General features: G+C 36.1%; 2 protein-coding genes and 2 pseudogenes across 16 annotated transcripts; 1 reads left to right on the top strand and 3 right to left on the bottom strand.

Moving 5' to 3' along the window:
- Positions 1-21,787: 21,787 nt before the first annotated feature.
- On the top strand, positions 21,788-95,879 carry PHC3 (polyhomeotic homolog 3). Of its 15 annotated transcripts, XR_002137677.2 has the most exons (18): positions 21,788-21,893; positions 24,361-24,526; positions 28,246-28,401; positions 29,499-29,576; positions 45,081-45,239; positions 47,311-47,409; positions 54,428-54,671; positions 60,164-61,035; positions 61,321-61,368; positions 65,333-65,483; positions 69,569-69,822; positions 73,282-73,441; positions 77,554-77,668; positions 81,254-81,386; positions 81,478-81,709; positions 81,887-82,015; positions 85,156-85,282; positions 86,818-86,956. XR_002137677.2 is itself a non-coding variant. In XM_019735371.2 (16 exons), exons 1-16 carry the CDS (start codon positions 21,880-21,882, stop codon positions 86,970-86,972), a joined length of 3,024 nt encoding a protein of 1,007 aa, XP_019590930.2. In that variant the 5' UTR covers positions 21,788-21,879; the 3' UTR covers positions 86,973-95,879. The 15 variants fall into 15 exon arrangements, 13 of the variants coding, with proteins under 13 accessions (XP_019590930.2, XP_019590923.2, XP_074183858.1 ...); XR_002137678.2 differs by lacking the exon at positions 85,156-85,282 and having other exon boundaries at positions 86,818-86,954; XM_019735371.2 differs by lacking the exons at positions 81,887-82,015; positions 85,156-85,282 and having other exon boundaries at positions 28,258-28,401; positions 86,818-95,879.
- On the bottom strand, positions 66,377-69,698 carry LOC109449331 (transcription elongation factor A protein-like 2; annotated as a pseudogene).
- Positions 94,209-98,082, bottom strand: GPR160 (G protein-coupled receptor 160). The gene has a single exon (XM_074327810.1). It carries the CDS (start codon positions 98,080-98,082, stop codon positions 97,066-97,068), a length of 1,017 nt encoding a protein of 338 aa, XP_074183911.1. The 3' UTR covers positions 94,209-97,065.
- Positions 98,083-102,928: 4,846 nt separating this feature from the next.
- On the bottom strand, positions 102,929-109,611 carry LOC141570586 (large ribosomal subunit protein uL10 pseudogene; annotated as a pseudogene).
- Positions 109,612-121,497: the final 11,886 nt, after the last annotated feature.

Genomic DNA, 121,497 nt, shown 5'->3' with positions numbered 1-121,497 from the left:
CAAACTTGGATTATATGCTCTTAATAAAAGTCCTCCCTTGGTATCAGGGTTTTTGGCAATTGGGGATGTGCATCAGCGTGTTAAATATGAATCAGTTAGCTATGGAATATAAACTATTTCTAAAATGAGATTGTGAAATTTTAATTGGACTAATGGAAAAGTTAGTATGCTTGTGACAAATGTGAAACATTATATGCTCTAAAAAGGAAATTTATGCTATATGGGAAGTGAGATTTTAGAAAGGTAAGGCATGAAACCGTTTTATTTTGGATACTGATTCCTTAGCAGTTTGAAAAATCCTTTATCATTGGCCTCATAGCATCCTTTGAAGGTAACCATTCTCTTAGAAAAGGCTTATTGTTTACTTTGTCATCAACAAGAATCTATAAATATTTATAGTTTGCTTCATCCCACCATATAAATAAGTTTTCTTTTTCTGAATGATGAAAGCTTTTAGTTGTGATTATCAAGCAAAGCATGACCATAATTTTTTAACAGCATTATTGAGGTATAATTCACATACCATACAATTCATTCATTTAAAGTATATAATTCAATAGTTTTTACTGTATTCACAAAGTTATGCAATTATCTCCACTATCTAATGCCAGAACATTTCCATCTCCCCAAAAGGAAACTATACATGCATTAGCAATAACTCCCCATTCTCTTTAACCTCTGGTAACCACTACTGTATTTTTTGTCGCTACGGATTTTTCTATTCTGGCCGTTTCATATAAATGGAATCATACAATGTGTGGACTTTTGTGTCTGGCTTCTTTAGCTTAGCTTAATGTTTTCGAGATTCATCCATGTTGTATCATATATCAGTTCTGCATTCCCATATGTGGCTAAATAATATTTCATTGTATAAATATTCTACATTAACGATGCTATGAACATTCATATATAAGTTTTTGTGTGAAATATGTTTTTAATTCTCTTGGGCATATATGTAAGAGTAGAATTGCTGAGTCATACGGTGGCTCTATGTTTAATATCTTAAGGGAATGCCAAACTGTTTTCCAAAGTGGCCGCACCATTTTACATTTGTACTGGCCTTGTATGAGGGTTCCAATTTCTTTACATCCTCACCAACACTTGTTATGGACTGTGTTCTTTGTTATAATCACCCTAGTGGTTGTGAAAGTGGTATCTCATTGTGATTTTGATTTGCATTTCCTTAATGATTAACGATGTTGAATCTTTTCATTTTTTATTGTCCATTTGTATATTTCCTTTGGAGAAATGTCTATTTAAATCCTTTGGCCATTTTTAAGTTGGGTGCCCTGTGTCTTTTTATTGAGTTGTAAGAGTTCTCTATATATTGTGGAAATAAGTCCCTTATTAGATGATTGCAAATATTACCTATTCTGTGCATTGTTTTTCCATTTTCTTGAGTGTATCGTCTGCAGCACGATAGTTTTTAATTTAAATGAAGTCAGATGTATCTATTTTGTTGTTGTTGCTTATGCTTTCTGTGTCGTGTCTAAAAAGGCTTTGCCTAACCGAAGGTCATGAAGATTTTACAATGAGTTTTCTTCTAAGACTTTTATAGTTTAAACTCTTATGTTTAGGTCTATGATCCATATTGAGTTAATTGTTGTGTGTAATATAAGTGGTCCAGATTCATTTCTTTGCATATGGATATCCAGTTATCCCAGTACCATTTGTTGAAAAGCCTTTTCTTTCCCCATGTAATTGTCTTGCACCCTTGTCAAAAATCAATTGACCAAAATGTAAGAGTTTATTTCTGAACTCTTTAATTCTAGTCCATTGATCTATATAGCTATCCATAATACAAAAATCACAGTTTTCATTACTGTAGTTTTGTAGTAAATTTTAAACAGAGAAATTTGAGTTTTGCAACTTTGTCTTTTTTAAGATCGTTTTGACTATTCTGGGTCCCTTACATTTCCGTATAAATTTTAGGATCGATTTGTCAATTTCTTCAAACTAGTCAGTTGGGATTTTGATAGGGGTTGTGTTGAACCTGTAGAGCAGCGTGTGGAGTATTGTCATATCAACAGTATATATAGCCTTCCAAGCCATGAGCACATAATGTCTTTTCCATTTATTTAGATCTTTAATTTCTTTCAACAATGCTTTGTGGTTTGCATAGTATGTTTTGCATTTCTTTTGTTAAAATTATTCCTAAGTATTTTATTCTTTTTGATGCTATTATAAGTGGAATTGTTTTCTTAATTTCATTTTTTTTAACTTTTTCATTCTATTATTCTAAATGAGCATTCTAAATGCCGGGAATCCTGAAATGTTTGAGAAATAATTACTTAAAAGTGTGTTAATTTCATGAAGTTTTAGAATTTTATTTCACCTATCAATACAGACACTAGTGGCTTTTAGCTCTGGCTACACATAGGAATCACTGAGGAGCTTTTTATAAGCTATTTTGGTGGTAGTGGGAGGGCATCCCAGATCAATTGAAACAGAACCTAAGGGGGATGTCCTGGAGGATTTCTTTCCTTTCTTTCTTTTTTTTTCTTTCTTCTTTTAATTGAGATATAAAAGACACATAATATTAGTTTCAGGTGTACAACATGATTCGATATATTTTGCAAAATGATCACCACAATAAGTCCAGTTAACATCCATCACTACACAGTTACAAATTTTTTTTCTTGTGATGAACACTTTAGAGATTTACTCTCTTAGCCACTTTCAAATATATAATACAGTACGAGCTCTAATCATCATGCTGTGCATTACATCCCCACGACTAATCTTGTCTCTGGAAGTTTGTACCTTTTCACCACCTTTACTCATTTCTTCCACCCTCCACCCTTCACCTCTAGCAACCACCAATCTATCTGTTCTCTGTATCTGTGAGTTTGGCTTGCTTTGTTTTGTTTTTGTGTTTTAGATTCTACATTAAGGGCAATCATAGGGTATTTGCCTTTCTCTGACTTATTTCACTTAGCTTAAAGTCCTTAGGTCCATTCACATTGTCACAAATGGCAGGATATTTTTTAATGGCTGAATAATATTCTTTTGTGTGTGTATTTATACATATATATATATATATATATATATATATATATATATATATATATCACATTTTCTTTATCCATTCAACCATTGATGGACACTTAGGTTGTTTCCATGTCTTGGCAATTGTAAACAATGCTAAAAGAACATGGTGCAGATATCTTTTTGAGTTGTGTTTTTGTTTTCTTTGAGTAATTACTCAGAAGTGGAATAGCTAGAGCATATGATAGTTCTATTTTTAATTTTTTGAGGAACCTCTATACTGTTTTTCATAGTGGCTGCATCAATTACATTCCCATCCTAATTTCATTTTTAATTATTCATTGCTGGTGTACAGAAATGCAATTAATTTTGCATATACCTTGTATCCTACAAGCTTGCTGAACTCATGTTTTAGTTTTAATAGTGTTTTTAGTTTTAATGGTGAATTCCTTAGAATTTCCTATATGTAAGATTTTGCCATTTTAGAATACAGATTGATTTACATCTTTCTTTCCAATCTGGATGCCTTTTATTTCCTTTTTTTACCTGATTGCCTTAGCTAGAACCTGTAGTACTATGTTGAATAAAGAGGAGAGTGTGAACATCTTTGTCTTATTTTCAATTTTACATGATAGTTTTCAGTCTTTCACCATTAAATGTGATGATTAGTTTAGTTTTGGGGGGTTTTTTGTTTGTTTGTTTTTGTTTTTGTTTTTTGGGGGTTTTTTTTGCAGATACCCTTTATCAGGTTCAGGAAGTTCCATTCTATTTCTAGTTTGTTGACTATTTTTCTTATGAAAGGGTGTCGGGTTTTGTTTAGTTCTTTTTCTGTGTCTATTGAGATAATCATGTGGTTTTGTCCCTTATTCTATTGATATGGTATGCTACATTAGTTGTTTTTTTAACGTAAGCTAACCTTTCTTCCTGGGACAAATCCCACTTGGTTGGGATATATAATCATTTTTATATGTTGCTAGATTCAGTTTGATAATATGACATTGAGGAATTTTGAGTTTATATTCATAAGCATGGTTTCCTTTAGTTCTTTGAACATATTTATAATAGCTGCTATGAAGTCTTTGTCTGCTAAGTCCAACATCTGTGTCCTCTCAAAGGCAGTGTCTGTGTGTTATGACTCCCATTTGTCTGTTTCTTTGTATGCCTTATAATTTTTTGGTTGCAAACTGTACATTTCCATTATAGCAACTCTAGAGATTGATCCAGACTGTTTCCAGAGCTTGTTGTTTCTGTTGTTGTTTGCTTGTTTATTTGGTTAGTGACTTGGCCACACCAATTCAGTAAAGTCTATTTCCCACACAATGTGCAGCCTCTGAGGTCCCTCTTCAGAGGGTACAGCTTTGGCAGGTACATTGTCATCCTGACTCCTTCGTAGGATGGCAGTGGTTTTAGTCAGCTTCTCTGTGACAATCTCGTTCTTTCATCTCCCTATCAAGCTTTTGGCTGGTTTGCCTTTATTGATATTACACCCAGCTGTTAGCTTCCACTAATTGGCAACCGATTGCCCAGTGTTTTTGACAATGCCCTACGGCGTAAATTGCCTCACAGTCTGAGCTAATTTTTTTTTTTTTTCTTAAGCAACAAAGATTTATTTCTCACAGGTCTGGAGGTTGAGAAGTCCAAGATCTAGGTGCGGGCTGATCCAGTGTCTGATCAGGGTCCTGTCTCACGGCAGAGAGAGAGCTAATTTTAAAAAAAATAATTTTCACCAGTTATGGTTGTTTCATTAAGGACACTACACAGGGAGCTCCTCATGGAAGTGCTCTGATATTAATTTTTAAAGTCAATATGATGCAATTAAAGTAGATAAAAGCCACACTTATGCATATAGGATGATCAGGACACAGAAATTGTTATTTTTAGTAACAAAATACTGGAAACTATTGAGCCATCTCTTTGTTTTAAAGAAAATAGGAGTCTGTAAAAGGGTTTAAAAGGAATCTGGCATCCCATTAATTATATCTTTAGGAAAATTTGGCTTCCTTTCTGGAGATTGAGCTGCTATAACAAGACAATGACTAATCAGAAGAGGTAGACCTTTTTACTCAGTCTTAACTATCCTCACTGCTGAGCCCTGTAGCCAGGATCAAATATAAAAATGTGTTTGCCATGTTCTTTATGTCATCTAGTAAATCCTTCTGCTGGATCTTTCATGCCTATTCCTCAACTGAGAAGCAAATGATATAAAATGGGAAGTCAATGAACAAGCCTGCCCCAGTCCATTTTCTTTCTGTTGTGCTTAAAATGGGACTTACTAATAACCTCAAGTGTGGGTGAGCCTGCCGCTCTTAACCTAGTGGTTACGCTGAACATGCGCTAATGTTACTAAGAGGAGAGAAAAGTGTTTAAACTGTAAGTCTGGATCATTTGGAGGGACTTTGTGACCTGTGGACATAAACATTGGGCCCTGGGGTGAATTACACTTGCCTTTGGCTCACTGCAATAACTTTAATAGGAAAAAATTATTTAATGCTCAAATCCACAAGCGTAAGGGATTTAAAATGTTTTTGGCCAACATTCTCTCATTTTGACATCATCAGAGTGCTTGTCCCAATGTGGAGCAAAGAAATAACCTGTTTGGAGAATGGTGAATGACATAATAAATAGTAGACACAGGTCCTGTGTGATCATGTCCTAATATCACATTGTTTTACTTAAACTTCAAGAGCAGAAGCCATGACCAAAACTCCTGATTGGAGTCCTGACAACTGAGGTAAGTAAGAGAGTTTAGTTTTTTATTGTTAATTAACCTTCCTGAGTTAGCATAGCTACCGAGCAATACCCCCCTTACTTCCCTTTCCCCCTTCTTTCTCCTGTGCCCTCTCACTGCCCCATTGACATCAGGCCAACTTTATCTGGGTACTCCCATCACTGCAGCCACACAAACTTATTTCCATTGTAGTTCCCCAACCTCACTTCCACACTACAGATAACAACATACAGCAGCTTGGGCCTTAGTTTATTTTGCCTTTGAAATAAAATGTCTTCACTTTGAATTTAAAATAATTTAAAAATTCATGTCCTATGTTCCCTGGTAACGACAGAAAATGAAGCTCATTCATTGGTGCCAATGACGAATACCTATGTCTTTGTACATGTAGTACCCTCTGCTTAGTCTGAAATGCCCTCCCCAGCTCAGTCCCCACCACTCCTGGCTGATTTCCACTCTCCTTCTCTAGGAACCTACAAACTCACCTCTGCTCCCCAAGCTGTTAGGTACCCATTCTCTTCACGTTTCCTCTTCCTCTGTACTCCTGCTTTATGCTCTGTTTATATATCAATAATAGCACATATTGCCCAGTATCATAGTTTATTTTCTTGCTGGTACGTTCATAAGGTTGGAAATGTAATTTCTTTGTCTTTGTGTTCCCTGCACCTACACATAATAGATTCTCAATGTCTGTTGACACTAAACAATACCACTTTGCTTCATTTTTTTTAAATCTATCAGAAAAAGGCTCAGTGTTTGCTTTACTTGATCAGGATTTCCTAAGAGTGGACTTGTTGTTTAATTCTTAAAATGTAAAGTAGCTCACTGTTAATAGAAAAAACACGTCAAAGAAGATGTTTGTTTTAATGAACCATCAATGGAGAGTTCCATTAAGCAGAAGAGTGATGTCGTGCAGGGTGGCCTGTGGGGTCTCTGCTCCCGCTCCCCACATAAGAACACAGGATATGGTGAGGCCAAAAAGGAACACCCACGGAGCCATAGAGAGGGGAGTCATACCACTATATTCTTGCTGGTGGCTGGGTTGGAGACACAGGAAGCAGGAGCCACACTATCTGCAACCTGCCATCCACTTCTCTCTGTGAACCAACCTCACTTGCTAGCTGCAATCTGCCGTGCTAACCACAATCCGCGCTTGCTGGCTCAGCCACCATCTTCTTGCTAGCCCCCCATTTTCTGCTAGCATAGCCACAACAGTTATATCAGTGGCCAATGGCTCACTGGTTACAGCTGATGGCCAACTAGCCACAGCTGATGGCCATCCAATCACAGTTGATGGCCATTTACTACCAAAGCAAGCACCTTTCCACATGAGGGCGAGAGCCTGGAAACTGCACTCCTGGCTCTGTCCCCACAAGTCAACAATAAAATAAATTATAAAACATTTACTTAATGCAAGTCACTAAATAGTGAGAGGTCTAAGAAACCTCAACATAATTAACACCAATGGGGTTAATTGGTGCCAGGCACTATGCTCCCTTCTTTTCAAGAGAGTTACAACCCAGATAGAATATCAGGATATATACCAATAAAAAGGAAAAAAATGCAGTTATGTGACAGTAAATGAAGAATAATTGCAACAGCTCCTGAATACTACCTTGTCTTCTTTGGGAACCACAAGGACCCACATATGTCTAGCTAGACAGAAAGGCACAAAGTTGACGAGCAAAATGATGTTGAAAGAGCCTCCATCAAAACATAGAAACTTCATTTAGAAGTGTCATTGTTCAATGACATTTGCACATTAAGTATGCTGTCATTAATAGCAATCCACCATCCAATGTAAGCTACCCTCCAATTTGAAATGGCAAACCTGTTCTTGAGGATGGAATATTCAGTTGAAAATGTAAACCTTTCTAATAAATTTTCCCTGCTCCAGCAGTTCACCCACCCCAGCATTTTAGTTCAGTAATCTAGTTCTCTGTAATCGCCTCTGGAGTGAACCCCTCACCCCCATAACGTTACCAACCCTTCTCCGCCCACAGAGGACCAGCTCATTTCTCTACCACTTCGACCTGCTTCCCACTGGACTCAAATATTTTCATATGGAATTTCTGCTGACCTTGAATTAAACCACCTCCTATCTGGGGCCACAGAGAAGTCAGGAGGAAAAGCAGAGCTCAGGGTCTATAATGATGCCTGGCTGTTTAATCACAGGCACAATATCAACTGGAACAGCACTCCAGACAGAGATAAAGCTGCCTGTTCGTTCACCTGCACATTGTACTTATCACCCTGCGACTTGAGCATGAGATATTTTACTGCCTTGGTATGGCTTGCTATTCCAGATAATAGCAAATCAGGCAATAATTAAATCAGCAATGGGCTCCAAACACTGAGATGTTTCAAGCAAAACTACCATACTCATTAGGTGCCTTGGCAGTAGGAATCTTACCTTTTAAGTACTTTTTGGCACTTAGAAAATTATAGGTATGCAAAAATATTACATTATTTTATTTAATATTTAAATAGTTTTACGTTGGCTTATGTCCACTTAATATTAAAATCAATCTTAGTGTGACAGGAAGGAAGCTGGTGAAACCAAACAAGCAGAGCGAGTCTTTATTTTCTCTTTGCCTTGTTAAACCTGTGACCTGAAAGTTTAGTTCAGCTTGCTTGCTGAGCAATTCGTTTACTCAAATCAAACACAACTCCTAAGGAAGTGACTCTTATTTTCCCTAACTTGGAATCTTTCAACTAGAATCATAGGATGGTAGAATTTACTAGCTGGAAATTACTTTATATCATCTAGGACAGTTTACTCAAACTTGAGCATGCATAGAAATTAGTGGGGATTTTGTGAAAATGAAGATTCTGATTTAAAAGGTCTAGGATGGGACCCAGAGTTTGCATATCAAACCAACTTACATGATGCTGATTCTGCTGGTCCACTGATGATAATTTGAGGAGCAAAAAGTCTAGGCCTCGTTTTACGAATGATGTCCAGAGAAGTGAGATGATAGTGGTTTTATCATTGTTCCAATGTTTTTCATTCTTTAACATAATTTTTAAATACCATGAATTTGAAACAGGCACTAAGTGATTCCTGATAGATGAGGAAAAACATTAACCTCACAAAATTCTCGGTTTTGTCTTTGTTTTCCATGATCTAACCACATGCTAAAATGTTATCTGCAGTCATTGTTATTAGAGAATCACTTTAGCCCACACATGATTTGTTCTTATCGTGATAAATTAAAAGGCTCATTGTGTTCCCGTAGAGGCATAACAGTGTACTGAGTATCATGTCATGACTTACTCATTCTTTCTCATTCAGCAACCTTTTATTTAGTCTAAACTTTATCTTAACTCAGTCAAACACCTCCAAGGTTTCTGGTTAGGTTTTGCAAGGCACTGTTCAACATGAGGCTAAATTATTCCATCTCCGTCCTTCACCTCATAACCAGAAAGAAAGCTTGAGATAAGAAGAGAAACAGGATGTCTTTCTCTACTTTCTGACTCAGTAATTTAAAACTACAACTTGGAGTTCCCTTGAGACTCAGTTTAATTGACTAGGCTCTTGGGGGAGTTCTGCCGAACTTTTTTTATCCTTTTAATACAATTTTTTAAACTTAATAGTAATTTTAAGAAATATTTAAATATGTGTTATATGTATGTATGTATATACTAATTATGAAGTCTCTAGTCCATCTGTTCCTCTAGGAAGGCAAGTAGAGGATCACGAGAAAATGAGAGAAGGTACTTCTCCTTTAGAGTGTCTCACCATGAGCATCTAAGAGGAAGTTGTCTTATCTATGGAAGAGGGAAAACAGAATGAAACTTAGCTTCTTATTTTAAAAATGAATTATCTAAACACACAAATAACATCAAGAAATATCTGTTCCGTGTCTAGTAGCTACAAGACTCTATATTTCATACTATAAAGTGTAAAAATCTAAATTTTTCCCCTGAGTCTACTTGGGGTAGTCTAGTTAGAAAGGGCACACATAAACCTATGATAAATAACAATTCCATATTATATAACAAACCAAAGCAATAGGACAGTACAAAACAGACTGCTAATTTTGTGGAAGAGCAAGTAAGATCTATTGAAATTCAGAGAAAGGAGTAATTATGTACAGTTAGGGTGGAGATTGTTTTTTAATTTTTAATCTCTGATAGTGGTTATCTTAGAAGATAAGTGTGGTATGAAACAGAAGCATTGTCTTTCATCTGGAAAGGATGTTATCAAGGACTAACTGAAAAATGCTTTATCAAGGACTAACTGAAAAAACTTCTTTGTTAACTTATAATAGAAAGTAAGTTCAAAGAGACTTGAGACCCTCTGGAAAATTTACATGAGATAGGCCACAGGCTGCTATTTAGCCTTCCAAGGCCTGCTTTTCCTTACTGGCAAATGAGGGGGTCCATGATCTCAAAGACCCATTCCAGTCAAGGACTGTAAGATTCTGGGACCTCTTGGAAATGACTGGTTTGAAAAATTCTCTAGACCGTGAGCTTCATGTATAAAAGTTCTTATACCTAACAAAGTCTGTGGCACTTGGCATTAGGAATCTCCAATCAGCTTTTCATCCATGGAATATGTTTGTTGAGTTCCACAGTAGACATGAAGGTAGGCATACAAAAAAAGTTTCTCTCAAGGAGCTCACAGGAGTAGACATGGGTCAACGTTTATTTAAAAACATGTGGTAAGGCCCAAGATAATTCAATGGGGGAAAAGAGTTTTTGTTTTAACTAATGATGCTGGAACAATTGGATATCCACATACATACAAAGGACCCCTACCTAAACCACTTACAAAAATTAACTCAAAATGGATCAAAGATCTAAATGCGAGAGGTAACATTATACAACTATTAAAAGAGAACATAGCAGTAAACGTTTGTGACCTTGCATTAGGCAGTGGTTTCTCAGATTGACACCAAAAGCACAAACAACAAATGAAAAAATAAATTGAACTTTATCAAAATTTAAATGCTGGTATTTCAAAGGACATCATCAAAAAGTGAAAAGTCATTCCATAGAATGGGAGAATACATTTGGAAATCATATATCTGGTAAGGGACTTGCATTCTTACATATATATGATATATATATCATATATATGATATATACGTATTATATATTCACATTTATATATACGTATATATATCATTATATATAAATGTGAATATATAATGTATATATATATACACATATCATTATATATTCACTTTTTGATGATTTATATATATATATATCTATCTATCTACTATCTATATATATATATTCATTCTAAGATATATATATATCTTAGAATGAAACAATGAAAAGACAAACTTCTTTTTGTTGGCAAAGGATTTGAATAGACATTTCTCCAAAGAAGACATACAAATGGCCAATGAAAACGTGAAAAATATTCATCATTAGTCATTAGGGAATACAACTCAAAATCACAATGAGATACCACTTCACACTCACTAGGTTGACTTTAATTAAAAGACAGATAATAATTAGTGTTGATAAAGATGAGCAGAAATTGGAACCCTCATACACTGCTGGTGGGAATGTAAAGTAGTACAGTTGTGTTAAAAGCAGTTTGACAATTCTTCAAGATGTTGAACATAGAGTTAATATATGACCCAACAATTCCACTCCTGGTTATATAACTAAGAAGATTAAAAGCATATGTCTACACGAAGACTAGTACATGAATGCTCATAGAATCATTATTTGTAATAACTAAAAAGTGAAATCAAACCAAATATCCATTAACTGAAGAATGAATAAACAAAATGTGGTTTATCCACAACATAGAATAGTATTCATCTATAAAAAGGAATGAAGTACTAAAACATATTACAATGTGGGTGAACCTTGAAAACATTAAGCTGAGTAAAGGAAGCCAGACACAAACAGCTACATGATGTGTGATTTCATTTGTATGAAATGTCCAGAATAGGCAAATCCATAGAGACAGAAAACAGACTAGTGGGTGCTAGTGGTTGCAGGAAAGGGGGAATTGGGAAATGGGAAATGATTGCTTAATGATCATGGAGTTTCTTTTGGGGTAATGAAAAGATTCTGGAATTAGATAGTGGTGATGGTTATACAACACTATGAATATACACTGTGTTGTACACTTTAAGCAAATGAATTTTATATTAAGTGAATTATATCTCAATCGCTTGGTAAATACTATTAGAGGAGTATAAACAGAGTTCTGTGGGAGCAGCTGACTCTTATCTGAGAGAGGCTGTGAAGGCTGAAGGAAGAAAATGTTGAGCAGAATCTGAAGAATACTGTCAGATGACGATAGTGCGTGGAGAGAGTCAGCATATGAAACAGGCCAGAACATGTATTTTGGAGTTAGACTTTGGCTTCAAAGCTGGTCTTGCCACATACTAGTTGTGTGACCTTAGATATGTTATTTAATCCCACTAAAATGAGTATCCCCATCAGCAAAACGGAGGATAATAATACCTACTTTATGGGTTTGCTGTGCAAATTAGATAGGATACTGTGTAGAACACTCAATAAGTATTCAACAAGGGTAGCTTCTTTTTCTCCATGGAACCTCTTCTTTTTGCTATTTTTAGATGGAATTAATGTTGAGTGTAAAGGTACAGCAATGAAAAGGCCAAGTTTGTGGTGGGATGGTGAGAAATTCAATGAAGCTTAAGTATAAAGGCAGTTGGAAGCAGAGGAAGGTATTTTAGAGTCAGAAAATAAAGACTCTGTAAGCCTAGGATGGAGCTTTGGATTTAGTCCTATGATTTAGTCCTAAATCAGCTGAAATTTTAGGGAGAAGAGGAATTGAAGATATTTGTTCTTTAAATGAGGGCAGAAAAAAGGGTGGCCCAGAATAGATAAGAATCATAGGTCTGGGACCTCAGGAGAGTATGCAGATTCCTAACTTCATTAAGTGTTAACCCAAGGCCTGCATCTTAGAGACACTTGATACATCCTTTTGCTGATACTGAGTTGCTAATGATTATATGACAACAGATTTTCTATATTTTAATTGCTTGCACCACCAAGTATTTTGATAAAAACCACACTTTAGATGATTCCAGCAAAAGAACGTGCTTATTGCGGAGAGCACTGCAATCTCCAGTCTGAGTAGTATGTGGCAAAATTGAAAGCCTTTGTTCTTATTTTGACTTAAGCAGGTTATATAACTTGCTCTGTATTTATTTCCCTTTCAGAGAGCAAATGACGACAACTTTAACCTAACTGACTTCAAAATATTATGAAAATAAATAAGCATTTCAAAGCTTTTTGAAGTTTATTGATGGAAAATACTCTTTAAATCTGAAATCTCACTATGTAAATAGTAAATTATTATTCTTTTCTTGAATCAATTTTTAGTGTTCCCCCCTCTGGTCTTGCCCTTGAACATTTCTACAATTACAACAAAAAAAACCTTCTGAATTCTTTCTGAAAAAAAAGTCCCTGGAGAATATTGCAGTCAGAGTAAACTTTAAACACATGCACGTAATGCATTGCAGTTATAAAACACTTTGGCAAATAAATCACATTTAGGTTAATTGATTTCTACCAAAAGCTAATCTGGTAAAGATTACTGCTATTCTTGCTTTAGTGATGATGAACTTGGTATTCAGAGAGGTTAAATGAATTGCTGAAGAGCATTGGCTGGAAATGGGCAGGAACCAGTGCTGAAACTCGGTTTTTAACTCCAAATTTCTGGCCCTGCCTATCTTCCAGCATTGAACTAGACAAAGATTCTTGCAAAAACACACACGCGCACACACACACACACACACACACACACACACACGCATTTAATTACCTACAAAATATTCCATGCTGTTACAAAGAATAGATTGCTTCTGGGATCTTAAATATACATATTAAGATTGAGGAAATTTATTGTAGATTGAGATTAAATAGTATGGTACCAGATAAGAGAAAATTATCATCTTCTACATGTTTTTCCCCATAAAACTACTTCAAATAAGTAACCTAAGCATTACTCAAAATATGTTAATATTACACAAATTATTTGAATAAAACTAGGTATAGATTAAATCATCATAGCAAAAATCATTCTGAAATCAATGTATATCATACTATGCTTTGTATAAGTATATAGTGTATTTAAAATACCACATAGTAATAATGGTTTTTATCTTTCATCTGAAGAATTTAATCAGGAAATAAACCTTCATAATACCTAAATAAGCCTAGAAATGTATTAAAAACATGCTTTTCTGCTATATTTTATGATATTTTGACATCTTGGTGGCCTTCCTGACACAGAGAGAGACTGTCCATCCTGGAGCTAGCTAATTCCTAGAGACAGCAAATGACTCTCCTGTGAACTTCTTTGTCATATGCAAACCAACCAATCCAAAACTCATATCCACAACAACGTCCTTTACCTAACTGTCACACACCAAGCCAATACCTGCCCTAAATCACCCCAGGGCCAGGTATTGGACAACTAGAAACCACCTTTGTAGATTAGAGCCTGCCAAAATTACTCAAACTATTCAATCTCAAATTGGTCAAACTTTCCTATACTGTTCCACCCATTCCTTCCTGCAGATACCACAATAAAGGCTCTGGACCATTCTTTTTCTTGCACTCCTTCTGCTTCTGACTGACCCTGGTATTTCCCCATGTAGCCCTGCATATGGTGTGGCATGCCCCCTTCTTTTGGGAACTGTAAATACTAAACTCTTCTTTCAAAGGCAGATGTCCCTATGTCTGTCACCTTACCATACCTGATTAAAATAAATCCCAGGTACAAATCAAAAGACAAGTGTGGTATTGTTTCTGAACTACGAGTAAATAAAGACCTGAAGAAAAAAGAAGGGAATGCTCCTTCCATCATGCACAGGAAGTGAAAGTTCAAATACACTTCTTTTCAGTACATTACGTACAAGTTTATTTATTCTTCCAACACTTATTTATTGAGAGCTTCTTATCTGCCTGGCACCATGCTATGCACTGAATGTACAGTAATGAACAAAACAGGTTTGGTCCCTGCCCTTGTGAGAGTCACAGGTTAGAGAGAAAAAATAGGCAAGAAAACAAGTGAACAAACACATAATTAGAAACTGTAGTACCTGGTCCAATGGAAATAAATATGGTGTAGTGAATAGAGAATAATGGTGGGGAGGACTCCATAAATTGATCAGGAAAAATCCATCCAAAGAAATGACATTCATGCAGAAAATTAAAGGAAATAAGGAACTAGATTTACCAAGTATGGGAAAGAATATTCCAGGGTTGTGTGGAAGGCCCCAAGGTCAGCAAAGTTTGGTATGTTTGAGGAACTAAGAGAAAACCATGCACACTGACATGGAAAGATACACTGTTAAGTGAAAAAGTTTGCAGAAGAGTATGTATAGTCCAATACCATTTTTGATAAAAGAGATACTGTGGGGACAGAGCTAGGAGTGCAGTTTCCAGGGACTCGCCCTCATGTGGAAAGGTGCTCACTTGGGTAGTAAATGGCCATCAACTGTGATTGGATGGCCATCAGCTGTGGCTAGTTGGCCGTCAGCTGTAACCAGTGAGCCATTGGCCACTAATGTAACTGCCGTGGCTATGCTAGCAGCAGATGGGGGGGCTAGCAAGAAGATGGTGGCTGAGCTAGCAAGGGTGGAATGTGGGTTGCGGATTGCAGAGAAGTGGACGGCAGGTTGCAGATAGTGTGGCTTCTGCTTCCTGAGTCTCCAACCCAGCCGCCAGCGAGAATATAGTGGTATGACTCCCCTATTTATGGCTCCATGGGTGTTCCTTTTTGGCCTCACCATATCCTGGGGTTCTTATGTAGGGAGCAGGAGCTGAGACCCTGCATGACACCCTGCATGACAGATACATACACTTTCATGTATGTCAGTGCATGAAAAATGAAGAAAAATATACAGTAAGCTCTTAATAATGATTATTTGAGGGCATGGAAAGAGTGGATTATAGTGGACTTTCACTTTTTACTTCATATATATTTCTGTATTATTTAAATTTTTGCACAATTTTGTATTCAGGATTTACTAAAGCTATATATTAAAATCAAATTCTGTATCTTTTATGCTTGTATCTCATAACTTTTCCCTAAAATTTCATCCCTGTTCACTAGATTCGCTTGTTTTCTATAATATATTTTGTTCTGCCTCCTGTTACCTCTGGCATTTTATGTGTTTATGAGAGATGTATCTATCATAAATAGATCATCGCAATTAAGATTTATACATTAGGAGCATCCAGGCAAAAATTTATTCTCAGATACTGTCCCTAAATATTTTAAAATACAGATGCAAATTTAAAAATGTATAATGTTAACTAACTTTCAAAAGTAAGGACTGCTTTATAATTTTTAAAAAATCATAACATTTGAAAGCAGGAGGATTATTTTCCTTTACTTTTAGCATAATAATATGGGGCAAAATCACACAAAAAAGTGAACAATAATAATAGCTGTGCTTAGTGAGCATTGCTCTACTATGCTCTATAATGTGTATACATTATTTCATTTTTAAATTTAACTTCAGAATAATTTTGTGGTAAATATCCCTATTATTCAGATTAGGAAATGGGATTAGAAAGGTTAAGTAACTTCATTCAATGCATATTTATTAAGCACTTAATGTTTTAAGAACTGGGAATACAGCCCAGTGAACAAAACGTGGAGCTTACATCCTGGAGGTTGATGGGAGTAGTGATTAAATAAACAAATATGCACATAATATAATGTCTGGTGCATTGCAGTGCCATGTGGGCTAGAGAAAGACAAGTGATGTGGGCTAGGGAAAGACAGTGTTAGGAAGGCCATGTTGGGTAGGTGGTAAGTAGGGAGTGTTCTCTGAGCAGAGTCCTGAATGAAGTAAAGAAGTGACATCTGTGGGAAAGTCACTCCTAGCTGGGGAACAGCAAGTACAAAAGAGGAAAAGCAAGGAGGTCAGTGCGGCTGGAGCAGAGTAAACAAGAGAAAACTCCGGGCTCTCTGCTAAGTGTAATGGGAAGCCATTGGAGGATTTGAGAAGTGTAAATCAGTGATCTGATTTACAGTTTTAAAATCTTACTTAAGTTGTTGGGTGGAGAACAGATCGTAGAGGAACAAGAATAGAGAAGCGGGGTGACTTGTCAGGAGCCTATTGCAGTGGTCCAGGAGAGAGACAATGGTGGCTGGGCCTAGGCTGATAACAGTGGAGGTGGTGAGAAGTGTCAGATTTGGTTTACATTTTGATTTCATGCATGTTTATGGTAGTGTGGCCAGAGATGAGGTTATAATTTGAAGGTGGAGCAGACAGGATTGCAAGAGATCACACAGCTAGCAAGTGGAAGAGCCAGAATTTGTAGTTAAATTTGTCTGATTCTAAAACCCTTCTTATAAGAACTCTTCTAGGCTGCCACAATGCTAAGCAAACACTAAATATAAAAGCAGAATGGAAGTGAAAGTACATAGCATCTTTAGGTGTTTATTGAGCACCTATATACTTGAAGTAAGGCTTTGCGGCACAAGGCAAAAAACTGGACTGGGAGGGTAGGAAATCAGAGTTTAAATTCATCTTTTGCCATGGATTCTTCCTCAGCGTGGATCACGTGGCTTCTAGTGACCTAGGTACTATACAGCACCTAGGGAGATACAGCAGACTATGTACAGTACCGCCCACAGGTATACAAAGGAAGATAAGACAGATAAGCATATGATTAACATACTGATTATTGCTAAAGTACATGAGAGGTGGCAGGACTAGAGATTGTCTTTTCAGTTTCAATCATATTTGGTTTAGTAAAAGTATTTGGTTTTGGTATATTACTTTCAAGGAAAAGACAAAGCAAGTCTACACATTGTGTCATTCCAATTTACAGGGTATTCTGGAATTGTATGCCTCATTCATTCGTATATTCAAGCACGCATTCCCTCAACAAGCATTGAAAACTTATTGTATATTAGTCATACTCAATAAAATCTACTGAGCAAATCTAGGTAAAGAAAGACCTTGATAAAAAGTTAAAGAAAGAAAAAGAGGACTTTTTTTGTAGATTTTTACATGTTAATTTTTAAGACTTTACAACAATCTTGTAAGGTGTTGTTGTCCCCTCTTTTTTCACATTATAAAACTAAAACTTGAAGCAGTTCAATCACTTCCCAAGGTGGCTCACTTGGTAATGTAGTGAGCCCAGTAATCAAATCTGGGTCTGCTGGACTTTTTGTCTCCAACATAGGATCCTATGAGGACAGTCACTGGCTAGGTGGGGCGTAGGACATGGTGTGCTGTGTTAACTACCCTGAAAGTGTCCAGCACAGGGTGATCAGTGACATAGAACAGAGGTCAGCAGACTTTTTCTGTAAAGGGACAGACAGAAAGTGGACCATTGTCGTGTCTGTTGAAACTACTCAGCTCTGCCCTTGTAGCACAAAAGCAGCCATAGACAACACATAAATGAATGAGTGTGTATATGTTCCAGTAAGACTTTATTTGTGGACACTGAAATTTAAATTTCATGTAATTTTCACTTGTCACAAAATATTCTTATTTTTCCCCCCAATCATTAGAAAATGTACAAACCATTCTTAGCTTGAGAGCTGGACAAAAACAAGTAGTGGGCTATATTTGGCCTGTAGGCTTGTGTTAGTCCGTTTGGGCTTGTGATACGGTGATTTATAATTAAGAAATATATGTTAGGTCTTCGACCCCATTACTGGCAAAACTCCTAAAACCCTTGCAATTTCCTAAGAGATAAGGGCCATAAAGTTGTCTTTTGTCACGTTAATGAGGTGACTTTTGGACCCCTACTTAAGGGTTCGAGTTGATTGGCAGGAGGACCTTGCAGTCCCATGCCTCCCCCACCCCACGCCTGCCTCCACAGAGGGGAGACGGACTGGACGTTGAATCAATGGCCAATGATTTAATCAAACATAACTATATAATGAAACCTCCGTCAAAACCCCAAAAGAAAGGGTTGTGGAGAGCTTTTGGGTTGGTGAACCCATGGAGGTGCTGGAGAGTAGCGTGCACGGAGAGGGCATGGATGATCTGTGCTCCTTTGCACACACCTTGCCCTATGCAGCTCTTCTATCTGGCACTTCCTGAGTTATATATAGCCTTTTATAATAAATCGGTGATCTAGTAAGTAAAGTGTTTTTCTGAGTTTTGTGAGCTGCTCTAGCAAATTAATTGAACCAGAGGAGGGGTCGTGGGAACCTCTGATTTATAGCTGGTAGGTTAGTAGCACAGGTAACAACCTACACTTGGTACTGGAGTCTGAAGTCCAAGGAGAGGGTCATTGAAATCTCCAATCTGTTGCTTATTGGTCAGAAGTACAGGTAATAGCCTGGGCTTTCGACTGGCGTCTGAAGTGTAGCCCAGGGGACAGTCTTGTAGGATTGAACCCTTAATGTGTGGAATCTAACCAGTTAGATAGTGTCAGAATTGAGTTGAATACTTGGATACCCTGCTAGTAATCCAAGAATTGTTTGTTGGTGTGGGAACCACCGTCAACCTCCCCATATTGGAAGTTGGGTCTCAGGGCACCCTAAAGAGGGCTGCTGTAACAAATACCATAGACTGGTGGCTTAAACAACAAATAAATATTTCTCCCAGTTCTAGAGCCTGGAAGTCCAAGATCAAGATGCTTGTCAGATGTGGTATCTGGTGAGAGCCTTCTTCCTGCTTTGCAGAGGGCTAACTTGTTGCGGTATCTTCACATGGTAGAGAGAGAGAGAGAGACATCTCTCTCATGTCTCTGTTTATAAGAGCACTAATCCCATTTATGAAGGTTCCACTTTGATGACCTAATTACCTCCCAAGGGCTCCAAATCCCCATCACATTGGGGATTAGGGCTTTTACATATTTAGGAGAAACACAAACATTCAGTCCATGGCAGTTTCTGAGAGAAACCCTGGCATCCTTGAAGAGCTCTGAGATCACTCTTCTCTATAGGCCAGAACTTACATAGGGAACTGCAACCACTGAATTGGGAAACCTAAATGCCATAGGAGTAATTGGGTGGCAGGGGCCAAGTGGCAGGACAGTGACACACTACCAAAAAATTTATACTGTTAATCTTTCTCCAGCCTTCACCTAAGGGACCTTCAAGCTTTTACCAGGGTAACTGTGCACAGGGGAAAAGGAAACAATCAGACCTTTTGGGGACTACTGGACGCTGGCCCTGAACTGACACTAATTCTAGGAGACCCAAAACATTCCTGTGGTCCACCAGTCAGAGTAGGGATTTATGGAGATGAGGTTATCAGTCAGGTTAGGGTTAGGGTTTAAATTCTGAAATGTTTCTAGAAAGCAATACTGGTCTGACTTTACCTAACACATTCTGACTTGTAAAGACAATCTGTACAAGGTGACAATATAAATAATAGACCTTAGATAGTCAAGGGAAAGAGAGACGAAAAGGAACAATTTTGGCCCGTTTATTCCAAACAGTTCTTTGAATTACGCATTTTCCATCTTAGGTATAACACTGCTTTCTTCACTTTTGTTTTTCTAAACAAAAATTTCAGCAATACCAATGGACAGTTGATTCTTGAGAGTTGAATGACAATGACATCATATGAGCATGTCAAAAAAGAAAGAAAAAGTAGTAATATCTTATTTTTAAGCATCTACAGGGACTTTCAAAGGGGACTTTCTCAGTGAGTTCTCTTAGGAGGAGTAGGAAGGGCACTGTTCTCAGCGAGGAAAATAAGGTAAAGAACCAATGTTATGAGATGAGAAAAGGAAGGGACAATTTAGCTTACATAGGAGGTGTTCTATTCCCCTCCCTAGGGAGACTCTGGAACACAAGATTTCTAAGATTAAGTATACTTTTCATTAGACCATATTACACTTTATGATGGATTTCTGTCAGTGCTTTATTTCTCAATTCTTGAAATTAGTGTGACTCCACCATCTTAAGGAATGCAAGAAGAAGACATTGTTGTGATCACTACACTTTTTTTGTGAAAGGCAGTAAAGGTTTATTATTTCTTGAATTTAGGGTTTCCAAAGCACTTAATGGATGTTTCAGAACACTTATTAGATTGTATAGATGTCTCTGTAAAACCCACTCCACACTCCAGATTAAGACTTCTTAGAAGAAAGAGCCTTTTTTTTTTTTTTTTAGCTTTCATTTATTTTAAGTGTGTTTTTCCAGGACCCACCGGCTCCAAGTCAAGTAATTGTTTCGATTTACAGTAATTGTGGAGGGCGCAGCTCACAGTGGCCCATGCGGGACTCAAACCGGCAACCCTGGTATTACAAGCATTGCACTCTAACCATCTAAGCTAACTGGCCACCCCAGAAAGAGACTTTTTATACTCATCTTTATATGTTTGTCTCATCCTGCCTCACAGTAGTTGTCATATATACATATATATGTACATGTGTATATATATACGTATGTGTGTGTGTGTGTGTATATATATATATATATGTATATATATATATATGTATATATATATGTATATATATATAGCAACATTAGTAAACTGGTAGCTGTTCCTTGTTTGCAAACATCATTAGCAAATAAGGTGGCCCTCTGCAAACCAGGAAGAGGGCTTTCTCCAGACACCACATCTGACAGCACCTCTAGAACTGGGAGAAATAATTGTTGTTTAAGCCACCTAGTCTATGGTATTCTAGTTTTGTAATCCTAACTAAGCACTTAGTAAATTCATGTCAAAGACATGAATGGTATTCGCGGGATAATAAGGATGATTCTTTAACCCTTTCCTCACTGGCATCCAGAACACCATCTCTGAGCCTGAGAGAAGTTCTGCTAGTTCCTACCCTCAAACTCCAATGTGTCCCAGGCAACAAGCCTTGCAGTCACCAGAGCATAATCGTTTCCCTCTGAGACCTAAGCATCCAATATTCTTGGTATTTTCTTTCATCTCACTCTTTACAGTTTGAATAGGCTTTAGTATTTATATGTTTTTCAAATTTTTAATTTAACAGTCTAAGCAGAACTTTTCATATCTTGATTACAGACCCTTCCCCAAGAGCAAGAAGACCTTAGGCAAGAGAAAGCGAGGGTTGGAAGTGAGACACAGGTATTTAAATTGGGGAAACCTGGTCACTTCCCAGAATGAGCAGAGCCAGAGTTTGGAGGGGGGTTTTGGAAGCTGATGACCCCACGTGACCTCTGGGGCCCAGGGGCTGAGCCGACCCCGCCCCTCCGCCCGCCGCCGGGGGGCGCATGCGCAGCCCGTATTAGTGATGGAGGAGAGAAGATGGCGGAAGCGGAGTGAGTGACTTGCTGGTGACTGATGTCGTAACGGGGGGCGAGTAGGGGCAGCGACACATCCCCAGGGGGAAAGCTCAGGGCTCTTTCGCGGGCAGTGCGGGGAAAGGGAGACCCCAGAGCTTCCTTAGTGTGGAGGAGCCCGCTTGGCCCGTGTCGGGGGCGGAGGCGAACTGCAAGGGTCCAGTTAACCTCCAGGCAGGAGCGCCCCTTCAACCGTCTGGTCCCGGATCAGCGGAGCCCTGCGCGCAGGGTCACCCTTGGGACCCTGGCCGCTGGGGTCTTCCGGGGGATGAGCTACTGCAGGCCTCTCAGGCGCTGTCATTCCTGCAAGTGGGCCCCGCGGGCAGCCTTGTCACGGCTGCCGGCGCCGGGGGCCGCCGAGGCTGGGTAGGGCTGGGCGGGTACTGCCAGGCCTCCTTCACGCTCCTCTCTTCCTGATCCCGGCGCCACCCCACCCCTCCGTGGGAGAACCCGAGACGTGGGGTTGTTTACCGCCCTCCCCCGGGAGGCGTGGAGGTGGTGTCCCAACGCCGGCCTTAGGGCGGCGGGGGCTCCTGCGGGTCTGGTCAGCCTGAAAACACTCTGGAAGGAAAGATCTTCTTTCCCTTGGGTCTCTGGCTGCAGTTGATGCCTCCCTAGAGGGGCCACATTCTTGTGTGGCCGTGTGATGGTATGCTTAGTTAGCGACGCAAACTTAGCGTTTCCTGGGTAGGCCTCTGATGTACCAGGACTGCCGGCTGTGTTTTGCAGGCATTACTCTGCATAGACAGCGGAGTTACAGAAATTGTTCTTTTGTGCCAGGTATCCAAATGCATTTCAATGGTCTGGCCGGTTCCACTCACCGATGTTTAGACTTGTGCCTACAATTCGGATTCTCTGTGATCCTATTTGGTTAGTTACTAAACTGCTTACCATTGAGTTTGGGTTTGAGGATGTGGCTGAGCAGAATAGCACTCTAAAAGAATGTAAGCTGGCTTTGTGCATATCATTGGTACGCAGTTCAGACGTGTTATGACAGCCAGTAATTTGGGAAAAGTTTACCTTATCGACCACTAAGTCTGTAGGATGAACAGTTAACGTGTGATGCTGTGATTTGATGATTGGAAGGCAGCTTGAAACATTATTTTAAAAAAACCTACAGAGAAGCATAAAGGTGAATGAGTCATTTACTAATAAAAAGTAAGGGAAGAGTTAGTCCCCTCCCACACTTTTTTCCTTTCACTTTTCTATTTATTAAGTTGAGATTTTTTTTTTAAACATTTGATTCCTTGAAGAGCATATAAATATTTACATAAATGATACAAAGAACAAAGAAAACTTGTACATAAAAGGACACCATATGGGAATAGTGTATGCATGTGCAATTAGTACCAAATTCCTTTGTCTTTTGGTGAAGTAGAAAGTGTTCTTGTTACCTTTTGTCAATGCTGCTAATGTGAGGTGGGTTAGATTTTGTTTCCCAGAAGAAAAGACTGATAAGAAAGGCAGATAAAACCAGTAAATTCTCAAGTGTGCTTTTCACCATTGTGGTGCATTTCTAACCCTACAGTTACTTGTAGTTCTAGCTTTTTAACAATATGGAGGCCCTGAAAATTGACTTAAAATAAAATATTGTTTGAATTTATTCAGATACAGATTCTGTATTTAGTGGAATTTTGTACCATAACAGTGAAGTGAGTTTGTAGTAGTAGAGGGGAAAAAAAATCAAACCATCGGGAAGTCTTGTACAAAAATGTATTTTACTGTCCATACCTGAAGAAAGGGGCATAATTATGCTGTTTTTGAAATTTCAGGCAATTCTTTGGAAAAAGATTTTTAGTAAAGAAGTGGGGAAATTGTTGTCAGCTGCTTCTCTATTTGCCCAGAGTAATCTGCTTACGAGTATTACTCAGAGTTATTAGATGTACTAAGGACCAAGTAGACTTATAGGGAAAAAGCCAGTGTGATTTTTTAAAAAAAATTATTATTATTTTCTAAGAGAACTGATTTTTAAAGCAAAGTATATATGGTAGCCAAAAACTAAGCTTATTAGCACAAGTCCTTAGGCATCCTACTTAATGTATAGATAAGAGTGACCTTAATTTGTAATTAATATGGTCAAAAGAATGTTAATAAATATTTTAAAGTACTCTGGTGTTGCTTGAGTTTTTATTAGGTAGTTTAGTATTCTCTCATCACCTGTGTTGGTTTCAAAACTCTCATCTTCTTTCAATCCCGAAAAGATAAACTTTAGGCCAGGCTTTATGTGAGTTACATATCCTGAATCATTTGAATTCAAATTTTGTTGGTATTAAGTATTAAATATACTATATATTTATGAAGTACTTTTTCTAAGTGTTATATGCTGTCTGTATTTTGAGGGCCATAGAAATTTAGACTGTTGCTGATTATTTCTTTGGAATTCAAATATTCTTTAAAGCCCAGAGGATAATGCTTTTGCCAATGCAAACCCTTTGCTATCTGCCAGATTTAAGGATCACAGTACAACTATGGATAGTGAACCAAATCCTGGAACATCCTCTGTTTCGACAACAACCAGTAGCACCACCACTACCACCATCACCACTTCCTCCTCTCGAATGCAGCAACCGCAGATCTCAGTCTACAGTGGCTCAGACCGACATGCTGTACAGGTATTTCAGTTATAATGGGTGGGCTAAGACTTAGGATGCCATTAGTTTTTGCTTAAGCCAGATTAATCTATTGTTTCATATCCTTCAATAAGTTCAATGACGTCCTCTAAGTGAGTACAGTTAGAATTGTTAATGTGTGAAACATGCAAAAATTTATCTAATAATCATTCTGTTGAGGGGGCTTCCATGTATCGGCATGTAGCTTATACAGTGATATGTCAGGAAAACTATAATTGGAAGGTCTCTAAGCTGCTGCTACAATGTGGACACACGCAATCTAGAACCCAGCAGCAGAATGACTCTAGGTTTTTCTGGGTTACTTTATATTTGAACCCAAAATACAGACTTAGGGAGATCTATTCAGGTCTGTAGATGCATAAAGAGGTTCATTTTAAACCCAAGTGGTCCAAAACCCTAAACAGATAGTTTTAATCTAAAGCCCTTTAGGGGCAGAAGGGAAAGGGATATTTAGGAAAAGTCTTTGGCTCTTCACTTAGTTGAGAAAATGAAGTTTACTTAGTTAACCTTTACAATAATGAAAGTTGAGGCAGTGTGGTAGTATTGCATAAAAAGGGTATGGGCATTGCAGTCTGATATGTTCTTTGTAAGAATTCCATTTTCTTATCATTAGTAGCTGTGTAGGCTTGGGTGAGAGGCATAATTTTCAGCCTCAGGAAACTATAAAATGAGGGTGAGACTACCTACTTCATTAGTTATTATGAGGATTAATGGAAGCATCTAGAACATTAACTATACCCAATAAATAATGATAGCTAATATTTATTGAACAATTGCTATGTGCCAAGCATTTGATAAATGACTTACATGGATCATCTCTTTTAATCCCCACTACACCTCTATGAAGTAGATACTATGATTATCTCCATTTCACCTATGGGAAAACCAGTATTTTAAGCAGGCTAACTCACTTTCCTAAACTCACTTAGCTAGTAGGTTCTCTGACTTTAGAGTTATGTCCTTAACCACTCTATGAGTTCTTATTTTTTCCGTTATACCTGCTTACTCTCTATAGAATCCGCACAGTTGCATTCTACCCTGAAAATAACTGTTTGTGATGTAGTGCTTTTCCCATTCATTTTTGTAGAGTGGATATCTCAGTATAACGGCTATTTAACTGTTCTATGGTTTAGGATTATCAACTTATCATGGGTGCAGTCAGAATTGTTGGAGATCCAGGTAGTTAAAAAATTCAAACTGGGAATGCTGAAAGTGTTTTAAATGTTCTTCAGCTTTTTGAGGCAAGGGATATAGGGAAGAGTGTCTAGATCTTTTAGCATACAGATGATGTATTTTAATATGCCATTTAGTTCTTTAGTTTTTATCTAAGCTGGATGTGTTAGTAAAAAACAAAGTGTTACTCAGGGATATAATGTACAACATAGGGAATATAGTCAATAATATCATAATAACTTTGTATGGTAATAGAAGGTTACTAGACTTGTCAGGGTGACCACTTGCAAGGTATATAGATGTTGAATCACGATGTTGTACACCTGAAACTACTATAATATTGTATGTCAGCTATACTTTAATAAAATTTTTTTAAAAAGTGTTACTGGAGATGTATAGATACAGATATATCTCACAAATACCACTAACATTAGTTTTTATGAGATCACAGAATTGCTTCCCCTAAAATGTAGTCAAGTATTTATTTAACTACCTAAGTAGATTCTTAATACCTTCCAACTTTCTTTTTCAGTCCTGTGAATTCTATGTACCTTCCTTGTTCCTTTAAAGCAGGGGTGTCCAAACTGCGGCCTGCGGGCCAGCTGCGGCCCGCATTCCATTTTTTATTGGCCTGCAGCAAATTCCAAAAATATGTTTAGTTAAATAAACCAGGTGAGGCAATACGTATTTCACCTCGAGTGAGTGGCCCGGCTATTTGTGTATTTTACCGTATGTGGCCCTTGGTAAAAAAACGTTGAAAAAAGTTTGGACACCCCTGGTTTAGAGGAACAAAATGAAAACAGTGTGCTGTATCTTTAACTTGTATTTAAGAAGTCTCTCTCCCATCAGTATAGCATTGAATGGTAATGAAAGACTATGCTGACAATAGAAAAAATTTCTATACTCTGACAAAAATATCCATCAAATAGATTATGCATTTGTTATTGTGGTTTGATTTTAGAATTTTGTTATGGAATTAGAAGAACATATATTTAAAAAATACAAAAACATATTAAAATATACATTAAAAATATGCAAAAAAAGAACATACAGATTTACCTGACCAAAAAGACATATTGTTATAATTCTAAATTACTTAATGCTGATCTGTAATCCCCTGCAATTAGGGGTTAGAAGCCCACATTGATTTTGTGACAAGGGTTTGTAGCAGGTCTAGCAATCTATAGTCGGACAGATGAAATATGAATACATATTATAAAAGCAAACAACACAAGGAAATATGCTTTCTTGGAATTTGGATAAAGAGATTCATGGCTTTGTAGTTCAAGGTGTCCTGTCTTAGATCCTCAAGCTGTAGGAGATGACTCCATTACTCCCTTAGTTCTTTGCAAACTGGTTTGATGCTGCTATTAGGGTTCTGTGCTGTTTCAGAGTCACTGTGGGCATGAGGTGACTTTGGGATGTGGTTGCAGAGGACTGGCATGGTTTGAACAGAAAAAGGATTTTTCTGTTAGAATACTGGACTTTTCTACATTTATCTATTTATGAAGTTTCAGGTTGAGATTTTATATTTTACTAATAAACTAATAACTATTCACAGTAATTAACAGTGAATAGAAACAATTGAAACAAGGAATCTGACATTTAAAAAACATTTTAAAACATTTGAAAAAATAATTAGTAGTTTTCTAAAAATGAAATCTCTGTAATTTTTGTGATTATTAATATAATACCTACTCATTCTATGTTTTTTCAGACATTTGAAATACAAATGAGAAGACAAAAATCACCTCTAATCTAGCTACCCATCGGTAGTCTTTTGATGTTTTCCTGAATATTCTTTCAGATTTTTTAGCATAAAAATGGTATCTTTACTCTGTATACTATTTAGTAACCTGCTTTTTTTCACTGTATGATATATTTGGGAATTTTTTTGTTAATAAATATAGATATATCTGTGCTGTTCAATATAGGAACTACTAGCGGCATATGACTTTATATTTAAATTAAAGTAAAATTAAAAACTCAATTCTTTCATTGCACTAGCCACATTGTAAGTGCGCAGGAGGTGCATGTGGCTTGTGGCTACTGTGTTGGACAGCACTGATCTGTGTTACTATTTGTGATGGCCATAGGGTTACACAGATTCCTCTCTACACCGAATTCTTTTTTATCCGACTTTTACCCAAAATGGTTATACCAATTTACATTCTTACTAACATTTATGAGAGTATCTGTTTCCTCAGTTAGTAGTAGTATTCTTTTAAATCTTTATCCATCTGAAAGTTGGAAAATAGTATCGTGTTTTAATTTGTAAGTTTTGATTACTAATGAGATAGAAGATCTTTTCAAATGCTTGGTGGCAGTCTTTTCTTTTGCCCATACTGGGTAATTTTAATTTGTACAGATTAGTGAATCCTAGTGATACGTAACTAGGAGAGAACTATGTTAATAAGCTGGATGATGCTGAATATTAAAGTAGTGAAATTTTAAACTGCCACTTTTTTCATGGTGAAGATTAAGGCTGAGGTTATGGTTTTGACATTGGTTCAATTGACTTATCACAGGTAATTCAACAGGCATTGCATCGCCCCCCCAGCTCAGCGGCTCAGTACCTTCAGCAAATGTACGCAGCTCAACAGCAGCACTTGATGCTGCACACTGCCGCTCTGCAGCAGCAGCACCTCAGCAGCTCCCAGCTGCAGAGCCTCGCTGCTGTTCAGGTAAGGCTGAAGTGAAGGAAGAATTAGGAGGCCAATTTGACATTATCTGTGGATAATTACTGAAAATAAATACATTGGGTATTATTTCAGAGTTCTGAGATGTTTTGTGATTATTTTTACTTGAGGAAATATAGTAGTCTGCCACATGGAAGTTAATTTTAAAAAATGAATATGTTTTATATGTTACTTTGTTGCTAGCTTTTTTCCACTGCTTTTTATCTACATGGCAGAAATGCTATGCTGGTATCATGATTTTGTGTATAAAATTCTAGGTACAACAGTGAATACTTAGGGTTACATGAATTATATTTATATTTTAACAAAAAAGGTCTTTTTGTATGCAAATAATTTACACTTATTAAAAAAATCAAATAGTATAAAATTATTTATAAAAGGTGAAGTAGAGGTGTTCCTTTCATCATCCACTGCTGTTTTCCACTTTTCAGAGGTGGCTTCTGTAACAGTTTGCTATATAGCCCTCTAGAAATTCTCTATATAAATACGCATACGCATGTTTCTAAAATCTAATCATACTGTACCTACTGATAATAAGATGATTTTATGATTAAATGCTTATGTTTTAAAAAAGATTTTCATTATTCTGTTTATTTAAGTAAAACTATAAGTGAGATTTCATCATAAATTTTATTAGAGGAAGATCTCAGTTGAGTGAACCTGAAAAAGGTTTATTTCTGTTACAAACACATCCCCAGCTGTTGCTTCTTTTTGGTAGTGTAATTTTAAATAACATCGTGTTCATATGAGTTAGGAAACTGAAACCCACTGGCACTTGATGTAGCTTCAATTCCTTTTTATAACGTTGGAGTGGTGACTCCACTTCAAAGACAGACCTGTAGAGTAAAACTGACAATGAATGAAGTTATTAAGTTAAGACTAGCCTTTGGGTCCTCTGTTTTCAACATTCAGTTGCTTCTTTTTTTCTTAATCTATTTGGTCAAAGCTTGGTCCATGTTGACTGTGGAATGGATTTGTTCATAAATAGAGTTTTTGGCTTGTATAGTGGTTTTGTGGCATCATAATACCGGAAAGTTTTTAACTTCAGGGTTTTTATATACATAAAGATTTTATTATTTTAGGCAAGTTTATCCAGTGGAAGACCATCTACGTCCCCCACAGGAAGTGTCACACAACAGTCAAGTATGTCCCAGACATCTGTAAGTGCCCTGATTTTTTTTCCTGTATTTAAAAAATTTAATTATCGCTTTCCAAAAGTAAACTGTTAGTATTTACAAAGCTGTTATTGTATATTTGTTGAAATGCTATTTAAGTAACAAGTACCTAGACATAGGAATGATACGGTTCAAGAGCTCAGAACCAATGTTAAACTTCTGAAAATCTGAGTATTAAAAATATTTTTGTATTATTTCTTATACATGCTTTCCCATTGATTGTGTTCAGATCTTTTATGGTTCTAAGAGATTGCAGTTTCCAGTGTGTATTGAAAACCTGAAATATACAATGCAGGGGTACTAGGCCATGCATTTACTGTAATATACTAAAGAATGTCATATCCTTGGTGGACATCTAAATGTTTCTAGCTTTTTCTGTGAAATTGGCATTTTATAAATTAACTTTTCGGCTTACGCTTACTTGAGTTATCTGGGTCAAATTTTCAAGTATCCACTCAAGATAGTGTAATTTATTTTGAGAAAGGAGTAAAAGAAAGCTGATTTGCTATATTGCACATATAGTATACTGGGAAATTGTGCCGAGTTCCTGGTTAAAAGAAATTTGCAGGCATGGTAATACTTGTTTAACTTTTTATTTTGATATAATTTCAAATTGCAAGAATGAAAAAAGTTTTCTTTATACCTTTTACTCAGATTCACCAGTTATTAGCATTTGGCTCCTTGCTTTATCATTCTTTTTTTCCCCTCTCTGCATATTTACATATTTTTCTGAACCATTTGCAGGTAAGTTGAGACATGTTCCTTTACTCCTAAATTCTTTGATATGTATTTCTTAGGAACAAAGTCATCTTTTTTATGAAGCCACATGAAAATGATCAAATTCAGGAAATTTATTATTGATACAATGCAGTCCATATTAAAATTTCATCACATGTTCTAGACTTCCCAACCTCATCACTATAGATATTTTGGACTAGATAATTCTTTGTTTGTGGGGGCTCGCTTGTACATTGTAGAATGTTTAGCAGCATCCCTAGCTTCTATCCACTTAGATACCACTAGACAATGGACCTCCTTCTTCCCCTATTGCGTCAACCAAAAATGTCTCTAGGCAGTGCCAAGTGTTTCTGGGGGCAAAATTGCCCCTGGTTGAGAACCACTGAGTTAACTTTATAATGTCCTTTATAAGTATTGTTTCCTGATCCAAGATGGTAATAATTTAATATTTTGTAAAATTGAGTCCAGTATAGTTTGTAGATTGCCAGGAAATTGAAGGTGAACTTGTGCTCTATTTACTTCAGCTAAGGATATGGTCTTTGCTGACTAAGTACATGTATGGGGAACATATAGTTATTTTTCTAGGTATTGATCTGATATTTTTAATTAAAAAATTCTTTTTTAGCATGGAAGTATCCTAGAACATGAATAAAAACAACTTTTGAAAAAGAAATTAACTTTTCACTTGTTAGACTGAAAATGTTAAAGTGAAGAAAATGAAAAATCTAAGTAATGTAATCTGACCCTAAGCATTATACTATAGCTGTGGTTATTGATGTCAGATATATCTTTAATTAATATATTGGTAGTTCAGGAAAGGACTAGTAAACATTTTGTGGGCTGGTTAAAAAATTATAGACGAATTCTTTATTCTGTGAAATTCTGGAATAACACTAACGAACAGAGATAAGTATTTTAAATTTTTTTCCCTTCACATTTTTAAAAGGTATTCTTTTAAACTTTTATTCTCTCATTATGATTTCATGCATGTGACTTTCACAGAAATTACAGTTCTAGTGATTGTACTTATTTTTCAGACATTGTTAGTGCTACTTGTCATAACCACTCACCTTTGTGTAATGAAGTATGCCAGAACCTGTGAATGGCTGGTGGGGGGAAAAGAAGTAAGTAGGAAGAACAGATACCCAAGAAAAAAAAGGAGTAATATATCTAATTTGTGTTATTTTCTATCTCAGCTGAGCAGTAAGCTCAACAGAGTTAACTAAGCAGTTCAAATTATGATACCCAAGGTAGCTTAGTAAATTTAGGTCAACCTCTGAAAAAGAGGCAGAGCGTGGTAGCAGAAATCTCTAGATAGTGATAATGATGATCTATCAGGTGGCAGTCTGGTCGTTTTTCAGAGTTTTGGTTATTTTGAGGTAAGTTTCCAGATAATAGTGAAAGCCATGGGAAATGGTTTTCAGTAGAAGAAAGGGCTACAAGGTAGGTTGTCAAGTCACTAGCCATATAAGTTTGAGGTTGAAAGTAGGAGTGAGATCCCAATGGGGAAATGGAAAATTATTTTAAAAAATGGAGTCAAAGGTCCAATCATACCTGGGAAACTGTATGTAGAGAAAACAATTGTTAATTGAATGTATAGGTAATTAGCGGGTGCCAGCATCCTCTTTCCCCTCAATAGAACGAAAACTAATTCTGGATTCTTAACAGTAGTGAGAGGTGATTTTATGATTAATTGGCTGTAAAACTAGGTGGGACTGAGCCTTTAGATGTCTTTGTACTTCAACTGAATGGCACTAAGATTTAGTTAAATTTGATTTGCTAAAATAAAATATAAACCCATTAAAAACTTCTGCAAAAAAAAGTTATCAACAAAGTTAAAAAACAACAAAATGGTTGAAAATATATTTAAACCATATTTGCCAACCAGCTTATGTTTGGGCTCTTTTATATTAGTAAGATAAACAGAATTCACAAAAGACCTGCATTGGTGATTTTCAAAAGAAAGACTATTTTTGGCTTTTAAACACATGAAAATGTATTTATCTTACTAATGATAAAGAAATGTATGTAAAAACAACGATGTACTATTTTCACTTATCAAATTACAAAGCAAAAGCATTGAGACAATACCCATTGTTGGCAAGGATGTGAGGAAGTATGAGGTTGGTGCAAAAGGAATTGCGGTTTAAAAGGTTAAAAATAATTGCAAAAACTGCTATTACTTTTGCACCAACCTAATAGGTAGACTCATACTATCAGAGGGAATGTAACTGGTACAGTTTTTCTGGAGAGTTATTTGGCAATGTATATGAAAACTTAAACTGTGCATGCCCTTTCATATAGCACTCTCATTTTTAGTGATGTCATTTACTAAAAATTACAGTTAATTATGTAAAAATGACAAATAATTGTGCAGTTATGCAGTGTTTATAATAGTGAAAAATTATAAACAATATAACTGTCCATTATTTGAGGATTAATTAAATAAATGATAGTTCATTCATACAGTAGAACATTATGATAGCTACTAAAAATGCTCTATGTGTGTTTATAGGGAGACTTGGATTTTCATTAGGCATTACGTTGAAAAAAGCAAGAATGTATATAGTATGATCTCATTTAACTTATTTAGGTTATTCTATTTTTCTTTTAGTTCTAAACTTCCCATTTGGTTCTTCTTTATATCTTCTATTGCTTTGCTGAGAGTATATTTTTTTCATTTGTTTTAAGTGGGCTCGTAACAGCTTGTTCAAAGCGTTTTTATGATGAATGCTTTTCATTTAGCTTGAGGTCTTTCTGGTTCTTGGTATGACGAGTGATTTTTGATTGAAACCTGGATGTTTTTAGTATTATGTTATGAGACTGTGGATCTTATTTAAACTTTATGTTTTGGTTGGCTTCTGAAATGGAGCATGTGTTACCTCTTTACTGCCATATGGGAGTAGATGTCCAGGTTCCCCGTTTGGTCTCCATGGACACCCAAGGAGGTGATCCCCGTAATTGCTGAGTAGGGGTGAGAGTTCTGGCTCCTCAGTAGGCCTCCATGGATGCCTTCCTGGCTGGGAGGTCCGACTGCCTGCTACTGCTCCCCACATGGTCCTCACTCATACTGCAGGGATGGGGCGAGTTGGCGGCGGTGTTACTGCCTGGCTGGGATGAAAGTCCTGGCTATCTACCTGGCCTTCTCTGACACTAACCCTTTGGAGGGACTGGGGGGCATGGGGTGCCTCATTACAGCCTGGCGAGGGTGGCAGTCTAGGTCTTTGCTGGTGTGGGTATGGATGTGGGCATGGCCACAATGTTTTCTGTGGTGTTTGGCTGAAGTACAGCAATTTTTGTCTAAAAGTTTTCTATGTTGCTAGGTCATCCATTTCCTGGTCCTATATTCTAGAAAGAGCAATCTTTCATTGGGGCTTCTTTTAGTCTGCACCCATTGGTGTTTCTGGGTTGGTTACTGACTTCTTTAACTCCAACTGTGGATTATATGAGACAAATGAAAACCCAAGGAGCTCACAACTACATTGTTCACTGCGTCCTGAGGTCCCTAGCCAGTCTGCTTTTCTCCACCTTTTGGGATCGTCTTACGTTTATTTTATATGTAACATACAGGGTTTTTAGTTGTACTTAGGGGGAGGAATAGGGAAACATATGTCTTTCATCTTCCTAGAAACAGAATTCCTGTCATTTAACTTAATTTTTTAAAATTATATTTATGTATCTGTCTGATTACGCAGGAAGAAAATCTGTAATACACAACAAACTGTTCATCAGTGGTTATCTCTGAGGAAGTAGATTAAAGAGCTTTATTTTGTCAATTTTTGTATTGCCTAAATAAAAAATATACTTTTGTTGTCTAAGAGACAGACAATACAAATGTATAGAGTAAATAGTCCCCTTTGGCCTGACAAATTTTTTTGTGAAGCTTTCTTATCTTACTACTGTGCATTTCTATACATAAATGTAACTAGATAGGCCTATGGTTAATTTTATTTGTATTAATGTAAGTGAAGTGCCATCATCCTCTTCTAAGTCTTTGGGCATTTTCAGCTGCAAAAGATTATGTGTTTGGAAATTGCAATCGTAAATCTCTGAATGACTCAAGGGCTATTTGTATCTCATTCCCTTTCTCTCTCTTTCTTTTTTGGCCCTGGAATCTACATTATTCCCAAATGTTTTGACTATAATTCACGGTACTATTTTGTAAAAAAGGGGAAAACCTTATTTTTGATAGCTTTCTCGCTATGGTGCTAGACAAAGTGAGCTTTTGAGGCCCAGTTAGTTTTATGACTTCATTCGTATATGAGTATTCATTCAACAAATATATACTGAGCATTTAATACATGCCAGACAGCCTTCTAAGTGCTGGGAATCCAGCAACACAACAGACAAAATCTCTGTCCTTATGGAGCTAGGGATAGATAGTCAGCTAGTATATAAAATGTCATATGATGGTAAGTGCTATAGAGAAAAGTCAAGCAAAGGAGGGGAATGGGATGAGGGAATTTGCTATTTTTAATAAGGGTGGTCAGAGAAAGCATTGCTAATAAAGATGGCATTTGAAGGAGGGTGAAGGAGGCAAACATGCTCAAGGAAAAGAAAAGAGGGCAGTGTGGCTGGAGTGGAATGAGCGGGAGTATAATTTAGAGATGACATTAGATGTAATTATAATCTAGTCATGAAGAGATTATAAAACCTGTGGATTTTACTCTGCATGAGTTGGGAAGCTCTTGGAGAGTTTTTTCGCTAGGGGAGTAACATGATCTCACACAGGTATCTAAGGGGCAAAGATAGAAGCAGGAAGACCAGGTCAGTGGTTCTTGTAATAATCCAAGAGAGAGATATTGGTTGATTGACAATGATGGTGGCAGGTGTGATGCGAAGTGGGAAGCCAGATTCTGAATATTTTTTTCTCCAATATTTTATTATAGGAATTTGGATATGATTTGAAAGTAGAGCTAACAGGATATGTTGATGAATTGAATAGAATTGTGCAGAAAGGCAAAGTGTCAAGGATAACTAGTATTTGGCTTGAGCATCTGGAAGGATCTGCCAAAGCAGGTGTTGGAGAAGGAAATGAGGAGTTTGGTTTTGGACATTTTAAGTTTGTGATGTATATTAGACACTCATGTGTAGATGGTGAGTAGACATTGGATATATGAGTTTGGAGTTCACGTGGGACGTCAGGTGATTAGTGATGCCTTGTATATCTCATGGAAAATTCAAGTCCCGAGTACATGGTGACTTCACTAATAATTGTAGAAATCATGAGCGAAAGTTTGGTAGATGGAAACAAGGGACCTGGATTTTAGTCTTAATTCTATGACTGACTGGTGACATGTATTAGGGCACGTCATTTAATGTCCTTATGTAAAACTGAGGTGTTCAGGTGATTTTTAGGCCTTTCATCCAGCTGTCCTCTGATCTAGATCATGGAGAAAGTGCAAGAAAGAGATGGTGCTATGCCCTTAATTGCATTTCAACAAATTCATGTGTTGAAAGTCCTAAAATCCTACGTGACTGTATTGGAAACAGGGCCTTTAAGGAGGTGACTAAATGATGTCACAGAGGTGGAGCACTGATCCAGTAGACCTGGTGTCCTCATAAAAGAGGAAGAGACGTCGGAGTTCCTTACCTCCCTCCCCCTCTATTTCTCTCCCCCCACGGGAGGACCCAGTGAGAAGGCAGCCATCTATAAGCCAGCAAGATCTCCAACCAGAACCTGAATGGCCGGGACTTGATCTTGGACGTCCTAGCCTCTAGAACTGTGAGAAATCAATTCCTGTTGTTTAAGCTACACAGTCTGTGGTACTTTGTGATGGCAGCCTGAGCAGACTAAGATACCGGGGGCTCTGGACCTTACCCTAAGCTATAGGCAAAACAGTTCTATGATGTGTTTGAATCTGGGAGTTCAGAATAAGACTGCATTTGAAGAATGGTTTCTATTTAAAAAAAAAAAAGTTTGAGAACCAGTAGTTTAGATGTTAACCTAAGATTCTGTCTGGGTTTCTTAAATAGTTTATATGTATTATAAAAAAGCACCTGTCCCATAGTAAGAGTGTAATAAATATTTGTTGAAAATGAAGTTAAAGGTGTTATAATCATCAACTGGAATATGTAATGCATAATATTAATTCTAATTCTTGATTACTGCAAATCGATTATCTGCAATTCAAAGGATTATTTTAGGATATATTCTGATTGCCTGAAATTGCGTTATAGAAGAGAATCTATACCCTGACCTCAGTGACGAGATTCATTTGTTGCCAGTTATGGACAGGCAGCCAGTTAGCAGGTACCGGGCATGCAGATGTGTGACAGTCCCTTCCTCCAGGGACAGTGATGCGCATTTGAAGAATTATGCCTAGGCATCTCAGTCAATAACATAACAGTGTATAATTAAGTGATAAATGCCATGGGAGTTAACAGAAAAGAGGTCTTTGGGGTTGGAGTAGTTAGGGAAGACTTCGTGTATGGGATTTAACCAGAGCTTCAAAAAATATGTAGAGTTTGCAGAGAAGAGGACTTATCATGAGCTCATGATCCTGAAACAACAGCACTTACTTTCAGGAATTCATTCCTGGGAGGGACTGTGTTAGTGCCCCGTGCTCGTGGGGATAATCTGTGCAACCACTGCCTTCCTGAATGCCAGCGTGGTTCCAGGCATGCTGTTTGGTGCCGAGAATTCAAAGTAAGCAAAGGTTTTAGGGTACAGTGAATTACAGGATACGGAAATATAAACAGTCAAAGGGCACTGTAATAAGAGTTTTGTTTTACTGGAGTATCTTCTAATAACTACTTGTGAAGGGTACATGGAAGATAAACTTGGACTCTTTATAGACCTGAAAATTCCCTCCCCTTACCTTTTAAAATAATTATTTTTACATAAATTCTGCATTGAAAATAATTTTTCTTCGGAAATTTGAAAGCAAGCACCATTGTTTTCAAAATTTTAGTATTGCTGAAGACGAGGCTGATGTTGAGTCTCATTATCATTCCTCTGGGGGTAATTGGTTCTTTCTCTCTTTAGTATTTTAGGTTTGCCTTTCTTTAGTTTTTTGGAGTTTCATGAGGTTGTGTGCAGATGTCATTGTGCAGGAAACTTATTGGACCCCCTTAGTGTGAAAACCAGGTGTTCAGTGTTCATGTGTATGAAACTAAAATGGTTTTAAAATTTTTTTATTTCTTGCTCTTTTCTCTGTTCTCTCTTTCTAGAGCTCCTTAGTTGGATGTCGGTCTTTCTGGATTGGTCCTTTATTTCTTTTGGGTTTTTACTCATTTTCTGTCTTTATCTTTTTACTTTGTTTTGGGATATTTCCTTCCTTTTAAAAAATGCTTTCCTTTTATGTTTAGAAAAAAAATTATTTCAGCCATTGTATTTCCAATTTCTATGATCATTTCTCATTCTTTTTTCATAGTATACTGTTTTTCTATTATGGATGAAATATTTTAGATTTCTGTTCTGATACTTATCTAAATTTAAAATACTTTTCGTCTGTTTCCTGAATAATTTATTTTCCTTAGGAACTGTCGTGGTCTTTTTCTTTCATGGTGCTGGTTTTTCTCTTATAAGAGAAAGCAGTTTTCTCTTTAAAAACTTGGTTTTCTGCTTATATTTGAGAGTGAGTGATTATTAGAATTAATCAAGGTGCATTACTTCCACTGCTTTGAAAATAGATCTGCCCCCAGCAGCTCTTTCCTTAGTGGAAAGTCTGATAAGAATTTCTGTATTTGCATGTGGGAATAGCAGAGGTGGTGACAGTGGAAAGGATATATTTTTGGCAGGTTTAGAATTGAAGGTATGCAGGTAGGAAGCTGGCCATAAGGCTGATGAGCAAGTTTCAGAATAAGGAGGATTTTACTTCAAGGTACGAGTGTCCACTCTAGAAGCCTAGCTTTTCCTTGGCAGTTCTTTGACTTATTTAGAGGAGACCTTTCTTTCTCAGTCTCAGTGCCTGTTCTAGGTGGGAGAGGGATGGTGTTACGACTGGCGAGTCTGTCTCCTGGGTGGACTTGTAGATAATCCTTCAGGTTCCAGCCCCATTGCTTCCAGCATCTAAATCTTGGGTCTAAATCCGCTTTGGTCTGTTTCTTCCTATATTCTGGACTGCAGCTTCCAGCTATTTCTTCTGTCAGTACGATGCCATCTTCTTTGGGTCTAGAAATGGGATGAAGTATCTTGATGCAGATGGCACCCTCCTCTCTCTTTCTTTTTGCTTTATGGGTGTGTGTTTTTGTAGTTTGATGCTGTTCTTTTAGCCCCAAAATTTTTAAAAAACATTTAAACCTACAGAAAAATGGAAAGACTAACCAGTGACCCTTGTATGCCCTTCATGTAGCTATTTATGCCAATTGTTAAGTTTCCCATAATGTGCTATATCTCCCTCTCTATCCACTATATATGCACTGTTTTCCTGGGAGAGAGAGAGGAGACCTTTGTGTATTAAAGGAAGATACACAGGACATCCCACCGGCATTGTGTGATCCTTAATTAAATTCTAGATGGGAGAAAAGGGTATAAAAGGTATTTTGGCAATTACCTGAGGGAATCCAAATATGGAGCATATACTAGTTATTATTTAATATTACATTTCTTAGGTGTGATACGTTACTGTGGTTGTATAGGACAATCTCCTTCTTGGGTTAATACATGCTAAAGTACTTAGGACTGATGTGTTGTGATCTCTTCAACTTACTATTTTTTTTTAATTTATTAAGAAAAGTACACTTATTGTGTCAGTGAGATTATTTTTAGATCACTAACCTCAAAAATGTTCAGTTTTCTCTAAAAATGTCTAAGTCAGATCAACCACATATCAAATGAATTCATCATGATTTTATTTGAGATTAACCAGTCATTCTGTGTCCTATTGCTAAGGTACTCATTCTCTACTACTTTAGGGAGTGCTTTAAGTTTTAAAACTCATTGTTTTCAAGGATGTTTAAAAATATATAATTTCAAATGATTGAGCTTAGAAAACTATTGCAAAATTTAATACTAGTCTAAAATAAAACTGAATTTTTGTATGGTCATGAGTAGCTTTACTGCATTCTTGTAAAATATTCCAAGTAAAAAGTAAAAAAATGTTAAGTCCCCTTCAGCCTCCTTTCCCCTATAGTCCTTCTGTCTCCTCAGTTCGCTGGATATCCCTCCAGATCTTTACATATGCACCATGGGCATACGTATGTATGTTTAACGCACGGTTTTTTCTGCACGTGGTAAACACAGGGAGGTGTTCTGCATTTTGTTTTTTACACTTAACAGTGGTATTGAGATCTTTCTAGGTTAGTACACAGAGCTCAGGCTCACTTAAGCGACTGTGTAGTATTGCGTAGTATGGATGTGCTTTATCCTAGATAAGTACCCCCGTTGCTGGACATCTAAGCTATTTCTAATATTTTCATTGTTTTAGCATTGCAGCTTTTCTGAAAGCAATTGGAAAATTGTGAGATTGTTTTGCTGTGTTTTTTTATAGCTTTTATTGCAGAAAGTAGAATTAATAGTTTCTATAATAGGGTAGGCATTTCATTTAATTTCATTATTAAAAATGTAGTTTCTTAAGAAGGAAATCCTTCATGGGTAGATACTATTACTTGAAATTTCTATATAGTTTTATATGTCTAGGTATTTGAATTACATAAAAATTCATATGCTGCTCTAAAGGGATAAAAACAAAACAATATAGCAAAATAAACATTAGAAAGGAAGATAGCATTTCCCCTTTATTCTAAAGTTAATTCCTACAGACAAAAACTTTGAAAAAGAAAGTATAGGTTGTTCCAGATTTCACCCCAGGAGGCATTATTCATCTTTAACATTTTGGTGACTGTTCTTCCAGGGTGTGTGTGTGTGTGTGTGTGTGTGTGTGTGTGTGTGTGGAATCTAATTACAGACAGTTTAATGAGTACAGTAGTCCCCCCCTTATCCACAGGGATCCGTTCCAAGACACCCATTGGATGTCTGAACCTGCAAATAGTACAGAATGTTATATATATTGTTTTTTCCTATTCATACATCTCTATGATAGTGTTTAATTTACAAATTAGGTACAGTAAAAGATTACCAACAATAATTAATAATAAAATAGAACAATTATAACAATATACTGTAATAAAAGTTATGTGAATGGCTTTGGGACCATTATTAGGTAAAATAAGGGTTACTTTCACATAAGCCCCAGGTCATGATAACTGAGATGGCTGCTCAGTGACTAACGGGCAGGTAGCACATAGAGGATGGATACACCGGACAAAAGGATGATTCACGTCCTAGGCAGGACGGAGTCGGATGGTGAGATTTCTGTATGCTACTCAGAATGACATGCAATTTAAAACTTATGAATTGTTTATTTCTGGAATTTTCTATTTAATATTTTTGGGCTGTGTTGACCACGGAAAGCAAAACCACGGATAAGGGGGGAGTACTGTATGCATTATTGTTTGTATACCAGGGGTGCCAAAAAATGTATATAGGTGGACACTTTGGTCAATGCTGCTCAAGCAGCAGCTTGCCATAACCAGAAGTGTCTGGACGCTGATGGGAACCACTTTGCAGAAGTCAAACGTGATGTGTATTCATCTTTTGTTATCGGTATGTATATATTATTACAATTTTAATAGTTTTTCCATTTCTTAAAATGTGTATACATTTCTTAAAATGTGTATACATTTTTTGGCACCCTCTGTATACAGTACAGTCATTTTTCTCTCAATATGTTTTCTCATGTGATATGTACATATACATAAAGACGTTTGTATGTAATTAAAGAAGTGGGATAATACTCTACATGTTATTCCATAGTTTTTTCACTCAACAGTGGGTCATTAAGATATTTGCATGCCTGTATTAAATGGCATCATTCTTTTAATGTCTGTGTACTATAGATATACTTGATTGACTTTGATTAATCAAATGGCATCGTGGCTCTCAAATGGGCTTTGGCTCTAGGGAGTACTTTGGGCCAGAGAGCCTGTGTGAACCTTTTGGGGGCACCAAAAGGTGGTTGAGAGCTAAGTGTTTTTTCTTGGCAGACTTGGTTTTCTCTGCTGACTCTTGGAATTAGTGCCAGTGGGGAGAGATCTTCTAGTAATAAGGTCAGGGAGTAAGTTTCTTTATGAAGTGTGGGGCTTGAGGTATGAAGTGCAAGGATTGGCCAAGCCTTTAAAGTGAAAGAGCATTAGGAGAGTTGGGATGGAATTGACAGAGAAAATAATGGAAACAATTCAGGGCATCTGGTTCAGGTCAGCAGAGCAAAGCAGAAAATAGAGGAGAGCCTGATCAGTTGTGGAAAGGAAAGGAGAGTCAGGCCTGCTGTGGAGAGTGGCCTCTTGCAGAGGTGGGCACTGGTCACTGGCTCTGTGGGTTGGGTATTCATTAGTAGACACTGCCTGAAATGTTACTAACTATATGGAGCTTAAAAATAAACATGGTATTTGTTCTTTGATCTCACAACTTAGACAAAGTAGAATGCAGGTGGTTAGGAAATTTTCTTACTTCCTTTTTTCTTTTTTAAGAAAAAGAAAAGCATTCTGTTTGTACTTTGTGTTCTACTTCCTTAAAGAGTACTTTCAAGCATTTTGGCTATCAGCCAGTCATTTGTTAAAAAGACTTTTATTATGTTTTTGTTAAAGCGTGTGTGGTCTATCCTTACTAGAGTCACTCAGCCTGTCTTTGCCTTTCTCTTCTTTCCTCCCTTCCTTCCCCATCTCTTTCATCGCTGACTGGGAAAAAAGTGACAAGGCATTATTACTGCAGAGTGACCCAAATCAGCGAGCTTTCAGGATATAGGAAAGCCCTTAATGCCAAAATACATGAGTTGGAAAACCTGGGTCCAGTTTTGTACTGCTGAGTGATTTAATCTTTGGAGCAAGGCTTTCTCCAAAGTGTCTGTTTATAGAGTGATGTAAAAAAAGAATAAGTTTTTTTGGGGGCTTATTAGTAATTTATTATATAGCATCAAAAATACAGTTGTACTGATATCACACTGTCTGCGTTTTTACTGTTTTGTTATGGTCTATATCAAAACATTTTTTTTCTCATACACTCATGCTCTTTGATAGGCTTATATATTATATTACATTAAAACTATAAAGTACGCCTTAAAATATCCTGGCATTCATTAACTTAATAAACTTAACTGAATGAAGACACTTTTATAGATATTGGATATATAAAGATGAATAACACATGGTCCCTACTCTTAAAGAAATTGTTATTTAGAAGGGTGGGATAGAAATATGTGCTAGAAGTGTATGGAAGTTAACAGGCAAGAAGGAGGAGAAATAGTTCTATGGGATGTAGGGATGCCTGGAAAGCTTATCAGAGCAGAAGATTTCTGTAAGGAAGTTGTTCGCTACATAGGTGGGATGGGATGCGGCCTGGCAGAAGGAGGGTGACCAGTCCCGTCCAGAGCATTGTTACCGGGGCCATATAGGCCTGATCCATCACGACGTTGCAGAGAGCGTCATATGGCTCATGAGAAGGGCGTGTGGGGAGGAGTGAGAGGAGACGATGCTAGAGAGTCAGGAGAGGCTGAACATTATCCAGAAGGTCTTTAAATGGTTAATTATTAACAAAATCAGGGAAAGATTATCTGGCAAGTAGGAAGAGGCAAGATTCCAAGTAGGGAGATCAGTTTGCATGTGTTAAAGTAACCCAGGTGGACGTGCTGTAGGCCCAGACTCAAACTAAGTGATTAAAAATCACAATGAAAATGAGAATAAAGGTGTAGAAACAATGAGACATGTGTGGTAAAGGAGAGGGAAGAATCAGTATGACTCCCAGATAATCTGTTGTGGGTGGTTTAAAAATACCAGTGTCCATTTGAGGAGAAGCTGTTTTAAGAAGGAATAATAATGAGTTTGATGTTTGAACATGTTGAGTTTCGGTTGGTAAGAGACATCCAGAAAGGTGTTCTGTGGATGTTTGGATCTGGTGCTCAGAGTAAGAGTGTTACCAAGGATTGAGAGTCATCAATCCTTTGAAACTATAGGAATAGATGTGATAATCTAGGAATTCAAGAAGAGAAATGTTGAGCACAAAGCACGAATATTTTGGGGGTGGGCCAGAAAGAAGAGCTGGTAAAGAATCTTGAAAGGGAATGGTCTGAAAAGCATCCACTGAATTTGTCAGATAGAGGGCATTGGTGGTTATTGCTAATGGAGTTTTAGTGGTATGCTAGAAGTAAAAAACACATTGCAGACTAATTTCTGTATTTTGTGTTTATGTACTGAACTACAGGATTAAGTATTAAAATTAAAATACTTAAAAGATACAGCTAAATTTAGGGAATTAATTAACCAACTCTTGTATACCCTCTGTAGAGGTATTTTTTTTTTTAACTTTTTATTTTAAAATAAGTATAGACTCATGGGAAGTTACAAAAACAGTACAGAAAAGTCCTGCTGTATAGCCTTCACTCAGCTTCCTCCAGTCATTTCAGTTTAACAAATGTCCTAGACTAGTGCAAATGCTAGTGTTTGGGTGGATTATGGAACTGCACAGGCAGTGTCAATTTGGATTCTGTACCCCCACATGGCACAAGCCTGGCGTTTTGATGCTCATAGAAGCCTCTCCCTCCACTGAGCAGGGCAGATGGCAAACTTCCTCACTGTTTCTCAGGATATGGGTGGAGCTTTTCCAGCTCCCTTTTCATATATTGAGCAGCCCTTTTGAGGATCTTGGCTCAAAATAGTGTATTTACTTCCAGCTCTTCCCCGAAATAGGCTCAAAATCAGGTCTTCTGTATCTGTAAGCCAGTACCCCCCAAGTCTGCCTTGAAGTCAGCTGCAGCTTTACATCTTTGAGTTTCTTCCTTTCTGGCACCTAGAAATTCCCTTCTCCCCTTCCCTTTTTTGAATTCAGCTATATATTCTTATTTTTCATGTTGATCTATCATTGCAGTTAGTGTATTTGGCACAGGATGTATTAGTCCAGTCTGCCTTGTTGCTTGAATCAAAAGTCTAATAAACAGTTTCTTAATTTTATTCTCTGCTTTGTCCACAGAAAGGATTTGAGGTCAGATTATGTTACTCTCATTAAAAATATTATTTATTTTTAAAATGGGTGTTACATGCGTACGGTATGACCTTGGAAAGATAAAAAAGGGTATACGTATTTCCCTTTGCCCTGTTCCCTACCTACCCCACCCAGTTTACCTTCACAGATACAATCGTTACTAATCTCTTATGTATCCTAGAAATAGACTATGCACTAGTTTATTCTTTAACAGTAGTTTTAAACTTTAAATAGTGTTTATAATTTAATTCCATCTGTTTGACAAGTAGCAATTGTAGTTTCTTCTCTGAGAGCTTTTTGGGGGAGAATGTTGTGCTAATTATATGTTGCATGTGTTTTTATATATATGAATGGATTATCTGTTTTATTTTTTGTTCACTTCAGAAACCCCTCAGAATGTGACAGAAACTGACAAAATAGTGTAAATGGTTGATTTGAATGTTTTAAGTTATTATGTGGAATATTAAAATAATGGAACATTAGCCATAATATTTGGGAGGTAGTGGAAATGATATTTTAAGATACTGGAATCTTATTGAAACACATTGAGGATATCCTTCAAAATTGTTCTAATTACTAACCAGTAAATGCTGTCATTTGCCTATATGCAAATAATTGCCCAAGGAAGTGAGGGGCGTCTGTTACACATGAAGCCCTCTCTTTCAGGTTCCTTAGCCACTGTATGTACCATTGATTGCCTGAGTGCAGCTTGGTGAAATTCAGTGACATGGAAACAAGAAATGGAAGCCTATGACCTAATATGTTTTCTTCCTTAGATCAACCTCTCCACTTCTCCTACACCTGCACAGTTAATAAGCCGTTCCCAGGCTTCCAGTTCTACCAGCGGCAGTATTACCCAACAGACTATGTTACTAGGGAGTACCTCCCCCACCCTAACGGCAAGCCAAGCTCAAATGTATCTCCGAGCTCAAATGGTAAGATGTGAGCTACCAAATTTTTTCAGTGTTTAAGGACTTGAGATAGATCAAAATATTTCTTGTTTTGATGCAATAAGAGGCATTTTTAGTATTGAAGAAATGTTTTAACAATTTTTTGTGTGTTCATGTGCTTAGCTGTTGTATATTTATGTCATGAAAAGTTCTACTTTTAATTGGTAGGCCTTCTTGGTGTATCAAATAGTAATTAGCAACATCGGGAAGCTTAACAGATTCTGTAACATAGGAGTCATTATTTTTTTAGTATCACATTTCACTGATTTCAAACCTATTTTAACATGTCTGAAACTGAGATGCATTTTATAAGTGATGTCATCTTACAGTTATAATTGGTCCTTATAGTGATACATAAAATTATTGTATATCTTTGACATCTTAGATTTGATGAAATAGTTAGAAATGTTAAAAACTTGGTTGTTTTAACATAAGTTAGAATTTATATTGTGGAATCTTCTGAAATTTGGATTGGAATTCCTGGTAATTTACCAGATGATTCTTAGCTTTGGTTATTCCCATCTCAAATTCTGTAAGGTGATTTGTGTTCTTATCCTCACTTTGATCTTTTATTCATATAGGAAATGTTAATTTGGCTAGACTGTATTTTAGTACCTACTGATTTTCTAATTTAACTGTTGAGCTTCTTTAAGGAATGTATAAATTGGTTGACATTTACTTTATTTGATGTCTTTAACCAGGTAGCTAGACAAAAGCTTTGGTCTAATATATAATTTCTATTCTTTTTTGTCCAGTGTACTGAATATATGTCTGGATGCCCAGATCACTACTGAAATTGCAAAGAAAGTTTCCCATCATATTTCTTACAGAAAGCAATGACATGACCCACCTTTTTTTTTTTTTTACCGATTATTCTGTAGATATTACCATACTTCTGTTTTTTCCCCCATGAGATCAATTTAATTAATAATATGCTTCAAAATTAGCCTGAACCATTTGAAATCGTTGTAATTTGACCATTTCTGACCCCTTAACAGTTTCATATGGTTCTAGCTAAATAGAACATCTTCTCTTTAGGTTTAGTGCTTTCAGATGTTTATATTGGAAATTACCTTCTCATGAAACAAATTACACTTTATTGTTTAATTCACTTAAATTTAGTATATAAAAAAACTGAAGTTTAAAAGATTCCGTAATTGGTAATTTTAATTTAAACAGGAATAGTTTTTGAGGAACTGATTAACGCTAGGCAATTTTGAAATAAAATATACACATTCTTTGAAATAACTCATAGTTTACTAAATATGGTTGACTAATCTCTGAGTGGATTGTATTGCCTTTTTAAATTAATGCCATTCTGTTTCAATACTGAAAAGCAGTTGAAAAGAGATGGTGATTATAAGTAAATAAACTGAGTATATCTTTCTTTCCTTTATTATTATTATTTTTGATGTGAAGCTTTTTTACAGGCTGTTTTGTTGTTGAATTTTGACATGTTGTGGCATTTACATTTAGAATGAATTTTTCTTTACAGATAGTTTTAAAATCAAGAAAGAACGGGTGTTTGTACTATAGGGTCCTAGGTAGTTGAATGAAATAGTATAGTCTGTGGCATAGCTATCCTCTGTGGTCAAGAGGACTGAAAAGACTTTTTGGTGTTTCTTTTCATGTTTCTCACTGAAATTTAATTTGTATTCAAGAGAAGTGACTATGGTTGTTTATTATAACTTCTGTTTTATGCATCTTGCCATGGAGTTTTGATTTGGGAGAAGTTTAAGTATAATAAATAGCTTATTTGGGCAAAATTTGTAGGAGGATTTCATGTTACCAAAATACATATTCTTTTTTGAGCACTGATTTATTTTTCTACTCATCAGAATCATGAGCTGTTTCAAAAATGTTTATGATTTTTTTTTTTTTTGAGTTCTCTATTATCAGAAACTTCTCTTTGTCGTGTAAACCCTTTTGCTTAGGAGGAAGTCCTAAACTGCATTGTCTTTCGTCACAAATTTCAGTCTCTCTTGCCTGCTATACATTGTCTGTGAGACATGTTCTTTTGTCTTAGAGTATTTTTTTGGTTTTTCTGTCTGTACAGCTGATTTTCACACCCGCTACCACTGTGGCTGCTGTACAGTCTGACATTCCTGTTGTCTCGTCGTCATCGTCATCTTCCTGTCAGTCTGCAGCTACTCAGGTGAGCTTGTCTAGCTTCATAATGTGGTACTTGAGGTCTGGATCTTCAGGTTAAAGATAAACATACATTTGTGTTTAAGTTACTGATGGTTTCAGTGCTCTTTGTCATACAATTCAGGTTGAAATTTAATAAAATACAATAAGAACTTCAAGAAAGATTTTTTTTTTCCTATAGAAATTATAATATCATTAAACACAGATATTTAGGTTACTTGACATTAGTGAAAATGAGTTTTTGCTATGACATATGTTTAGTTTTATTGTAAAGCAGATTTATTTCACTTATTATGTGAGATGTATTCTTTTGTGTAGATTCCTTTGTAAGCAGTTGTATAATAACTAAGTCAAGATGGATTTTAAGATTAAAAATTAATTGGGTAAATTTTAAATTAAAAATTTGAATAGAATATTACTTTGTTTGGTACTATGGAAAAAATGAACCTTAACATTCTCCTCACACCATTCATAAAAATAAACTAGATGTAAAATGTCGACCTAAAGGTAACAGCCAAAGCTATGAAACCTGTAGAAAAAAAACATCTGGTATATCTTTACAACTATAGGGGAGGCAGAGCTTTCTTAGATAGGTCACAAAAAGCACTAATCATAAAATAAAATAATGATAAATTGGAGTTTATAAAAATTAAAAACTGTTCTTCGAATAAACTGCTCTTCAAACAAAAATGAAGAGGCAAGCTATAGACTGAGGGAAAATGTTCACAATACATATATCTGACCAAGGACTTGTATTCAGAATATACAGAGTATGCTTACAACTCAATAATAAGATCATGAGCAATTCAATTAGAAATGGGGAAAAGATTTGAACACTTCATGAAAGAAGATATACAGATAATCACATGAAAAAAATGCACATCATTAATTATTATAGAAATGCAAATCAAAATCATAATGAATATCACTACACACTCACTAGAATGGCTGAAATGAAGGAGACTGATTGGCAAGAATGCGCGGCAGCGATACTCTCATACATTGCTGGTGAGAGTGTAGTGGTACAACCACTTTGGAAAACAGTTTGTCAGTTCCTTATAAAGTTAAACATATTCTTAACATATGACCCAGCAATTCTAAATGTTAACTGTGAGAGATTTGAAAACATATATTTACATAAACATATCCGTGAGTATTCATAGCAGCTCTATTCAGAATAGCCCCACACTGAAACAGCTTTAACTGGTGAATGGATAAGCAAATTGTGTGATATATTACTCAGAAATAAAAGAGAACAAAGTACGGATGCATCTCAGAAATATTGTAATTAGCAAAAGAAGTCAGACACCACAGAGAGTACATACTCTGTGATTACAGTTATCTGAAAATCCAGAATAGGCAAAAGTAATCTATAGTGAAAAAAAATCCCTTTTGGTGATACCTGGGTAGAAGGTGGGGCAAATTGATGGGGAGAGGGCATGAGTGAACTTTCAGGGTGATGGAAATGTTCTGTATCTTGATTGGGGTGGTGGTAACATGGTATATACATATGTCAAAACTTGTTGAGCTGGTTCATTCATTTTATTGTAAGTTACACCTTAGTAAAGTTGATAAAAGTGAATTGAGTAAATTGTAATACTACTTTGTATGATACGATTTTGGTATTTTTCAATAGTTAATGTTTTAGACTGCATATAGTAGAAATTGACATATCTTAGGGTCATCCTTGGCTTCTTATTTTTAATTTAATTGTCTCAGTCTTTTGGTAAAAAGCAAAAAGTGAGATAGTAATAATATTCTTTGACACTTTTCATGGAACCTCTTTGTATGTTATTTTACTAAATAATAAAGGCCAGTTTTTATATATCAGCATATAAAGATGATGATCATTTAAACTTGGGTTTCTCCTAATGTGCTCTGTGACCCTTTATAATTCCTTAACTTTGTTGGACTTTAGTTTCTGTATTTTCAAAATGAGACCTTTGTCTTTGTTAACTTTAAGATTTTTCAGCTCTAAACTTTTATAATGTCTCTGTGTGGAATGGATTTGTTAAAGTATTGATCTTACTGTTTTGTTTGGTTTATTAAAACCTAATAGAGTTAGATTTTTAGCAACTTCAAGAATATTTTAAATCTTATTTATACTTTGTTCCAGCTAAAATTTTAATTGATTTACAAGATGCATACAATAAAAAAAGATAAAATAAATTGAAAACATGAAAGAAAAAAACACAAAGTGTCATGGAGCAAGGAGTGAGGTTGCTATTCGGATTACATGCATGGAGTCCTGCATGAATTTAAGATCAATTCCCACTTCAGGCATTTATTAGTTGTATGGCTTTAGACAAGTTACCAAACATCTCTAATAGTCATACATACACTTGCGGGTAAGTTGAAGAATGAGTAATATGAATACTTAGTGTCTGGAACATTATAGGCACTCATTAGTACTTTTTTTGCAAGGGGAGGGGAACAGAAAGACCTGGGTTCAAATTCTGTCTTCAGAACAATTGCCAGCTTTGTCACTTGTCAGTTGGTTGATTTTGGACAAGGTCATAGTATAGCATAGTGTTTATAAGTTTGTACTCTGAAGCCGGACTCTCTGGGTTCAAATACATGCTCTACCACTTTCTCATTGTATACCCTTAATCTCTTGCCTCAGTTTCAAAAATATAAGATAAAATAAATGTTTATAAAATAATTATAATGCTTGCTTCATAGGGTTGTAGTGAGGATTAATATATAGTTAGCACTCACTAAATGTTAGCTATTATTATCTGTGCTAAGCCTTAATTTCACTGTAAACTGGAAGTCATGGCTCAGAATTGTTACAAGGAATAAATGAGACAGAAAGTAATCATAAAGTACTTAGCATACTGCCTGGCACATAAAATATCACATGCCACTAATTACTATTTTTGTTATACATTGTCTCAAGATGAGTCACAAATTTGATTCTTAGCTTTGAAGTAGCTAATAGTGAAGAGAAACACAACCATTTAAAGGATTTACAGTTTTCAGGGTAAAATAAACCAGTTGTTAGGAAAATACAACTAACATGCTTTGTAGAGCACAGTCTGTCTTTTGGGTTCTCATGGAGAAAGCATCGTATAGTATCTTTAATAGCATAATGAGCATAGTTAACGTAATTTATAAAGTGGCTGCAGTTTGATCTGATCCAGATATGTGGCCCTGTGATAATCTGACTTAATTCAAAGATAGATAGAGTTTGAGAAACCAGAGGAATGGATTGACATTTAGGAATTTCTCTACAAATGTTTTTCTCTGCTGTGCTTTTGAAATGGCAGTGAATGAGGCTGGCAGTAGTTGGTGATGCTAATACTTTGAATATTCTAGTGGTAACTTTCCTCAAGTTCAGGGCTATTAGTTTTGAAAATTTTTGCTCCACTTTGTTAATTTTAAAGCTTATATTTGCAGTTTTTAAAACAATGAGTTTGTGATTGAGAAATACCTAATTTTAAGTTTCATTTTAATAATCTTTAAGTGGTAGAAGTCAGTATAACAGCTTTTCCTTAGTATTAAAATTTATTTATAGCATAGTCAAAAAATTAGAAATTTGGAATATCTTATCCCTATTTACTATTTTAAATGCACCATCTCTTCTTCCCACCATGCAAAAAAAAAGGTTTAATTTTAAAAAATTCTAATTTTCAGGAAGGTATCATAGGGCTAAAAGTATGTTTATAAGAAGTAAGAAATCTTCCTGTGGCTATTTGGGGAATGCTGTTAGAATTGAGGAGAAAACAGCCCTTTGGGTTTAAAATCTAGAAACTCAGCTCTATTGCCAGCAATGTGACATTAACTTTTAGTTTCCTCATATGCAAAGGAATGCTGCAGTAATTCACACAGTGTTTGTTAGGTACAAATTAAATAATTGGTATGAGAGTATTTGGGTAATCCACTGTAAAAATATGTAAGGTGTGAAATTAGCAAAAGTACTTCATATGAAATTTAGATTTTTTCAAAAGTCAGAAAATTTCTATCATTTGATCATAGGAAAAGTTCAGATGCAATGAAAGTTGGACATTAGAGTGCCCTAATATTCTTTATTTAGAGAGCGTAGGTTCTCTTCTAAAGTGAAGCTCTGTCATGGAAACCTGAATATGCCACCTTTCTAATAGCTAAAATAACTTTGTAATATACTTTAGAAATATAGTTCACACGTTTGAAATTTATTGTAAATATTTAAGCCAAGATGACCATAAATATAGCCACAGTCTAAAATTAAATTGTTCATATAAATAATATATAGTATATAATAAATACGTAAAATGCACAGAATTCATTTTCTTTCGGAATTCCAGGAAACAAAAGGAAATAGAAGAAAAGAGTATATTATTCTATAGAAATGGACTGCTGCAGGTTTTAGGGTTCATTGTGTCAAATCTGCATTTACATTGTGACTATGCTTTTCCTTTGAAGAAAATGTTTCAAATTTTCAAGATTTTAATGTGCCTCCACGAGGTATTTGAGATTTTGTGGTTAACTATGAACAGATTTTAATGTTAGTCTAAGAAGACCATAAATAGAACTAAATACTTACAAAAAAAAGCCACGTAATATATATTTCAGAATCAAATACAGGAGACTACTTCAGACTTGGAGAGTTTCTGTTATGTCTGCAGCACTGAACTGTTGGGAATACAAAAATGAATGTCAGAGGTGAGAACCTGCCAAACAGAATTCCAGTATTTCACAGACATACCGTGTTTCCCCGAAAATAAGACCTAGCCAGACCATCAGCTCTAATGCGTCTTTTGGAGCAAGAATTAATATAAGACCGGGTCTTATATAAGACTGGGTATGATACGATATAATACAATACAATGCAATACAATATAATATATTACAATACTGGATATACTATAATATAATAATATAATATAATAATACCAGGTCTTATAATAATACAAGACCGGATCTTATACTAATTTTTGCTCCAAAAGACACATTAGAGCTCATGGGTCCGGGTAGATTTTATTTTCGGGGAAACACGGTAGACATGAGTAATTCTAAAATAAGCTAGACATTTGTCAGTGCTATAGACCAACATGATCCAAATTATATAGGAAGGAGAAATTATTTCTAACCAGGGACTTCGGGGAAGTTTCTTTGGGAGAGTGAGTGGGATTTTTAGTGGGCTTTGAAGGAGTTTTGAGGAAGAAGGGCATTTTAGGCAAGAGGAACTTGAGCAAGGGCTCTAAATGAAGGAAGTGCAAGGTAGTTTGGATAAGTGTGAGCAGAACATTTTGGCTTGAATATGAGTATTGTGGACTGGAGGAGTAGAAATGGGGCATGAAGTAGTTTGGGTCTAAACTTTGGAGGGCTTTGAGTGGCAAGTTGAGAAATCTGGAATTGAGCATATTTTTCTTTTGTATTAAATTCAATAATACAGCAGTTTTTAGTCCACTTTATATTGCTGTGAAATATTTGACAAAAAACAAAAACAAAACAACAGAAAATGCTCCATGTGGTCTCACTTAGAAAATTCTTTTAGTCGCTTAGAATAGAACTGATTAAAACCTTGACTACACTGGAAGTAAACATTTGTTTAGCTATTGGCTGAACCCTGCATTGGGCACTGGGAAAGATAAAGTACAGCTTTGAGCATCAGTTAATGACATAGCTGTATAGCAGGGGTGTCCAAACTTTTTTCAATGGTTTTTACCAACGGCCATATGCGGTAAAATACACAAACAGCCGGGCCACTCACTCAAGGTGAAGTACGTATTGCCTCACCTGATTTATTTACGTTAAACTAATATATTTTTGGAATTTGCTTAGTCAAAGTAGTTTGGACACCCCTGTTGTATAGAGACAGAACACACATGAAACAGAAGAGCATTCCTAAAGCAGCAGTGTATCATTTGCTCTTTCACTTTAGAATCTTTTACTTCAGTTTCTTTCCCAGGGCCAGTGCTAGCATAAATGTATCTGGTGCATTCATTCCAGATAGGCAAAAAGTTAGGCAACTGTTGGAGAGGCATTTTTCTGCCTTGCTGTTTGGAAATGTTGTAAACCTCAGGTGAGAATAATTGGGGTGATCCTTTCCACCATCCAGACTGGTAGTATCTTTAGAATAGTCTCGGGTGTAGAAAGATTGCCATCACAGAAGCCATTTCAAGGCCATGCACAATCTTTTCAGTTCATGAGGTCTGGTTCTCAAAGGCAAGGAAGTGTTTCATAACAACAACAGCAGCAGCAACAACAACAACAACAAAACCTAACCTTAAAAAGGAGTTAATGGGAAATGCTTTATATAATTATCGCAATGGGGTAGGTGATTTGTTAAATTAGTTTTCTTACAAGATTAGTGTTCCCTTATAATTTCATAGAGTTGGTAACTTTTTTTGGTTATCTCTGTCTCATCTTTATTAAGAAAGTAATACTGTATCCACACTCTCCTAATTATGTGTAGTAATTTCTTACAAGTTTATGAGGTACTTGTAACCTTAAAATGTTTCACAGTCCTGGCATGGAGAAGTCAGACTGAAGTTGAAGGAATTGCTCATTATTCCGTACACATCCCAGGCTCTCTCACCTTTGTAACTTCGTTCACGTTTTCTCCTTTACCGGGAAAGACCTGCTTCTTTCTCCTTCTCTTTGACTTCCTCAAGTTGGTAACTTTAAAATGCAGTATGTTGCAGAGTAATTTACTCATAATCATAGTTCATTTGCTATATATATGTATATATGTGTATGTAGGTATATAGCAAACATAGTATTATATATGTATATGTGTGTGTGTGTGTATATATATATATATATATATATATAGCAAATGAAAATATATATTTCACTTTCATTTAGTTCTTAATGATTCTTTCCCTTAATGTCTGTTTTTAAAAATGCCCCTTAATATTTAAGATATGATTACTTAGAATATCCCCTTTCCTTTAGGATTAATCAGTTGTTTCAAGTGCTTGGAGCCTTATTTATGAAAACATATATAAATGTGTTGTCATTATTGTTATAATGGTAATGATTACCACATCAATTAATACCATCTGTTTTATCCTTATTTTTTGTTATGTGGTTCTTAGGTTCAGAATTTAACATTACGCAGCCAGAAGTTGGGTGTATTATCTAGCTCACAGAATGGTCCGCCAAAAAGCACTAGTCAAACTCAGTCATTGACAATTTGTCATAACAAAACAACAGTGACCAGTTCTAAAATCAGCCAACGAGATCCTTCTCCAGAAAGTAAGAAAGGAGAAAGTCCAAGTCTGGAATCCCGAAGCACAGCTGTCACCCGGACATCTAGTATTCACCAGTTAATAGCACCAGGTGGGATAAAACTTTTGTTGAAAATAGTTGCATTATTCATTTTCTTAGCAGGCAGAGCAAAACAAAAGATGTCCATTACTTGAACAAGAATGATACTTTAAAAACATTTTAAAATGTGAATTTCATAAGTTAAAAAAAGGACATCTCAATATTGAAAAACAAAGAAATCAAAAGAGCCCAACAGCTAAAACAAATTATAATAAGATAGAAATTTTTTTGGTCAGCTGACATTTGATTAACATCTTCATTATATGCTGGTCTCTCATTTTACAATAAAACCTTTAAGCTTTAAAAACAAGATTTGCCAGTAGTTTATTTAATATGCTTTAGTGGAACAAAAACTAAAAGCCTTTAAAAAAGCAAGCATATTTTTTGTTTAAAGTTGTCATTAGTGGGAGGAATTTATCACTTTCCAAAAATAAGAATTATGCATAATGATTTTCCTTACCATATTGCTTTTTTCCATCTCTGATTTCATCTCTGAGAGGCAGATGTCAGGGAATCAACTAAGTCATTTTCATTCTCAGCAACCTTTGAATTCCACGTGTGCTCATTGCTATCTACAGATAACTTTGCTTCATGGTTCTCATGCTGAAAATGTTGGGGCCATTCGGAGTGAGTTTCCTTACTGTCCCTTCTATTCATCTCAGAATTTCTCGGTGTTGAGCTTTCTTCATATCTAATAAGATAAGGAATTATTTCCTTTCTTCTTTAAAGTAAGCATTATTTGCTGGTGTCAATGATTGCATCTTTTTTAACAGCTCCTGACCTCCTCTCGTTACTATTACATCTTTTGTCTCCCTCATGCTGGATTTTTTCCTTTGTTTCTCAAGACTTAGGTCTCCCCTATTCTTAATATATCTGCACATATTTTTATACCAGTATAACTTATTTATTGAAAGTATGTGTATGTCATGCACTGGACTAGACACCTCACTTAAAAAAAAAATCCTTTGACCCAACCTCATCAGGTAAGCATCATCTTTCTATCCTTTTATAACCCTGTACTACTTTTTAAAGCTTCATTTTGCACTACTGAAGTCTGCTTTTCCTCCACCTAAACCGATTTCTCTTTTCATGTTTCCTCTGTGCTAATATCGCTAACATTCTCTACATCACCCAATCTCAAAATGCTGGGATAGTGTGATTCCCCTAGTTAGAAATCTCTCATTACTGTGAATTTGTATAGCATTTTTATGCTCCTTTATCATACTTTTATAGTTATTTATATACTTAGTGATCTTAGCTTTTCTACTAGACAGTAAGCTCTTTGAGCATAGGACAATAGTATTGTGTCAGGCAGTTTACATTTATTAACTCTTTTAATCCTTTTTCAGATTCTCCTTTTCTTCTTTTATATTGACAGTACTAAGTTGTGCCTTATATGTACTGATTTTTGGTGGATTAATAATTGATTTTTTCCCCCCATTTGAATTGTGGAAGTTATAGCATAGTTTTTTCCATTTGCACTAATTAGGTATCACTGCTTAGAATTCTTAAATCTGAATCTTAGGTAAGTGCAGGCTTTGTTATAATGTATAAATTCATAAATTTATTCATTGTATAGTTAGATATGAATTCTTTTTTTATAAACATTTGTGTGCAAGGTCCTGCTCTCTGTACGCCTTGACAACAGGATTTTTATATTGAACTGTCCAGAGTTTTCTCACTCTCAAAACAGTCTCTGGCCAGTGTTGATAGGAGTCACTGAGGAGGCAGCAAGGACCCACTGTGCTTGGAACGACTGCTCAGGGCACAGCTTCTAGTGATTCCCATAGTTTTAATAGATTATAATGGAGGGAAGGTTAATTTCCTTCCAAAGGGAATGCTACCTTCAGAGAAAACCAGGAACTCTTTCAGGGTTACTTCGAGTGAGGAGATCTACTTTCAGATTTTCAGTCTCCCTGAATTCCCGTACTTGTTTCTAAGTTGACACTTATTCTTCCTCCTTTCATTGATAGTGTGATAATATTTATGTAGGTGTGAAGGACACCAGTAAGCTAAAACCATTAAAGAACCTCAGGACAATTGTAATTCCAAATTCAGATCTTATGTGTATTAACCAAACTGAGGTATTCCATGGTGTTGTTGATTAGAAACTAAACCATGGAACATCCTAAGTCACATAAACCTTTGCAGCCATCAAACTTATAAGTTCGTTAAAATCTGTTCAAGCCTTACACTGCAAATATTCAAAGTGATTTGTATTTTTTGGCAAGTCAAAAGCTGTATTTTCCCACGCTTTTAGTTCTTTCTACTCTGGGAAGTTGGTCTGAAGATAAGATTTTTTTTGGAGATTCTTGAATTGGTAATTGGTTCTTTTCCTCAGAAAAATGCTTGTTCCTGCAGATCACTTTCAAATATTAAAAAATCTATTTGTATTCTAATACAGTATGGTATAATAATTATTACAATGGACATGGTTATTTTTTCCTTATATGTATTTCTAGGGTGATAAAATCATTTGGTTTTCATAATTTCTTCATTAACTAGCAATTCCCACTTGATAGTTAATAATTCTGCTTTTACTATATAAAGATAAACTTTAACCAAATGTCTGGAAATTATCATTAACTATATTAGAGCTCAAGTTTTTTATGGCAGTTTTTAGAACTTTTATGAAATTAGTTTAGTTGGAAAAACACATGCCATTTTTTGCCAACATTAATTCAGTGTGTAGTGGAAAGCCTGTATTAGTCTGTTCAGGCTGCTATAAAAACAATACCATAGACTGGCTGGTTTAAACAACAGAAATTTGTTTTCCCACAGTCTGGAAGAGGCTAGAAAGCCCAGGATCCAGGTCTAGCAGTGTTTGGTTTTTGGTGAGAGCTCTCTTCCTGGTTTGCAGATGGCTGCCTTCTAACTGTGTCCTCACATGGCCTTTCATCTGAGTGCTAGGAGAGAGAGGATGACGGAGCTCTCTGGTATCTCTTCTTATAATGACACTAATTCTTCTAGGTCAGGGTCTCACTTTTCTGATCTCATTTAACCTTCATACTTCCTTAGAGGCCGCATTACCAAATGCAGTCACATTAAGGCTTAGTGCTTCAACATACGAACTTTAGGGGACAAAAATACCCTGTCTGTAGGAACCCAGCCTCATTTAGGACTATGGGTTCTTGTGATTTCAGACAAGTCACTTAATGCTCGGTTTGCCTGTAGTATATTGGATTAATGTAGTACCCTGTTTACCTCATGGGATTGTTTAACTATTGAATGAAATAATGTATTTAATAATTTACAATAATATCTTTAATTACCTACAATAATTAAAGAGTTCTACCATATGTGAGAGATGATACCAATCATTAATTTTCCAATTATAAGGCCCCCCTGACAATGATAAAGTGTTTATTAAAATTAGAGAAATAAACAAACATGTATGATTCTCCAGAGCACTAGGACTTTTCTTGTACAGAAGTATTGCTTTAGCTATCCTCATAATTATTCTTTAATATATGTGTTTTTCAGTTGGACTTATGGACTCGTTTTGATTTCTGATAAAAGAAAAATTTAATCTTGGTGAAAGGATAGATTGTTAACCTATTGAATTATCAGCTCTAGAATACAAAAAAAAGATTGCTTACTTGCTAGAGCACCAAAATTTTTATTTCTGTGAATAAATATCCAGTGTATGTCAAGAATATAGTAAGTTTTAATTATAATTTTAAAAATTGAATTAAATGGGGCCTTTGCTATTATGCTTGCAGACACTATTTCCTTATGTGTAAAAAGGGGAATAATAATACCGATAATACCTACCTACTTCACAGGCATTTTTTTTTTTTTTGTACAAATGGGAGGCATATAAAAGCACCTTGAGCCCCTTGGAGGCAAGGCAATCTATAGAAATCCAAGGTTTTATTGAATATATAGAGTCTTTATCAACACATTTATGAAATGCTGACATAAATTTTCAGTCTTAGTTTGAAGTGCTAGTATAGTTATGTGAAAATTATTTTGTTACATGAAATTTTAGACCTAATTTCTATTTTTTTTACAATCCATGGATATTTGTTAAAACTTCTGAATTCCTCTTTTTTGAGATGTTAATCAGATGTTAATTTCCTTAAATGATCTCCAAAATTTTAGATACTAACCAATGAAATGCAAAAATTTGGTTAGAAGTTGTTAGGAGTTTTTATAAGGCCTTTGTCACAAATGTGGTTGAATATAAAAAGAGATGCAAGACATTATAGTCTTTATCTTAACATTCTGAGACTAAGAAAAACATTCTGCCTTGTCTTTAGATCTATTTTAAATGTGTATAATTTTTACACAGTATTAATATTAAGCAATCTTTTCAGTTTGTCTTCTAGTGAACCCAGTTTATTTTAAAATTTATTTTCAATTACAGTTGACATACAATATTAGTTTCAGGTGTACAACATACTGATATACATTTATATATAGTGAATCCAGTTTCCATTCTTATTCAGATAGAGAGGATTTCACCAGCATATCCCTCTGTGTAAACATATGCACTAGTGTGCAGAAGTGGCATAATGATGAAAATACTTGATTTTGCTAATTCTTATATATATTATCCCTGTTGTGAGTCCTCCTCTGTGGAGAAAACTGGACTATCACTTATAGAGTAATGTAGGTTTGTTTGTTTTTGTTGGGGGGAAGAGAAGTAAAACAAAATCCTTTATTTAGACAGCACTGACTTCTGATTGCCTCATTTTCTCTGCAAGTAAAACTAGTACTCTCCTAGATTTCGAAGGGCCCCTGAAATTTCATTTCTTAGTTACAGTGATTATTTAACCGTGCTCTAGGATTCACACATCTGTTTTTGCTTAACTGAATTAACTTTTTAAACAAAACATTTTTTCTTCCTGGGTCAAATTATACCAACTCTTCATCTTGGCTCAATTTGGAAACTTATTTGGGAAGCTTTATAAGTAAATTACTTTGATTATTAGTTGGAAGAATGCTTAGACACAGATTAGAAAGGATGAGACCTTTATTTTATATATTTTATATTTTTTATGATTTTGACATTATCTTTATATATATTAAACTTGTTCAGTGATACTTCTCCTCTTCTCCCCAAAGAAGGAATTCAAGTGGATTAACTTTGTTAAAAGTTACTGTGTTACAGAATTGTACACTTGAAACATACAATTTTATTAACCAATGTCACCCCAATAAATTTAATAAAATTTAAAAAACATGAAAGTTAATGAAGATATTCTGAGGACCTATAAAATGTAATAAGAATAAATCATGTGTAGATTCAGATTTATAAAGTAATTGTTTTAGGCAATTTTCTTCTGGAACTTATCACAGTACAACTTATTTTCTGAAATCTTTATAGTTTTTCAAGGAAAAGTTTGTCATTACATTTTCAAGTCACTCTTGTCTAGAAGACTTTTAATAGATCTCTGATGATTATGACCTTCTGATGTAAAAACTTTCCTCCTTTAGATTTATTTAAAAATTTCTATAATTTTGAAAAAAATACTAATTGTCATTTTTTTCTCTCACAGCTTCATATCCTCCAATTCAGCCTCATCCTCTAATAAAACATCAGCAGATTCCTCTTCATTCACCACCTCCCAAGGTTTCCCATCATCAGCTGATACTACAGCAGCAGCAACAGCAAATTCAGCCAATCACACTTCAGAATCCAAGTCACGATCCACCCGCATCCCAGCACTGCATACCTCTCCCAAACCACGGCCTGCCCCCAGCTCCCAGTAGTGCCCAGGCACAGCATTGTTCACCAATTCAGAGCCATGCCCCTCCTCTCACAATGTCTCCTAGCCAGTCACAGTCCGCACAGCAGTCTGTCGTGGTGTCTCCTCCGCCACCTCATTCGCCAAGTCAGTCTCCGACTATAATTATTCATCCACAAGCACTTATCCAGCCGCACCCTCTTGTGTCATCAGCTCTCCAGCCAGGGCCAAACTTGCAACAGTCCACTGCTAATCAGGTGCAGCCTGCAGCACAGCTGAATCTTCCATCTCATCTTCCACTTCCAGCTTCCCCTGTTGTACACATTGGCCCAGTTCAGCAGTCTGCCTTGGTGTCCCCAGGTCAGCAGATTGTGTCTCCAGCATCACATCAGCAATATTCAACCCTGCAGTCCTCTCCAATCCCAATCGCAACCCCTCCACAGATGTCAGCATCTCCTCCAGCTCAGATTCCTCCACTGCCCTTGCAGTCTATGCAGTCTTTACAAGTGCAGCCTGACATTCTATCCCAGGGCCAGGTTTTGGTGCAGAATGCTTTGGTGTCAGAAGAGGAGCTTCCAGCTGCAGAAGCGTTGGTCCAGTTGCCATTTCAGACTCTTCCTCCTCCACAGACTGTTGCGGTAAACCTACAAGTACAACCACCAGCGCCTGTTGATCCACCAGTGGTAAGCCCTTGGAAGCTCTTTGACTTTCTTGCTGAAATGAAAGTAAAAACTGTTTTCTCCCACATGTTGTATCGCTAGATCTACATGCCTATGAATATAAAAAGCTTGAAATTTCCATCTGTCAGTGTCTGACAAACATGCTGTATGGGCAAAAAAATTGCCGTTTGTTGTAGTATGGTTGCATGCTTGATAATTTGTGATGGTTATTAAAGTCCCTCGTTAATTTTATTACTATTTAAACAAATCCATCTGCTATCTTTACAGAGTTGATTTTTTTTCCCCAAGGGAATGCATTTGAACCAGTGTCATCTGCACAAAGTTTTTTCTCTTAAGGTGATTATCCTTCATAGATCCCTTCTATTGGCTTGTATGTTCTTAAACGTATGGTTTATCTAGCGAAACCTTTTGGTTGTGTGAATTCTGAAGTCCTGGGCCTTTAGGGACTTTTGTTTCAAGGTGGAGGTATGCTTGTACGATGTACTTTTTTGGGAAAATTATATTTTATAATTAAAATTTTGTAAAAACGTTTATTCTAGGAAAGAATCCAACTTTGCCAAAAAGATTAAATGTAGAATTACTAAATTTCTGATTTTTAAATTTCTAGTAAGGGAAAATATATACTTAAAATGTTTCTCATTTAAAAAGCTAAAAAATCTCAGTACATGAATGAATACTGAGGATGAAAACAATCCATTGGGAGGAGTAAAAGTTTTGAATAATTGAGATTGTGGTGAAGTTTGTCAGAATAAACCTCTAAAAATGGTATGTTGCCTAAAAAAGGGAAATTATCTTGAAAAATGTTTTCCTTTGAACATTCTCTAAAGGACTTAAAATGTACAAAATAATTAACAATAAAAATTGAATAAGGTCTTTAAATGTTTAGGCAGAATGATTAAATTCATAATTAAATTCTAACTGAGGAAAACAGTCTTCCCAAAGGAAATTTTATATCAAACTTCACACAAGAAATTTTATTACTTAAAGACCAATAACCATTAGCTCAGAAAGGAAAGATGTTTCAAAGTCTGTTCCTTAATGGGAAGCGTTTTGGTTTGCAAATCTATAGATTCCTTATTCTTGTCATTCAGACTGACCTTAATAGGCATAAAGAGATTGAATTCCACTTCCTACTCACTTTTATTAAAAACAGAACTTGACAAAACAAAAGGGGCATCTAGAAATAAGTTTGTCATTCAATTATGTCTCTGTTATGTCTTTTCTTTTAATGGAGTTTTGAAGAATTTACAATGGATATTGTCACAAACAGACTGAAATGTACAGTACCTTCAAAGAAATCAAATTTAATTTAAATTTGTATTCTCACATTCTAGTTTGGTGAATTGGTTTTTAACAAGTACAAAATTAAATGTCTTTATATGCTTTATGTTTTTCTAATTGTTTTTCTTAGGGTAAACTTTGAAGGAACATTTTTGGGATAGAAATATCAAAAACATAGTAACTTATTAAATAAAACTTAAAATATTTAAAGTTTTATTTTGTTACTTCCTGTTATCTCTTTAAAAATGTTTTTTAAAAAAATGTGTTACCTAATTTTTGGAAGTTGTTTTTCCCCATGAAAATAGCAACTTCCTCTGCTATTACTGGTACGGTCATACTTGCTATCAATGTTTCCATGTTATCTTTCTTTGAGTACCACAGCCTATTTATTAAATTGCTATATTTTTCTTTTATTACCTTTGATCAAATCTTTTTTTAATCAAATTGAATTTCATCACGAATTACTCATTTCTTCACAATTTCTTGGTTGTTTCAAATATTTAAAGGTATAGAGATATATTTACTTCTTAAGAGATGTGAAATTTTGAAAGATAAGTGAATTATCAGTAAAATCAGTATGGTTTTAAAAAGGTATATATACGAAACTAAGATTTTTCATTGACATTTGGATATGATAAGATGTGGCGAGAATAGATACTTTAGAACTAATAAATGTTCCAAGGTTTGTTTAGGAAAGAGAGACAGATTAGATTAATATACTTCATTAAAGTAAGTTTGGCAGGCATTGCTAGTTTTAGAATAGCTGTAGTTATGAGCTAAACAGAAATTGTGATGTGCAGTTTCCTAATGATCTTGTGAGCGAAACCTCTGCTTTGCTGCAGTCAATATTTTAGTTGTTGCATTTAGATTTTATGCTGATCGTGATAGATCTGTTTTTGCCTACTTCTATTCATTAACTCATTTTGTCTTTACATGGAAGATTTGGAAGAAAGTATATATATTTAGGCTTAGAATGAAAAGTATTATACAGTTTTGTATAGCAGTATATAGTATTCTTTGATGGATTATTTCAGAATATGCTATTTATGTTATGCCTCTTTTTATAATTTAAAACTCATTATTTTTAAAAAATCAGAATGTATGCACGATCAAACTTTGATTCCTTAAAAGGTACTGTAGTAGGTGTTTGAAAAACTTGTGACGCATTAATATTAACCAGAGTTTCAACATTTTAAGAAAAGACAGTGATCTTTAGAGGAAAAGTAATATCTAAGAAAGGAATACTACACAGATACAATTGAACTGGTTGATAAATCCATACTAGTTTAATTACCTCTGAATCAGCATCTCCACCACTCCAACCGAATTAAGGTAACCACTACAGTAGATGCCCCTCACTAGAAGGTCTTTTTCTTTTTCCTTTACCTCCAGGATAATTGTTTTGGATGACTTTTCCTGTATTAGACATTATCATCATTTTAAAAAATTTATCATTTGCAGATATTGGCAGCTATCATTGTTGCACTGTATAATAACCAGCAAATACTTTTACTTCTGAGGATCCAGACATGAGACAAGGAATCTCTCTTGGTGAAATAGGTTTCCAGATTCAGGGTTGTGAGCAAATACTTCTAAAAATGTTGCGTACTTAGTAGCTGATTTAGATCACAACTCTGGATATATTTGCTATAAAATTACCAGTAACAATAGAATTAAAAGAAATTTTTTTTAAAGCAAAAGAAAAGATTTCTTAGTAGAGGCTTAGAAAGTTAGTCTTTTTTTTTTTTTTTTGAACTATTGCTGTTAGGTATGGCTTTGGTGATGAAACTTCATAGTCCTTTTTGTAACACATGGTTTATGCTAGTTTCAGAAATCTTGATCATTTTTATATTTAATCACATGTACTTCAAATCATCAAACCCTTTCAATTACAAATACAATATTAGGTATCACTTAAAGTTTTTTCTTAAGGTTGTTGAAAGATTTTTTTGTTTTAACATTCATTAGAAGTATTAATCAGTTTGGGTAAGTAATCTGAAAATTTCACAACCTTTGTAAATTTAAGTAATAAGCTTTGTACATAAAAAGAAAGGAGGTAAATTACTTTGTGGCTTTTTTTGGTAACCTATCATTTTTCAAAAGTAATGGTTAAATAAATGATGGCAAATTAAAATACCCGTGTCAGTCTCTAGAAGTGGACTTTGAAAATTCAGCCTTAATTTTAATGAAAAATTAATAATATTATTTTTAGTTGTGTGGTTCCTTCTTAGAGTGTTTTTTGAGTCCATGTTTTCTTCTTAAGTATATTCTTTACCATTGGGTAACAAGGTAGTTAAATTAAAAACTTTCCTCTGTAAGTATGGAACAATATTAAGAACTAAAATTAACTTCTCAAATGGCTTAGAATGGTGTGTGTGTTTGTATGTATTATTTCCAAGGACAGATATTTTCTATTTACCTGATATTAGCTTGTAAAAAATTATTAGATTTTTGAGATTAGAAGATAAAGAAAAGGTGTAATTGCATACCTTTTTTGTAGCTACTCAGACATTACTTTTCATAATTTAATTTTTAATTCACATAAATATAATAAGGATCCTGGGATGTAGTCCTTTAAGTCAGTACATTTCCTGATATATTGTGTGTCATTTTGGAGATTTACTTAGTGTGTTTGTGGAAAATACCATCTATTTTTATTTATGACAATTGGAAGTTCACGGAAACAATAGTAATTTCCCAAAATAGAGTATATAAAATGAAAACATTTCTTTTAATTCTCAAAATTAAAAATATGTCCTGACTTGGCTGTCACCTTTTTGAAAACCTTAGTGATTTGTAGCCTAGATACTGATCCACAGTTTGCTTTTATTAAAATATCAAGTATTATGAAAACGTCATTTGAGTGATTCTAAGGTTTTGTTTTCAAGTTGTCAAATAGTCCTTTTGCCTTGTTTTCAAGTTTAAAACACTTAGAATTTATTTTTAAAAATTAAGTCAGGAACACCTTGTTAAATGTATTTTTAGAAACATTTTAAGGCCATGTGGTTTGTTGTTGCAGGTTTATCAAGTAGAAGACGTGTGTGAAGAAGAAATGCCAGAAGAGTCAGATGAATGTGTCCGGATGGACAGAACCCCACCGCCACCCACATTGTCTCCAGCAGCAATAACTGTGGGGAGAGAAGATTTGACTTCTGAACATCCATTGTTAGGTGAGGAAATATCTAAATTGAGGGAGTTTTCTATTAGATAAAAATTTTGTTTTAATTAAAGTTTACTGTGGTGACAATTGTTAGTAAAGTTACATAGGTTTCAAGTGTACAATTCTATAATACATCATCTATATATCACATTGTTTGTTCACCACCCAGAGTCAGTTCTCCTTCCATCACCATGTATTTGTCTATTAGATAACTTTGTTATGTAACTGTAGTAAAGAATGGATTAGAATTCACGATTTTTTTTATTAGAACTAATTAGGACAATTGATGAGGAACCACTCAAATGAAAAACATTGTAGCCTTCTAAGTTTTAGTGGTTTGTACAGATGTGTTTCATTTGCCTATTCAGATTCATGTGTCAAGCTATTTATAGCTTAGAAATTGGAATAAATCAAAGTTCTGTCAAAAGATTTCAGTTATACTTTCCAAAATCACAAAGCATTCTAAGTTATATCTGACATTCCTAATAATTGCTTATGATCCAGATTGAATAAATGCTTTTAACACTGTGTTTTCCCAGACAGTACTTAAATTAAGCCTCACTAATTCTTACTGGAGACATGGATTAAAAAAATTCTTGAGCTTAAGCACTCAAATTTTTATTCATTACTTCAGTGCTACTTATAAATTCAAGTAAATCTTTTGTTTGCTCCTCCTCACAATATCAAAGTGACTGTGAATCTTAGGTATTTTACTAAAACATTAGTATAACCTATTGCTCAGTGTGGAGGTCCTAAAAAAGATACATTCTGTGTTAGTGTTTTTGTTTTGTTTTTTTTCAACCAGTTAATCTTTTAGTCGACACAGCTTTCAGAGTTTTTTCTGTACATAGATCACAAGGTAAATATTTTTGCAGCTTTACAAAAATGGACTCATGCCATACATATGGTTCAGCAATCTTTTATTTTTTAGTTTTACAGTGCAGCATAGACATTTTTCCATGCAATGGATGAAAATCTGCTGCTGAAACACAGAGGGCTGCAGCTGAATAATGAGAGTGACCCTAAAGCAAAACATTAGCCTAAGGTTATACAGCCCAAGGCCTGGCAAATGCCTGTGGGGACACTACACAAAAGGAATGTCTTCAAAGCCCCTTTGTGGGGCCCTGCAGCCACCCCTGAGCTCCCTTGGGCCCTTCGGGTGGAAGGGGTCCTGTAAACTTTTTTGCATCCACATAAACCCCCCCAATTTCTGTCTGGTTTTCTTCACCTCATCTTCTACCCTAGCCATCTCATCAAATTCTCTTACCATCTCCTCATTGCTCAAATGCATATCATGTATGGCCTCCTTGTATTCCTTGAGGCACTGAGCCAGCCTCTTGTTGGTTTTTCTTTTAGCTTTCTTGGGTATATCATCTCCAGCTGGGCGCTTTACTGCAGCCCTTGGTTCACTGGCTGGTTGTTCTTCCTCTTTTGGCTTTCCCTCATTCACTGGCTTTCCCTCATTCTCTGGATTTCCTTCTTCTTTTGGTTTTCCCTGGCTCTCCAGCTTCCCCTGGCTCTCTGGTTTTCCTTCGCTCTCTGGCTCTCCCTCTTCTTTTGGCTTTCCCTCCTCTGGCTTATCCTTATCATTAAGTATTTCCTCATCTTCTGTCTTTCCCTTGTTTTCTACCTTTTCCTCTTTTCTAACTTCTCCTTGTCTTCCAGAGTACAAGCTATTTCTGGCTTTCCCACATCCTGTGGTTGTTCTTGGTTTTCCATCTTTACTTGGTTCTCAGGTATTGCTTCACTTTCATTGCCAAGTTTGTCCATGTTGAGATGTCCCCTCCACGTAGACCTGACTAGCCAGGGAATTGACTGATCGGCTCCAAGTCCCCAAGGGGCTTCGGCAGGATACCTTGGCTTATGTTTCAAAGCCAAACAAACAATGTGGAAGATTTAATCACATAACTCAGTTTTCTCGCTTGGCTTCTCAATCGAGGCAGGGGCTGAATCACAGTGAGTCCAGAGAGAGTGAGGCTCGGTAATTGGTGGATCAGGAGGCAGGCTCTGTCCCTTCCACTTCAGCACTTGCACGTCTTCCTCTAGGCCCTTCTTCTACTAAGGAATTCTCCTTCCTCCCAAATAGTGACTAACCTGGTGTTTTTTTTAAATTTACCAATAGTTACGTCAGGGTTTGGCAAACTAGCTCACACTTTAAATCTTTCCTGCTGTCTCTTTTTGTATGGCCCATGATGGTTTTAAAATTTTTAATTAGTTGAAAAAAACAAGTTAGAAGAAGAGTAATATTTCATGTCGTGAAAATTATGCAAAGTATGAATTCCATGTTCTTTAATAAAGTTCTCTGTAACACAGCCATGTTCATTTGTTCATATGTTATCTGTGGCTACTTTTGTGCTTCTACAGCAAAGATGAGTAGTTGCAGAGACCATACTGTCCTTTATAGAAAGTTTGCTGACCCTTGACCCAGATAATGCTAATGTTGGTTCAGGCTTTGTTATTAGTATTCTGTTCTATTGAATATCTCTTGGCCCTTGTGATCGTTTCAGATAAAGAACCACTATAACAAGCATGGAAACAAATTGTAATGAGACATTGACTTTGCTACCAAAGCAATACTTGTCCTCTTTTTTCTTCAACATGCCACATCCCTAACCCTTTCGTTCTCCCCAGCTTTTATTCCATTACTACCAATATGAATCTCTGAGAAGCATAGAAGGGGTAAAATCAATTTGCTTCCACTATTTCCCCTTCCTGAAAAATAGAAAACATTTAGTCAATAAAATTATGTAAAATATTTCAGACAAGTTTATTATTGCCTTTGTTTATTCAAAATAATATTTCAAAAGATAGATTTAAGAAAATTGAACTGTAGTATAAAATCTTTGTAGTTTCTGTATACTAAGAATGGATATATGTTGCTGCAGCTTTTCTGGAATTTTGATTTAAAGACAGAAACAGCAGTTTACAGTAACTGGATACCAACTTTGCATTTTGGCTGTGATTTAATTGCCTGATAAGCATTACTAATGGTACTGAAGGACATTTAAACATTTTTGAAATACTGGAACACAAGAATATCTTCACATTTTCCCTCAGGAATATAGTATGAGATCCTGTCAAGCATATCCCTCTGGCTAAATTGTCTAAGTACAATGTAGACTTTTGAATCTTGCTGTAATTTACTTCATACTCATTCTTCTTCTGTAGTATATGAGGGGAAAAGCAAGCAAGGTCTGTAGTTAGAATAATGCTCATCAAATCATGAAATAAACTAACCTGCAAAAAAAGGGACTTCTTTCTATCTAGGATTCAGTTTTCATACATCTCTGCTCTTTTTAAATTTTTCTCAGATAAGTGTACTCACTGATATTCCTAGCTATCAGCCGGTTTCATCTTTCCACTTTAGTACCGACAGGAAAGGTTCAGAGCTATTGAGTGGGTAGGTCAAGTCTCCACCACAGGCTGTTGGGTCTTATCTTACTGTGGTCCTCAAGAGTTTGAAGGGGAGGAATCACAGTGGTTCAGCCCAACACTTTGCAACTGCAGTGTACTACAGTGTTCCCCCTGACGTAGACAGTGCCTCTGAAGAGTTATCAAAACAAGACAAAACAAAGAACCTTTACGCATGGATTTGGATTAGACTCACTGCTTGAAATAAAGGTGATGTGACCTGTGTAGTTCATTAAAATCTATTTATTCTATGGATTTCATGATCCTTTTTTATTTAAGTATACTTTCCAAGTACTCCCCCCCATACCATGTGGAATATGTAAACAGGAACATAGGGAACTTAATATCTATGTAGCTTAAACATTTATAAAAAGTAACAATTTCAGTATTCTTAAGTTGACATTCTAAAACATATTCATGTCTTATGGGACAATTCTTTTTTACCACTGTTGGAATGATAACTGAGCAAGTTACCCCCTTCTTCTGTAAAGTGGGGATAATAGTTTCTATTTCATAAAGTTATTGTGCAGATTAAATGAGGTAATAAACGTGAAGATTTTAGAATGGTTTTTTTTAAAGCACCACATAGTAACTATTATTGTTATTAATGACTTTTCTTGAATTTTCTTTCATATTTGCCTGGACAGAATGCTAAAGATTTTTTTTAAATGATTTTTTTTCCAGAGCAAGTGGAATTACCTGCTGTGGCATCAGTCAGTGCTTCAGTAATTAAATCTCCTTCAGATCCTTCACATGTTTCTGTTCCTCCTCCTCCACTCTTACTTCCAGCTGCCACCACAAGGAGTAATAATAGTACGTCTATGCCCAGTAGCATTCCCAATGTAGAAAACAAACCTCCACAAGCCATTGTTAAACCACAGATCTTGACCCATGTTATTGAAGGCTTTGTGATTCAGGAGGGATTGGAGCCATTTCCTGTAAGTAACAAGCAAATTTGTATCTTTTGAATTATTCATGTAACATTATTTTAAAATTTAGTCTATTCGCTAATACAAAGGTTGAAGTTTTGTTCTAAAAAAGTTGTTCTTTTATCTAGAATTCATCTCTCCACATATATTTGTATATTCCAAATATACTTCTAGAATTTTATGCTAGCTATTTAGATGTGTAAACTAAGGAGAAAAATTTTAGGACATAAGGATATCAATTTTATAATTTTTAGAGAAAGGTAGTTCGAAGTTTATTCCAATGAAATAAACTTTTCTATTTTTTCTTTCTAAGGGGACTGAAATCACACCTAAAGTTCATTTTTCTTTAAATGGTGTTTCTTATATAATGTGACACTTTGTGAACTTTAACTTGAGTACAGAAAATAACAACTTCCCAATAACTTAATAATTCTGAAGTTACCCAGTTGATGGTTTATAATTATCAAATAGATTTTCTCATTATTCTTAAGTCTGAGTCTTCAGATTTTTTAAATGCTTTAAAATGTTCACCTGAAAATGGGGGTGCTATATCTATCACTAAAAGTCTTATAATTTGAGACTAACTGTACATAATTTATATGCTAATATCTAGAGATGAGCATTTTTTCCTTAGAAAATAAATCAAAAGCAAGTGGCCAAAGCAAAATAGATTATTTTGAAGGCCTTTGAATCATCTCATTTTTCAGATTCATGGGTAGTGAGGATTTAGCATTGTGATAGTTGGTTGCCTCATCAGTTGCCTTTGTTTTCCGTTTACTGTCTGTGTATTAACGTTGGCTATCCTATAAGAGTCCTGATTTAGTGAGTGGAAGAACAGTCTCTTCTCCCTACTCCTCAGTGTTTGGATCCTGACTCTGCAGCACGCTGACTGTTTATCCTCTATCAAGTCACGCAGTCTTTTTGATCTTCATTTTGCTCATCGGGCAAATGGAGATGATACTTTGCTGTTAGGGTTGTGTAAGGACTAAATATGCATAAACTGTTCTGTGTACTACCTGGTACCTAATAGCCATAGCTGTTATTATCAATTATTACTAGTTACAATTACAATTTTTTTTCAGATTTCAAAAGTAATATGTATTATTTTTTAAATGGAAAATTTGGGAAAATACAGAAAATACAGGAAAATCCCCACTAATTCCACAATGTGTATATTTATGTATGTTTTTTTCATTTGATCAAGATTATTATTATAAGTCCTTCTTTCACTTAGTATACTATCTTGAGCTTTTATTTTCTCATGATTAATAGTACTTTGGAAACATTTTAAAAGATTACATAATATTTCACTTTATGTGCAACCAGTTTAAATAATCCTTCCATTGTTGTTGGACAATTAGGTTTCCCTTTTTCACTATTCAAATTCTCCTGAAAGGAATATCTTTGTATATAGAGTGTCCAAATTTTATATAATTTCTTTAGCAAAAATTCCTAGAAGTACAGATATTGCATTACATTACATATATATTCATAAGATTCAATATATATTACTAAATTATTTTCTGGAATGATTATTTAAATTTATTAATACACCGGAAGTGTTTACCCCTAGCAGCACTGAATTTTACAGTTTTTTCAGCAATAACTTACCAGTTTTACTTGAGGCATATTAAATATACTAACTGAAATGAACAAAATTTAAAAGTTTATTTTAAATTTAAAAGATTATTTAATTTAAAAGATTATTCTCTAAGGTTAAATGTAGAAATTTCTAATAAGATGTTATTCACCATGTGTGGCAAATATTGGAGACTTAACCAGAATTCTTAAATAAGGTTTTGTTTTTTCAGATTTGCTGAGGGTTTGCTAGTGAATCAGTAAATATTTTTGGTCTGGATTGTTTTTGCTAAAAAACATTTCTAAAACAAGGATTCTTCATGATATAACCAAGTATACTGAACATGTTAATTTTTTGTTGTTGATTTCAATATTAATGTTTGTGGATTTTTTCCATATTTTTTTGTGATTATAGTGGATTTGGTTACTGAACTAAGAATCAGGAGACTTGAGTTGTAGTCCTGTTTCTGCTTTTGTTAAAAAATCACTTAAATACTTTGAACATTACTTCCCTTATGTTTATTTCTTTATTTAAGTATAGTTGGTATACAGTATTATATTAGGTTGATGCAAAAGTAATTGCGGTTCAAAAAGTTAAAAATTGCAAAAACTGCAGTTACTTTTGCACCAACCTAATATTGGTTTCAGGTGTACAATACAGTGATTTGATATTTGTATACTTTGGTATGTGACCACGACACTAAATCTAGTAATCGTCTGTCACTGTGCATTTATCAAAATGTCATTGACTACATTCCCCTTTACCTTTTCACCCATTCCCCTACCCCTCTCCCTGCTGACAGCTGTCCGTTTCATCTGTTTCTACCGTATGAGTCTGTTTTTATTTTGTTTTGTTTGCTTTTTTTAGATTCCACATATAAGTGAAGTCATACAATCTTTTTCTTTCTCTGATTTATTTCACTTAGCATAATACCCTCTAGGTCTATCCATATTGTCACAAATGACAAGATTTCCTTCTTTTTTATGGCTGAGTAATATTCCATTGTCTGTATATATTCCACATTTTCTTTATCCAGTCATCTATCGATGGACACCTACTGTTCCCATATCTTGGCTATTGTAAATAATACTGCAATGAACATAGCAGTGTGTATATCTTTTCAAATTACTGTTTTGGATTTCTTTAGTAAATACCCAGGAGTGGAATTGCTGGGTTGTATGCTAGTTCTAGTTGTAGATTTTTTGAGGAACCTCCATACTGTTTTCCATAGTTGCTGCACCAATTTACAATCCCACCAACAGTGCATAAGGGTTCCTTTTTCTCCACATCCTCACCAACACATTATTTGTTGACTTTTTGATAATAGCCTTTCTGACTGGTGTGAGGTGGTATCTCATTGTGGTTTTGATTTGCATTTCTGTGGTGATTAGTGATGTTGAGCATATTTTCATATGTCTGTTGGCCTTCTGTGTGTCTTTGGGAAAGTGTCTATGTCCTCTGCCCATTTTTTGCCCTTATTTTTAAAATACACATAATAATTTATCCTGAGGAGATAACCCTACAAATGAAAAGCTTTGTACATGAAAAATAAATCTTAAAAGTTGTTACAGAAAAAAAATTAAGGATACCACCTAATCAAAATCTATAACCGATTTTTAAAGACTTTTTTGTAACGACTTGCCCAAACTAGGACAGTAGGTTCTATTTGACAGAGACTTTGAAGCATATTGCTAATAACCTGAAATATAAAGTATTTATATCCAGATTGTGTAACCTTTTCTCAGTCAATAAAGTACTTAATGACTGGGTCTGATCGACTGAACAAGCAAATTATCACAGATACCATTCTTCTCAAGGTTTTTTTAATCAACTTATTTCTGAAAGTCTTTTAAAAGATTATTTCATTTTATTCTCTTTCTCTTTTAAAGGTGAGTCGTTCATCTTTGCTAATAGAACAGCCTGTGAAAAAAAGGCCTCTTTTGGATAATCAGGTGATAAATTCTGTGTGTGTTCAGCCAGAGCTACAAAATAATACAAAACATGCAGATAATTCATCTGACACAGAGATGGAAGACATGATTGCTGAAGGTTTGTGGATTTTACTCAAGATACCTCTTAAAGTAACTTTAACTTTTACTGCTTGAAACAGTACATGGATACATGGATTTTTATTCTACACAGATTTTCAGTTCGAAGTATTCACTTTTATTCTCATAATGCATTATTTGATGAAAATTATGGGAAAGTTAACCAGACTCTTAATGGCCAAATAATTAAAATAGCAAGATTGGTGTTAATTTGCATAATGTCAGTTTGACTTTTGAAAGCCTGTAGATGGGAAAACCTCCATTATATATGAAAATAATTCAGGATTTTAGCATCAAAACAACCAATGTTCTGTCTTTTCAAGCAGACTTAAATAAATGACTATTTTATTGAATTGGCTTAAAAATTGAGAGTTTCTGGGATGTTTGGTTTTAGACTTTCCATTATCTGATGTTTGATATCAGGTGGAAGGATGTACTCTTCAATCAAGAGGTGATTAAATATGTTCAAAGAGAAAAATATCACTAAATCTCTTTAATGGCAACGAATCTTTTTTTATAGACTTTGTTCTAATAGTGAATATTCCATAAAAGTCAAGTGGTATACAAAATGACTACAGGAAAACAAATACAAATAAATGAAAACATGATATATTTTATCTTTTATTGATTCTGATCGTGGCCCTGCAATTGATACAATTCAATTTGTGTAACATTTAGTATAGTCAGGGCTCTACAGTAGTGAATTAACATATGTGTCTTAAGTAATTATCCTCAGTATATTAGCATATTTCATTTAAAATTGTATAAATTGTATAATGTCCTTTCATAGTTACTTTGTTCAAATCAGGATCCAGACAGTGCCTACATTTTGCCTTTTGTTATTATGAATTTAATTTCATTTAATTAGTGAATACTTGTTTTTAATTGTGCATACTATTTTATCTGAGAGAAATTTTCATTTGAGATGAAGAGTAGTAAAGATGAATGTGCAGAGAATATCTTGTCTATATCTACAAGGGGTGTATAAATGAAAGTTTTAGGCTGTAAAGCATGTATATTGTTCCTCTTATGTGTACACTTTGGAGAAAAGTGGGAAACTGCTTAGGAAGCTTCACAGCATATTTCATGATACTCGTGGTTTATATATAATAGACATAGAGCATGTGCTAGAATCTGAGAGGAGCTTTCAATCTAATAGGAAATTAGCGAATCTCTGTAATAGAAAGATAACTAAGGAGGAACATATAGTAAGTTTTAAGTGAATTATGTAGATAGTAAGAACTTAAAACTGGTTGAGTTTATTGCCAGCTTAGTGAATTTTCTATGAAGATGGGATTTGACCTGGGCCATAAATGATTAAGCACAGATTTAATGTAACAAACAGGAAGACCGTTTCGGGTTAGAATACCATGACTAAATGCACAAAGGATGTATAAGTGCTAGGTAACTTCAGGAGGGGGCAGTGAAGAGGAGCAGGTTGGGTTAGAGGAGCAGTGGGAAGGAGGTAAGACTGGCAGTGAGATTCTAGAGTACCTTGGGTATTCGACTAAAGAAAGAGGAGTTACCTTGTTAAGAGGATGGTTCCTGAAGGTTTTTAGGCAGGTGACATGAACAAGAGTGATTTTGGACACTCTGCTTGTCATCTATCTGTAGGATGAGTATAGAGGTTTGGCATGTAATTGATACTTGTAGTCGTGGGAAGAGGAAGGAAAGAATTGATGGAAGACAAGACAAAGGGTAGTTTAATAGGACAACATACGAGAGTAAGGAAAAGGAAGATTTAAAGATGATTAATCTATGCAATGAGTAGTAAATAAACCACAAAGGTCTAATGCACAATATAATGAATATAGACAACAATATTGTACTAGAATCATGAAACTTGCTGAGAGAGTAAAACTTTATTATCCCAACAACTAAAAAGAAAGAATAATTATGTAACGTGATAGAGGTGGTAAATACTGCTACAGTGGCAATCATTATAATATATAATTATACCAAATTAACACGTACACCTTAAATTTACAGTGTTGCATGTTAAATATATATTCAGTAAAAAGTGATTAATCTATTTCATAGTGGAGATATTTTACATAAAATGTGCCAAAATTTTAAATACTTCATAATTTCATTTACCAAGGTAATTTTATAAAGTTTTTCTATTATTCTACTTCAATTGGTTTCTCTTAGTGGACTTCAGTGTTTATGGAAAGTGCTATCGGGTGAAACGGTGAAGTCACTTACTTAATGGCTGTGGATTTGTATTTTTGTTAGATTGTAACCCTTAGACCTCTTTGGGATCTCCCTTCTCTTACCAGCAAAAACATTTCCTTCTCATTCGTGAGGTATTCTGTTATCAAGTATTGCATACTGTTTGTTAATTAATAAAAACTTTTGAAATAAAACTTTCAGTATAGTCTGAAAATGGAACAACTTGAGGATTGGACTCTCAGGGCTGAATTGATGTCAGTGGTGGTTGAGTAAGAGATTCTGTCTCTAGTACAGTCTTTTCAAGGTCAGATCAAGTTACAAGCATGACAAAGTGAAAACAATACTCCTGGAAGTTAGGACATCAGGTCCCAGGAATGTATTGTTGGGCCACAACTGTGTGAAAGCCATCTCTAGGTCACTGTAAGAAGCGATTTTTATTTTACTTGTTTTGAGACTATTTCTTCCTCATGGCTACTAAATAGATGACTTTTGCTTATGAAGGTAGTCTTGATAATTTCCTTAAAATAATCACTTGCCATTGCCAGTTTGTGATTTGATGAGTCATGACAATGTGTTTGGATGTCCCCTGGAACTTCAAATATTATTTCAGAGTATTTTATTTTAGTTCTTGCTGCCCTCACGTGATTTAGCACTTTGCCATTTGCTTCTGGGATAACACTAGGATAATGTGAGTGCTTGAACTTAATGAATACATGTTACCAGGTCTACATTTCAGAGTCCCTTTCTTCATCTTATCAAGTCTTGGTTAAATGCATAACAGAAAAGCACATATGGAGCTCACAGAGAGAAGCTTTAGTTAGTAGAGTGCTTTTTTTTTTTTTGCATATTTTATGTGAGTTGGCATAGAAATTATGAAGATGCAAGAAAATGGAAAAATATGGTGGATTGAAGAATTTTACAGTTTTCATGGAAGTATTTCCTAAACACTTATTACAGGTCTTGGTACTCTTAGTTGTTAGGTGGAAAATCGGAAATGAAACCCTTTAACTTTTTATGCCTACTACCTGTTGGGCACTCATGTAATCTTCACTGCAATTTTTTGGGAAGGGTATTATAAATTTTTTACAGATGAGAAAACTGGGGGTTGTGAAGATGAAGTTGCTTGCTTACAGGTGACTGCTGCTGACTATCTGAGGATTTAGGTAGGAAGTTTCTTTAGGTCGTGTGGAATGGCTCAAAGAAAGTTATGGATATAGAGGTGGAGGAAGGACATTCTAAATTAATAGAATAAATCCTGACAAAAAGGAACAGAGGTTAGAAATTATAGAACTATTTGAGATTTTAAAGATTATTATGAATGATTTTTGTTTTACTATGATATAACCAAAAGGCACTTTTATAATTAGATGTATATATCTTTATATAGTCTATTGTACACTGTGGATCTCTGAGAATGTTAATTATTTAACATGATCCTCTAAAACCATACATATCCACATGTTACCTTCTTCTTGAAGTCATCCTTATGTTCTCTGGGTAGAATTAAGTGTTTTCCGCTGTGTATCTCCATTGCACGGTGTAGCAACATACCCACCCCACACTGTGTTTGCAAAGTATTCCTCCTTCAGGTTAGTGACTTTGTCTTATTCATCTTCATTTCTCTTACAGTGCTTAATAAAGTTATTTGCATATTTCTGACATGTTGGATTCTTAGAAAAATGAACCTTTACAATGTATTGCTTATTTACATAGAGAAAACTGTAAAATTTTAATGCAGGAGAAAGAGGAAATTAGTGGAGGTGACTGTTTTCGGAAGCTTTTGCCCTGCCAAAGTAGCTGTGGATTGAAAAGTTAAAAGGCCATTCCTTTAAGTTTCCTGGAGGGTTTGAACTAGCAGAATCCAACCAAAGTTGAGGCTAAAAGAAAATTTGCCACAATTCAGTTTTTGTAAGTTTTGTCCTTTGTTTCCTTCTTTTTTAGAGACATTAGAAGAAATGGACAATGAGTTGCTCAAGTGTGAATTCTGTGGGAAGATGGGATATGCTAATGAATTTCTGCGGTCAAAACGATTCTGCACCATGTCATGTGCCAAAAGGTATTTCTATTCTCTTGAATTTCCTAAAGCATCAACCAACAACCACTCTACCAAAACCAGAACCCTTGTAGAGTTTAACAGTAGTCAAAACTAGATACTATAATAGAGAGGACTAATATCAAATAGGCATTATCTGGAGCTACTTTGGTATTTAATTAAACGTTTTGCTCTGTGAAAGTTACATATTCATAACACTTAAAATTAGTTTCACAGCATATTCTAGTATTGAAGTAGCGTTATCCTAGTGGTTAGAATATACTTAGGAGAATCCTTCCTGTGAATATCAAAACAATATTTGTTTTATCGCTTGATTTTTAAATCAATATTGAAATACCTGGACTTACTTTGTTTTACTTTAAAATGTTTTCATTTGTTTTAACCATGTCCTGTTAATTTTAGGTTTCTAAGTGGGACAGCTATAGCATAAATTTTCCACGTTGTTACATCATCACCAAAATGTCTGTCTTTTCTAAGTCTGTACTTTCAATAATAATATTACAGGTAAACAGTATTAATAACAAAAGAAATTTTAGTGTCTTCGTTGATCTTGTCTTAAGTTTAGTTTACATTTTAAAAAAACCCTGATTCTGATAATTGTAAAAAATTCATAAACAGAAACCTCATTTACAGTGAAGTAGGGAGGCCAGAAGGGGGAGCTCTTATGCCCTATGTCGTTTGAAAGGTACAAGGGAAAACTGGGATAACCCTTCCCAATTTACTTTTCCTTTATATAAAAGAATTTCCTCTCTTTTGTTGAGGAAATAGAATAGAAAAGTAGAAGAACAGAAGGGAAGAAATGTCTGAGTCTTAGTGGCTCAGGGTTGCATGTACTGGATTCCAATTTCTTAATTGTTCTCGAATAAACCCATTTTGCTGGAGAACTGTCTGGCTGATTTTTTGCTTACAGTTAACATAATAAATCCTAATACAGGTGTTTATCACTAAAGATGACGTGTATGCACAGGTTGATTATTTTGAAGTTTGTTCTTTGTTCCAAAAAGAGTTTTAAGATCTTAATTGTATACATCTAGGGAATTTCTTGCTTGAACATATTATTTAGCATGGTGCCACTGAAATAGTAAAACTTAGTATAAGCATTGTACTATTAAATAAGTAATAGAAGTATTTTCCTCTGAAAATGGGTTCATTGGCTTCTCAATTGTCAATCTGTTATTCAGGTATTTTTTCAGGTTATTGATAGTCCTAATCAAATTGTGACTTGTTTAACTCTGTGGAGTTTTCCAGTTTGCACATACCACAAGAAAGAACAGTGGCTCTTTGATTCCAAGCGATTCAAAATTCTGAGGGAAAAAGACTGCCTTTCAGAATATTTTAAACTTCTTGACTATTTAGAAATATTTCAGGACATTTAACCCTACCGTCACTCTTCTCCCAGAGATGATTGCTGAGTTATCACATTATTACATCTTTAGGGGAACCTTTTTAGACGGTTAGTGGTCCTAACATAGGAAAATGCAGGCAAGAGAGTGGAGAGGAGAGGATAAATTAGGTCAGGGAAGAAGAACTGCTGCTGCTGTTTACCTGACTGCCTAGATGTTTGTCTTGGAGATCTAAATATTTACGGATGAAATAGCAAGTGTAATGTTAGTTTCTCTTTTCTGTTCTTTTAGTCAATGGGGAAAGAAGTTTTGTCAATTGATATGAATGGAGAGCTGAGCCCACAGCTGAGCATAATTAACACAGCAGGAGCTTGTTAAATTGTTTTAGGGTAAAATGAAGTGGCCATCAGGACACTTTCTTCTTTTTTATATTTTTAGAAGGGGGAAGACTATTCGTTCTCATAGTTCTCCTCATTTCTGCCTCCTGATATTGTCATAAAATGTAGGTGAGGAAAATTTATTTTGGTATCTGTATATTGGTCATAGAACAGTTATCAATAGTGAACTTAATTGGGATTTATTCTTGTCATTTTTCTGAAACATTATCTTAGAGCCAAAGAGTTTTGAAAATAAATTATGATGGCAGTTTTATATGTGTAAGAAAGAGGAACTGCATGTTTTCTTAGCCTTTCTGTAGCTTTTTAAAATTTGTTAGATTATTTCTTTTCACTCTTCTAGGGAAGGGGGTGTGGGGACAGAGCCAGGAGTGCAGTTTCCAGGCTCTCAGCCTCACGTGGAAAGGTACTGACTCCGGTAGTAAATGGCCACCAACTGTGATTGGATGGCCATCAGCTGTGGCTAGTTGGCCATCAGCTGTAACCAGTGAGCCATTGGCCACTAATGTAACTGCCGTTGCTACGCTAGCAGCAGATGGTGGCTGAGCTAGCAAGAGCGGATTGCAGTTAGCAGAGAGGATTGCAGCTAGCGAGATGGGTTGGCAGAGAGAAGTGGATGGCAGGTTGCAGATCTTGTGGCTCCTGCTTCCGGTGTCTCCAACCCAGCTGCCAGCGAGACTATAGTGGTATTACTCCCCTATCTATGGCTCCGTGGGTGTTCCTTTTTGGCTTCACCATATCCTGCGTTCTTATGCAGGGAGCGGGACTAGACACCCTGCATGACACCCCCGCGTGACATATGGCCAGGCCGTCATTCCTGTAGCCTGCCTATATTTGTACGGCCCCTGCTCTAAGGATGGTTTTTAAATTTTTAGGGGGTTGAAAAGAAGTCAAAAGAATATTTCATGACACATGAAAATTATGTGAAATTAAAATTTTAGTCTTATTAAATTCAATGTTATTGGAACACAGCCACGCTCATTCATTATTATTATTATTCATTCATTATTCGATGGCTGCTTCCATGTTATAATTGCAGAGTTGACTAGTTGTGACAGAGACTTGAATGGCCCACAAAGCCTAAAATATTTACTATTTGACCCTTTATGAAAAGTTCGCCTGCCCCTGTTCTAGGGCCTTGGAACCTAATAAATGGTGTAGGACTCTTTTTAAGCTGTCATTATGTCTTATAAAGGTCTATATTCAGAAATATTAGACCATTTATTTTGATAAAAGAAAAATCTTTCAGCCAGATTTAAAGAATTATGTATTTTTAAGTTTCCTGAAGGGTGAGAGCTGTGAATTCCTTGTGTACTTTTGAAATCTCAACTTTACACTTTTGCTCTTTGATTTCATTTATATTTGAAAAATCTTTTTCTACCAGTTTTGAGATTTCCTCTTCTCAACTATATTAGCCTCTTTTTATTAATCCCTCTTCAGAAATTATTACTTGAGCTAATATCAGTTTGGATGAATATCTAAATAGTTTATCCATAACTTCTTTTTCTCCTGGAACCTTGAATTATGTTGCTGCTATAAAAATTGGTTATCCTCTCTACTTTGCAGAAAGTTTCCCAGTATCATGCTGTTATTAGGAGAAAATACCAATACCTTATTATAGGTGTCCAGTATTATATTGAAAGCTATGTTGTGATATATGCAGAGGCCAATTTTTGCCTGTTAGCATAAGTAAATCCACTGAACGTTATAGTTCGCTTTCTGAGGTAGTATAGTCCTTAATGAATTATATGGCACTTATTGATTCACAAATTCACTTTAAAGTCATAATTAACTACTAAATGGAGTGTCCCATATATCTCTTAATATTTTTTCTTACTTGAATTTCTTAGGTACAATGTTAGCTGTTCTAAAAAATTTGCACTTAGTCGTTGGAATCGTAAGCCTGATAATCAAAGTCTTGGGCATCGTGGCCGTCGTCCAAGTGGCCCTGATGGGGCAGCAAGAGAACATATCCTTAGGCAGGTCTGTAGAAACCTTGCTTCAATGTACAATACCCTTTTCAGAAATGCAAGGGAAGTGCAATGCTGTATTTTACTTGTACTACATTTTCCAGCTTCCAATTACTTATCCATCTGCAGAAGAAGACTTGGCTTCTCATGAAGATTCTGTGCCATCTGCTATGACAACACGTCTGCGCAGACAGAGTGAGCGGGAAAGAGAGCGTGAGCTCCGGGATGTGAGAATTAGGAAAATGCCTGAAAACAGTGACTTGCTACCAGTTGCACAAACAGAGCCCTCTATATGGACAGTCGATGATGTCTGGGCCTTCATCCATTCTTTGCCTGGTATGTAATTGAGCACTTTGGCCTTAAGATGTTTCTTGTGCATTCACACACCGGAATAATGTTAGATCCATCCACACCTGTTGCACGAAAGGACTAGAGAAGTGCTTATGTATATGTATTAATTAAATGGCTTTTGCTATTGAAATGTGATCTGTTTCCTCTTGCTTATTCCCTCAGCACAACTGGGTGTTTTCTCATACCCCCCCAAGTCGATAAAAACTGACTAGTCCTGCTTCTGCTGTGACATCTCAGCCGGTGAAGATATTAAAGGTGCTCTCTTCTCTTCAGTCTGATTTCTCTCGAGAGGTCAGTAGAGAGATTGAGTCAGACACTTCTTCCCTTCTGCTCTTCTATTTTTCTATTCTGTTTCCTCTTTATTTCCTAATTTAACTTTTTTTTAAAAGGAATAAGAGAGGCTATAATTTTTTTTACATTTTTGAAAACTAATTTTTTAAAACCTTTTAGAATATGATAAAATTTTGTTTTCTTTTAAAAAAATCAGCTGGTTCTTTTAAAGGAAGCTGCCTTCTTTGATTCTTTGTAATAAGTATACATCAAGAATACTTCTGAAATTTGATTTTTTTTTAAGTAGACAACTAACATTCAGTTATGATATTCCATTCCAATATTGAGGGTAACTTTCTTATTTATGTTTTTCTGCTCTCTCATGTTGGTATTCTTTCCATCAGCTTAGTCTTTATGTTCTTTTATCTTTTTTCTTTAATGCAACAATAATCCTTTATATTCACTTTCCAAGGGGTTGGCTACTAAAGACAGCTGCACCTTTTGCTCACGAGACCCACACCGGTTATATATGTTTAGACAATATACTTTTTTTGTCAGCAAATCTTATCATTCACTTTGGCCTTATGAATATGGAAGACAAGGAGATTTTAAATTGTTCCATTTCGGTTTCATTGTGAATCATACCATTTCTCTTGACACAAGCTTTCTAGAAAAATACTTCCCCCTTTGAACTTACTAAAATTAATCCAGCTATTTTTGCTAATTAACCTTTCTATGAAGGTGACCACTGTTTCAGAAGCAAACCTACAGCTAATGTGCTATGTGAGTGAAGAAAGTATATTCAGAAGTATTACTGCTTTTAAAAAAAAATCTGTTAGCCATTTTACCTTATATACAGAACTCCATGAGATTTTATTAAATTATTTTTTAAGTAGATTGTTTTAGAAATGCTAAATAGTTGGGGTTTTTTTTAGAAAAACAAGATATGGTCACTTTTAAAATTATTTAAGGAGGGTTACATTTTTCAGCGGAAGATTTTTAAGCATACACCTAAGAAAACTTAGGTGTGAGTTAAGTGCTGACTATGTGGGTTTAGAATCTGCTTTAAAACTGATGAGTTAGAGGATGGTAAGTCTTTACTGTTTGTGGCTTTAATATTTGATGAAATAAATTTTAGAGTTTAGACCAGTCTAGATATCTTCAGAATTAACCCTGGAATCTATACTGATTCTCTAGGCTAGACTCTGATTCTGTCATCTTCAGAAGTAGTCTCAGTCTTCCAAATGGACATGTGAGCTGTTAGCCGGATTTCTCATTGGTGGGGGAAGGGGGAAGGGGAGGATGTTTCTTTTATTTTGGGGAGGAGGGTTGGTTCATATATTGAGGAGAGTAGTGAGACAAATAATTTACACGTAATAGATAGACCTGAGTCTTGTCACTTCATGTCCTCTTCTTTAGGGCTAATTTTCTAATTTTCCCCAGCATCTACTTGTCGTGAGGCTACTCTTGGCTGCTTTTGTTAGAACAAAGATTAACTCCTTTGTCTAGTTCTTGTTTCTAGTAAAAAAAATAAATTATTATAACTTGAGATGGTTGTCTTACTGAGTTCATCAAATTTTATTGCCAGTTGTTTAGAGAACATTACATTTCATTAAAAGGAGACAGCTTTATGATTAAGACTTGCTTGGGACTGTTTAAGAGTCTGCTTTTCTTTTACTGATTAAATAGTAGTATTTCCAAACTGCTTTGATAGGCTAAATAATGAGCTTATTTTTGTGATCATTATTGTCTTCTTTCTTAAAGATTTTCTCTGAATAATGCCTGTAGCATAAGGAAAATCTCATATCAGAATATGCCTTTATCTTCATTTCTCAATGCTCCTCTGGCCTTTGTAAACTTTTTTTTGAGCCTCTTTCAGCTCATTCAGGGCTGTTCTTTTTTCCCCCTCCAGAAAGTCTATTGCCAGGTTTTTTCATAAAATGAACAAGTTTGTAAATTTTATAATCTCATATTTTGTTTCTTTCCAGTTGAGGATAGGCTTCCCTCTTTTATCAGGGCCTGTATTTACTCCTAGAGTGTTCTCGTCTCTTTGTATAATATCATCTTGTAAACCAGCCATCCTGGTGGGACCAGAGCTGGTATGTAGTACACCCAAATCTCAGAGCTGTAACCAGAGTAAAAATTTTCTTCTAAACTTTGTGCGTTAAAAAGTTCTCTACAAAGTAACTCTTTTTATTTTCAGTTAATTGCAGACATCTTTAATTCTTGCTTGCTACAGTGAACTGCCTTTTGCAAAGATCAGTTTATTCTGTATTTATGGATCTGTGAATCTGCAGTAGATCTAGTTTCTCTGTAGGCATATAAAGTAAGAATAATCTAAAAACATGGCTGTTTACTAGTTTTCATAATATTAGGACTTGATTATTCTGTAGTATTGTGCAGCAGGTGGTATCTTTTCACCAACCTAACTGAGGTCAGTTTTTGTGTGGGGTGGATTTAGCTGGAAAAATACTTGGATGCTTGCAAAATTTAGTTGGGACCCATGTCCATCTGCAGAGGTCTCCGTCCATCCAGGTAATTGGTTCTGGTGATGTAAAGCCAGCTGGCTGGCTGGTTGCTGCAGATGGGATATGTTTTGTACGTATCCCTAGGATGCCAGCCATTTTACAGAAGTAGATTCTAATGTCAGAAACTCATAGAACTTTAGCTCAGTGTATCATGAACATCTACAATTTTTAAAAAATTCATTTTTCTCTAATAATTTTCTGGAAGCATGTTTGCTTATGCTTTTTTTTTCTTTTTAAAGTTACTTTATTTTTTTCATTTCCATACTAATATATACTAATATATAGTATAACCACCCTTTTTGTGGTTGGTTTAAGAAAGTTGTGATCTAAAATTCTGAAGATAATGCATTCATTCATATTTGATCATGCTCTTTTCCCAAAACACTTTTTGTTCTTTATTATTTTGCTAATACATTTACTGTCCGCCTACAAGAAGACATTTGAAGAGGGATCTCATAGTGCAGAGGAACAAGACATGCTATATATTTTCCTCATGGAGAACTCCCTGTTTCTATTCCCAAATGTAGCTCTTAAGGTCCTCATTACTTCTCATTGCTCCTGTTTTCTGAATCTCAGTAAGTCCTATCCCATCTTTCTCTCTCTTCTTTTCTTTCCTGTGCTCTTATAAGTAAGACTGAAGAGAGAAGAACATTATTTCTTTCATATAAAGGATGAAGTCACAACTAGATGCAAGATTAGTCAGTTTTGTCTGCCCAGTTTTGAGAGCTACCTCTGGGAAAAGAAACGGGGCTTTTCTATGGTGAGTAATCCCATTTTAACTAGTTTATTTTATATGGTAAAGGTGCAAAAACCGTAAAAATTTTGCATTGGATACTTTTGAAAGGTCATGTTTTAAAAGTCTGTGAAATTATTAAAATAGAGAAACTGATAAACTGGCTGTTATATAAGAAACAGGAAAGATATAGCCAACAGAGAAGTTGGCAAAGGAACTAACCAAGAGAAAAGATGACCACATAGCTGAATACAGAAAAAGTGTTTGTATTCCTCTTACAGATAGCTCCCCTGTAGCAGATTCTATTTTTTATTTTCTATTTATTGTGTGTTTATTCACTCATTCAGTCCTTCACTTATCCAAAAAATATATACATTTAGCACCTACGGTACTTTGTGCTTGGTGCTGGGGCTGTAGGGATGACATCATTATTTTATATAAACAAGAGGATGATTGATACATTTGCAATAGAAAGATAATCATTCCGGCGAAGTTGTGATATTCAAAGGTATAATGTAAGCATTTCCGTTTTTTATTATGTTTTTCTTCTTGTCCCTTTGAATGCTGATTTGAGTAAAGACTTTAAGCATTCTTAAAATGCATTTTTATAATTTTAATGTCTAAGCGATTTTTTACATTTTTGTATTCTCTCCTCTCTTGGTTCCTTAATTACCTTCCCTGCTGATTTCTTTATCTTTAGTGAGGAAGTTTAGTAAGTAACCTGGCTGTGCAAAATTTGGTAGATAATAAAAACGTTTGAGGTTCAAGTAGATGCTAGCATTGTTTTTGTTACCTGCTAAAGCACCTGGTTTAGACTGAGAGCAAAAATATTGGTTATTTGGCAAGATTAGCCAGCAAACTCATAAATTTCAATGAGAATTTATGGGGTTTTTTGGTCAAAACTGGAGATGAGTCCAGTGACATTAACATTTGAAGTTGAAATTATAAGTCGAGTTGTGTGATACGATCTTGATGCATTGGTTCTATTCTGAGTCAACAATAAAAATGTTTTAGATATGCTTGGCAATTGAAGATTGTAAATTAGAATAAGGCAAATGATAATGAAAGTCGTGCTCTGGTACATCAGAAAATATTTCTAAATCATTATTTAAATGGTACAACATTATATTTTACTCCTTTTACCTATATGTGAAGGATATTTTATGGAACGATAAGTTCATGACATCTGATAACTAGTTAATCCAAACTTGTTACATGTGTGGCATGCTTTGAGGTGACACCATCGTCCTTTTTTTGAAGGTATGTTTTATCTAGACTGATCAATCTGTACATTTTACCTGACTCTTACTATTTCTATAATATTATTTTTAGAACAAGAATTCCAAGTAAATTTCTTTACCTGGATTTCATATTAACTTTTATTTTCAGAATGCCAAGAAATACTCTCTTCAGGAGTGAACCCAAGACTACCATAAATAAATTTCATTTGTTTCTCAGCCTGTATTTCAGCTACTCAGAGCCAGTGAGAGCATAATTGTGACTGTTAGAAATAATGTCTAATTGTTGTGTATTAATTCTAACTTCCTCTGATCAAATTCCAGGCTGCCAGGATATCGCAGATGAGTTCAGAGCACAGGAGATTGATGGACAGGCACTTCTTTTGCTAAAAGAAGACCATCTTATGAGTGCAATGAATATCAAGCTAGGCCCAGCCCTAAAGATCTGTGCACGTATCAACTCTTTGAAGGAATCTTAACAGGATCATGAGGCTTTGAGATAACAGCAATTTTACTCTTCTTAAACAAACTTGTAAGGTAAAGGCTCAGGTTGGCCTAGGATATTATCACTTATGGTGGATAGCCAAGCACATTGGGATCTCTGCATCAAAAGTTGACATTTCTTCTACAGATACAATTCATCATACATTTTCATAATTAGCCAACATTGGTAAAATTAATTTTACAGGTTACATGCAACAGTGAAAGACTTGTTATAGAGGGCCATTGATATTTTTCAAAGAAATGTGTTATAGTAGATAATTTTTTAAAAGGTAATGTTTATCATTAATATAAAGAATCCTTTTAAAAGTAATTTAATGACTTACATTTCTCCTCTTTGATTCAGTTTTCTTATACATTTTTCTATCCTATAAATTTTTTATAAGTTGTCATGAGAGATAATTTAGGAATAATTTAGTAGTCCAGGGATTGGAATTGTTTGCAGTGAGTTATCAGTACGCATTTAAAAACCATGTGTTAGAAAGCTGCTTTGTCTATAAAAAGGTTTGCATTCTAGCATGAATAATACCGATCTGAAAGTCAGAAGAGTTGGTTTCTATTCGAGACTTGACCAAGAATTTGGTATGGCTGGGAAAGTCTCACTTAGCGTTTCTACTTTGAGAATAGGTTTCTGTTTGGTATCTGAACACGGAGGACGGGGATGTTGCTGACCAGCCCACAATGCACAGGGCAGTCCTCACACCACGTTCCCTGGCCCAGAAGGTCAGCAGTGCCAAGGTGGAGAAACCCTGAGGTCGGAGTGCTAAATGTTTCTCTTTTTCACCCACAGGAATATTTCGAAAAGATGAGATATGATAAGGAATACATTATACAATGGAAGTATTTCAGATAGCGTCATGTTCTGCTGAAGTATTTGTCCCAGTTTATGCATACTAGAAAAGGGGGCAAAACCCATTAAATTGGCCTATAAAATAAGGACTGGGATACAGATAATTTGACTCAGCAGTACATTCATATCAATTATCTTTTATATATCTGCTCCTCTGCATTGATGAAGGCATAATATGATTATACCCTGTGAACCAGTAGACAGCCTTTGCTGGCAAGGCAGTGGTTTGTAGCAGATACGTGCTTGGTCTTTGGATGTTTTTCTGATGTTGAACATACTGGATCTAGCTAGAATACATATTCCTTTTTGACTAAACCCTTGCATCCTTCCTGCAAAGCACTTAGCAAGTGAAATATCTTGGATAATCAGATCTAATTTTGTATGTACATATTTTAGGGGAAACATTTTTAAAGCACAACCTTTCACTGAATAGTTAGTGTTCTGTTAGAATTATGACACTACAACAAAATTGCTGTGGGAGCCCTGAGAGCTTTATAGTCCTGGACATCAAAACTTTGTTTTACTCTTTATCGTGTCTTTACCATACAGTGGAAATGTTTTAATAACTGAAGGAACATCCACAGACATTTGACAGAAGTTCATTAAGTGGGGAAGAGTCCATGGGTTTCAGTCATTGCCACTGCTCTTTTCGAAAAGATTGTGTTGAGCTAGTAGAAGACTAAAGATGTCATTAAAGACATCACAGATATTTATCTTTTGGCTTTGTGTACATTAGAGAATGTTGATTATTTTTATACAAAAATACAGCGGGTAATTTTTTTAATCTTTAGATGCCTCTTGTTTGAATGTATGCTTTGTGGGATTCTTTTGTGTAGTGTTTTAAAAAAAGATGTTTACTGATAGTTACGTGTAGGATTAGAACGTGTAATATAGTGTAAGGCTCATGTTCCAGACCTACAATAGCTTATAGTCTATGTTACATATTTCTTTACATCATATTTTTAATTATTGCATTAAAGTTTCAAGGAAAGGTAGGTACTCTATAGTCAATTTCCATTTATTAGCAGTTAATATGACATAGTTGTCATATTTGACTTCCCCTCATCTTGCAATTTCAGAACACAAGTATAGGCTAAGCATTAGATGGTCCACAGTATTGGGGGTAGGGGGCATAAAGAAAAATCTCCCCTGGAATTAAAACTTTATCATAGATAATCCACAATTAATATAAAAGTATTTGGGAATAGATTCCCCTTGCAATAATAATTACCTCCCATAACTATATTATCTATAGCCTTTAAGGTGTTAACTTTGAACTATGTTATAGGTTCTTTTATTTGCTTTCTCTTCTAATAGGTCATTATGTACTTACTAACAGCCCCTGTGCTTAGCACTGTTAAAGATTCAAGGAAGCTTACAGGAGGGGTTTCCATTTGAGAGCACCTTATAATATTAAATGTTATAATAATCTTTTTTTTTCAGTGTATTGGGATGACAATTGTTAGTAAAGTTATATAGGTTTCAGGTGTACAATTCTGTATACATCATCTATATATCACATTGTGTTCACCACCCCGAGTCAGTTCTCCTTCCATCGCCATATATTTGACCCCGTTTACTCTCATCTACCACCTCCTCCCCCCTTACCCTTTGGTAACCACTAAACTATTGTCTGCGTCTAATCTTAATAGTCCAGATTTTTGGTTGTACCCCCTTAAAACATACCAGAAAATATACTGGCTGTTTTTAAGTGAGTTGTTTTATTTAGAAATGGCTCATTTGCTTTCAACTGGTAATTCTCACCATTGATGAAGCAATTCTCTCTAGATAAATCATCTTAATTTCAAAGCTTCAGTTACATATAATGGATCTAGACGATAACACTGGTGTCTACCTCTCTCCTGAGCTTTAAGCAGTTTTACTGTAATATAGATGGGGAGAGTACTGTCGTTTTCATTTTCATTCATATTACTAATTGTTTTTAGGATTTTAAGGAGAGGGAATGACAAGCAGAAAAAAGGTATGGGAAGTTCTTCTTACCTTTGCTACCTAAGTTTGCATTTTCTGACTTCTTTAAACTGATGTACTATTTTCTGTTTTCCTCTTGAGGAAAAGAAATCTTACAAGTTTGAAATGTTACTTGCAAAACAAGTAAACTGAGAAAGCTGGTTTGTAAAAGTTACTTTTTGCATGACGTGGATTTTCATCAAGCCGTGTGTAGGGATGTATGTGTCCGGCGTAGCTATGCAGCTCTGATATAATTAGTATAGTATGAGGCAGACTGCTGTCCCAAAACGTCACTTTTTAAGTGGCACTTAAGTATTTCCATTATGATACTTTCATTTTGCTGTGGCATCCTCTAAACAGACATTTTTTTTAGTCCCCAGTTTTAGAGCTGTTACCTAGAAGTAGAGAAGGTGGAGTGTGGGAGGAAAGAAATGTTAGTGAAGAAATTTAATGGGAAAGAGGCAGACAAGAGAACTGCCCCTTGTTTATCCCACTTCAACACTGAACAAATTTCTGCACTTTTGAAGTTAATATTCATGTTTTACCTAGTTTTAAATAGAAATTTTTCTTCAGTAGCTCACTGTTTATTTTTGCTTCCTGGTGTATGAAATCAGTATTGCTGTGCCCATGCCTTTGAATAATATTTTATAGAGCTAATCTTCATATATCCAGTGTGAAATTATAGTCAGACATTTCTTCAAATACCAGTATTAGACTGAAATCTGTCAAAGTGCCTCGTATCACTGACTTGTTCCATTAAATGTGACAAAGTCCTATTATTTGTATTTGCAGGCTTTTGGTACCACCGTGGCTCAGGTATGGTAGGCAGGCAATACATAGATTGTATTGTCTTAGGTTGTATTTACATGTGTGTAAACAATTTGGAAAGACAGAATGGTTACAGATGTATGTGAACAATGCTACACTCACAGCCGTATCGAGTGGATAAAATCCTGACTGGACACACTGCTCAAGTGTTTTAAAGATCTATTTTCAACCAGAATAGCCTCGTGATATTTTGTGGTTTGAAGATTCTCACCCTTGGTGAATGGCAGGAACACACACTGTATATGCTACTGGCATTGAGACTGACCTAATAGCATGAAAGGGCATTATTCACCTCTTACTTCCTCTAAAGCCTCCTGTAGCCCCAAGAAAACGCAGCATGAACACTTTCTTCGAGACTTTTGCCTGAAAATCCATAGAGAGGATTTTGTAGTGGGGTTAATTTTAGGGAGGTAACTGGAACAGCTTTCTAATATGTAACAGTCATATACTGACCCATCTATGCACAATGTTTGCTCAGTCACTTTCCTGGGCACCATATATGTAACTAGCTGGGCCTTGAGGAAGGTTTTCAAGGGGGGAGAATAGGGAAGTGAAGGAGGAGACAAACAGGCGGAAAAGCATTCCAGACGCAATAGGATAGTACAGTTAACTGAGTGAGGTCATGTAATGTAGATACAGCCTTCAATAGTTCAAAATAATTGTAGTGTTTGGATCCCAGTTATAGCAATAACAGTTTCTAGTTTTTATTACGTCAAGATTTGCCTGTAATCAAACTCATTCTTTCACCCTTTATCAAGTGACCCTGTCTTTAAGAGCATCTTTTATAATAGTTCCAGTGATACACAATTAGTGATTTTTGAATTCTGAAAAAGGTGACAGCTATAATAGCTGGATAATATTTGTCAAAAAATCAAAGGTTAATTGTAATTGGGTTATCAAAATTATAGAGAGAGTATCCACTTTCATATATACCAGGTGAATCAACCTTGTAGATTTTTATAAAGAAAAGCATTTTTAAGATTGTATTTTATTTGTTGGATTGTGTCTCAGTCTAAGAATTGGATGACTAAGAGCTATAGCTGTTTATTGGTGTGGATTTCTGTAAACACAAGCCTACCTCTATTTCTTTGATGGACAGTAGTGTGGATCAAGAAACATACTTTAATACACATTCATTAACACTGGTATTTTATGAATCTATTTTGAACATTGATTTCATCTTAAAGATTGTGATTCAATTTAGATAAGCACAAATGCAGTATTAGGAAAAGTAAATACGCAATCTTACTAAAATTTAATTTCAACCTATTAAAAGCTGTACATCTTTCAAAGAATTTTTTGGGAAGATATTCTTCAGTTAGAAGTTCAGAAAATGTATCACCATATAATTTCTTTCAGAGCAGCAATATAAGCCATTTCTTTAATAAAACATGTTAAACATTGTATTATTTTCTTTGGGAAAAGTTTCCTAAATTTTAAAGAATTCTAAAGTTTTACATGTTATTTTTAGAGCTTATTATTTAATCTTTTTAAAAATAATAGTACTAGAAAATTTTTTTCAAAGTTGTAAAGCACCGATACAGATATAATTATTACCATCATATTCCAGAGCAAAACATTTGGCTTTTCCTGGACTTTCACTTTAGTACACATATATTAAAAGGGAGTGAACTCCCTCCTTTTCAGATTTGAAGCCCAGATTCTCTAATGAAAATTCTCCCATCCTACTCTAACATGAACCCATTATCTTTTAAGTTCCATGTTTATGGAACCTTTGGAAAATGTCCACAAATGTTTAATTTTTTCCCTTTTTAATAAAGCTCACGAATATTTAATTTTATTTAAAGATGACAATTTTAATGTTAGAGAAGAGGTACACTAGAAAAATATTGGTTGCTACTGCCTTTGAAAAGTATAATTGTGCTCAGTGATACTGGTGGCTTAAATATGAATCCATAGAAAACCTGTGTAAAGGTTTTAAAATGTATTGTTTAAAAGAGGTATAGTAATGAGTGAATTTTAATTTGGGGAAAAAAATCAATATAAATTTAAAACTTATGCTAACATGGCATAGTTTTAAATTTAAGAGTAATATAGGAAGTCCTTTTGACCACCTATTTAAATTGACTCCAGTAATCTTCTTAAGGATTGATAGTAGCCATCATTATTGGCTTAAAGTTATACTTTAGGGAAGTATTTAAAATCCATGTTTTACTTGGAGCTTTAATTGATGGAGGTGAAGAAGTTGGTGTTTATGAGGGTGGTGGTGAAATGAACATCAACCTATTTTATAAAAAAGGAACTTTTCAGTCTTGCCTAAAGCAAATCTGAAGTATCCACTGCTTAAAAACCTTTGTTTAGAATGCTATGTTAAAAGTCATAATTCTTTTTGTTTTAGGTAGTACTAAATAATCTACTTCAATAGTAAATAATAGATGAACATAATCATTAATATGACGAATGACTGGGGTTTTACATCCAGTTGGTGAGTTAGCTGTGTGTGATACCCTAGGCAAGTTACTTAACTTTTAACCTGTTTCCTCTTCTGAATATACAGTATGGAGCTTATACTACTCAAAATGTTGATTTTGGTTTAGATCATCTCTAAGGTACCTTCCAGATCTAAAACTATGATTCTAGGCCACATAATGCGGTGTTTTAAAATCGTTCCTACTTAATTCTCATTTCCTTTTTAATCATTCATTTCATACTTAAGAGCTTTTGCTAAACGATAATTATTAAGTATCATTTCCTGGGTCACTTACAGTCTTTGTTCTCCTAAAGAAAAGGTAGAAAATTCATACAGACAAGCAAATGAGGACATTTTTCTAAATGCTTCTTGCTAGTTAACCATTGGATATGTGAATACATATGCAAATTACTATGCATTTATCCATTCATTTAGCACACCATTTGAACACTTACTACTGTGTTTCCCGAAAAATGAGACACAGCCAGACAATCAGCTCTAATGCGTCTTTTGGAGCAAAAATTAATATAAGACTGGGTGTAATATAATATAATACCAGGTATAATATAATATAACTTAACACTGAGTCTTATATTAATTTTTGCTCCAAAAGATGCATTAGAGCTGATTGTCTGGCTCGGCCTTATTTTCGGGAAACACGGTATGTGCAATTGTGTGGTATACATGACTTACGGAACTAGTAATAAGTAAACAAAATCTTCCCAAACAAAATTTTGATTGTCATTTAAACAAACATGGACATAATTATTAATGTACTGAATGTAAAGTTGGAATTTTTAATGCATTGGGGAAGGATTAGGCTAGATGACATCTAATGGGTCTGAGTGAATCACATCAATTCATATAACATTTCACATACTAAACATCAATCTACCATATACCTGATTAGGTTACAAAAATAAGGGTACCTAACATTAAGGATTTACATTTTGAGATGTTGTGACAGCCCATATTTCTAAGAATTATTATGACACTTGAATCTATTCAAGAGGTGTTGCTATGCAGTGTGTGATAGAACAATACAAAGAAGCAGGTGCTGACTATACGTTTTCAACTACAAAAGCTTTACACCCAGTATTGACAGAATTTTTGAAAACTGAAAAACCTCAAAGGAGATCGCTGAACAGGTTTGTTTTTTATTTTGCTTTGGTTTTTTGTTTCTAAAGCAAGAAAGATTACATAAATTTTACTGTTATTACATATATTTACTTGTTAGAAAGCACACATATGTTACATAGGAAAAGGGTTTCCTTTAAAATGCAGGACTGGTAAACATAAAACAGTTCCATGTTTAAACTGGTAATTATTTGGGGACTAAACATTGAATGGGATTGATTATTAATTGGGTAGAGATTCCTTACCACTTGAGGATTCTGTGAATTCCTACTGACACAGCTTTACAAACATTGTTCAATACTAACATTCTCCATAAAGATAAAAAATGAAAATATCTAATATTAAAAAGACCTTTTATGCATCACAGTCATAGCTTTCTTTGTGAACCAGGAAAATGTCCAAATACAGGTTAGATTAGAATCTAGAACAAACGAAAACAGAAACACTGGCATTAACCTTATGATAGTCTTGGTTTAAAAAATTTCCATGGCACTGGTTAAAATTTACTTTTAAAATGTTTTAATTTACCCAATTTTTCAAATATTTTATAGTTAAAATATATGTTGCATAAATACTTTTTGTATATGTATTCTTAAAATTTAAAAAGTCAGTGGGGTGTGCAAAGATGATATAATTTTGGATGTCTAACTTCCGAGACACTATCTAGATGCCCAGTCACCTAGTTCAAAAGGTTGGTCTTTTTGTTTTTCTCCATGGAAAAAAAGTCAAAGTAGGTTCCAAAAACTGTCCTCAGAGTAAGGAGCGCGCTGGTGGAGGCGGAGCTGCAGGTAGTCCAGCGCTCTTCAGGGTGGGTACTGGCAGGCATTTCAGGCTTATTTGCTGAATTAGTGCTGTTTGTCTTCTGGCGTGTTAAAAAATTTGTTACTGATTTAACAAATTGTTGTGATTTTTTTTTAAATACTAAGTTTTGATGCTTCAAGCACATGTTAACTGATTTTTTTAATTCCTCCTTTTGGTTCCTCCCATTGTTCTAACGTAGGACTTTCGTTATTTTTAAAACCTCAAAAGCTGATCCACCCAGGATAAACAGAGAATCACCAAGCGGAAAAAACAGTTTTTACCTTTACAGAAAACAAATGTTAAGATTATATATAGATGTATTCTTTACATTGGGTATTGTATTAGAGTCCTCCTTACAGTAAATTAAATAGTTTTAGCACTCTTAGCATTAGTAGCATTCCTAGACTGGTGTCTGTAGCTACAGTTTTAAAATGTATAACCTGAAAATGAAGTTAATTTTGCATTATTAAGAGCACATCATGATCTATGTAAAAAGATTGTTCATTTGGTGTATTTTTTTAAAAAAGAGAAGGCACTTTCATATTAACAAGTAGCATGTGTATGAATTTTAGATTTTCATATTTGTTGTGTCTGTATTCAGTGAAAATTAAGCATTCAAATGTTTGTTGATGGCAACATTAACTGTTAAATTAAAGCACCTTATACTCTGCTGCTTAAACTTGCTTGTAATTGCACCTTTGTTACCTGCATATTTTCACATAGAATATTGTTGTAACATTGCTTCATGTGGGTCTGGATGGAAGTTAGTGGGCCTACAGGATCATTTATTTATAATGTTTATAATTCAATAATATATTGTAGACCAGCTGATAAGTTCATTTCTTTACAAATAAAAGCCTGTTCCATTTGGCTGGTCTATTGAATAATTTCTTTGTTTTTCTTTAAGCTTATGAAGCATGTGGAATACAAAAAGCATAATGAAGGGTTTGAAATAGTTATAAAATTTTCCTGATTTAAAATCCGCAGAATATAAATCTTTACTAATTAAGTACAATATATTTTTTAATTGTCTTAGTCCCATGTTATGGCCAATTAGAAAGCAATACATTCGAAGAAAAGTAACAGAGAAGTAGAGAGAGCCAGGTTTAGACATTGACAGATTAGACAACGTCTGTATAGTTTAAGTCACAAAGTGACTTCAGATTATTCTTCCATTCAAATTGCTATACTCTTATAGTTCTTAGCCGGGGGGGCAATTTTGCCTACCGGCGGAGGTTTGGGAACTTCTGGAGACATTTTGGTTGTCTTGACTGGGGAAGGAGGTGCTATTGGCATCTAAAGGGTAGAGGGCAGGGATTCTGCTAAACATCACACAATGCACAGGCAGCCTCCCAAAACAAAGAATTATCCAACCCAAAATGTCAGTACTGCTAAGGATAAGAACCCTACTTTACTTTTACAGTGTGATACACTGCCAGTGTAATTATGATTTGACATGCAAGTGACATACAAGTTATAACAGAATGAATCTGGTATGTCATGGAAAGAGACCTAGTCACTACTCCCAATTCTGTAAGGTAAGCAACCAAAACTTGGCTTCCAGGAATATCTGCATTAAGAACAGAGATAGATTTTTTTTAAATTAGCTAAATTTAAATTGAGCTAATCTTCCCCTTATGTTAAAGAATATTCATCCCATGTCACTTCAAGAAAATGATTTTCTTGCTCTGAATTTAATAAAAATGTTTTAAGTTTATTTCTTAACGTTGGTGGCCAATCTCAGATTTACATGACAGTTTGCATCCAGTAGTTTTTTGGTAACACGAACATCAGTATATTCAAATGTTAACTCTTCACTTTTGTGTTAAATATTTGTAATTGGCAGTTTTCCTGAATAGGTATAAAATTTTTTCTTGGAATTATTTTGTTAAAAACAAACAAACAAACAAACAATATCATTGCCCCAAAAGACACATTCTGAAAAGGTGTGAAAGTTCATTCTTTATATGTCCTGAGTCATCATTCTTTCCTGTTTTGTAAAATTATGACTCTTATTGTAGTGTTAAGTTTTAATTAGTTTTAACAAGGCAACATATTAACAAATCATTATTGATATAGGCTTTTCTATATGCTCAAGATTATGAATTGCAAGTGGTATGAAGCAGCATTTCCAGTTGACAAATGGATCCACAGGTAATGCAATGTCTCTTAAATTAAGCTTGTGACAATTAAACCAATAAACTGCAGCAATGAGAAAACTATTGACAAAGTACAACCATGGAATGTTCATCTCAATATATGCTGGAATCTGTACTTCAAGTAAAAGGATAATTACTTGTAGTAGTACAAATGGTAACCAGGTACCAAGAAAACAGATAATGAGCTTGGGCAAGAGTGTTTTTTTAGAACTCCTAGTATAACTAGAGTGGGATGAAAAGGGAAAATACAGGATAGTCTCATTCATATAGGAAGTTATCCTAATAGCCTGTACCAAAGTAGTAAGTTCTGACCAAGAGGTTATAAAAGCCACAAATAAAATCATCACCATAGAAAAGGACAGCCAGTAACTTTGAATGCTGATGTAGAAAGGACATTGATAAGAATAAACATTCTGTGCCTTCTGGTTTTGGTAGATAGATGGATCTCCCAAAACATAAACAAAGACTGAAATCCAAATTGAAATCACTGTAAAGAAATAAAATAATTTTTGACACTTAAATGGAAGCTTGGCAGTTTTAGAAAAATTCAGGTAATAATCTATACAAGCTATCAGGAAAACTGGATAATGCAAAAAGCCGTAAGTAAAAGAAATAATTTGAGTAAACAGGCAGATGTGGTATTTAGTAAACCTAATACCTAATAGTACAAAATCCCTGAAATAGGATATAATGGAAATGTTTACCAAAAGTAAAAGATCAATGAATGCGAGTGAAATGCAAAAATAGTCCATAAAATTTTGATAGGTGATTTTTCTTCTCATTCCTAGTGTGAGTATATTTAATAATATTTTTCCAAGTATAATCAAGAATAGCAGACAGTTACCATCTAGAGGCTGATTTGTTTGATGTAACTGGCACTGAATAGAGCAGTTCTCTGAAGAAAGATCAGTCATATTTTTAGTGAATTTTCAGAAGGCCTGCTGAAATATATATGATAAAACTGCTTCGCTTTATTTTCCAACACTGCAAAGGAAAGTAAAAGAAAAAAAACCTGATGTTATCTTGATGCTATCTCTATTTTAAAACTACAAAGCAAGCATTTCTATTCTCAAACATCTAATCCAATCATTTTCTCCCCAAAATTAAATATATAAACAGGAATTTACATTTCTCATACTTACAGAATACAGAATACGATGTGGAAGAATCAATGTGTATACTTTGGTCAGTTTTTGAGACTCAGAACGCCCAGAAATCTTAGATCCATAAGCAAAATATTATATATAAATAATTACTGAAACTTCTAATAAGTACAGCTTGTAACAACTTGTAACAAGATAAAATAGTTACCGACTAGAGCCAAAACACAGGCTTCAAGCAGCCGCCTGACAGAATGGTCACTGATGGCAGTTAACCCGGTCCCGCGGCCTCCAGACGATGTTACCTCAACCCTCCTCTTTGTTCGTCAGGGCGTTTTAGAGGTAATGCTTATGGGGCCCTTTAGCAATTTTCAAAACGTTTTAGCTGCAGGATAATAATTCAAATTAAATTTCTGAAGCTCAAAAATATAGTTCAGCTGAAAATAATGGGGACATTGGTACAGGAAAAAACAAGATAAATATTTATGTTCTGCACACGCTCTTGCAAGTATGGTACCTGGAGAGACAAGAGGATACAGGGAAGGACTAGAGACTGAGTAAGGACACCTGAGAACATTAAGAAGTGCTAGGTAAAGGCAAAGGAACAGGAGTTGAAGTCCGAGTGATAAATGCATTCGGAGGTAGGAAAAAGAGAAGATGATGAAAGAGAAAGGTCAGAGAGGAAGAAATCAGGAAAGGATGGAAGGAAGGAAATTTGAGAAATTTATCCTTAAAAAAAAGTCACAGCTGACCCAAAGTTGTTTCTGCAAGACTGTTCAACTAGTCTTTATAAATAGCAAAATAAAATCCATCCATAAATGCCAGCAACTGGAAATGAGTTAAAAATGCTACACGGTACATACATCCTTATGATGTACTATCTTGCCAGTAAGTGTTTCTTGAGTTAGGAAGACTTAGTGTTCCCCTTTTCTATACTTGTTAGATGTTAAGCCTTAGCAATCTGTTGCATGTTTTAAAGACACGCGTTCACAGGCATAGATGAAGCCATGATTACCACCTTGACAAATGGCACTGGCCTCATAAGTGGTGTTGCTTGGCTAAGGAAGTATAGATGGAGTAATAAGATGACACGAAGCCCTCCTGAGCCAAGAAAAAAGACAGGCTTCATTTTAAATAGCAAATGTTGGTTTAGAATGGGGTTGAGGGAGGGAAATAGTGTGGGTTCATAGTTATGAAGACCCATTTAAAAAAAAAAATAACTAGGATAAAATAAAAGAATTATCTATATAAAATCATTTTATCGTTAATAACTCCTACCTAAAATTAAATAAGCAAAGCTAGGGGATCCATGTTTAAGTAGGCACCGTCTAAGGGCTATTTTCCGAGTTTCCACTTCCTCACTGACTCTGCCGCCAATGGGAAGGCCAGAAAAGCAGGCTAGTCCTTGAAAGGACGGCTGAGTGTCTCCTAGGGGCTAAGGAAGGCCAGCCAGGGTGCCAGGAGGGGAGGAGGACCAGCCACAGCCACCAAAGCACAAGCAAGAATCTCCTTGGAAGAGGACGAAGAAAGAAGACAACTCGGATGGAATATGTAAGAGAATCATACACCTGGAGGAAGCTTTAGAGATTGGGGAGCGGGGAGGCCCAGGAAGGATACGCAATTGAAGGCAGTAAAAAACAATCAAAGGGAAGTATATTGGAAAATGAGGTTTGGGTCATTTTGTAACAGTTCCTAAATGTAATAATCATGGAAGCCCATCAAAACTTGCTTAAATGATACCAATTTCATACCCCACTTCTATAAATCACTAAAATTACTCAAAATTCCAACATTTTGTTCTCTAAACAACCTCCCAGGACGAGATAAAAACCCGTTAATAGGCTACCTGTTTCGAATTTTCCCTTGAAAAATGTTCACATTAACTCGAGGGATTCAGAGATATAGAAGATACAGTTCTCGTCCTGAATAATGTTAAAAACTATGAATCAACTCATAGTGCTTCATATACAACTTACAGACTTACAGTGGAAGTCCTTGTCAGGGCATCTTTCGGCTTGTTTTGTGAGCTGACCAATTTAGAAGTATTAGCGGGGCCTGAAGAAAACAAACCATAATTTGTTTTCACTGACCCAGACTCTGCTTTTCTACTCACAACACAATTCTTAAAACAAAACATACTTACTGTGCTTTTCTCTAGTAGGTCTTTCTCGGCTGATGATCTTCCTATTTTATTTCAGTTTCCCTGCCTTCAATCATCTTACTTTTGGTTCCTGGCACACCAAAATGCCACACGAAGAAGGTCTATGTAAAAGATAGAAAACAGCAAAACTAACCATTGTGAACAGCTATCTTAGTAACTGGATTTCAGTATAACTGGCTCCAGATCTCTGCTTAGAAAAGCTGTCACTCTCTGTGGTATTGGAGCCCATAACAAACTGCTTATAATCTTGTTAGCAAAAGGAAGGGAGGGGATACTTAGATTGAAAGTCCACCAAGTACACTGAGATACAGGTGCATATAACATGGCATCTATTTAAAGCAAGCTTGCTTATATTGCAGTTTTCACCCACAGGCTTTGGAGTCTAAACGAGCAGTTTTCTATCTTTTTTGGTTAACAGGACCCTTTGACACTTGTTGCACGTTAACATAAATAATTTTTTGAATGGAAAATCAAAGTGGCACTGTTTCCCATTTCATAAATTGCTTTAGTGTCTGTGGCTCAACAGCAGACAGTTGAATCCTCACCTATAATCAGTTGTAGATATCACACTTCATGGATCTTTTGGAAAGTCCTCTACATTCACGAGAGTTTGAGAGTGAAAAAAATACCTTTTCTAAATAGGTACTAAACTTCATTAGTAACGTCACAGTAGTAGTATAATCAATAGTTGTGTTATGCAATCTCAGAAAAGTTGAACCAAACGATGGGAAGATAAGCACAGATAACAGCGCTCTGGTCCGTTGTGCGGGAAGGGTGAGCGCGCTGCTGCTGGATTTGCTGCCGCTGAAGAGACTGGAGAGAGCCTGGGGAGAGAATGTAGTGACCTGGGCAGGGGTTTGCCGTGCCCGTCCTCTAATCCTTACAGTCATCTAAGGGCTATGTATTCTTTTCCCAGGAGGAAACAGGCTTGGGGGCTAATGAGCACGTTTCCTGCGGCTGCAGTGTTGGAGCCAAAGTGTAGTCCCAGGTCTGATTTCAAAACTCATTTCTCCAGTAACCCTCAATTACGGCTCAACTCACAACTGGAAATGTAGAAAGGGACCCAATTTATGTATGTAAAAGAGCTTTCCAAAAAGGTAACATCCAAATGACAGTGACTGTTGATTACTGGTACCCAAAGTACCATAACTAACTGATCTATTTGAAGAATGTAATTTTATTCCTCCAAAAGGTAAATACAAAAATTTTTTTTTAATTTTCAAAATGTGGTCTTTGCTTGGTATGTCAAAATTCAGTGAAAAAATGTCATTCAACTGTATGACAACTTTTGAACAGGTGTTTTGTTTTCATTTACATAGTATAATTAGATTCAATATAGAAAATTAAGAAAACAAAAGTTAACTTATTTTTAAAAATAGGTAATATAATTTACATTGTACAAAACTCAAGTTGCAGAAATGTATACAATGAAAATTACTCATCATACCTGCTCTTTCAACACCCCTCACCCGGACTCCTCACTGTCCAGTCCAGTTTCCCTCCCTAGTTGAAACTACTGTTACCAGTTACTTGTGTATCTTTCAGTGATATTCTAAAACAAAGTTTTAAAAAGAAATTTGAAATTTTCATGTTGCTAAAGCAACTAGCAAGGGATTCTTGATTTGTCCTTCCCCAGGTGTCATTTACATAATGATAACATGAGATAAGAGTTGCAAAGGAAGAACACAGTAAAATGTGCATCAGTGAGCTGCCGGACCACAGGAGAACTTCCACCAATGCACACGAGCTTGGCCACGAGGAAGGTCATTGGAGCCAGGCAGGAAGACAGGAAGTAGGGATTATCTCAGAGGAGGAGAAAAGGTAACTAACCCAGGGCACAGAATTATACTAGTGCTCACCCATACCTGCTGCTTTTCTGCCTCTAAGCCCATAGGAAGATTTTATTTCCTTGACCTTTACAATTAGGTGGGCCCATGTGGCTATTTCTGGGCAATGGGCTACAAGGCCAAAGCTTGTAATTGCAGGAGAGAGCCCCTTCAGTGTTCTCTTCCCCTGACCCACAGAATAAAGAGGCCATGTGTTCCAGATGGGGTCAGCCTGTCAGCCTGGGTCCTTGAGTGAGTGTGTGGAGCAAAGCCCCTGATGATTCACAATGGATATATAGTGTGAACAAGAAATAAAAGTTTGTTACATTAAGCTGCAAAAATTTTCTGATTATTTGTTATAGCTTATCCTGACTAATACAATTTCTTATAATTCTCAGTACCCTTTGCAAATTTTTAACAGCATGTATTACTAATAAATTTTATATATAAATTGTATTAAAATTACTTAGAATTAAAAAGCTATAGTAGAAAAAACTGAAAAGCAACAATGCTAGTATAGGAAAATGGTAAAATCAAACTTCAATTTTAATTTCCAATACATTAATTACTTTTGCATTGTTTTGTCCTGATTTTCTTAATATTTTCCTATTATGAATAACTTTATTCTACCAAATGAGACAAATGTGATGAAACTGTCAAATTTCTGGAAAGACACTAACTACCAAAACTCATTTTTAAAAAAATCCCTATTAAAGGAACTGATTTTGAACTTAAACACCTTCCCACAAAGAAAACTCTAGGCTCAGATGTCTTCATTGATGAAATCTACCAAACAGTTAAGGAAGAAATACCAAACTTAAAGGGAACAGAAGAGAACAGAAACACCTCCCCGCTATTTTATAAGAGCAGAATTACCCTAACCCAAAAACCAAAGACATTTCAAGAAAACTAAATTGTACATCAACATCCCTCAAGAACACTGAGGCAAAATCCTTACAAAATATCATCAAATTAAATCCATCAACCTATAAAAAGAATATATCCTACTACATCACAGCCACTGCAAGCTCGGTTTAACATTAGAAAATCAATGGAATTCACCATGTAAACAGAATAAAGGAGAAAAGCTATATGATATCTGAATAGACATAGAAAAAGCACGTAAAGCCCAACATGGTAAAAACTCTCACAAACAATGGAAGGGAACTTCCCAACCAGATAAAAAGCTTGTGTGAAAAACCTACATCTAGCTTCATGCTTAGTGATGAAGCGTGGTCATTTCCCCCCTGAGATCAGGAACAATGCAAAAGTGTCCATCCTCCACTCCTGCTCTACATTTTATTGGCCGTCCAGTGTAAGATGGCAATAATAAGAAATAAAAGACATGTAGACTGAAAAAAAAAAGTAAAACTCTAATCATGGGTGATATGATTATGTACTTACAAAAATCTAAGGAATTTACAATAAAAGCTACAGTAACAAGTGCATTTACCAATGTTGCAGATTAATTTTTAAAAAATATTTCCATATACTTATGATAAACAATTGGGAAATGAAATAAACATTTACAATAGCATAAAAATATGAAACATTTAGGGATAAGTCTGGCAAAGTGCATGGAAGCGCAGTATTCTGGACTTTTAAAACATTGTAGAAAGAAGATCTAAATCCATGATAAATACAATGGATTGGAGGTTTCAGCAAGGTTTTTTCTGTGTTTTTTTTTGCAGAAATTGGCAAGCTGATTCTACAATTTATATGGAAACATAAAGGACCTAGCAGAGTCAAATAATTTTTAAGAACCACAAAGTTGGAGGTGTTATACTACCTGACTTTAAGACTTGCTATAAAAGTACAGAAATGAAGAGGGTGGTATTAACATAAGGATAGTCCCAAAAATTAATGGAACAGAAGAGAATCCAGTAGTAGACCCACACATTTATCGCCAATTGGTGTTCAACAAAAGTGCAAGGTAATTCAGTGGGGAAAAGAACAGTCTTTCCTAAAAATAGTGCTGGAAAGTGATTATCCAAATGGGAAGAAATTAACCTTAACCCTTACCTCATACCGTACACAAAAATAAACTCAAAATAGGTCATAAGACCAAAGGTAGAAGTGAAACTGACATTTCCAAAAAAAAAAAACAGGAGAAAAATCTTTCTGATCCTCCATAGATGTACTAGTTTTCAAGGGCTGCATAACAAATTACCACTGGGTGGCTCAAAACAACAGAAATGTATTGTCTCAGAAGTCTGAAATCCAGGTGTCAGCAGAGCTGGGTTCCTTTAGAAGGATCTCGAGAAGAACACTTCTATGCCTCTAGCGGCTTCTGGTGGCTCCTGGCATTCCTTGGCTGCTGACAGCATAACACCAATCTCTCTGCTTCCATCTTTACACAGTATTCTCCCCCTGCACACCTCATTCTGTGTCCTTTCCTGTTTTTATAAGAACACTGGTTATGGGATTTATGGCCTAATCTAGTATGACTTTACCTTAATTACATCTGCAAAAGACCTATTTCCAAATAAGGTGACATTCTGGATGGACATGAATTTTGGGACACACTAGTCAACTCACTACAACAGGCATCACTTTCTTGGGACGGGCACGTGCACTTGTGCAAATACACGGGTTGACAAACTGGACTTTGTTAAAACACAAACACTTCTTTTTGAAAGCAGAGTTAAGAAAATGGAAAGGCAGGCTACAAACTGGAAGAACATACTTACAACGACTTGGATTCAGAACATAAAAGGACTCTTACAGCTCAGTAAGACAATTAGCCCATTAGAAAATGGGCAAAAGAGTTGAACAGAAACATTGGAGAAATGCAAATGAAAGCCACAATGAGATACTGCTGCAAACCTATTAGAATAGCTAAAATTTAAAAGACAATACAGGTGTAGACAAAGAAACAGAACTAGACTTCTCAGGCACTGTTTAAACAGTTCAGAGGTTTCTTACAATGTCAAACATCCAACTACCATTTCATCCATTAATTCTACTCCTACATATTTACCCAAGAGAAATGAAAATGTGTGTCTACAGAAAGACTTGTCCACAAATCTGTGTAGCAGCTTTATTCACCATGGTTTCAAACTGGAACTCTTCCATATATCCATCAACAGAATGGATAAACAAATAGTAGTACATCCACACAATGGACTACTCAGCAATAAAAAGGAATGAACTACTGATACATGCTACACAGGGATAAATCTCAAAAACATGCTGAACAAAAAGAACCTGACACAAACGAATACAGTCTGTGTGATTCCAACTATATGAAATTGTAGAACAGCAAAACAACTCTGTAAGGCTAGATGAACCATCAGTGAAATCTGGGGTCAAGTGGGGGCAAAGGGGTACCAGGGAACTTTTTATAGAGGTTAAAAGGTTCTATATTTGGACTCACTATACACTGAAAATAGTGTATTTTACTGAATTTTTAAGGGATATACATCTCACAATACTGGATATACAATTAAAAACCTGGAATTAATTTAAATATCCAACAACAGGAAATTGGCTACATAAATTATGATACAACTTCCAATGAAGGATGGCTGTCTGAATAAATGTAATTACTTTTACTCCCTCTCATAATACCACTACAAAAGCAGTAAATTGAGTTGCTACCTGATTCTGAAATGAACATGCAAATGTAATTTGTCATTGAGGACACCAAGGAACCAGGTCATTGTGTTTGTAAACTGGTAAATACAGGGAAAGAATCAAGCATTTTTCCTGCCTTTTATAAACTAACTGTACCACTTGGTGATAAAATAGTGAGGAGATGTTTACTTTTATAGAAGTACTCTAACCAAAGACTGAGTAAGGAATAATAAAATTTGAAAATTTCCATTTTGCAACCCCTGACGTACTTAATGGAGGCAGCCAATGATCCACAGCTACTAACATCCACGGGGGAGAAGGAAGGACGCACCATTGCCCATGACGTAGACTTGCCAAAAACTTAGAACCCGATCAGCCTGTGGATTCAACTATTTGTCCACAAAAAAATAGAGCACAAACGAGCATGTTAACGCCGCAGGATACAGTAAGTAAAAGCCAGGCGGTAAACTCTACAGTTTAATTTTTTTGATACAATTTCTTCAAATTGTATCAACAACAACACACAATATTAACCGAGATTTAAGATGTAACAACTAAGTGCAATGTGTAGAACTTAATCTGAATTCACTGGAACAAAGCATTACATTTATAAATGACAACTTGAAATTTAACAGTGACTGGAAATTTGAGGATATTAAGGAATTATTAATCTGGGGCATGATAATGGTATTTTTGTTGTGATGGGCTGAACTGTCTTCCTTCCCTGACTTAGTGCAACAGGTGACTGTCTCTCCCCAATTATGGACTAAGAATGGAGGTGTTCTCTCCTGGCAAGTGTAAAACAGGGTCTCTGGACTGTGGGAAGAATTCAAGACGGAGGAGTACAATGCTGCAAACAGGGAGTCGGAGGAAAAATACACATACTAGAAATTGAGACTTCTCCAGCCTTCTTTTTCTCACCTGAATTTCAGGAATACCATTATCACAAAACAAAGATCCAAAAATCCTTCTCTAGTGATCAGCCCAGGAATAAATATATAAAGAGAATGACATTGAGTCTTCCCTAAGGAAACATTCTAGATAATATCCTACCCATAAGTATGACACGACATCCAAAGATCCCCAGACAGTCAAAAAAAATCTCTACTATGAAAGATCAAAACCCGCAAGCAGAACAATAACTTGGAGGGAAAAGATACGATGCTAGAAGAAAACTTTATTTAGAAACTCATTGTTTCCAGGGAGAACATATTGCATCCATGAAACAAGGAGATGGTTTAAAACAACAGAAAACAAAATTAAAGCTGTTCGGGGAAAGAAAAATATGATGGCAGAAATGATAAACTGAACAAAAGAGTTAGAAAATAAAGTTCAGGGTATTTCCCAGAAAACATACAACAAGAAAATCGAGAGAAGGATAAGAGAACCAATTCAGCAGGTGCAAAATCTGAATAATGGGAGTCACAGAAAGAGAAGAACTGAAGGGGAAGAAATCAAAGAAGAGAAAGCTACACTATTCTCTAGAACTGAAGGTTTTTCAAGAGTGAGCAAGTCCATCAGTGGCCATCTCAACGGAAGAAAACCCATACCAAAGCAAATCAGAAATTTCAAAACGATGATAAGAAAGAGAAGAGATTACCAGTTTCCCAAGAGAAAATAAAAAGAAGATTTCGTACACAGAATTGAGAATAAATTAAAAATGGGTAAATTAAGGGAAAGAATAACACAGTTACCCTGACTTATAGGAGACATACCACTGGGTAACCACATAGTACGTGAGGAGAAGCACCTCTTCAAAGGGTGTTCCAACTTGTAAATGAAAAATAAATTGCAGACTCTAAATTCCACCATTTTGCAACCAGCTCTTCTCCCCCAACCTCCCACCCATGAATTAACAGATATAGATGTTAAGCATCTACTGGTATGTTCATCACAACGGGAGAGAAACCAGACACTTTGTGCCTCCTCCAGGCCAAACCTGAGTCGATCAAATCTCTGGATCCAACTACTAATTTGCAAGAAATGCTGAGTACACAAAACTGGAAACAATCCACACTTCTATCTACAAGCGAATGGATAAACGAAACAGTGGTACACCATGCAATGGAACACTACTCAGGAACGAAAAGGAAGGAACTCTCAATACATGCAAAAACACGGATGAAATCTCAAAATAATTATGCTGAGTGAAAGAGGCCAGGCTGAAAAAGAACGCATGCTTCATGATTCCATTTATGTAAAATCGTAGAAAACACACAGTCTGTAATGACAGACCATTGGTTGCCAAGGAGATATGGAGGGGCAGGAGGAAGAAGTCACAAAGGGCACAAGGACCTTTGAGGATAACAAATGTGTCCACAATCCTGACGGTGGTGGTATTGTCATGGGTGTAGGCATATGGCAAAAGGTATCAAACTGTACACATTAAATACATGCAGCTTAGTGTATGTCACTCATACTTCAATAAAGCTATTTTTCAAAAAAGGAAAGAAATCGCACAGCGGACATACTGACACAAATACAGAGGGCGTACTGAGCTGTGGCATGAGTGTGCAATCAGCAAAAGTCACACTGGAAAACTCTAATGGTCAAATGGTCCAGTTCTTCAATAGGCCAAGGGCGCAAAAAAAGGAATGGGGAAGTAATCTGCAGAGTAAAAGAGACTTAAAAGACAGGGTAAGACTAAACTAAAGTACTCAGGGGTATATATTTGGATGCTAAAACTATTTTTTTGAAATGCAAGCAAGTGCTTACTGTATTATGGGGAAGAGGGGTTGGTTCTGGGAGAGGTCACCCAAAAAGAGCTTCTGGAGCCGAGTTCTATCCCTTATCTGAAAGGTAGTTACAAGAGTGTCTGCCTCATGATAATTCATTAAGCTGCACATTGTTGTGTAGGCTTTCTGATTCTGTGTCTTATTTTTCTGTAAAAAGATATTTAAAAAGAATGAGAATGCAGTCAGGCTCCTCCACGACACTGGAAACCAGAGATACTTCCAACTCTAAGGAACTGGTAAGCTCAAATATAAACACCACTTCCTGGCATAGAAACCATAGCAAAATCAAAAGAAAACAACAAACTGGGAAAACTTTATCAAATATTAATCTCCCTCATTTATAAAGAATTCTGAAATCAAACAGGACAAAGATAAACCCAATAGTGAAATAGTAAAATGAGCAAAGGATTTGAAGAGACAATTAACAAAAAAAGGATAAACGGCTATTAAACATAAGATGGTCAGCATTGCTCATAAAATTTTTTTTTCAAACCCAGAAATTTCAACTATGCTGTTTGCCTCTTAAGAGACAGGGCTGCGGACGCCGCCCGTGAGCCCCTCTGGACGCCAAGCCTGCACATGCTCAGCATGTCCCGCAGTGTGGCTTTGCTGGCTCCACGGTCCCCCGTCTCACTCAGCTGCACGTCACTCAGGATCTCAGTGGTGCCCCTGGAGATTTTAGTGGTGATGCCCACAGCCTGGACTCAGGAGGTCTTCTCGGGCCCCCAAGCAGTGTTCCAGGCTGGCACACTGACTTACTGGCCAGCAGCACGTCGCTGATCTGTGAGGTCCTCCTTCGGGAACACACAGCTCACATTCCCCGGAGATGAGGCCACCATGTCTCTAGAGCTGGAATGTTTTCCAGATGCCCTCGGATGGCCCTGTGCCCATCGGTCTCTCGAGGGGGGACGTGCAGACCCACGGCATCTCCCGGAGCCCACACTGTCTGCTCCCACGGTGAGGCAGTCTGGGTAATGACCCCACAGTTGATGATCCCAAGGAAGTAAGTGGTTGGACCTCCAGGTGCCCTATCTTCCCTGGGCATCACGGCGGTGCGTCGGGGACTGCCCTGCGGGGTTTAGAGATGATGGCACTCTCACGAGGACGCCTAGTAAGCAGCACTGGCATTTTTTTTTTTAACAGGACTTTATTGGGGGAACAGTGTGTACTTCCAGGCCTTTTTTTCCAAGTCAAGTTATTGTCCTTTCAGTCTTAGTTGTGGAGGGTACAGCTCAGCTCCAGGTCCAGTGGCCATTGCTAGTTGCAGGGGGCACAGCCCACCATCCCATGCGAGAACTGAACCAGCAACCTTATTGTTGAGAGCTCATGCTCTAACCAACTGAGCCATCGGCTGCCCCAATAGTGATTTTCTAATTCTCTGATTCATTCTGCTTGTATGAGCTGCCAATTTTTTCCCCCTGGACATATATTATGGATTCATGGACTTATTTTTATTCCATGTATTATAATCCACTGTCACCTGAATGATTCAATTTTCCCAAATGCGTCCTTTCAGAGTTCCTTTAAGCTGGCTCCTGGGTCCTCTGACATACCCATCTCGGACTGTTACATGAGAGAAATAAACTTGTACTAGGTTTAAGCCACTACATTTTTGGTCTATTTTTACAGCATTTTAGCCCATCCTACTTAATACAAAATACTTCTAATAGTTCTATTTCATACTCCTCTCCTCTTACTGCATATGTCCCGGCTTCTATCGCAAAATGTAATCCACCATAAACCTTCACCGTATCTTCTGCCTGCTCTCAGCCTCATCTAAGTATTTTTAACCAGAGCACTGACTTCTGAGAGTTGCTATTCTGCATGTCCTTGCATCCCCGTTACTGATGGCTCAGCTACACTGGGATTCACATGGCCCAGGGGCGTTCTCTGCCAGGAACAGGCATGAAGCCAACCATTCTCCAATTTGAACCTCCTACTTACAAAAGGAATTAGCCTTCATTTGACTTTGTCCAATTTGTAAGTACTCAATTTATCCAGGTTATTTTGATTTCTGTTTCCAGTGTCTCTGGAAACAGCACATACACACAGTACATTACTGGTCATGGATAAAAATGGATTAAACAAAACTGGGTCCCAGACTGAGCTCTGCAAGGTTAGCTGAAAAGAGCTGTCCCACTCGGGCACCATTTCCTTGATAATGTCTCGGTATAACCTCCCGCCATCTGACTGGTGTATCATCTGAGCTAAACTGATGGGTCGCTGATGATTTCCTGGGTCACCAATGATTGCATTATCCTTAATTAAATCAATGGCTTGAGAAACTCAAGATATAGTATGTGCCCTGCTTCCTCCAGATCCTTACAACATTCCTGAAAAAATTAGGTTACAGTGATATGATTCTGTTTCCCATATAGCTATCATTCATTTTTACCCAGTGCCCTATGTTTGCTTGAGATATTGTAGGGATGCATATTTTCATATATCCCTCCCTCACAATGTGAACTGTGTCGTCTTATTTAACTACAAATTGTACATATATATTCACTTCATCATTTTGGTGGGAAAAGAATTAATACAAGTACAATGTTCAGAATTAAGGAGAAAGGCATCTCTACACCTTGTACTAACTGTTCAGTTTTTGTTATCAAATTTTAATATAGATATCAATACTTGTAAATAGGAATATACCTAAAGAAGTCAACAAATGAGGGAAAGGGCTTCATAAGAAAAATAGTTAAAGGGTTCTAAGAATTTGAGTTGTTCCAAAGTACAATGTGTTAGCTTGGGAGCTAGTGTTTCCAGCACCAGAAAGGTCCAAATACATATGGGATGACTGCTTAGCAAACAAGCGTACAAAAGAGGTTTAGTCTTCAAAGGACACTTGAACTAGAGATCACTTCCTAGTCCTCAGTGATTACCATCAACTTGAGTCTTGCACTTGAGCAAAGGAAGGGGTTAAGCATCCAGGGACCTAGAAAGTACCTCTCAGAAATCTGTGCTCAGCAGTTCCTGAGACCTCACTCGCAGCCCAAGCTACCGAACATGGCGCCTGGAATGACACAAAACCAGAGAGATGCGACACTGCTCAAGTTCAGCTGTTTGTGGTTTCCGAAACCATGGCTCTGCTTGTCATTTCGGAGAAGGCAAACCAGGCCACCCACCTGAGGGAGACTGTGTGCCCACCTCACACCACCTGGAACAGCCTGCCCAGCCAACCAGGGTCTGCGTCTCCCTTAGGTCTCTACGACTGCATCCCAGACCCACTCCCACTCACTCTGCTTCCACAACAGTCACCTGCTCTGTTTCTATTCCCTCAGGGTTTGCAAAATATACACATATCCTCAGACTGATTTTTTAAAGCAGGAGACCAATGGTGAAAGTTTCAGAGATTAAGAGAAGTTTAGGGGGCAGATAGGCCGCTTAAGTCAATAATTATACCTAAATACAAACAGTGCTTTTTATTTTATAAAGTGTTTTATGGAGATTATCTGATTCAAAGTGTCTAAATTATGCTCCTGAACCTATCTATATTCTATGAATGATGCCAAGATGTTCCAGTGTTAAAAATGAATAATAGTGGTCTCTTCCCTAATTTGTGGTGAGGAGAAAGTCCCAACAGATTAAAAAGAGACATAGTCACATGAAGAGAATAAAGGAACACAAACCATATGATCATCTAGAAAGGTGCAGAAAAAGCTTGTGACAAAATTCAACACTCATTCACGATAAAAACTTCTCAGCAAAGCAGAAATTGCAGGAAATTTCCTTAACCTGATGTAAGACATATGAAAAATCTACAGCTATTATCATACTTAATTGTGAAAGACTGACAACTTACCCATGAAAATCAGGAACCAAGCAAGGATATCTGCTGTGATCACTATTATTCAACATTTTAGAATATCACAGGCAGTTTAGTAAGGTAAGAAAAAAAGAACGAAAAAAGAACGGGCATAGAGTTTAGAAAGGATATTTGTAGATGATATTTATATATACAGAAAAGTCCCAAAGCATCTACCAAAAATTTACTGGAATAAGTTAATTTTTAGTAAGTTCACAGATCAGGTCAACTTAAAAAATTGCATACATACACACACACACACACACACACAGTATATGCCAGGGGTGCCAAAAAAATGTATACACATTTTAAGCGATGTTATCTTAAAATGTGTATACATATTTTTGCCACCCTCTGTGTATATTTTCCAAACAAGATTTGGAAAATATAATTTATTTATAATAGACTCAAAAACACAAAATACATAGAAATAAGTCTTTTGAAATATGTATAAAACATGCATGCTAAGAGCTATAAAACACTGCTGAGAAAAACTATATGAGACCTAAAGAAGATTCATAGTAACACATCAGTACTCCCCAGACTGATAGATTCAATGTAGTCCTGATCAAAATTCAACCAGCCTTTTTTGTAGAAATTGACAAGCTGGTTCTAAAATGCACATGGAAATGAAAGGAGCCAGCATCGTCAACATATTTTGAAAAAGAACAAAATTGGAGGGCTTACACTACGTAATTTCAAGACTGATAAACTACAGAACTGAAGATAGCGTGGTATTGGCTTAAGAACAAAAAGAACAGAGCAGAGAGTTCAAACAGTCCACTTGATTTACAAGAAAGTACCAATGCAATGCGATGGAGTAAAAAGTCTTCTCAATAAACGATGCTGGACCAACTGCACAGCTGTATGAAAAAGAAGGACCTCAATCCCACCTTGCACCATACACACAAATTAGTTCAGGATGGTTTACCAGCCTAAACATAAAATCTAAGACTCTATCTAAAGCTTCTAGAAGGAAAACAAAGGAAAATATCTTTGCAACCTTAGGGTTGGTAAAGAATTCTTAAGCAAAACATAACCATCAAAGAAAAAACTGAATAGAGTGGACTTATTAAAATTAAACTATTCTGTTCATAAGAAAATGAAAAGGCAACAAACACACTGGGAGAAAATACTCACAACACATATATCTAACAAAGGCCTGGTGCCCACACTACCAGACCATATGCATACAACGTCTACAAATCAATAGTAAAAAGACAAACAACTCAAAACAAAATGGGCAAAATACTTGAAAACACTTCAAAAAAAAGTACAGATGGTCACTAGCACGTGAGACGGTGCTTAACATAATTAGTCATCAGGAAAAGATGCATTAAAACCACCCTGACATACAATTTCACATCCATGAGAATGGCTAAAATTAAGAAGACCAATACCAAGTACTAGGAAAGACACAGGAATGTAAAGTGGTACAGTCCTTTGGCCCTTAAACATACACGTATGCTATGATCCAGTACTTCCACTCGTAGGTATTTTATCCAGAAGGAATTAAAATACATGTTCGCAAGGAGACTTTACATCACACCAAATGGAGAGGATGTGGAGCAAAAGGGGACCCTCTCTGCTGGTGGGAATGCAAAACAGCCCAGCCACTTTGGAGGACAGTATGGCAGTTTCTTACAAAATTAAGCTTTTTTTTTTTTCATACAACCCAGCAACCGTGCTCCTTGGTATATACCCACAAGAGCTGAAAACATGTCCACTCAAAAATCTGGACATGCGTGTTTATAGCAGCTGTATTCCTAACTGCCCAAAGCTGGAAGCAACCAAGATGTCCTTCAGAAAGTGGATAAACTGTGACTATTCCGCACTTAAAAACAACAACAAAAACATATCAATCCATGGAAAGACATGAAAGAACCTTAAATGTATATTATTAAGTGAAAGAAGCCAATCTGTAAAACCTACTGTATGATTCCAAATATATGACATTCTGGAAAAGGCGAAATGATGGAGACAGTACAAAGATAGTGGTTGCCAGGGGTTAGAGGCCAGGGAGGGACGAATAGGTGGAGCACAGAGATTTTCAGTATCACACTGTAGAGCACTGTAATTACTCGTGAATACATGTCATTAGGGTCAGTGACCTATGACTAGGGAGAACACTAGACAGCAAATGTGGCGGCTGACAACCTACACCAATCATGTTGTGGACTGGTGGGGAGGGATGACAGTGGCTGCGATGACAGGGGTGACAGGGTTTGGAGTGGGGGGAGATGAACCGGCAGAACACAGGATTTTTAGGGCAGTGAAAATACTGGGCATGATACTATAACGATGGGTACATGTCACAAATTTGTCCAAACCCATAGAATGTACAACACCAAGAGTGAACAGTAATGTACGCTATGGACTCTGGGTGATACGCTGTGTCATGGGTTCCCCAGGTGTAACAAATACACCACTCTGATGTGGGATGCTGATAATGGGGGAGCATACGCATGCGTGGGGCTGGATATACCTATATGGGAAATCTCTTCGGGAAATTGTATTTTCTGTTCAATTTTGCTGTGACTCTAAAACTGCTTTAAAAGATAAAGTCTAGGGGTGGCGGGTTAGCTCAGTGGGTTGGAGCGTGGTGCTAATAAGACCAAGGTTGCCAGTTCGATCCCCGCATGGACCACTGTGGGCTGTGCCCTCCTTAAAAAACAAACAAACAAGAAAAAGATAAAGCCTATTAAAAAAAGACTTATACAAGGTTAGGCAAATATTTCTTAGATGTGTAATTAAAAACAAAAACCATAAAAGAAATTGATAACAGACTTCAAAATTAAAAATTTTTTTCTTTATAAGGCATCATTAAGAAAATAAAAAGTCATAGATTCAGAGAAAATATTTGCAAATCATATATCCAATAAAGAACTTGCCTCTAGAATTTTAAAAAACATTTGAATATTTTTATTAAGATATTTTCACTTTAATATTTAAAATATTTTGAAACTCAGTAAGATGACAGTGACAAATAACCCAATTTTAAAAATGGGAAAAAGACTTAACTAGCCATTTCACCAAAGATATATGAATGACTAATAAGCACATGGAAAGGTGCTCAACATCATTAATCATTAGGGAAATGTAAATTAAAACTGCCGTGCAATACCACCACACAACCATTAGAATGGTTATAATCAAAACAACAAACAATAATGAATGTTGGCCAGAATGTGGGGAAATCAAAACCCTCACACAGCCACTTTAGGAAAACAGTTTAGCAGTTTCTTAAAGTTAAGCATCTACATGATCCAGTTATTACACTACTAAGACTCTACCCAAGAAAAAGAAAAATATAGGTCTATACAAACACCGGTGCATGAATGTTCATAGAAACTTTATTTATAATAATCAAACTTGGAAATAATTCCAACGTCCATCAAGTGGTGAATAAACAAAATGTGGTGTATCCATAAAACTGGATACGATGCAACAATACAAAGGAACAAGGTACTGATACATGACATGGACAAACCTCAAAAATATTATCCTAAGTGAAAGAAGCCAGACACAAAACACTACATATTCTTGGATTCCATTTATAGGCAATACCCCAAAGAGGCCAGAGACAGAAAGCAGATCAATGGCCGCCTGGGCATAGTGGGGACTGACTGCAAACTGGCATGAGGGGATTCTGGGGGTGACAGCCAAGTTCTACAATTAGATTGTGGTGATGGTTGTGCAAGTCTACAAAAATCACAGAATTGTACGCTTACAATGAAAGGATTTTATGGCACGTAAATTATACCTCAATAAAACTGTTTTGTTTTAAAGGACTTATATTAGGGTGTTCAGAGAAGCTTTATTCATAATAGCCCCAAACGGGAAACGATCCAAACGGTCTTCCAAGGAGAATGGATAAATAAATTGTGGTATAATCAAAGACTGGAATATTAGCTATTAATAAAGAAGAAACTACTAAAATACACAAGACAAATGAATCTCAGAAACATGCTGACAAAAGAAGCCACCACTTTTGTTCTCCTATTGTATACTGTATTCCATTTACAAGAGTCTACTCTTTTTTGTATTATTGTATTGTAGTCCATTTACATGAAGTTAAGAACAGGCAAAGCTCACTTACGGTGCTAGAAATCAGAACAATCTCCTTCTGGGGTAGGAAGATTGCAAAGGGGCACGAAGATTGCAAAGGGGCACGAGAGAACTTTCTGGAGCATGAAAATATTCTCTATCTTGACAGGCATTTTGTTGACATGGGTGTATATATTTATCAAAATGCAACAATTTAGATCTGTGCATTTTACTGTATGTACCTCAATACATTTTTAAATTATTAAAAATACACCAAAAAAAAAGGACTTACTATGAGACAAACTGAATCAATGAGTCACACTTGATTCCAGAACACATGAACTGTAGGTCCATCCGCTCCACCTCCTGTCCTGCCCCCCAGCCACTGGAAGACAAAGCCCAGGCGGGAACACACCCTGAAGGAAGCTGCTGCCTGGTCAGCAGCATTTATTACAACGCAGGACTCAGGCCTGGAGGAAGGAAACATCAGTGGCACAGGCAGCCATTCACCCTTTTGGCAACTCCCTTCCACTCGGGTCTCCCTCAGCCCCACACCTTAGTCTGCTCTCAGCCAGGCCTGGAGGTGTGATGACAAGCAAGACATGGCCCAGACCACACGCCCCAGGGCCCTTCCGACACTCCTGGTACATTTTAGGGAGCGCTTAAAATATTCGTGCCTTTTGCCACAGTATCACCACTCCAGTAATTTATCACAAGGAAATAATCAGAGTTAAAGGAAGTAATTACTGCAATGAGCAGTTCACTTCAGCATACTTATAATAGCCTACAGAACACTCTCCTGCCCCCAAAGAACCAAAACAACCTAAATGCCTAACAATAGGGAAGTTAGTCAAATGAATTACACAATAGTCTTAACGTGGACTACTATCTGCATCCACGAAAGCTTGTCAGAAAAATTAAAGGACTGGAAAATGCTGACATAAAAATGTTAAATGACAGAAGCAAGACAAAGCTGTCTGTACATCAGGGCTTCTCACAGGGGTACATAGTGGAAATCCCCCTGCCTGCCAGAGATTCTGCTGATCCCTGAATCGGGGCTCCTGAGGGGAGGTGCTCTCGTCCTCAGTCTTACCGAATGGGGGATGGGAGGTTGAAAACCAGTGGTACAGAAGAGTCACCCCCAAAATGTGCCACTCTGGCATGAAGATTACTTTACCTGAAAACAACCAAGGCCCAAAGGGCTCAGGAAGAACCTATGACTTTTCCCCTCACTGCCTAAAAGAATTCAGACAAAGGACTTGCTTCAAGAAGGAAGCAACCATCATAAAATGACTACACTTTAATATGAACTAGGGGTGACTGACATGGAGGAACCTAGCAAGGCCCATTTGATCAAAGTGCTCTCTCTTGTCCCAGTGTTTCAAGATGACCCAATCAATACACATTTGTTTACTAGACAATAACTCTTCATCTCCCTGTGAATCGCCTTACTTCCACCTCCTAAGTTCTGAAGGACATATGCGTATATACCTCATTTTGCCTTACTGTCTTTGGAATATTCACCCTTAAGTGAATTCCCTGTAATAATGTATTAAAACTTGATTTTCTCCTGTTCATCTGCTGTATGTCGTTTGAATTATTCGACCAGTCAGAAGAACTTTAAGGGAAACGAGGAGAAAATTTATTATCCCAATATCAGGTGAAGAAAAAAATTGTATTTATCTACACAGATCAGAGGTAATTAATGCCAGGCCACCTGCCTGGTAAGCAGATTGGTAAGGTCATGGCCTTGTAGACCAATACTTCTCAAAGTTGAATGCAGATCTTGTTCAAAGATAGATTCTGATTCGGGACGTCCGGGACGGGCCCAGGGTTCTGCATTTCTAACAAGCTCCCACGTGATGCTGTGCTACTGGCCACAGGAAAAGCTAGGCAGTAGATGGCACACATCCCGGAGGGAGAGCGCCAGGCTATTCACGGTGAATACCTCTGATTAGTGAGAGTGTGGGTGTGAATTTCCTTTCTACATTCCTTTGTTTATCAGATTTTCCAAAATGAAAGAAAAATTTTTAGGATTTAAAACCTTTGGTTCAGTAATTATTCATAGGAATCTGTCCCAAATAATGTGAAATGGAATCAAAAGGTAGAATCACTGTATCTACTCAAAACACTTCTAACACCAAATGCGTTGGTTTTTCTACACCAAGCAATTCTAACACAAACTACCCTGAGTTAGAACAGACCCCACAGATTGAGGGTTCAGTCCCAAAAGATGCCAGTCCCAAGTCCCAGGCTATCAGCTGAACTTCTACCAAGTGGCTATAAATCAGGAATTCCCATGACCCCCTCCTTAGGTTCAATAATTTGCTTTAATGGCTCGCAGAACTCAGAGAAACACTTCACTGATGTGGACCCCGAAAAAAAATTTATCTGCTGAGATGGACTCCCCACGGTCTACTGAGGGCCCCAATTTTGTAAATAATGAGAGTCTGGCGGCCAGCTGCTGACAGGGGCTTTTTATGTACCAGAAAAAACCTCAGATTTAACTCTGGGCTTCCCACACTGTGCCCTGCTCATTTACACAGGCCTCCTCAACTATTACAAGGGAGTGAGCTCCCGGTCCTGTCTTTTGACCTGTGGACTGATACCTGCCCCATCCAATCAGAACTGCTCCATACCAACCAAACAGGACGCGCAATGTTGACCAATCAGGACTGCGTGATTCAGACCAATCAGAACCTTACAAATTTGGATACCTCATTTACATAAAACCTAGCTGGGGACCTAAGTGGGAACCTCCTCTGTAAAAGGTGGCCTTCCCTTTGTCACAGCAGAGCACATCTTTGGTTTCTGCCAGAGGCTGCAACTCCCCAGTTTGCAAACTTTTTACATGATTAAAGTCTCTCCACTTTCTAATATTCTTTTGGGGAGCTTCTGGTGACATTTACTATTACTGATTTATTACAAAGAAAACAAGTCAGGACCAGCCAAACGGAAGTGATGCATAGGGCGAGGTATGGGGAAGGGTGCAGAGCTTCCAGGCCCTGTCTGGGCACACCACCTCAGCAGCATCTTGCTGTGCTCACCACCTTGGAAACTCTCCAAACTCCACTGCTTAGGTTTTCATACAGGCTTCATTAGCTAGGCATGGTTGATTAAACATTGGCCATTGGTGACTGAATCCATCTTCAGCCCCTCTCCCCACCCTGGAGGTCGTGGGGTGGGACTGCAAGCTCCAACCCTATCATCTGGTTGGTTCTCCTGGTAACCAGTCCCCACCCACTCCATTAGCATAAACTCAGATAAGGTTGAAAGAGGTGTATTATGAATAACCAAAGACTCTCCTCTCACCAGTTCTGTACCAGGAACCAGGGATGAAGACCAAATATATTGTATCACAGAATCAAAGGTTTATGTATATTCAACTTAGAATGATTTATAACATCAAAAAAAGAACAACCACTTAGTTCCCTAATATTAAGAGAAGGGCTAAAATAGGTTGAAATAGCACGCAATTATTACAAACGGTATTTGTAAAGACATGGAAAAACACAATGTAAATTTTAATCACAGTATGACAACTTTGTGAAAGTGCTAACATGAAATGAATTAAATGTTCATAAAATGCAAAAATTCATTAAATTTATAAAAAACAAAAGTAGAAGGAAATATGCCAAAATGTTAATATCTTTGGATCCTGGGGTCACAGATGATTTTATCCTCCTTCAACTTTCCAGAATAAAATAAACTGAAAAGAGGGAAGGAGCCTATGAGGATTAGGAGGCAACAGATACACGGGTATCAACTGAAAACAGTAGAGGCAGTGGAGAGAAGCCCGTTCTAGGGCTGGTTAGGAGGCAGCAGGACTTGGGGGCCTAATACCGTGTTTCCCCGAAAATAAGACCTCACCAGACCATCAGCTCTAATGCATCTTTTGGAGCAAAACTTAATATAAAAAAAATTAATATAAGACCCGGTATTATATTATACCCGGTATTATATTATATATTATATATTATAGTATATTACTTTATATAAGACTGGGTCTTACATTATATTAAGTCCAGGTCTTATACTAATTTTTGCTCCAAAAGATGCAGTAGAGCTGAAGGTCTGGCTAAGTCTTATTTTCGGGGAAACATGGTAGCTGGGAGATGGAGTAAGGGCAGGGAGCTATTCCTATCTCACTGGAATACCTGGCTGAGGGGGGAGGAGGAGAAATAGGAGGCGAAAAGCAACGGGTTTAGTAAGGTCTGGTCCTGGGGCAGAGGAGGAAGGAGTCCAATAGACCACAGCCCCTTCTCCCCCAATTCCCGATTCCCAGCTGGCATTTCTACAAATGGGTCTGGGCAGGAGCTGCTAACAAGGGTGAGCTCTGCCTTGGCTGCTCAGGGGGGACTGGCTGCCCCCCCATTCAGCCTCTCCGGACACAATGGATGCTTTCAGCTTCCTGGGAACACCTCAGCTCTCACACTTTCCCTCCCCAGGGTGTCACAGTTCCCCCTAACTCCTTAGGGGGCATAAGGAATACAAACTCAGATGCCTTCTCTGACCAGTAAAATGAATAGCCCATTCCTAGGTCCCCTTCCCTGAGCTCATGTCTGGCCTGAATCTCAGTTCCTTTTTGTACTTCTGACAGGCAGCAAAGGCAGCAGACACAAATGCAGACAAATAAACCTGCACCACTGGTCGAAGATCAAATTAGACAGCGCTTTTTAAAACTATCTTTAAAATACCATGTAAATATTAGTTATCAGCATCTGTAAAGCTGCCGGTGGACCTGTTCTATGATTTCACCACTAAAGGGCAAGTAGAACACAATACTTCCCTGTGCTTGGGTCAGGATTTCATAACATTTTCATTAGGCCTTCACGACATTCCTGAGGTGTGCTGATCCTCGGCCGACAGCAGACGCTCCAGACGCACAGGACTCCACGGGCTGCGTGCCCCTGCGTCTGCCCCTATTCCACGCTGACACCAGTCTACTCTTCCACAGTAGGGTGGAGTCTGTGCCCACACGGAATGCTAGGGGGTTCGACCTCTTTTCCAAAGTCAGTATGGATTTTAATCCCCAAACAACAGAGCCAAAGCTCTGGGTTCAAAGCCCTGGGCTCCAGC

Source organism: Rhinolophus sinicus, linkage group LG01 (genome assembly GCF_036562045.2).
Source record: "Rhinolophus sinicus isolate RSC01 linkage group LG01, ASM3656204v1, whole genome shotgun sequence".
NCBI classification, from domain to species: Eukaryota; Metazoa; Chordata; class Mammalia; order Chiroptera; family Rhinolophidae; genus Rhinolophus; species Rhinolophus sinicus.
Note: the sequence above shows the minus strand (reverse complement) of the source record. Positions and strands in the feature narration are given on the sequence as shown.

Bases quoted from the DNA above. Each gene is read 5' to 3' on its own strand.
- PHC3 (XM_019735364.2), top strand. The intron at 28,402-29,498 runs GTAAGGCTGAAG...TTATTATTTTAG, and splicing joins AGAGCCTCGCTGCTGTTCAG to GCAAGTTTATCCAGTGGAAG. The intron at 81,710-86,817 runs GTATGTAATTGA...ATCAAATTCCAG, and splicing joins CTTCATCCATTCTTTGCCTG to GCTGCCAGGATATCGCAGAT.
- GPR160 (XM_074327810.1), bottom strand. From the start codon at position 98,082: ATGACTGATCTTTCTTCAGAGAACTGCTCTATTCAGTGCCAGTTACAT.